Source organism: Scleropages formosus, chromosome 24 (genome assembly GCF_900964775.1).
Source record: "Scleropages formosus chromosome 24, fSclFor1.1, whole genome shotgun sequence".
Taxonomy (NCBI): domain Eukaryota; kingdom Metazoa; phylum Chordata; class Actinopteri; order Osteoglossiformes; family Osteoglossidae; genus Scleropages; species Scleropages formosus.
Genome location: NC_041829.1, coordinates 11,237,745 through 11,351,860, shown reverse-complemented (window position 1 = coordinate 11,351,860; position 114,116 = coordinate 11,237,745). Strand labels below are relative to the sequence as shown.

The following is a 114,116-nucleotide window of genomic DNA, read 5'->3' as shown; positions in this document are numbered from 1 at the left end:
ACCTGTCAAGAACTCTGTATCAAACTAGACAACCCACTTATTTTGCCTACATCACTGGCTAAGAGCCAATGGAGTAATGAGCAACTCAAGTCTGTCCTTCTCTCAACATATCGAAGCCACAATCTGGTCCTGCAGATACATCCATCATAACATCTGCAGGATCTGCCCCATCTCACAAACAACAAAGTCTACGCAACTCCTGGTCCAGGCCATGGTGATATCCCACCTGGACTTCTGCAACTCCCTCCTGTCTGGTCTTCTGGCCTCTGCCATTAAACCTCTCCAGTTAATACAGAACACTGCTGCATAAGTTGTATTTGATTTGCTGAAGCATTCCCATGTATCACCCCTCCTTGTCTCTCTGCATTGGCTTCCTATAGCTGCCCAGATCAAACTCAAGACTCTGGTTACAGCCTATTAAACCATCTATTCTCTGATATCTAGAAGATCTGATCACTTTCTATGCAACAGCCAGACAGCTATGCTCCTCCACCTCTACCTGCTTGGTGGTCTCACACACAAGAGGTCCACAAACATATTTTTGATTCTGGCTCTGATGTGGTGGAATGACCTCCCCATCTCACTCCGAACCATTGAATCTCCATCGACATTTGAGAAGGGTTAGAAAAATCATCTCTTTCAGGTTCACTTCTGTCCTGATCTCGTACATAGTCAAAAATTGTGTGTGTAAGTTTGTTATGTTTAATAATTTTGAATTACAATGTGTTAATCTTGGGAAACCATATATGCAGCTATTCATGTATTGGATACTGGTTTATATCGTGGTGTGTAAAAAATTGATTGTACTCAAGAACCACGGGTCTGTATCTAAATCTCTCCTTCTGTTGATTTAATGAACCTTTTGTGTTGTTCTTTAAAATGTACTGTACATCGCTTTGGAGAAAAGCTTCTGCCAAAAGGAATAAATGTGATGTAAATGTAATAGTTGTATTTAGCTTAACTTTGTAGGTCACTTTGGAGCAAAGTGCCAGCTAAATGACTAAATGTAAATCTGTGAAAATTAAACATTTAAATATACAAGACAAATGTAGTTTAGTATACATTTGTCCCGTCCCGTATGTTAAAATATATCTTCATTTTCAAGAGACATGTGAAAGACAAGCACTTGGCAGAGCTGCAACGAAAGATCGGGAAAAGGTCCTCAAATATTACATATATCCACACGAACAAAAATTAGTACCATTAGAGCTATGGTATTTTCTGTAATGTTATATGGATGCGGGTCCTGGTCTTTGGTGGGTCTGGGGTTCGAGTTCTGATTGGAGTGCCTTGTGATGGACTGGCATCCCGTCCTGGGTGTGTCCCCTCCCCCTCCAGCCTTGCACCCTGTATTGCCGGGTTAGGCTCCAGTTCGCCACGATCCCGCTCGGGACAAGCAGTTTCGGCCAGTGTGCGTGTGTTATATGAATGTGAAAATGGGACACAGAAGAAATAGGACAGGAAGCACACAGACTCCACTGAACTGTGGGACTGCGTGAGACTCTGCTTCCCTCTGGAGGCCAGAGTACAAGCAGGAGAATAAACAGGAAGATACTAGATCAAATCATGTCAAAACTCTCATTTGAAGCACAAATGATAAGACTTAGGTCACCATATTTTCTACACATCATGTGAAGATAACATTCCCTTAAAAAGGCAAACATTTTTGGAGAAGTTGAAGGAAAAAGAAAAAGAGGACAACCAGCAACCAGGCAGATGGACTTAATTATGCTGTGGGGCAGCGCATAGCTCTGCTATCTCACAGCACCTGGGTGGTGCAAGAGGACGTGGGTTTGATACCCGCTTAGTCTGTGTGGAGTTTGCATGTTCGCCCCATGTCTGTGTGGATTTCTTGCTAAATACATGCTGTTCAGGTTCACCCATAGTGTGTGACTGACAGAGAGAGTGTGTTCCACTGAAGTATGCATGAGTGATCCATTGTAAGTAGTGTATATAGCAATATAAGTCTCATTGGTGAATGAGGTGCTTGGGCTGATAACACTACATAGAGTTTGTTGGAAGTTGCTTTGGACAAAGTGGTTAACAAAAGTGCATGAGAGAGTGAAATATATAGGCAACTAAGAGAGGTGAACAAAGCCAAATACTCGATGCCTGACTTGAAAGTTTGTTGGTCACAGCAATTGCAGAATGATTCAATATGTCAAGGGGAACAGTGTTAAAAAATAATCACAGCATATGGCAAACATGGAAAAACTGTTTCAGCAAAAGAATAACAGTGGTCACAAGTGGAAGTTCATCACGGGGGATAGACCAGCACTTCACAGGTTAGTTATGAAAGACCACAAAAGTCCAGCCTCAAAAATTCCTACAGAACTGAATATGCACCTTTGTCTCCCAGGCTCAACAAAAACTGTGCATTATGAGCTACACAAAGCTGGAATTTATAGCAGGATTGCCATCTGGAAAACACTTGTATCCAAGACCAATACACAAACACATGCGATGGAAAAGAGTAATATGGTCTGATGAGTCATCCATTTGGAGAAGGTCAAAAGATGCCTTCAACCCACAACATCTGTCACTGACTGTTAGACATAGTGAGGGATTTGAAATGATGTGGGCAGCTACCTCATGGGAATTCATTAGGCCTGATGATTGTTCTTCATGGTTGTATAATGGCCAAGGAATGAGGCGATTCTACAGGTCCAGGTGCGCTCTATGATGCAAACACTTTTCCTTCCTGATGGTCTCCATTTCCAGGATAATACCCCCATATACACTCGTAAACAAATTCAGTGCTTTCCATGGTCTTCCCAGCCAACAAATCTAAACATCACTGAACCTGTATGGAAAGTTCTATGAGTGTAGCGTGTAAAGTAGATTATTCACTTCCTTCATTGCTCAAAAAACTGGAGGCTTTTCCTCCTGAACGATGGCGCAGGATTCCAATAAACACAGCTCAGAACTTGTGTGGCAGCATTCCGAGAATTGAAGCTGTTCTACAAGCAAAGAGTGCCCCTGCTCTTTATTATATATCCCTGTATGGATGAGTGACCCTTTGTAAGTAGTGTATCTAGCAGTTTAAGTCACCTAGGTGAATAAGGTGTGTGGGCTGGTAAAACTACATAGAGCCCATTGTAAGTTGCTTTGGAGAAAAGCGTCTGCTAAATAAATAAATGTAAATGTATAAATGTAATGTATTAGGTCGTTGATACTGATATGTGTTTCTGTTCTTTTGTCTGCCACCTGTATTATTGAGGTTTAATACATTTCCATATGGCAACGACAGCTTTCAAATTACAAACACACTGAGTCAAAAACACATTTCTGGTCACAGTTGTAAGTTGAGTGTCCAGTGTATTTCTGGGAATGTAAAATGAGCTATGCAGGACTCCTCAGTACTACCATCAGCAGATGGCAGAAAAGAGTCACACTTCTTCCCATGAATCAGTCATGTTGCACAAAGAGTAAATTCTGACACTGGGAAGAGTTGTATGACTTTATGGATCATGAAGCATCACAAGATTTGCTTAATACTGAGGATTTTTTTATTAAAATATACTTTAAGTTTCATACTAAATACTTTATGTCTGTTAGGTTTAACTGTGACTGGCTAAGAAAATTATAAGGGAATACGAGGTTCTGTATCAGTGTGCAGAAAAAAAAAATCAATGTTCCGTAGGTACTCAAATTAAGAACACACCTGGGGCTGAACCCTGCTGAATGGTGACCGCTGACTGATTCTTCCCACAAATATGTTCATTGTCCCTCACCTTGTTATTGATCACAACACAAAGGAACACTTAATGCAAACTGTAAACACCGTAGAAGTGAGTTCAGTGATGGCAATCCAACACTCTTATTCTATTTCTATTCTATCTGAGCACATTTTGCTGCCAGCTAACTGCTGTACCTTGAAATGCAGGCAGCTTTTGCTCTGCAACAGACAGAAGTCTTGGAATATGGAATGGTTAAGAAAACAAAATAAACAAACTAGGAAATGTTTGCATGTTCTTAATTCTTAATTTTAGTTCTTAATTCAAAATGTTTGTAACATGAGGAACCACAGTATGTAGGAAATTGGTTCCTTAACTACAACAGCACCAAGTCTAAGATCATGGTTTCCTCTGGAGAAAGATTGGGATGCTGTCCCAGGTGAGGGGAGAATAACTCCCCCTAGAGAATGAGTTCAAGTAGCTGGGGGTCTTGTTCACGAGTGACAGAAAAGGGGAGTGGAAGATTGAAAGACGGATCGGTGTGGTGCCAACAATTTTGGAGGTATTGTACTGATTTGTGTTGGTGAAGCTGTGAAGTTGTTAAGCTGAGTTTTGAGACAAAACTCTCAATCCACCGCTCAGTCTACCTCCCCATTGTCATCTACGGTCATGAGCTTTGGGTGATGTTCAACGGAACAAGATCATGGATACAAACTGTCGGAATGAGGTTTTCATGCAGGTCATCGTGACAGGATGAGGAGCTTGGTGGCGAGAAGAGATCACAGTAGAGCCACTGTTTCTCCAGATCTAGGAGTCAGCTGGCCCCTGGGGACCCCTCAATAGGACATGTGTACTGTTGATCTGTATACAGGAAAAGTGTCCATGTACAGTAGGTGTACCTGTGTATTTATAGGAACAAGACTGAGTGTTTCCCAGGTGTAAACGACAGAGGAAGCCGCCGGGAGACACGGGCACCCGCAGAGCGAGCTCACACGGCCGCCAGAGGGAGGGAAGCGCTGCCCCGGTGCAACAACCGCACTCCACTTCTTTACCATGTTTGGTAGTTTGCCTTGACAGATGGGACAGTGCCGTGCATGTGCTTCTACTCCAGCGCCGACACACTGGTAACCAGCACTTACACACCCCACACACACACTAACACACACTCGACCGGCCGACGCGAACGGAGCGGGATCGCTGCGGTTAGAAATTACAGGCGCGAGCAGAAATGTGCTCGTCGTTTTAGTTCACTGGGGGTCCAGCGGGCCCGTGACGTACATTACGACAGGGGCACCACCATGTCGGCGTGGGGCACGCGGCGGTATGAGGGTCGGCCGACGCGGCAATTCGCTTGTGATCGCTGAGCACGAGTTGTGACTGTAGCGTGTGCGTGCGTGCGTGTGTACGTGCGTGTGTGTGTGTGGAGCTGCGGTGCGGTGCGGTGCGGGCCCGATCGGGCGCTCCGTGCACACACAGAGACAGCTCTCCGCATCCGGCATCGTGTAACTTCCCTGCGTCGCTCCGTCTCTCTCCCTTCTCCCCTCGAACGGACCACGCGAGTGACATACACACACATCAGTAAGTCGGCATGAGCGCCTTATCGACACATCCTTGTGTGATTCCTTCCGGTTTTTATACGTTTATGTGTATTTAAATGCTGGATTAAGGGTTCGCTGAGCGAATCGTTCGCCTTCTGTCATCATGTATGTGTGTTCCGGGAGCGGAGGGGAGCGGCTGTGCGCTGCTGAGAAATGTGCGCTTTACAGAGGTTGCCGCCGTGCTTACGGTGTTTTGTGTGTGTGTGTGTGTGTGTGTGTGTGTGTGTGTGTGTGTGTACCGTTGCCGTACTGCAGTGGCAGCGCCGCACGATGCCCGGCAGCTCACGTTGTATTTTTCACTGGACACATTTTTCCGCAAAAAAGCAGTGAACCCGCTCCTCCTCCGGCTGTTGCCCGCGTTGTCATTTCTTTCGACTGTGTGTGTGTGTGTGTATTCAGGTAGGAAATGTACTCTTAGTCTTATGCGCCACTTATCTCATTTTTGGGATTGTAATTTGAATACGCGAACAGATCTGACTATGGGGACTCAGGACAGCGGGAGGAAGAGGCTGCCCAACAGAGAGAGGCTCACCGCCGAGGACGATGCGCTTAACGTCATAGCCAGAGAGGTGAGTAAGAAACCTACCCTGTTTTACACTGTCGGGCCATTTTGGTTGCCCGTTGCTGGGGGTTTTGTTGGATTTCCTGCCCTCTCTGTGTAGGGACAGGCCGTAGGAGGCAGGAAGCGGGCAGGTTCGCACGCACGGTGGATAAAAGAATATAGAGGTGCTGAAGCAGATTTGACTGGCTACTGTGTGGCTCACTGCTTTCCCCAGTTTGCTTCATGTTCAGGGTCAGAAGCACCGACAGGGACAGGAAAGCAGAAAACAGGACTTACCTGTAGGGCCCAGAACATAGGACTTATGCTCAGAGTCCAGCAAACAGAACTGAGGCACAGAGCCCAGAAAACAGGACTGACCTGCCGAGCCTAGAAAACAGGACTGACGCACAGAGCCCGGAAAACAGGACTGACGCACAGAGCCCAGCAAACATAACTGACGCACAGACCCCAGCAAACTGGACTGACCCGCCGAGCCCGGAAAACAGGACTGACCCGCCGAGCCCGGAAAACAGGACTGACGCACAGAGCCCGGAAAACAGGACTGACACACAGAGCCTAGAGAACTGGACTGACACAAGGAGCCCAGCAAACAGAACTGACGCACAGACCCCAGAAAACAGGACTGATGCACAGAGCCTAGAGAACTGGACTGACGCACAGACCCCAGAAAACAGGACTGACGCAAGGAGCCCAGAAAACAGGACTGACCTACAGAGTCTGTAGGCCTCCAAGTTCAAATTGACAAGAGCAATAACTGAACGTAAATGTATTTGAGGCAAATATCGGAATTTGTCAAACCCCCAGCTTTTGTGCAGACCGGTGTTTTGTACCTAGGTTTATGTTGGCATGTACAAACCATCAGTTTTAACATGAACACGGTGAAGAGAATCGCTAACTTGGCACTCGCAAGCAGATATTTAGCATGGCCAAAAATAGAGATGAGAAATTAGATACCACAGAGGTGGGGGTCATTAGGGTGGCTGATCTGACATTTTCTGTCTCTTTATTTCCCAGTAATGCATAATATATTACACCACATGCTCTTAATTTGTGAGACATGTCTTTTTTTATGAAAAAACAGAACAGAAACATTTGAAAAATCACTCTGAAGGAGTGATGGTGGATTTTGATGTCGTAACAACAACAGACATAGCAGTGAAGTAATACTTTGGGCCTACTGTAACCCGTATTGCTATGTGCCGGTGAGTGATGGGTTTTATTAAACTTAACGTGAACCTACGTACTATTTCTGTCCCTAAAAAAAATTGTATTAGGCTTTTACTTTACTTACTTAATATTTTAAATTATTAAAAGATTGAAGTAAGTTTGACTTTCAACCCTACTTTGTCAAAACAGCTAGATAACTGTCTGGAGTAACAAGGCCAACTGACATTACAGTTCTGTATGAAATTACAATGTAAATTCAGTATTGCTGTAATTGTACATAATTACACACATTCTTACTTGTGTATATCATTATTCAAGCTCCCTTCATTCAGGGTTGTGTTGTTATTGTCAAACTACTACTACTTTCTTGCAGATGTGTTTTGTCACGGTGTGTAGGCCTCACATCTCCTAGTCATAAGGAACTTGGTATTTCTTTTAAGAAATATAATACATGCAATGAATAGTTTACTGAATACTTATGCAATTTTTGTTCAACTGGTTTTATTACAGCTACCCAGCTACTGAACAAGTGTTCTGAGGTTAGCAAGAGACTTGACAAGAAAAAGCAACATGAGTAGAGGAACTTCTTAATATACGCAGGGTTTTTTTTTTTTCTTGACCCATCTACTTTAAAATTGTGTCATCACAGATATGGTGTGTTATGCGTATAGTCTCGCTTGTTTTTCAGAATGCAAATCTTTCAGTACAAGACAAAAGCTCCAGAGCCATTGATCCATGACAAAAGCTGTTCCCTGATCTAGAAACTTCTAAAGCAGGTTCCTCAGTCCAGTCCTGTTTGTGTGTATTATATTACAGCTTCTTATCAAAAGCTAGTTTAGCATCCTATTTTTGTCCACAATTGTTTATTGTTGTTGCAGGAATTATCATGGCATACATTGTCCAAGGCTAGATTACATCAGCAGTGCCACTCCTGGGATTTGAATTGGCAACTTTGTAGTTACAACCCTCTGTCCTTAAAAACTCTGCTACATACCCTTTTTTGGTCAAGAGTGCTGGTCTTTGTGCTATGTAAACACAACAAACCTGAGAACTACGTTATTCTTCATTTTATTTTTCAGTATCTATATAAAATATTAGTTCTCATTTGAAGCAGCTTTAAAGGTAAACACACTGGCCGAAGAAACAACTTTTAACTGTTAACACAATACAGGCTTTCATTATAATGAAAAATGTTGAAGTTTTATCAAAAGACTCAGTTATACTCTACCAGTGTGTACTAACAGTATTAGAAGATGCCATTTGGGGCACAAGGGCCAATAAAATAAATCACAGTTTGTTTTTATTATCACCAACCATAAAGGAATATGTACTGAATTATGATGCTTAAATAGTCACACATGAGCTTAGTTACTTAATTAACTGGGTCAGTCAATTTTCCTACCATTTCATCCAGTTAAAATCCAAGATCACAAGAGATTAAAAATAACATTTACAATCGTCTAGAAAGAAGTGCTATCAGCAATGATGTCACAAGAACAGAATGTCTCTGATACATACATTTTGCCGATCTTCATTCTTTTTCTATAAACATTTAATAGAATTCATAAAATACATCTTGAACCCATTTTGCAACTGAATATCTGTAAGTGCAGCCATACTGTGGCAAGGGGATAAATCCATGTCTTCATTAAGGATATTGCGAAATGATGACATTCACTTAGAGAAGATATTTCGAAGCTTATTGTTGTCAAAATTATTGTTGCATAATTCTTTTGTTGTAATTATTAAAATCTCAGTGAGATTGGAATAGCTGTGCATTTCTGCCAAAGCAGCAATGCTTATTGCTGGTTTCCATCGAGCAAGTGGGAATTTGGTCACTGTATGTTCACCAAACATGGAAATTTGCTTCACTGGCACGTTCCGCAGAGGCTCAGTGGTGAAACTCATTTCCTTTGCCAGTTTTCATACTAAGCTCTTGGGTTAATTACGAGATAATTAATTGAATATCATCACCGCTTTTTTCTAGTGTGTTTCATCTATATTAGAGCTTTCAGATGGAATGATTGCTAAAAGTGCTGCGAATTCCTTCAGATGTGCTTTACGATGAAGAAAAGGGCTGCTTCCACCAGTGTAGTGGATTGCATGTCAAGAGTATTTCAGTCAAGGTTTGTTTGGCAGTGAGGGATGTTCACCTGAGAAAGAGATGGAGTGTATCCCTCTCTCCCTCCCTAGGTACGTATCCCTGCTCAGATTCATCATTTCTTTCACTGTTGTGTTGCCACAAATGCAAATTAAGAATTACATCCAACTGTTTTGTTGTGGGTCAGTTTGCAGGATTATTGCTGATGGTCTCATCAGCTCCGGTCCAGTCTGGACCGTACTATTTGGTCCAGCTCCTTACGTTTCGGTCTCCCGTCGTAGCTTTTATAACACATGTGGGCAGCCGGTGTGAGTGTTGCTGAGTGTTCCTCTGATGGCCCGCTACCCCAGTAAGCTCCAGATTAAACCTCATGCTTGAAAACGGCTGCAGCCAGATAGGAAGCAGAGCATCAGGGAGATTCCCAGCATTTAAAGCAGATTAGTCTCGGCTGCTGATGGCTCGGTGGGGGCGGGGCAGACGAGAACCATCGTGACCCTTTAATCGCCCTGCCCTTCGGCCTTGACACCACATCCCTTTCTGCTCTGTGCAGAAATTTAGTGCTGTAGCCTCATGTGCTGGCAAGTATGTAGCAACACACAAATGTGAGCATGTACACATTCCCACGTACACATTCGCTCTGACAGCTACACGCATATTCACATAGAGTAGTGGAGTAAAGTTCATCCACACATGACTGTACCACAAGTGACAGAATGTTGGAGTGACTGGGCAGTATACACTTCATGACAATATTGCATCACAACATTTTTTAAAAATATGGTTACTAGAGTTTTAAAAAAGGGAAAAATTAGCAAAGTGGAACACAAATTGTTAAAAAATGACAATTTGAGTTTAGTGAGAGACTTCTGATTTGTGTGATTTTCAAGCACACAAAACTCTCAGTAACACACAGACACACATACACATATTGTATATCTATATATGGAAAATGATGAATTTGAAAGGAATTTGTGTTTTTTTTTCACTAGCCTCCTCTTACTCATTATGATTTGTATGACTGGACACCCTGCCAATAGTGTATACACACACACACACACACACACACACACACACACACACAATCCAAAACTGCTTCTCTCGGGCGGGGTCGCGGCAAACTGGGGCCTAACCCGGCAGCGCAGGGCATAGGACATGCGTGCAAACACACACACACTCACCCAGGACAGGATGCCAGTCCATCACAAGGCACCCCAAGCAGGACTCGAACCTCAGACCCACCAGAGAGCAGGCCTCAGCCAAGCCCACTGTGCCACCACACCCCGCGCCAACCAACAGTAGGGATGCCTAAATGAACTGCATCCAGTACAGTAATGAAGCATGAGCCTGATAGCAGCAGCATTGCGTACAAGAGTGTCTGCTCATGTACTCTTCACAAACTTGTGTTTACTAGCTGCACACATACAGTATGCTGGCATTTGCATGTACATACACACACCCCTGACAAACTGACCGCACCAGCTAAGTGCCAAATCATGTGCTTTGAATGTCCATTGCAACCGTTAAGATGCACAAAAGACAGAAGTCCAGAGAACACATGGCTGTGTGGACAGTAAATGGGAGCGATCTGTCTTTTTCTGTTTGGAGCTCTTTTGGCCTGCGCGGTCCTGTTTACTTGACAGGTTTTTTTTAACTTGGGTGCATCACTCACTTCTCCCAGTGCCAGTCTGTAAAGGGGTAAAGGGGTGTCCCCTTAGTAAATGTACACAACCATACGCTCCCATTCATGCAAATTGCTCTCAAATACTTGTCCGTATTTTCATAGCCACATGGCCACACATTCACATACAGTACTGGCAAATTATGGATGTGGGAGCGTCTCGATCGTTCCATAAAAGGAGCGAGGCCCCTGCCTCCCAGTGACGTCAGCCACGCTTGTTGAAATTGCTGTTGCGATCGTTTTCCTGTTTGCGTAGGTTTCCTGGGCCGCATCCAGGCCTGCAAGTGTGAGGAACAGAGTGTGTGCGCTGGAGTGTGTGCGGCCCGTAGGATGGGGCAAACGGTTAAGGAAATGTGGGTGTGACCAAAGTGCTCCCGATCCACATTTCAGGTGAGACCTAAGTGCAGTTTTACGGATGAATATGGAACTTGGTACATGGTACAGTCTCGGGTTTTGTAAGTCAGGGCCACTGTTCGGGTTTTTTAGGACCCCAAGGCAAGAATCAGTCCAGCATCCTTTAGATTTCTGTCTCTAAATTAATAAAGGTACACACACACGACAAAATATGTGTTTATTTTAGTTATAGATACGTACAGATCATGAATAAGAGAAAATAAAGTTTGAATGTAAATATACATTTTTAAAGTTAATATTTATTATTTGGTGGGGAGGTGTGGTGGCACAGCGGGTTCAGCTAGTGCCCGCTGTGTGGCGGGCCTGTGGTTCGAGCCTTGCTTGGGGTGCCCTGCGATGGACTGGCATCCTGTCCTGGGTGTGTCCCCTCCCCCCTTGGCCTTGTGCCCCGTGTTGCCACGTAAGGCTCACCGTGACCCCGCTGAGGACAAGCGGTTGTTGAAGATGGACAGATTTATAATTTTTTTCATGTATGTAAACATTGTGCACAGAACACATATTTATACTTGTAGGACTGAAAGTAGACTAAAAACTAATCTTACATTTACACTACATTTACATTTATTCATTTAGCACACACTTTTCTTCAAAGCAACATGCATCTTGCAGAAAAATACAATTGAAATCTTATTTTCAAGACTGAAGTCTTTTAAGGGGACGAATAGATATATACGGTTTCGTAGAAAATGTTACGTACGAGTTTGCAAGATTTCGAAGACAGGGTAGAGCTGTGTCATGCCATGTTAACATAATTTATTAGTTTTTTAATGAAACTGTCTTTATCATTAAGCAAGGTTTTTATTAATTTCTTTCCAGTATTTCCAGTAGGGGGGCGCGGTGGCGCAGTGGGTTGGACCACGGTCCTGCTCTCCGGTGGGTCTGGGGTTCGAGTCCCGCTTGGGGTGCCTTGCAACGGACTGGCGTCCCGTCCTGGGTGTGTCCCCTCCCCTTCCGGCCCTACGCCCTGTGTTACCGGGTAGGCTCCGGTTCCCTGCGACCCCATATGGGACAAGCGGTTCTGAAAATGTGTGTGTGTGTGTATTTCCAGTATTACAATTTATTTTTTGATTTTGGGAGCAAAATTTGGCTACCCCAAATTTTGGCACCCCTACAGAACTGCCCCTAACTGGCCCTGATATAAGTTGATGTTGGAAGAGTGTCTGCTAAGTAATCGAAAAAATGCTGAGGTCTTGAGGTTATGCTTCTGTAGGAGCAAGGGGCCCCCGTTGGAGAATTGGTGCCAGTGATGGTCGCCTCTTAACCCTGCACATTCTAGTAAAGCCAGCAGTGAGCTGTTAACAGGGCTGTGTTTAAGAAACCCCAAGTGAAACTTAGAATCACAAACTACAGCTTTCGGGGTTAAAGGCTGGAAGAGAAAACAAGTGGTAAAGATGGAGTAGCCGCTATTTTTGCTCAACATGTGTAAATAATTATTCTCTGAAGTCAGTAGCCTTTTCTTTGCACTGAAAGTAGGCTGGACTTGTAAAACCGTTGAAGTTTCATTATATTGAACAATGCGAGCCTAATGCCGGTACTCCGGTGCTCAGGGGGTCAGCTGATGGCAGTACCTAATGGGATGTGATCCCACTTGCAAAGACAGAGGGCATGAGTTCATCACTGAGTTTGGCTGTGCCCAAGCACCGGTGAAGAGGCCTCCTCATTGTTGCCATAGGGATCCCATCTAATCCTCATTTAGAAGTTACAGAAACTGTTCCTTTATGCTTTTGTCCACACACCCAGCTGCCATCCCTTCCTGCATTGAGACTGGAATGCTGGCATGAGGTCAACGCCTCTGGTCTCACAGCTGCATGTGGTTGCATTTAGGCCCTTATGGGCTCTCGGTCCATCTGACTTCCCGCCACCAGGCCTCTCAGGATTTTCCCATTCTCCGCCCTCCAATGCTTGTCCCATTTTGCCAGTCTGACTCTCATCTGTGCTTCTTTAACACACTCTTATTATGGTCACAGCAGAGTGCAGAGGCTGGAGTTGGCGTTTGATGCTTATCTTGCCTGTCTCGACAGATTTGTTATATGGGCGTTAACTTGTTCACAGGCTAAAAGAGCTGGTAGTCACATGACCTGGATTCATGTTGAATGTTGGTTGAGCACCTAGTTCCACTTCCATCCTGTTTTTGTCCTGCTGGTCAGGCCCTTTGTCTCTTTGGACATAGTAGCCTTTGGATTTCCAGCCTGCCATATGAACTGGGAAGATAACCGCTAGCTGAACCCTGGCCTTAGCATTAGCGTCAGCTTGTGCCTTCTCAGGAATGAGTTGCGATTGTTTCTTGTGAGAGTTTCTGAGGTAGCACGCTGTCATCACCACCACTGCATCTTGAAACCAATTGTAGTATCTCTAAATTACGCATCCCAGTGAGAACACGTTCATCTTTTTGTCCAGGAGTAAGAACACCTCAGTGTCAGGTTACATCTTCGGGAAAGAAGCTGCTTAAACCATGACTGAAAACATGTGTAAGCATTGAGATGTTGTTTGGGTTGAGAAGGGCTGGCCAACAGCACCCCACTGAGGCAGGGATGACTAAAGATGAGCATGTCTCGCTTCGTAGATGGTTTTTCATAAACAACGTCTCTATGGGGGATTGATAAGCTCGGGCAACATAGTGGGAATCCCAACAAACTGAGGCCCGTATGGTCCCCTCTGGGCTAACTAGAAATATCAGCACATCTTTTAAAAAAAAAAAAAAAAAAAAGGCAGATCCCAGAAAGGCAGCTGCTGTTCTTGCTTAGAGCTATTCACTTAACCCAGGAAAGAGTCTGTATAAATTGACAAAGTATAAAATTGTAAAATAATCTATATTAGATTGGACCAAATAATAGCAAAGCAGCACTGCAATGCCATGTAAAGGTACGTTTAAGGTAGCGTAGTAGTATATTCAGTTAATGGTTGCAAAACACAAGCATTTGGGCTCAGACTTCTCTTCTCTCCTACAAAGAGAGGAAGGATGTTTGCATCCGGGCCTTGCGTGCGTTGGGGTTTCGGTGTGAGTCAGCTTTGTGACTTCCTCAAACTCTTGGAGGTGTTCCCAAGTGGGCCTCGTCTCAACGGACAACCAGCTTTTGTAACTTCGAGTCAAGCTGTATGCAGTAGTCAGGAATTAGCTCATCATCGCTGCTTGAGATAAGAGCACAGTGACGCCTAAACTGAAACCTGTCGACGCTGAAGGGAGTGTAATGTAAAAAGACCACAACAGCCCAGGAAATGCTCTCACTCACAAAACAAGTTTATCACTCAAAATAATTTCCTTAATCCTTGATTTGCTTCTGTCTTTTTTTTATTTAAAAGAAGCACATAAACTGTTTCTTTATATCTGTTATATTATGCCGAGGATGACATACCACATGCTAACAATAGTCACTATCCACACATTACATCACTTCCTCTTGCTAGAAGAGTGTGTAGCAATAATATTTAACAAAATGAGAGAACCTCTACATTTAATAGAGTAAGGGAATAAGACAAAAACTATAAGGAAGTATAATGTAAGAAAATAAATTTTAGATACTTTAAAATATTACATTTTAGGGGTTGACATCAGTCTGCCTGTTTGGTGTAAGCCATTTGCCTAAATTTTTGTAGTCAGGTAGAATCATTTTGATACCTGTCAACCGGGCAGGTTCATTATAAAGTAAAACAACAAAATTCTTTGCGAAACAAACTGGCTAGTTTTATTTTTGGATTAAAATTGTATTGCCAGCAAAAATGTAATTGGTGAACTTGTGAACAATAAATGTTTGGGTTGAGTTCCTGCTCATTAAAGGATATTTTAAACATAGACTTTATTTTTCTTTCTGATACGTTCCAAAATTTGACAAGTTCAAAATTTGATGGGACGGAAAAAAATGTAAACTGGACAATTAAATATGAAAAATGTCAAATCCTGCACTGAGCACTACATATGATATTGGTTAGTAACTTCTTGTAACATATATAGCAACATGTTGCTATTTCTGTATGTTTATTCATTTAGCTGACTTTTCTCCTAAATGACTTATAATATTAGACTACCAACAATAATTTACCCATTGGTACAGCTAGGTAATCCCCCCCCCCCCCATCAATATTGGAGCAATGATAGTGTAAGCCTCCTCCTCAAGGGCAGTGCAGAGGTAGATGGGACTTGAACCACCAACCTTCAGAGCCAAAGGTAGCAACTCTAGCCACAATTCTACTTATCTCTCCTAGGCAGGTTAGTTTAGATAGCATTTCCTGACCAGTATGGTGGCATTTCTGCTGATGCAGGAGAAGCCTAAAACATGTCTTTGTACCTGCATATGTCCACAATTACATGAGCTGTCTCTAGATGCCCAAACTTATACCTAGTGACTGGACTGTTGAGTCAGCTGCTTCGCTTTGTCTTTGTCTGCAGAACCTCTTGTTCACACTGCACCTGTGTCTACAGACACAATCACAGCTGAACCCTAGCACTCCTGACCTAGCTTAAGAAAGATTGCAAACTTTTTTTTTTTTCGTGTTTTGCCCCTTAATGCAACTGCGGTGCTTTTCTCCTGAAGTAATGCACCAACATATCTGCAGTGTTTATATTTCTTGGGTTCTACGAATATCGCACCTTCGTGATTGCCTGCCTGAACCTGTTATGTTTTTGACTTGGTGACAATGCACAGCAGTTCATGTTTGGTGTAGTTTTTCCATCTGCTGTGACTGAAATATGCTGTCAAAGGCCCACAACAGGTGGAAGAGCAGCTGCTAGGTCTTGAGCCCTGGGTGTAAATATTGAGCTTTTCTATGCAGGAAAGCAGTCTTTTCTACAGTTTCATATGTTTTCCTTTTATCTTATTTATATCCTGCTGTTTTTCAGAAAGCTGTTGTTTTAATCTATTCCCGAATAGCCTGTTTTTAAACTCATTTTAAAGAAGTGTTTGTACTGACCATTCAGCTTTTCTTGTTTTGAATTCAAGCACATTAGTAGTAAAACTCTCCTTTATGGCATCAGGTGTGGAGCATCATGTTTCATCTGGTTTTTAAACACTCCCTTTTATTCATTTTAAACAGAGTTTTTCAACACAGATGATGCTAATACATTAGCCATCTGAGGTGAGTCTGGTGTTCGTGAACTAAATGAGAGTACCTCTGTTACAAACATTTGAGATGAGCATTTTCCAAGACAAAACATTTCTCAGTTTATTTGTTTTTAACTTTAATATTTTACCATTCTGTTTCCTAAAATCTCTTTTGCAGAGCAAAAATGGCCTGAATTTCTGCTGGCTGCTTTGAACTGGCAGCAAAAAGTTGCTCAGATTGAATAAAAACTCAGTGGTGCTGTTTTTAGGATAAACAACTTCATGGAGCTGTAAAGGACTGATTTCATTCAGAATATTTTTTATTTATCTTAGGTATATCTTAGACCAACAAGAGCTATGTGTTTATTATTAGAATTTTTTTTTTTTTTATTGTATATATATTGATGCAAGTTGAAAGTGCCCAGATTCAGAACATTGCAGATGTTTATATCACGAATTGTCCTTCTCCCTGGTTTAGTTCTGTCCTCAGTCACAAAGTGACTGTGAGACACACAGTTGGAATTCTAGGTCAGACACTTTTCAAGATATATTCCTGAGCCACTTGATGCGCAGGAGGAACATGGCTCTGTTTTTGGATACATAAAGCAGAACACATCTTGATGAATGGGAAGTTGTAGAGATAATGTATTTATTTTCAGTTATTTTGAAGTACACTTAATTTTAGAACAACTTCACGTTAATAAAAGATAATAAAATAAAAGTCTTGTGGCAGCCTGGCACCACATCCACAGTTTTCCCAGCCTCTTACACGATGGAAAAACACTGAGACCCCCCCATTGTATGACCTGTTGATGAAAACAGAATAAATCAATAAACAGCGAATTCTAGTCATCACTCACTGCTTCCACAACCGAATGCACTGAAGAAGACAGCTCTCCTTGTGCAGCATTTAAGAGACTGGACAGACTCTCTATATCACAGTTAAATTTGACCAAGTGGGACAACAAGATCGAAAGCCGCAGACGAATGTTTAAATCAGATTTGGAGTTATACTGCACACATAGATTGAGCAGTTGAGCAGCATTTTTGTGTATATTTATGAGTGTACTTCTCTTACCCTCGAGCTGTGACCCGATTAAATTTAACCATTTTGCAACTTTTATATATCATGAATATCTATTTTTCATCTGATTCCCGCAAGGCTTCATTACATCCTTCACACTAGGTTTCTGAACACACAGAATTAGTGATCTCCAGTTTCATTTTGTACATCTGGGTTGGTCGGGTCATGAAAATACATGGGTCAGACTGTATTAAAGACTGCAAAAAGTGTTAAATGCCAAATTCAGGCATTCACACACACACACAATTTCATGTCTCTAGGCCATAGATTCCAAAAAGAAATGTAGAACTTGTGATAATGACTTGGGGTGAAGTTTTTTAAGTCGTGCAATAAAACATAAGGTGATACTTTGTTTTCTAACTCCTGTGCAAACAACTCAAATGGGCCACTCAATTTTGGACTTTAAAACCAAAAATAGAAAGCTGCCTTGAACACAGCACAAGGGTTAATCAACGTCACTTAGTGTCTCTAATCTGGGTTATATCACTTCTTAACATAAAGGGATAGACACAGATATATCACTGCACCCTGAACTCAGAACTATGTAATCCAGGCCTCTAGAGGCACATTTATCCTGGGGAATGATTAACTCTCATCTTCATGGAAAAAACAAAGGCGGACTCTGAGTCACGAGTGTACTGCTGTACTGTTATCGGCGCTGTGACAAGAATTCACAAGCATAAGTGCACACAGCTCCATGTGAGCCTAGGTGGTAGGGAGGTTGGCGCAGATCTTCATTCACTCGAGGAGGATTTACCACAACCTAAGAGTTCACCTGGACTATTAATTCAGGTATAATATTGATGGCATAAATGCAACTGAATTGTATAATGCTACAAAACATGGAATGCTAAAGCGAATTGAAGATTATGGCATTGTCTACACTGAAGTGGATTGTAACAGAAGCGCTTTTGGAGAAATATGAGGCTATAATATCATGGATCTGAAAGTAATATACCGGCAGTATATTAAAGTAATCCTGGAAAAATAGGAATTGATACTGCACCATTGTGAACTGATCTAAATCAAAGAAGCCCATTGCCTGCTGAGGGGAAGTGGGTCATCGTGAGTTTCCCTGGGAATACGTGATGGAGCAGCAGTACTAACCCATAATTGTTGTTTGGTGTGCCACATAATGGACTTCCTCTCTACAGTCAACCAGATACAGGTGAGAACAAATATGTGGCTTAAGTGTTAAACTTTTTCATGTCTGACCTTCAGAGGGAAGGTCGTCAAGTCAGATGAGCACACAAAGTCGTGCAGCTGGGAAGCTGGGAAATAAGTATGAGTAGTGAACTAGATTCTGGCTTACGGCTGTTAACAGGCTCAGATAAAATACACTGCAGAGAGGATATGGTTAAGGACTTTAGGCCAGAAGGTCATGGAGTAGGCTCTAAAAGTAGGCTTTCATTTCCTCAGTTACAGGACAGCAGGTGGTGTGGTAGTTATAACTACTGCCTTTGGACGCAGAGGTTGCAGGTTTTACTTACTCCCGATTGCTTTTGTAAAAATTACCCTGCTGTGTTTAACGGGTAAATCACCACAGGTAGCCTAATATTGCTCGTTGGGTAACCTAAGGAGAAAATCGTTAGCTAAATTAATAAATGCACAGATAGCATGGAGGGAAACGGTGAGTTGTCGAGTGGGAATTTATGTTAGACACATCAGGAGTCAGCAGTCTTCAAAAGTTGGTTTCATCAATAAGCTTCTCCGTGATATAAGGACTGTTGTCACGTGACACCTACAGCACCCGGAGGGGAGCTTTGAATGTTCTTGTGAGTGTGTGCAGCTGCATGGAAGAATGTGAATTTAACTGTAGATGTGATTTTGTGTGTGTGTGTGTGTGTGCGCGCGCGCGCGCTTGCACAATCTGTTGCAGTGCAGAGACACCAACATGTGACAAGGGTCTTGCCATTTATCTACGAGTGGTTGGCATCTACCTGCTCCTCTCGTATTCAGTGGTAGTCAAAAGTCTTAGAATAATAATTCACTTAGATGGCCTTTGCTTGTCCCAGCACCTCACAGCCGGGTGAGCAACATTTTGCTGTTCCCTTGAGCTCTTTGCTGTTGTTCCAGCTGTATAAATATCACATCCACCGTAAAATAATGCTATTGTATGTAAGTATGTAATTAGTGTAACAGTGTCAGTTATGATAAAATTGCTGGTCTCACATCATATCATGGGTTTCCATAGAAAACTAACTGAGGATGCATGACACCCAAAATTTACAGACCTTGATATGCAAGATACCAAAGCAGCTTTGCTTTTCAAGGACATTTACCACCAAAGGGAATTTACTAGACTTATAATGTGTGTGAAATTGACTTTTTTCTTCCTCGCTCTCTCCATCCTCTCCTTCAGGCCGAGGCCAGACTTGCAGCCAAGCGAGCAGCCAGGGCAGAGGCTCGTGAGATCCGCATGAAGGAACTGGAGAAGCAGCAGAATGAGGTAAAGGAAGGTTAACTAAAGCAAAGATGGGAGGGCACGCACAAGATCACCGAAACAGTTACATTTCTTGTGACACGATGGACGCGTTTCGACTGTATACCTTCACCTATGTCATTAGTTTTCATGTATACACTAAGGTGGGTATGTATTTTTTTTTTCAATATATTCAGCTTGATGCAAAGTGACTGTGAAGGGTCACAAAGGTCACAGAGTTGTAAAATGGTCAAAGAAATGCAAAACTCACAAAATCTGACTTAAAATCTTTTTGTGTGTGTGTGTATTGGCTTGGTTTCCTTTTGAAGAATTATGGGTCATTTTCATTGCTACGGTCAAGGACGATGCTATTACGTTCAAGACCACACAAAGGCTGTGGTGTGGCCTCTCTGATAGTGGATTTTCAGGTTGATGAAGGCTAGAGCAATGTTGGAAGAGAATGCGCGAGCTTACCAAAAGAGTTATATTTTTTTTTTACGTGACGGATGCGTTTCGGCTGCATGCTTTCATCAGCGTCACGCTCCCCTATCTTTGCTTTTGTTTTCATATAAACCAGGGGCTTTTGAGCACCCAAGCCCTTAACTGGATTCTTACACTGAGTACATATTCTGCTCTTTAAATGTATGAGGTAAAGGATGGAAGGTCTGTCGATGGACAGCACGTTGGCTGCACATTTGATGTAATTCCACTGTAAACTAGTTACACTGTCTAAACTGATCAATGCTGGAAAGCCCCCTTTTCCATACACCTTTCAGATGGGAGTCAAGTTAACTGTGCTGTTCTGCTACAGTCGCCCTTATAGCTTAAATGGAGCGAGCACAGCCCAGTTGGTCACCTGGAAGTTATTTGCTGAATAGTGCACACGTAAGTCTGGGACATCTATGGCACCTCATCAAAGTACTATAATCTCGTAAGTAGGCCTAAGGCTTTTCTCTATTGTGAGAGGGGATGGATGAAAACAGGCTGGCTGAGCATTTGACCTCTGTCATGCCTGGAAAGCCAGAGCCGTATGTCAGTCCTGAGGTCTGAAATGGCTCACGCTGTTGATTATCTACACAGCAAAGTCAGAAGTTAAATTCACTCCTTCTCGCAGTTTTGCAGTGAAAATTTTGAGAACAGGTGAGCATTTTTTATTGATTATTGATTCATATTTATTGACAACAGCGGTGACACTGGGTCAAAGCAATATAGAAATAGAAAGAGCATCACAAAGCGATAAAGAATTCATCCACATAGGTAAAAGACAAGGACTAAGGATGAAAAATTGCAATATTCAGAATATTTCAGAAATTGAATCAAGTGGCATTGCCCATGAAATCCACTGTCCAGAGTTTCTAAGTAATCGCACAGGAAAAATTTTCATCCGTGTTCCGTTTTACAGGCTTCAGGTATAGACCACAACAACAAAATACTACTACTCGATAATTAAAGCTAAACAAAGTGAAGCCAACACTGGTCTTTATATGTTTACAGTGTGTTGTTGAGCAGACTGAGTTTCCATTTAGTTCAGGCTTGATATCTACACAGTATGGATATTATACCAGCCCTTTGCTGGTTTCACAATGTAAAGTTTGAGAACATGATGAGCATTTTATTTCAGAATGCTTTTTTTTATTGAACAGAGACATTTAACCATGGTATATTCCTATACAATAACATGTTTACCACATTAAGTCCGTGGAAACCACAGGTCCTCAGCCAAAACTTCTAAATAATCTTATTTGTCCCATGTTGTTTATTTATGGCTTCTGGTGAAAACAGGGTAATATACTTGCTTCCATGCTACCTTTTTGTGAAATGCAGATTTTGCTTGGATACCTCCTTAGCATCCATGCTGAGGACTGTTGGATTTCCCAAAGTCTGGAGCACCCTGCTTTTGCTCCAGGCATTGTTTAAAGGTCACCAGGGGTTCCCCTGGCAGTTCACCACCTTCGTCAAAGGTATCTTTCTTTATTAGAAACTACAGTCATCTCTACCAAAGTCTCTTTTCCGTTTCCTTATCTATATGATGTGGTAGCAGGTAAGCACTTGAAAAGAGGTGTTTTTCTGACTGATCAGTCTTGGTTAAGGAAGGAGTCCTAGCAACAGGGTAAACGAAAAACACAGAAAACACTCGTCTGGGATTACTGTGCACTCACAGGGCTCGGCACAGTCTGATTGGGCGCTGCTATGCGGTTCTTAATCCACAGCCCTAAAGCAGATTAGAGACTTCCTTTCCATGCTGGACCTGTGGTGGGATAGTTGAGGAATGCCCTGTTTGTTTGTTTCTCCAGCTTGGGAGCAGCTGCTAAGGAGAATAGAAGGTGTTTTGGCCTGGTGGACACCAGAGCGATGCGGTTGGGTGGTGGAGCACAGTAAGACGATGGTGTAGACCAGTGAGGCCAGCCTGGGGCTTGTGGGTTTGTTAACACCCAGTGGGATGTGTTGAGTGAATGGTACTTAGACTGTGTTAGTACATGATAGTACATGGTGATAGGTCTCATAGAAACTAGTGAAGCCTCCTGAGAGCTGGTGGAGCTGTGTTTGGTGATGAGGGCCCTCAGAGCCTGGTGGAGACTAACGAAGCATGGTGGAAACTAACAGAGCTTGGTGGTGACTGAGAGGGGTGCAAGAAAACAGGAGGGCATCTGGAAGGCACTTGTCCCATCTGGGCTGTGGTGTGGTCACATGCAACACTTCTCACAATGGCATCGAGGCAGTTGGAATGAGTCAGCAAGATGGCAGGGAGGCGCCTGGCAGGAAGAGGAGTGCATGTGGCCAGCCGCCCTGGAACCCCACTGCTGCGGAAGGTGGGCATAGAGGAGGGTTGGGTGACTGTGAGCCTGTGGCCAAAGCTGTTCTTTCTTTTTTTGTCTCCAGTAACTTACTGTCTTTTTGACTATGCTGTCCATCGTTTCCATTCCAAAGCAGGTGTGTGTGTCTCTCTGTCTCTGTGTGTGTGTGTGTGTGTGTGTGTGTGTGTGTGTGTGTGTGTGTGTGAGAGTGAGAGTGTGAGAGAGATGACAGGAGCATGTGGATAGCTCCTGTTTAGGCTGTCCTTGCCAATTGCAAACGTTAAAGGCTGAGAATTGTCCCATCCATGACACACATGAAATATGACTGAAAATGCAAAGTGCTACTTGGTTGTACTGTTCCCAGTGTTTTATGGAAATGTTTGTATTTATTTTAAGTTTACTGCAATTCTCTATAGAGTTTTTAGTTTCCATATGTAGTACTTCTGTTTAATAAGTTATAACACAAATGGTAGGTACGTAACGGATCAGCTGTAAAGACATTAGCATTTATAATAAAACATAAGTAAATTATTGTTTCAAAAGGTCAGAAAATTTGTCTATAAATCAGTGTTTTTGGCAAGAACAGGTTAAAAACGTATTGTTAAAACCACTTGGATTGGAAAAATGCTCTTGAATGTTTTTCCTGCCTAAGGAAAATAAGGGCGATATTGTGAAGCGATGCTTTAGACCTTTCAGAATGTACATTTCAGTGCTTTTCCTGGTGGATCTTCTGTCTGTAGCTGAAAGAGCTGCGTGCGAAGTGTGGAATGATATAAAGTGTTGTAAACAAAGTAAATGGGAATGCTGCATGGCTCCTGGCTCTAAACTGTTGCGGCAGCAAGTAGCTCACAAAGATGCACGTCTAGTCACATGTTTCTGGCTTGTGTTTCAAGGTGCAGAGTGCTTACGAGGGTAGAAGCTCTAAAATATTCTACAATCTTCTTCATTGCTGTCATTTCAGATGCCCTATGTCCTTTGAAATGTTTGTCATTTGCAAATTGTTAGATGTTGAAGATGTTGATCCTGTTTATGAGTTTGAACTATTGCATTGTAAAACGATTTGGAAATATGTAACAAGAGTCTCACATTACGAAAGGTTAAAGTTATCATAAATTTATAGGTATGTCAAGTTTTGGATATTACTCAGGAATGCACCGCTTGTTTGTATGCAGAAGATAAGTATGTGAAGCAAACATTATGTGTTTACGTTGGCTGCAGGGCTGATCACAACATGTAATTGGATTACCGCTAACCAATTTGGGAATCACTTTGCACTGATGCTTCATAACTACAAACTACGAATAAAGTGCAGTTGTAAATATATACTGTGCAATGTGAGCCTTTCACTTGTCAGTAAACATTTATGCAAGTGTATAATTGAAACGTTTCATTGGATTGGTCCGAGTCCCGCTTTTCTTCATAATTTGTGCTCTCATATCTCGCAAACTGAAATATTTTTCTTAGAGTTTCTTAAGTCTTATTTAACTACAGCTCTCCAATGTAGTGGCTTCACCATGGCTAAAGTGTGGCTCTGTTTCCCTTTGGAGAACTGTGGGTCATTTTCTTCACTAAGGATGATGCTGCTCACTGGAGAAGCACATAAAGGCTGTGGTGAGGCCTCTCTGTTAGTGGATATTCGGAAAATGAAAGCAACGATGACAGAGGTCATGCGAGCTTAGCGAATTAATTCTATTTCTTGTAACATAATGGATGCATTTTGGCTGCATGTCTTCATCAGCATCACGCCCTCCCAAATTTGCTTTAGTTTTCATATAAACCAGGGGTTTCTTACCACCCAAGCCCTTAAATGGGTTTCTATGATAAATTGAGCAAGTTGTCTTTTTTTTCAGTATATGCAGGCTGTTGCTGTGAGGGGATAGTGCTGGAACCCAAAGGTTACAATGGGGTAATAAGGTCAAAGATCCATAAGAGTAAACTAACTAAAAGTCTGACATAAAATCTGTGTGTGTGTGTGTGTGTGTGTGTGTGTTGCTCTGAAAGGAATGACGGAAGTGACCTGCAGTGTGTTGTTTTGTTTTTCTCTCACTCATATTGAATCCAGGTGCTGTGTGTGAGGGTTTATGTGCACTGCCTTTATACATTCCACACAGCAGTGCACTCAGCATGTATTATCAAGCTCAGCGATGTAGGATATGGATATGCCATATTCCCAGACAACAGAGAACGCAAGACATCTGAGGAAAACAAGATGGGAATCTGAAGAAGTTCATTCTCATTAAGATTCAGTGAGGATTTCTTGCTGCCAGTCTCTTCACTGTCTAGAACCCTAAGAGAATGTGGTCCCTGGGGGGTGTAGACCACTGTGGGTATGGGAACTGGCTCCAAGCGGTGACATGGTGACGGGGCTTGCCTCCGGCTGCCAGACAGTGAGCAGAACCCTGGGGAGCAATGACAAGAATTCTTGTTCCTCTGGTAACCTTGTCACATGGAATGCTGTGTGGCCTCAATCTGGTGCAGGATCTTTGAACTTCTCATTGGCTTTGCTTCAGAAAGACCTGGGTCTGCTTCCATTCTAATGCAACTACTCATCTGCTCCTTCTCCTCCTCCTCCTCCTTCTCCTCTTACGCTCTCTCCATCTTTTCCTCCGCTCGTCCCTGCCTTCTGATCCTCCTGCCACGGTGTGTGCCACCTCCATTTCCAGAAGGTAGGCCCTTTTTCCGACGTCTCTTCCATCCTCACCCTGTTTTCCTTTTAATCATTTTAATCCTAAAACGATTACAGTCTGGCTTTGTGCCTGTCTCTGGGCCTCCACAGACTTGGGTTTGAGCATGCTGTTCAACATTCTACAGACACATTTCCTTCAACTGAATGCTGAATGTTTTGCTTTGGCTTTCTTAATGTGGACTGCGTGACTTAGTCTTACCTGAGAGGCAGCCATAAGCCACCCGGCACGACCTGTGATCACAAGAGCCGTCAGAAGCCGTTCAGGTTGAGACTGACATTCTGAGTTGTCTTTTTCTTTCCTAATGTCCTTCCCTGGCGCCACTAGAAATACCACATGCTGGACAGCAAATGGAGTGACATCGAGCAGTGGATGGTATGATGCTTGAGTATGGAAACTGTGTGTGCTTTGTTGTGCAGACTGAAGGCCCTTCTTTTTTCTTCTATGAAATCATTGCATTTTATTAAATGTTATCAGCGTAGGATTCAGTAGAGCCAGTAAGGCTTAGATGTGCAAATTAGACCTCAGATGTATTGGGGTCCTCTGAGGTCATGTCATGGAGACCACAACAGTAGTGGAAGAATAACAACTTGGACAGCCTGCTGACTTCTGTGATGCACTGAAAGCAGCTTTATTGCACATCAATAATAATAATAATAAAGTCTCACATTATTTCCATAATTCAGTATGAATACCATATCCTTAAGGACATATCGAAGTCAATGATTAGCTTCACTGTGAATTGTGTGAAAATAAACAGACCATCAGGGACTGCCTTATCAAGTTGCCTGGGCTTCTGGCACATGGTCAGCACTTTTCAGAAACTAGCACCAAAACAGAGATAAAAAAGTCAGAGATATCAGTGCAGCAAGCTGTCCCAGTTGAGTGTGGAGAGCTGTCCTGCTGCTCGTGTTGACTTTTAAATCACATGTACTCAGTCTCATGTGATTGACCTTTTTATTTTTAATTTTGTGCTTGTGTACCTCAGTGATGGACTGCATGTGAATTTTTTTTGCAGGATTAGATCGCCAAGCATGTGCCTGCTCATGTTTGTATGTAAGCATGCGTTTTGTTTAGGATTACAGATATGGGCGAGGTAATCCACATTCCCCACGGTATTAAACCAAGAGTGGTTTGTTCATGTGACGTTCGTCTCCAGTTTGAGCTCGGTTGCCCCTGTGTGAAGGTCTGCTCTAACAGTCCCTCTGTGCCGTGGGGGTCAACACGGCTGGCCCTACCCACTGCGCTAAGAACATGTGAAATTTGCAGTGCGGACAAGGGCACTGTAAGAAGGGCAGTGGGGCTTAGGAAACCCTAAGCTGTGGGACGCTGAGTAACAGTTGGGGGGTGTCAGTGTTTGCTGTTCTCTTTGTGTGTTAAGCTTGCTGTGACTTTTGGGGGCTGTCAGTACATTGTCCACTGTTGATTACATATGCAACTCTTTAAATAGCATTTTGCATCAGCTTGCTCTCATGCTTGACTTCTGACCTCTTCACCTCTAATTTCTGACCTCTTGATCTCTGTCCTCTGTCTCGCCTGCTCCTCAGGAGGAAAGTGAGAGATACTCCTACCACAGAAGGAGAGGCACTTCGGTCTGTACCATCTCTTTCCTACTTTCCCTGTCTCTGTCACACCAGGGTTCCCGCCACAGGCATGCTCTAGAGGGCTGCTCTCTCTGTGACAGGTCACCATTTTGGGTGGAATGTTATTTAACATGTTGCTTTACTGGGTGAATGAGACGTGCGACTCGTATGACATTGGGAGTGGATTAGTAGAATAGTGGCACAGCGGATAATTCCTGTCCCTCATAGCTCCTAGGCTGGGTTTGAATCTGGCTCAGTGCGTGGAGTTTGCATGTTCACCTCATGTTCATGTGGAGTTCCTTACACACCCCAAAAATGTGTGGAAGAAAGAAATAGCAAACCACTTCTGTACCCTCCTTTACCATGAGAACCAAGTGAGTGGGCAAGACAAGAGTCCACTTCAACTTGATGACAGCTCATTCCCAGACTTTCATGCCAACAGTATAAAAATCAGCTTTACAGAGCCTCATTAAAATCGGATTATATGTTAACACAAAAAGATTAATGTGGACTGTGATATTGTGGAGTTGAGTGACAATAAGTGTCAGATAATGCAACATTTCTTTTTAACATCTGAGATGAGTGTATTGCTAATTTGATTTTGGTGAATGCCCTTTACAAGCACACAGTTATTAGGTGCTAATGAAGACTTGTTGTCTCTCTATAAATCTTAAAGTTCTTTTACAGTACTGTTGGTAGAGGGACCATTGAGCCTGCTAAGCTGTATGGATGGAAGACCTGTTAGTTCCACCCTGCTGGATTCCCAAATGACCCATTTAGAGGGACTGTCTAGGGTGCCCATATGGCCCAGTGGCTGATAGCTTTGTTCCATAGTTTGCTGGAACTGTCCATGTTGTTACAGATCTGCTGGGATTGTGAATCTGAAGAGTAGGTCTATAGGGGACAACTGGTGGCATAGTGGTTAGAGCTGCTGCCATTGAAATCCCACCTCCGGGTGTAAAACCCTTGTGCAAGGTACTTACCCTAAATTGCTCCAGTAAAAATTATGCAGCTGTGCAAATGGGTAAATAATTATAGGTATCGTAAAATTGTTGGTCTCTTTGGAGGAAAGCGTCAGCTGAATGACTAAAGATAGACATTTATCTTTACTACCTTTTGCTTTGTTTTTCAGATCTCCGACGATGAGGAGAGAATGTCAGTTGGGAGCCGTGGATGTCTGAGGGTCAGTATTTCAGCAAACTGCCTCTAACAATGTCCTCTACAATTTGTCATTCTTATTAGGGTCAAGGATTGGGATGTAGTGCAGTGGGTTTGGGTGGGGCCCGCTTATGCTGTGTCCGGGGTTTGAGTCCTGCTTGGGGAACCTTGTGATGGACTGGCGCCCTGTCCAGAGTGTGTCCCGTCCCCCTTGTGCCTTGTGTTTCTGGGATAGGCTATGGCTTGCTATGACCCTGCTTGGGACAAACAGTTGTTAACATTGGTGGGTTGGATTGGGATGCACACTGACTGCAAACCTTTCAACTAGAGAAACCAAACTGCACATCCCTATTACTATTTTAACTACTTGAACCCAACCACAGTATCCTGTTATTATCTTCCACTATTTTATTATCGACCACTATTTTAACGGGTACCACCTAACTACGCTATCCTATTCTCATCCTAACTGGTAGAACCTGACTACACTACCTATTTTAATTTATAGAATCCATCTACACTACCCTGTTATTTTAAGTGACAGAACCTAAATACATTATCCTATCATTTTGTATTGGCTGAAGCCCAACTACGCAACCCTTTCACTGTTTTACTCGGTAGATCCCAACTACATTAGCCTATCTCTGTTTTACTGGGTGAAATCCAACTGCACTACCCTAATGCGATTTTCACTTGTAGAACCCAACTGTACTATTGTATCACTCTTTTACTTGGTAGAACCCAGCTATGCTCTCCTACCATATTACTAGAACTCTACCCTACATTATGACAATTTTTACTAGTGGAACCGAATTGTTGCTATTTTATTAGGTAGATCCTGACTGACTACCCTATTACTATCCCACCATCTACTCCAACCATCTTAAATACCAGACTGATCTACTTACTGATCCCCTTTCTGTATATTGGCACCTGAGTAATTATGCATGAATGTGCTCCGCTCTCAGTTAAGCACTAGCTCATTTTGTTCAAGATCAAAAGATCAAAGTGTAACATACAGTGTTTTGTATATTTAATTGATAAAACAAGTACTTTAGTTAAAAAAGCACATAATGTATTTTCCAGAGATAATAAAAAAACAGACCACACACACACACACACACATTTTCAGAACCGCTTGTCCCATACGGGGTCACGGAGAACCAGAGCCTACCCGGCAACACAGGGCGTAAGGCCAAAGGGGGAGGGGACACACCCAGGACGGGACGCCAGTCCGTCGCAAGGCACCCCAAGCAGGACTCGAACCCCAGACCCACTGGAGAGCAGGACTGTGGCCCAACCCACTGCGCCACCGCGCCCCTCAAAAACAGACCACCTAACATTAATTTCTCATTTCTTTACTGTGTCACAGGTTTGTCACAGACAGACATACCTATCCTGTGGACAGATACACTTTCAAGGATCTGTTGTTTGTTACATGAGTGACTAATAAAAATACAGAATGCAGTTACATATGAAGAAGCTGATGGTACTGCAGTGGCAGTTAATGTCTGTGACTATACGTTCATTGTCCTGTTTTGCACATACGTCATGCTTGTCAGCTCCTTAAGAACATGAGACTCATTTGAATGATATTGTGTGGTGCCACATTTCTGTGGCAATCCTGAGTCTGGTTTTTCTCTGGGCTACTTGTACAGTGGCAGGGGAAGGGAACATTTTATCACTTTGTCCCACTGTGTGCCCTGTTCAGATCCATATCTACTGGGATCTCTCTGTAGCTCACATTTGCACACTGTGTCGTTATTACAGGTGGAGGACCGGTCAGACAGAGACCTCCTTGAGAAGGTTAGTGCTCTTCCCTGTAATATGCAAGGCTTTTCCACACATAAGCAGTCAAAGACAGCACACATTAGAAACAGTGCAATTATTGCATCATGTTCACTAATTCAATTTAAGGACTGCAGTTCTAACTACAGTATCATTAACTCACACATCTTAACTGAACCTGCACAACCTACCAATAATTCTGGCCTCTGCACTGGCCGCATGGCTAACTCAGGAGAATTGCTGACAGGCATATCCAAAATAAATATCAATATTTATTAATAAATAAGTTAATAAGTTGGGATAGGCTTAATCAAGTGTTTTGTTGAGAACAAAACAAACTGTGTGACAAATTTCAATGTCACTCAGGAAAACAGCAGAGCTGGTTATGCAGGTACAGAGTGGATGGGTGGAAACTCTTTGTATGATGTTGTATGTGTCTGGGTGTGTATGGGAGAGGAGAACAGCAAGACCGCACATGGAAGCTGGGCTTCAAATGACTTCCAAAATGTCCCATGGAGTAAAATCAGTAAAATAATCACGTGAGTCTATTGCTCCAACCATGATGTATAAGGTGAATATACAATATGTATTCCTACAGGGTTCTAGGGCCTCCACTCTCGCTTCCCTAAGCAGAGCTTCATCACGGAGGGGGAGTGGTGACGCCTCCACCTGGGCAGATTCAGAGGCTTCTGTGCGGGAGATGAAGGTGAGTGTGTAGACTCAAGAATCCAGTTTCCCTGGGCTCCACACTACGGTAAACTCAGGCTATGGGCCTTACTTACACACTATAAGAATGATGGTGCAAAAGAACTGCAAAAAACCCACCAAAAGTCAGCCACAATGGGGTAGTTGGTAGTATGTTGGTTAGAACTGCTGCCTTGAAATTTAGAGACGCAGGTTTAAATCTTGCCTCTTGCTGTAGCACCTTTGAGCAAGATACTTTTTCTAAATTTGCGGAATAAAGATTATCTAGCTGTATAAATAGATAAATCATTGTAGGTAGCATAATATATAAACTTAACACTCTAATATTCTTTTGAGAAAATCATCAGATAACTGAATAAATAACAGTAGAAGACACATTAAAATTAACAGAGATGTCTGAAATAAGAAATATTTATGCTTATGCTGAATTTTGACTTGATTTTGTCAAAGTAGTGCAGTTTTAATAATGTCCCATGTTCTCCTTGTGCTTTCTCTGCCATGATGGTAGCACATGCATTGAGCGTTTTATGTCTAATTAAATATCAATCCATACATAGTTAGAATCTTTGTGGTTGCAGCTCCATGTGTTTAGTTAATGCTCCAAACTTGCTGGGTCACGTCAGCTCTAACAACAGGCACAGCCACAGTGACGTGTACCTCACTAACTGACCTTCCTCAATCCGCCCACTCAAGGAAATTCATCAACTCCAGGTTCAAATTCATGATGTAGAAGCTGAGTACCAGCAGAGCCTCAAAGATGCCAAGGTACCGGTTACCACCAGAGTGAAGTGTCATGCAGTAACTCTGAGAGTGCCAGAGCTTGAGGACTGTGCTGGACTGAGTTCTCTGTGTTGATGTGTATGAATCAGAGTTGAATATACTTGTACTAGCAGTGATGGTGTTGATGAAAGACATGTGTTTTCATGAGCAGTGCTACTAACTACCGGTATGTGTGCTTACTGGTGACAAAATTTCCTTCGGGTATGTTTTTTTTACAGGGAACATTACTGCCTGCATCTGAGAGTTTTAATAGTGAAGATTTTGACTGTATTGGTATTCTACTAAAAATTTTGACAGCACACCCACCTGTGTTCTATTAGACTGTTTTCATAACTATGATGTGGACCCTATACATGCATGACTACTGGTGACTCAAATTCGCCCCCTCAGGATGCTCTTGCTGAAGCAGAGGAGAAGTACCGTAAGGCCATGGTGTCCAATGCACAGCTGGACAACGAGAAATCAAAGCTGATGTACCAGGTGGATGTGCTGAAAGACTCTCTGATGGAGCTGGAGGAGCAGCTGTCTGAATCTCGGAGGGAATACGAAGAAAAGGTCAAGGTGAGCCTCTGGCCAGCACCAGTAAAGGCTGACACCCGTAATAATACCTGTTTCCTTACATTGGTAATACAATAATAATGATGATGACAACAGCAATGACAATAATCTAATTACAAGGATAGAAAGCCCAAACACTAACCGTAAACCTAACTCTACCTCCATGTGATGTAGGATAGGACCCTGTCACAGTGACACAGCAGAACTCCTCTCTTCATATACCAACTCTGGTTTTGTCCCTTGTAGGAGTTTGAGCGCGAGAAGCATGCCCATGGCATCCTGAAGTTCCAGTTTAGTGAGATGAAGGAAATGCTGCAGCAAAGTGAGGAGCTGCTGACCGTAAGTTCAAGCTCAACCATATGTGCTTACATGCACGTTTGAGGGTTATTGGTCATTGACGGTGGTAACCCATCTTCACATGTAACCCTCTCTAAAAAGGGTCTTCGCTGGTAGGAGCTCACCTTCTCACTGACCTTTGACCTTTCCTGCTCCTCATACTCCTGTGTTGCTGACTTCTCTCTCCTCTGCTTGCTTCCTAACGACCTCCCTTGCATCATGGCTAGGAGATCCGTCAGTTGCGTCTCAAGCAGGATGGCTATGTTAGGGAGATCCAAGACCTGCACGAGACCCTGGAATGGAAGGATAAAAAGATTGGGGTATGCTGTGTCTGTCTTAGCAGTATTTGAGCTCTAGCATGGGCCTCCCTTAGTCTCTGTTTACTGGTAGCTTTAAGGAAGGCCACCCTTTTATTTGCTATTTATCACTACAGCTAGTATTTGCGTCCCAAAAAAAAAAAAAAAAAACTATATGCAGCTACTCATGTAACGTGTACTGGTTTATATGATGGTATAAGAAAAGTTGACTGTACTCAAGAATCACATGCCTGCCTGTATATCTGTTATTATGTTGGTGTAATGCACTGTTGTATTGTTTTCTGAGATGTACTTCACTTTGGAGCAAAGCGTCTGCTAAATGAATAAAAGTAAATTTTTACAGCGCTGTAAACATAGGATTATCTTAGTCGGCCATTAGCATTATAGGACTTTTGGGTCTAGCATTACCATTTACCAGGGTTCTACCTTCACCTTAGTGTTTGGATTTAAGATAGGCATGTAAGAAATTAGTTGTAAGCAAGATATCACAAAATTAACAGCCTGGCAAGAAAATGTAATAGAAATGTCTTAACACTTTTGGTGGTCTTAACAGCTTTGAAAATTAGTGATACGTCATTATTGCTTCTGATCAAGTAATCAAACAAGGGTAGTATTATAGATTGAGAGTTACATTACAGTACTTGCCCAGAGCTGTGTTTCTCGGTCAGTCTGCATCCATGGGTTGATAAAGTTTCAAATAACATAAGATGAACTGGTTATTATTTTGGTCTACTGCAGGAAGATTGTACATGGAGCTGCACAAGTTAAATCGAGCAAACAACAATGTTTAAATACTAATACTTGGGGACAGACTGGTAAATGTGATATTTTTGGGTGGCTTGTGTAAGACCATGAGATGGAGGCAGAAACTGGAAAAGTGATGCAAATCTGGCAGCGCTGCGCTAACTTTTGCATCCTTCCCACGCTTGTTTCCTCCAATCACCTCTTCCCTCTCCAATATGCTCTTGCTTCTCCTTGCCACGGGGGGTGCTGCTCAGGCTTTAGAGAGGCAGAAGGAGTATTCTGATGCGGTCCAGAATGAGCGAGATGACCTCAGAGATGAGGTGCTGCAGCTGAGAGATATTTTGAAGGTACTGAATGTGTACAAAAAACTAGTAGATGTCTTATTACTCCACTTTGTCTTTTGACTGAATGGTACACTTTGAATGACTTCATGATTCTGGGGAGGTGACATTAAATTTGATGAATGTGACATAAATACAAAGGACAATTTGAAGGACCACTGCAGATTTTACACAATTTTCTCTCATCTGTTTACATTCTAAACTCACATGTATCATGGCAAAAATAAAGTAGAAGACTTAAAAGAGAGTTTAAGAGAAACATTTGGAATGTGAAATCGAACTTGCACTTCTGACAGTATAGCAAATATTTTTTTTTAGAAGCATGGCATAGTCCTTGGACCTGACCTGAATGCCAATGGAGAAACTGGAGCGGTAATTGACAGGCTGACCGATGCAGACTCTGCCCAGGATTCCCAAACAGCTCATACTGGGGGTGACAGTGTCCTCGGTAAGTCCCCGTTAATATCGGTGTACATCTGTGTCACGCTCAGCATATGTGTCTGCTCTGTCATCTGCTACTAACCAGTGTGCTTCCCTGCGGCTAGTTTTTTTTAGCCTTTCCTTCCATGTTCCTGGGGTTGTCCCATGCAATCATAAATCCCTTGCAGTACAATCCTTGCATCTTTCCATCCACCAAGTCCCTTGGACCTCTGGACAACAAATGAGTCTTGGTGATTCCTGTGTCTTTTATATTTTAATGTTTATTTGTATTTCACTTTCTCTGTAAAATAATGTGCTGTGAATTAGCAGTGGTTTCATGAGAGGTAGAGCAATCCCATTTTGACATGGTGCGAGTTCTGTACGTTTTAAGGTAAAAACTCTTAAAATAAGAATTGCTTTACACCTGATTAATCATATCACTTTAATCAAACTTAAAACAGCAGATTAATAAAACTAGCAAAATATGCAGAACTCCTCTCTTCATATATAAGCTTCACTGTGGTCATTTGATTTATTTCAAAATAAATTATCTGTAAATTATTTGAGCTTGACTAAATGGATCATAATATGTGATTCCTTTTCTTATGTTGAATAGATTACAAGTGTAACTGAAATTTTAAATCAGCAATAACAAGGGTATCTGTGATTATTTGCCAGCGTTTTCCAGTGTTTTCTTCAGCTTTGCCCTGGTAAGTATCTGCTGTGGTTACAATGGTTTAACATTTATAAATTTTGTGAGAAAATGGGAGCAGCTAACTCCTTACTAGCTAAAAAAGGACCACAGCAGACATTTCCAGGGCCTGGAATACTACTCTGGTGGTGTGCTGCAGCTCTCTGGAGTTTTGCTCTTCTCCGTCTGCTGAGTCAACCTGGGGTCAAGAACTTTGCTTTGAGGCTCCTAGCCGCATACGCTCACTGATTTCCCAGAGCTGCTGCCATTCTCTTTATCTTTCCTTGCTAACTGACACAGCAAAAAGAAAACACCAGATGAAAATTACCACTAGTGGTTGTAGTCCCACATTATGTGCCGCTACAGTTGTTTTGCATGGGTCTTCCAGGAAAAGCCAAGGAGGTGAAGCTGAAAGGTAAAGAGTGTGATGAAGGGGGCGATAGAGTGCTGTCAGAGAAGACTAAGAATCACACTGCCATGCCGGAGAGCTCAAAGACAGAGGTGGAATTACTGGATGGCAGCATTGGTGTAAATGTGCTGCCCAGGGAGATTGCAACGGATCTCTATTTACCTTCACGGGATGCACATTCTGGTATACCTGAGAAACAAAGGCTTGAGGAAATCCACAATGATTCTGCTGTGGTGGCTGAAGAGGCTGAGCAAGAAGACGATGATTATAAACCTCATAACAGTCAGTTCAATTCCGAGTCTAATTTGAAACTCTCTGAAACAGAAGAAGAGGTGGTGAGAAATGGCACAGAGAGACCGATCACAGAAAAAATGGAAACTGGAGAAAATGATACAGATAATGAAGAACACAAAATAGCCAGCTGTGAAGGAGAAGTGGACCTGGAAAATGAATCAGAGGCTGAACCTGTCTGCAACAAGTCCTCTCAAGAAGCGGTGGAAAAATTAGATTCAACTGAACATGAATTCATGCACAAGATTGAGGATGTGGAACCTGGCAGGGAGAGCACCCACAATGTAGAATTCTGTGCTTGTCAGTCAGCCCAAACAGAAGACATTCCTCTTCAAGATGATCAAAACTTAGAAGACACGATCAAGCATGAACATTTAGAAGAAGATGTTGTGACTGATTCTTCTTTATATGCTAAACCACTGCTCAGTCCTACAGATAGTATTGGTATGGACAACGAAGAATGTGCTGAGATGTCCAGTATGATAAGGCAGGATCAGTTAACGACAGAAACTATAGCCATTTGTTTTAACCAAGATTTGGAAAGTGTTGACATGATTTCTGAATTAGAAGGGCAAGGTACAGCTCAGAAGGACAGAATCTTTGTGGATGACATTGGGACCACAATCATTCTTGAACCAGACAGTGACACTCAAAGTAAGGAATGGATTAACAGACCTTCTGCTCCCTCTTCTAATGCATCTTCAAAGCCTGAGAGTGGTGGAGGCTGTGGGAAGAAGAAGAAAAAGAAGAAGAAGGGCAAGCAGAAGCACAAAGGTGAGGCACAAGCTACTCCTACTAAAACCAATGAAGAACTAGGGGTGGCTAAACAAGAAATGAAGGAAATACAAGAGGCTAGCACAAATGATCATGAAGAGACTCATGTCATCCCAGAAATGAAAGCAAGAGATAATCCTACAGCTGAAGAATGTTCTACAGAACAAATAAAGAAATCTGAGACCAAAACCTCATTCCAAACAGTGCAGGAAGAAATTGTGGCAGAAGGGGAGAAAGAAATTGAGCATGATGGCATAAACCAAAGTAGAACAGATGAAGGCAAGATCTTAGAGACTGTCCATGAATTTGTAACTAGCAGTGATAATCCTGAAATACAGGACCAATTTGACCCAAAGCTGAAAATTTGTGCAGAGGATTCTTTGACTTCTGAACCTGCAGTTCCTGTAGAGGCAAGTGCCTTTAAAGAAGACATCCTGACAGAAGCAGACTATAATTTGAAGAAGGATGAGGAAAGTGCTCAAGTATTTCCAGCTGATCGGGATGATTTCTCAACAAAATGTTTTAATGATAGCAAAGTTACACTTCCTGAGGGACCAGAGATTGAGGACATGGACAGTTGTGAAGAAGCAGATACCCTGATGAAAGAAGAGTTCTCAGAAAATTCCACAGGTAATGAGGTGCATGCCAAAAATGCTGAAGTAAAAGAAAGCTCAAGTGCACAAATAAATGTCCCATCACCCTTCGTAGATGATGAGAGTGATTCCTGTGAAGCACCTGAGGGCTTGAAAGAACCAGGTTTTGAAGAACAAATACCCAGTAATGTAGAAACTCAAAATGGCTCAGACCAGCTAGAAAAAGGTACACCTGAAAAAGAGGAAGAGTATGGAAAACAAATTCAATGCACAGAGAAAAAGGACAATGAAGAAGGGGAAGGGTTTCAGTTTGAAGGTGATTTGGAAGCAGCTACAGAAGCATTGCCTGTTAGTCTTCATGAAGACAATGAAATGGAAACAACATCCACAGCTGAGAGACAGTCTGAAGGAGAAAAAGAAACACAGTTGAACCAACAACTGGAGACCAAGGTGGAAAGGCCAGGTGTACATGATCAGTCCCAGGCTCCCAGTGCAGAACTCCCTTGTCAGCAAGTTTGTGACGAATCACAGTCAGCGGTAGAAAGTACTGTAGAACAAGGGGAGGAGGCCATTGCTTTAGTAATGCAAACAGAAAGTCAAGAGAATCAGTCAGAAGAACAAAGTCAACCAGCTGAAGTCCCACCAGAGAGCACTGAAGACCAAGCCAGCAAAGGCTCGGCAAAGGGCAGTAAAAAGGGCAAGGGCAAAGACGACTGCCGCATGGCCTAATCCCCCACTAGAAAGTTCATCCTACAGTGAGAGAATGCAGCACACATGTCATAGAACTCTTGGCACAAGAAAAAGCAATACCTTAAAAGGTTTGATGCATCATTCTGGTTAAGAATCTGAATCAAAAAAACTAATGTATGGAATCCACATGTTATATCCTGCTTGCATTATGTTCAAGGTTTCTTACCTGAGCTAAAAAAAACTATTTATTGTGCAAGAAACAGTAAGGATAGCTCAGAGTAGTGATTAGTCAGACTGAGTGCCTATCTCTGTATGAATGAATCAAAAAAGAATGTATCATACATTACTGATAATGGTTGTTTATTGTGCAGGTTTAGATATCCTGTTGGATAACACTTCTGCTCTTGGCCAGAAGTCAAGTGTGTGTGTTTGTGCGTGTGTTAATTCTGATAGTGACCCAGACAGGAAAAGCTATCTTAAAGTGCCATATGGTTTATTTCAGTACTGGCTGAGATAGATGTCATATGGTGAAGTCATCCTAAAATAATCATAAATAGAAAGCCTATTTATTTTTGTAGTATAAATTACATTTGAGGCCTAAGAAAGACATGACTGGTACTTCCAAAAAAAAAAGCACAATTAGTAATGTATTTTAGAAATATTTCAATGGCTGTTAAAACCGTCCTTGGATTTTTTTTTTTTTTTTTATTGAAAACATACTGTTTTTTATGACCTAATAATTTGTCCAACAATAATCATTTATAGCACTTTTTCTATTCCATTTAATTTCTTTCCTACTGGAAGAAAATTCCGGCTGAAAGGATATGCCTAACTGCTGAAATGTTATTGTATTCTGGCAAATTATATCGGTTTTATATACTATTGCATTGCAGTATATATAATTGTTCAATCTGTATTCCATCCTTTACTGTCTTTTTTCTTTGATATTTTACACATGTATACCAACCAGAACTGCATACTTTTACATTCTTTTAAAATAAAATGAAACATTGCTTCTGAAAATGGTTTATGGGGTCTTGGATGGAGATATAATTTAGTTCATGGTTGTGAAGATGAAACCACTGCACCTGGAAAAAGAAGGGTGAAATCAATCTTAGGAAGCAGTTTGACTTAGATCAACACCACTGGCAAACAACACTGACAGATACAGATGCACCCCAGACAACCTGTGATACACAATACCTGAAAACGAATACACGTATAGTACATGACACCAAACCTCAGTAAATTTTACCCTGATGAGTCAAAGAATTAAGAACACAAAAATAATAGAAAAATTATAGAATACAAAATAATAGCTTTTGAACATATTATTTTAATTGCCTTACATACCTGGTTATCATTTGATGTGTTTCTCCAATTCCAGCCCTAATTTGTAATGCTATTAATGTAAAGATGATATGCAAATACAAATAACATGTTTTCATAGCAGATGGCTGCCAGTGCAACATTAAATTCCAGTAGAGATTATTCAGAAAGAAGATGAGATGCTGTAAAAATACAGCAGTAGAATTCATTTACCCCACCATGTTGAAACACATGCTCTGCACCAGGGAGAACAGTGCTGTTCTCAGAGCAGTTTTCTCTCTCACAGTGTTCATACATTGCATTAGATGTTGTGTTTCAGTTCCTCCAGTTCTTGCATGCTAACCTTAGCGGATCCCAGCTCATTTGCATGCATCAAGTGACCTAAACCTCTCCCATCCTGAGTGAGCTCCTCCCCCTCCATGTCCCTGGCTCCTCCTCTTCTCCCTGGTATGTTGCCTTTCTTAAGACATTGTATTCCAGTGTAAGAGATGCACCAAAAACGTTGTTAATTTTTCATGCATTTTTTTGATATGTAACAAGCATAATGTGTGTAAAAATTCCCTGAGAACAGTTAAAGATCATGCAAGTTTATGTGTAATATGTATAATGAATGTAAAAGCTCCCTGAGAATAGTTGAGGAATTAGGGCCAACCTCTATCTAGTGTGCACATAGCTCTAAGTTTAAAAATATTGATGATTTACCTCAAATCACCATATTGACTGATATAGTTCTAACATGCTATGTGGTTGTCGTAATGTGATCGCTTTCAGTCAACGACCGTGATAACACTATATATGAAGTATAATTTTAGTTTCTATTTTATTATGGGAAAAAAAATCTGCATACCAACAACCTTGCAACTTATTTTATTGATCTTAATAACTATAAATTGGGCCTGACCTCCCATAGTAAAAAAAAAAAACAAGCACAGAAACATTTTGCACTGAAAATAAAGATTTGGAAGCTTCATTGGAATTTGTCTCTTCCAGAGATCCGACTGAGAAAGCTGGTGGATGAGAGGGAAGGTCTCGTAGAACAGGTAAGGAGGGTGACTCTCAGCTCTAACTCCCAAAGGTGCATCACTGAATGTCTCCTCGGTTACCAGCTATGCCACTTTACATAGTCTGACCAAGCCTGAATTTTTGGCCTGTCATTTCCCAGGTGAAACGGCTAAAGGCGCAGCTGGATCAGAAACACAACAGGACAGAGGAGAGTGCAGCCCCCGATGAGGGAGCTCTGGAAAACGGAACCGACCCTCACATCCTCGATATCCAAAGTATGGTGCCATGGTCTATAATAATGACAGTTTCTAAACATTCTGCACTCCAACGTCGAAGTGAAAAATTAAATCTCCGCACTTTTACATGATGGCAAGTAGGAGCGGGGGAATAGCACAGTTAAGAGTGTGGTTAAAACTGCTGCCTCTGGGTCCCAAATTCACAGATTCAAATCTCACCTACAGCTGTAGTACCCTTGAGCAAGGTACTCATGCTAGATTGTTCAGGGTTATAAACAAGTGAATAATTGTTGGTACTTTAATATTACACTGGAGAAAAGGGTAAACGTATTGATTCAAATGTAAATTTGATTCATGCTGCAATAAACAGCACCAAGGCTTTTCAGCTCCTTCCTCCAGCAGACTTTGATCCCAGCGGTAAGGAGAGGACTCACTGAGGGCCTCAGTTGTCAGATGTCTTCTTCTGTTCCGCTCGTCCTCAAAAGGGTCACAGCCATAATTTTATTCCGTGTCATATGACATTGTGCAAGCATTTCCAAACGTTAATAAAATTAGTACTGAAAAGGACAGCTGTTTTGCATGCGGCGATTTTATTTTGTGGTTGTGCTATTTACATTTACAGGAGATGCCAACAGGCACATTAGTGAGCTCAAGTTTAAGCTGGTCAAATCGGAACAGGAAGTTACAGCTTTGGAACAAAACGTAAGTATTAGGGACGTCTCTTTTCCTTTTAATGCACAAGTCACACTGGGTGGAAACCATTCTTTTTAACACATCAGCTAATGCTGGTCTTATGCAGTGGATTTGCATTTTACTCAAGTTTTGGCGATTTTAAAATATTCCAAGTCGTCTCGAGTACTAATTTTTTTTTTTTTTTTTTTTTTAAATTACCTGGCAAGATGCAAAGTAATGCAAATCGCATAGTTTTGCTGTTGGCTGCTAGAAGCTAATGGCGCTAATGTGGCGTTGCCATATTGTGGACGTTGGTACCCTGGTACAATGGGAATCTGTTGTCTTGGCTGCAGTCTGCGGCATAGTATACTTACAATCAAGGTGTCTCCTGGGCAGTTCTGTTATTCCTACTGTTTCAACAGCATTATTTTGCACTGTAAACATTATTCTTTTGTGCTGTTTGTGTGCGAACGTAGTTGGCAAAGGTCCTGCTAACGCTGCAAGTGGCAGTAACGATTTAAAGCGTGGGAGACGGGTCACTTCTGCGAAAATGAAGCTAAGATGTGATAGTCTCAGTGAGAGCACATTGTGTTTGATTCGTGAAGGGAGGATTCCCTTTTGGCCTAGCGTAGGATTCCCAGGGCTTTTACACTTTCCTGTGTTTCGTTGTCCACGGGATGGCAACATATTACATTTTATCCGCTACATTAAATTTTACACCTGTCCAATTTTGGAAAATACTAGAAAACAAGATGAGAACGATTACATGTCTGGAGTTAGATCATCCATGCAAATTGTAATGAAAGGGAGGCAATCAGGGCATCACGTTAAAGGATGCACATTTACAAAAAGGCTCCAGTGTAAATTGCCCAAAATATTTCTACGTTTTCGAGCTACTTTGGTTTATTTTTTTTATTTCTAGTACTTTCTAGCAAGAAAACCTTTCCGAAATGAAAATGCTGGTGGTCAGATGGTTTCTTTACCTTAAAGGTGGTCATTGTTTTGCATGGAATTTCTCAGTATTGTCTGCCTGTCCCCACTATGAACATTTGTGCATATTGCTAGTCCTGGACAGTCAGACAAGTATACCTACTCGAACGATGAACCCCGGTGCAGCAAGTGGTAGGGAACAAACTAGGTTTGCTTGAGACTTTCATGTCTGCAGCTATGTCTCTTCCTCTTAATGCAATGCATAAATTGTACTTTTGCTGAGATGTACGTCGCTTTGGACAAAAGCGTCTGCTAAATGAATAAATGTAAATGTATTAATGTTGAGCTCTGGTTCCCATTACTTTCTTGTTGACTTCTCAGGTGACTCGGCTGGAAGGACAGGTGACACGCTACAAGTCTGCTGCAGAGAATGCGGAGAAGGTGGAGGATGAGTTAAAGGCGGAGAAGCGAAAAATGCAGAGGGAGGTGAGGTGTTTGTTTTCTGCGTTCAACGTAGCCCATCAGATTCCGTTGTGCACGTCCTGGGGTCCATTGCTCACACTTTTCTTTCTGCATCTTTCTGTGTCCCCATCGCCACAGCTGAGAGGAGCACTGGACAGAATTGATGAGCTCGAAGCAAGCAACAGCCACCTGTCGAAGCGGCTGGAGAAGATGAAGGCCAACCGGAGTGCCATGCTGGCCCAACAGTAGGCGACCCCAACACCATACCAGCTGAGCAGTAGGCGACCTGGAGCGCCATGTCAGCTCTAAAGTAGCTCTCCCATTATCTCTGTGCACATCATCCTTAAGCGGCCACCGACAACAACACCTGTGACTGCTGCTTCGCTCCAGCAGATGCTGCTTTGTTCCCACAAACCCACTAGGTTCCGTTTCCTCATCTGCCCAAGGAGATAAGTGAAGACTGTCTCTCCAGATGGGCTCCATGCAGGAGACGGTGAGCCTTGCTCCTCTGGCTTGAGCCCTGGGAGGGAGGATGTGGCACTGGCCTGCAGTCGTGGCTACAGGGAGGGAACAGGAAGTGGACCTCAGGGAGCTTGGCAGTTGATGGAAACCTGCGGCACTTGCCACCGGTCATCTGCACACTGGTTCTCTGGATGTGAAAGAGCCCTGCAGCTGGCCTATGACGGCCTGTAAGAAGTGCTGGCCCAACTCTCAGGTCCGTGCTGTACCTTCTGTGCAGCTCTGCGCCAGCATGGGCCCCATGTCAACCCTGCTCTGCAGCTGGGCCTCCCCTTCAGTCCCATGTGGTCACTGCGCCCCCCTCAGGTGTTCCCCCTGTAGTGCATATCAGCTCTACAAGCACCTGGGCTGGAGGATGACAGCGGCCTTGTGAAGAAGGTGTGTGGCTGGGCGCAGATGACTTTTAGTACATATGAGCTTTCCCCCGAACAGGATGGTGGTTTTTTTTCTAAACCTGTACTAAAGAGCGCTCACTTCTGCCCTACATTCAAAGCCAAACCTAGTATGTGTGTGTGCGCATGTGTTTGCGTGAGCGTGTGCACGTGGCTGTAGCTTCAGTAGCAGATAGCGGAGTACAGCTAGTAGGGCGGACCCACACAGCTCAAGAACTTGATCTCTACATTATTTTTTTCCTGTCACAAAGAAATATAGCCATAAACACAGAAACTATAACAGCTTATGTGAAATCACCAGCTTTAATGTAAGAACGTTTGTTGATACGGAAAAAAACAATCAAATGAATCCATTAGATCAAATGAAGAATGCATTAAAACAATACTGACTTCGCACTGAATGTATCGGTTGTTCTGTTGATATTTCAACCTCAACAGCTCGACTCAGTCCAATTGTGTGGAAATGCACGAGTGGGTCTCTTGTCGATTTAAAATATAACCCCTCAGCAGGGAAAAAAGGAGACGTTTCAACATTGGCCAGTGGGTGAGGCTTCAATTGGAACCCTCCCCTTCCCTTTCTGACTCCACGGACTGCAGACGGGAGACCTTTGGAACGCTGATGCATCACACTGTTTACATTTTTTTTTAACAAGGAAGAATTGTAATCTTTGTGCTTTATTGAAGTGTGTATTAAAGCATAACAGTGAACAGTGCTTGTTTCCTTAGTTTGTACTTCAGGAGACAGCTTACCCTCATGTCACCCTGGTGATTAGTCTAAAGCCTTGCATCTGTGCCATCAAAGCCCAGGTTGTCACTTACACAACAGTGCTGTCCAGCAGATGCCCATGTAGCACTAGCTACTTTAGTGCGCGGTATACGTGGAATTTTAGCGAAATTAATGTTCTGTTTGTCATAGGTCAGTTTCAGAACAAAATGTTTTATCCTTTAATTTTGAAATTCATAGTAAATCAATAGTGTAATTGGTTAAGACAGATTTATCAATAATGGCTGGTAAAGAAGCCACTTTAGATACTCTAATCAATGTACAGTGGGTCCCCAACTTACATACTTTCAAGTAAACTTTTTGCCATTGCAAATCTTTTGGGAAATTATTAATTTATTTTTTCTTGACCAACAGATGGAGGGATACAGGTATGGACATGTGATTCTCCAAGTAGTCACTCAGTCCACAACCATTTTTGCCTGTGGTCATTAAATGAGTAACTGCATATAGAATGAGGAGGAGCCCCAGACCACTTCCTGTTGCATTCAACTAACTTTGAGAATTGAACCAACCCTAAGTCTCAATTAAGTTTGTAAATAAGGACCTACTGTACCATTTTCCATTAGTGGCGTTAAGTGAAATAAGACAGCAGTAAAAGTTACTCATAAAGCTCAACAAACTAATAGAGGTACTTTCACACAGTAGTAGGGACACAACTATATTTCTATATGCAGTCATCATCTATTATTTGAAACCTACATCAGTATGGTCATTCTGTAGTTACGGCCACTGTCTCTTAGGGAGGATACTTCGTCTCCATTTGCATCACACAAATTCCAACATGTGTGCATGAAAGTTTTAGAAGACTGTTAATTAAAAAAAGGAGGAAAATGATGTCACCTGCTGCATTTTAAAATCAAAGGACAATTTTAATAAATCTGTCTTGTAAAATGTGACCATCTGCAGTCTACCAAGTAATTACAATGGCCTTTTAAAGTACATATAATTAAACCAATTTCCTTTAAATCTTTCAAAATGTATTTTCTTTTTAGATGCACTGGTGACTTATAATTTTAACCCTTCAAATATATGGGTAACTTATATGCACAGTTCAAATTCAGGTCCTTGACGAAGAATATTTCAGCTAGACCTGGACTTCCAGGGATCGACAGCCCAAACTGATATAATGTAGTACCTGCCCTCTCCCATTAAAATAAAATATAGTAGGTGACGTATCACAGTACAGGAGTGACCTGTATCTGTACCTCATGCTACAGCAAGAGAACTTCTGACTCACTGGCAAAGCCTGAACTAATTTCTTTAAATGATTTTTTTAAATTATACACACACACATAATATAGCAGAGCTAAACAAAATCTTTGTACTTGTCTGCTGAAGTTCAGCATTAGTCACTAGGGGACCTGTACCCTTCCACAACATATTTCTATACTGCATCAGTTTCCAAATGGTCTGCTCAGCTCAGCAAGAAGCTTAATGGCAGCCCAACTGACTGTGAGGAACAAGTCCATCCATCCAGGTGACAGAGAGGGGTTTTAATGTGGCCATTTCTTCACTTTTTTGTGTTTCACACCATTAGTTGTGTCAACCGTTTAAAAGAGGTAGCTGATTGAATCACAAGCTTTGCGCTGAGTAGTCTCTCTGCACTGCCTCCTCTTGTGGGCAGGAGTAAGCGCGGCTCTGAATGTGAAGCACCATGCGGCGAGCATAAAAGTCCCGATAGTCAGGGGGCAGGTCCTCTAGGGCCCGCAGGGCTCGCTCTGTAGCCTGCATGGCCCGTGCAGCCGCCACAAGGTCCTTGTTCCCATATGGGTCTCTTTTGTCATAGCTCTCCTCTGGCAGGTGGCGCCAGAACACATTGACTCCCACCCCAAACTGTAAGGCCAAGGTGTTGTGGAACCACAGGGCTGAGGGAGAACAGTAACAATAATAAGAGCAATCATTTCAAAACAGTAAAAGAGGATTAACGGACACAAATCAGGAAACAAACTATTCAACAACACATATGAAATTAAAATGAAATCTTGCTTCCCACCAGTAAAATGCTGTTTTTCATTAACCTTGCAATAACACCGCTGCATTTTAAGTGATTTAATTTTCTGGACCAAACTTACCGCATAAGGGCAAGGTTTCTCTCACACAGACACATACACATATACACACTGGCTGACTGGGGTCGCGGCAAACTGGAGTCTAACCTGCTAACATAGGGCACAAGGCTAGGGGGGGGGGTGGACGGACACACACACACACCCAGGACTTGATGCCAGTCCAAACCCCAGACCCGTCAGAGAGCAGGACCCGGCCAAGTCCACCACGCTACTGTGCCCCCTTGGCAAGGTTTCGCTGTATTTCAAATTGTTCAGTTGTGAAACATGTTGGGGACCAGATTAGGTATTCCCAGATACACTGGTTCTGACTGCTGGTGTCCCATTTAACCACTGTATGCCATTAGCAGTGAGCTTAAAGACCCCCTACCAGGGATGAAGATCAGGTCTCCTGGGTCCAGCACACACTCGTACCGCCTGGCCTTCACAAAGTCAGGGAACCGTTCCAGGTCAGGGTTGTCAATGTCCAGGACCTCGGACTTGTCACCTAGAACCAATTTTGCAGAGTAATACGACACTTGTCATTCACCTATGAACATTCTACAATAGCATCTCCCTTCTTCAGTGCTTTTAATACTATCACACCACATCCTCATAAAAAACTTTTTCAAGCTCTGAAGAGTTATTAAATAACGAAGAGGAAACCAATCCTCATAGCTCTGTCTCTGCCTCCTGCAGTGATTTACAACTGATCTGAGAAATCTCAGTCATTTTCATTTATTCATTTAGCAGATGCGTTTGTCCAAAGCGACGTACATCTCAGCAAAAGTACAATTTATGCATTACATTAAGAGGAGACATAGCTGCAGACATGAAAGTCTCAAGCAAACCTAGTTTGTTACCTACCACTTGCTGGACCGAGGTTCATCATTCAAGTAGGTACATAAAACACAGGATAGACAATCCCTGATACCCTCCCACCAATTTTTTTTTTTTTTTTTAAATATTATAAGATACACAGTCCCATCTCCATTTTAATCACCATACATTCTAACCAACAGAATCAGATGAATGAGTCTCACCTGACAGATAGAGGTACTGAGCATCTTGCGGGCTGTAGAGGACCACACGTTTCCTCCCGCTCACTTGCACCAACAGGTTGTCCATCACCTGGTGTATGAAACACAACAACACTCAATGCTGCTCTAATCTCTGCAGGGACCTCTGTGGTGTCTGCTATTTCAGACATCATTTTATCCAGCATAAACTCAATCTTGACCTGGTGTCACCTCTATCGGTCCATATACCACCCCGTCTTTTCCCAAACCCTTAAATTACTGTTCCCTTGGTTTTACTCACATCATAATGTGTCCACAGCTGCAGACCACAGGAACTAATGCGAAATACACAGGAGAAAAACTGTCCTGGCTGAAAGAACTGTGGGATACAAAAGTCCTCCGCCAGGCCTGGAAATTGCTTCTGCAAGTCAGCGGGTTCCTAAGGGAAGATAATCCTGTCATACAGCAGTGCTCTTTCATGCATCTTCACAAGGTACAGTGTGAGATTACCTGCAGGACCTGATCACACCTTACGCCCCAACCAGACCACTTTGCTCCTCCACCACTGGCTGCCTCGTGGTTCCATGCACAAGAGGCCCAAAATCAAAAGCGTGAAGGTTCTCAGTTCTGGTGGAATGAACTCCCTCTCTCACTCAGAACTGCTGAATCCTTCTCATCATTGTCAAAACACACCTCTTTTAGATGCACTTCTTTCCTTTTTATTTGCTCCGTAAATTCTATTTGCAGCTACTCACGTAGTGTATGCCTGGCAAAAACGGTGGTACTGGACTAATTGACCGTGCTTCACGAATCGCAAATCTGCAGCTCTATGTCTCAATTTGTGGATGTAATGCACTTTTTTTTTTTTTTTTTTTTAACTATATGCTGTTTGTCACTTTGGAGAGAAGAATCTACTAAAAACTATAAGTGAGATAGAAGGGACTCACCTTGCGAGGGTCCTCTCCTAATGATCTGAGGTAATAATATTCTTCCTGTTCAAATACATATTGAAAAACATTTTTAACGTGGGAAAAGACTCACAGAGCAACAGGCTCAGCACACATTTAGTTAACTTGCTTCCATAAGACTTCACACTTTTTTCAAAATGCAATTTACAGTTTACCTATTTAAGCAACTGTATTTTTTACTCGTAAATTCAGATTAAAGAACTTGCTGATCTGTGCCTCTACATGCCCGGGAACTTGTCACCTCATACTAGCATGTGTATTTGTATATGATTGTATTCAATGCATAACATCACTTACCTCTGAGATGAAGAAATCTGCATGCTTTTTTTCTGCAGCTCTCCTGACGAACACGTCAAATGGTAGCGTCCTGTCTTGACGCACAAAGACAGATGTCAGTGGGGTTGTAGAAGGTCAGAGTTAAAAGGTACAGTAACTGGAAAAAGTGGAAAGGCACACTGGTGTCTGGCTCTCAGAGACTATTTGCGGTAGATTTCTTTTCAATAACCAAATGTGAATTTCACTCACTTTCTTCTTTTAATTTCCAGGCTACACTTTAAGCACAGCAGGCTGAATAATGTTATAGAGCTTTGGAAAGAACCCTTAACTAAGTGCTCCCTGTCCTCTGCACCTGTACAGGAAGTTCTTGTGCAGGAAATCCATCTGCGGCTCAGCAGACACATGCACTTTCACATCCTTGGACCCGCCCCTCTCCGCAAGGTAGTCCACTGTCCACCTGTCACAGCACGTACCCACAGACACGCCCCTCAGCACAGCTGGACGGCGCTGCAAAGAGATGTAAATGAGACCACTAAGTCCAGTCATCCAGAGCCACTTGAAACTGTTCATATACCCAAAAGTTCTGGAAAGACCTGTGCAAAAATCATCAGTGTAAGAATACTGTGTAATAAGTTTTCTTTGTTTCATGTTGATAAAGGTAAATTTACAGGCAAAACCCTCTTTTATAGTGATGGCAAGCAATATATTGATTCTACCTTGGCATCCAATTTTATTTAAAGTTTCTCAGTAAGTGTTTTTGTTTCCCTCGCATTTGTTATGTTCTGCTCCAGTTGTACATTATTTTTTTCCTCTTTTTATACGTTTTAATAATGTAAAAAAAAAGGAGAGAAAAAAAATCACAAGCCACTGTAGTTTGCGTGAGACGAAATACAGCTTTTAATAGTTTTGAGGCATGTTCCTTATTTGTTTTTCAAAAGCACTTTCTCCACTTAATTATAAACCAGTACATTTCAAGAACTTGTCAACAGACACACTTCAGTCTAATCCTTATTTTCATCTGATTGCCATAAAACCTCATGACACACTCCACTGAGAATCTTAACACATAACACCACTGACTGATCACGAGTTTCACTGAATCAATTGGGCTATTACTCAAATCTTGTACATGATGATGATCTCTGTGTGTGATGGGGAGGACCATAAATAAATCTGTACGGAACACGGCAGCCACACATTCAATCACACAAAAAGAACAGTAAGCAGTGCCGCTGAACCGGGAGCTGCACTTTACCCTCGGGTATACGTCTCGCAGAAATGTCTCTTTATCCACCCCTTCGAACACAGGAACCGCCAGCCGCAGGCCGACCTCCATTGCGACATGCGCAAGGAGCGGGGCATGTGTCCCTATTTTTACAGTCCTCTGGAAACACGGTCTACACACTGGTTCCTAGCGACATTGCCGTTGAAGTTCCTGCCAGAATTAAAATTAGCCACTGCTTTTTTTTTTTTTTTTTTTTTTTTTCCGTAATTGGTTAACGATATTTGTGTCAATTTTTTGTTTTATGATTTTCGGGGCGGGAGCGGGGCGACTTGTCGCACGAGAACCTTATAACCTTATAAAAACTATTTTCGTGTGTACTCTGTGCCTTCTGGACAACTTTTAATTCAGATTCTATTCAGTTTTTCTTCAAGACTTCAGTTCACCTTGTGGGAGGCAACAAAGTACAACGAAATACAAAAGAAAAATAAACAGTATTTTAGAGACTAGTAGTAGAAAATGTGGGTTACTCCATCGCTTATAAATAGAGTCTGAGAGCAAATACAGTCGTGGACAATCAAAATGGTGAAATCTGAATTACTTGAATGGGTAACATTTAATAAAAACCGATATAAATTTTACTGTATCTTGCTATGAAATTTTAAAGTGTAGCTGAATGCATTGCGCAATGAACAGTATTTACGGAGGACCATTATTATGCATAAAGTAGTTATATATTACATTACATTAATACTGGCATTAAATTTCCTACCTCCAATATATAATCATATAATTTTCCTATGCATAACCTTTATTCTTTTGCTGCTGTGGGTCATGTTTCTTATGTGTGTGTGTATCATCCAGTATATTTATATATTTAATATATTTCGCAGTGGATAATTGTGCAGAACAAAATGTACATATTTAGTATTAATACTGTTACATTAGTATTTATCTTTCATATTCAGTTACAGGGTGAACACATGATAAGATATAAACCATTTCGGTCAGCAATTCTTGTGTAAACCAGGCGTACCTGTCTGTCTGGAATGTAAAATGACATTTTTTGTGAGGGTACAGAAGGAGGTTGTGACTAAATTTTTAAATATTTATCACCTAATTGTATTTATTTATAAAACAAATATCATTGCGTGACAATGTTAAATGACACTTTGTCATGACACGGGATTTTATTTTCAAATACATACACAGAGGGGTCTCAAATGACGCGAGAGTTATGATCTTCAAACGTGCGTATTTCCTATTTCACATATTTTAAAAAAATCCTCATTGAAAACAATAGTGTTAAGTGCAATACTAGTGCTTATAGAGTAAAGTAAGACTTGAAACATCCTCAATGCAGCTAGTTCCTGGTATTGGCATTTGAGATTCAAATTATTTTGACTCGCGTCACGTGGTCAATGCAATGCATTGTAATATACTTGAGCGCAATTGGTGTTATTTTATAATCGTGTAGCTCAAACTCAAGTAAAACACAAAGCCAATATTAAAAAGGTGTTCCTATATTTAGCCTTCACTTCGCAAACCAGGGAACGTGAAGCACCGCCCTTGATGACGTTGGTCGCAGAGATTTCATACTCTTCCAGTGGATTGGTGGTAGCTTTTCCTTCCGTCATTGGTCAGTTTTCATGTCGTTTTAGTGACGACAGAAGGTGGGCGGAGGGCGCCGCCGCTGTTCTCTTCTGTGATAGGCTTCGCGTGGCACATACGGCGTGACAGAGGAAAGGCTAAACATGGATACGGAACTGTAATAAATTAAAATATAACTATTAAAAAAGAAATGAAAGTCGCCACAGTGGCCTTTTACGGCTCTGTCCTGGGACTTCTGGGGATGGGTCTACGGGAGCTGCTGGCAGGGTTCGAGGAGAACAGGTGCAGCATGACGTACATGTTCGAATACCCCGAGTACCGGGTGAGTACCAACCGTAACCGTCCAGCTCCAGGACTGCTGCCCGTCATGACGAATACGCAATAATAATAATAACAATGATAATGACGCTAATAATAATCGTTTGGAAAACAACCCAGCTGCAGGGCTGTGTGTCATGTCAGCTCACCTGCTCTTGCGTGTGTGTGGAGCGGCGGGTTCGAGTCGAATGGACCAGTGAGACAAGCCGCGTGCGGTGCGACGGAACCGTCAGAGAGAGTGTCGCGCGGCTTCATAATTTTTCGATATGTACGTTAAATAACCATTCGCGGACCTGCCTGCCTGGTGCTGAGCTCCGAAGATATTTGTTCCTGTTTGCGGAGTCTCGTCAGACCTGTCCTGTGAAACAAGTGTGACCGCGCAGACAACACGCGCGCGCACACACATGCACACCACCAGTGGCGATCGCCCGTTGCTTGCTTTAGTTTAGCGCCGCTGATCCTCAGTAAGGGGATTAGCAGGAGACGCAGAGCGCGAGCCAGGGATCATCCGTCACGTCTCTAGACGATCACACCCCCCCCCCCCCAGGCTCAGTGGGCGTTGCAGGTCAGGAGTCACCTGGAGGTATACTACGAGCACTCGAGTTACGGATTTTCAAAGATATGGAAATTATCCAGTTGATATCTTTTACCACCTCTTTTGTTTTAATCTCCATTTTTTTAAGATTTCTTTCCTACTGTCTGTGTGAAAGTTACCTGTATGTATTTCTGGTCCCCCTGCTGAAGTGGCTTCATCATGGTTACAAACAAAGCTTTTGAGTAGGGGTCCGGTGTGACTTTTGTTTGTAAGTTGAGGACTCGGACTGGGTATAGTATTGCTTTTATGGGGCATATTGTGACATAAATTTTCTGGCTAGATTATTTATGCTGTTGAAATTTTCTAGTGTTCACGTTCCTTCTCCAAACAGTTTGTCGTGTTTCCGTACATGCAAACATATATACATGCATTAGTGCTCCATACATTTGTTTGTATGTTAAAGGACACACAGGCATATAAAACACTCACAACATGCTGTCTGAAACCGCTTGTCCCGAGCGGGGTCACAGTGAGCAGAGCCTAACCCGGCAACACAGGGCGCAAGGCTGGAGGGGAAGGGGACACACCCAGGACAGGATGCCAGTCCATAACAAGGCACCCCAAGCAGGACTTGAACCCCAGACCCACCAGAGAGCAGGACCTGGCCAAACCCGCTGTGCCACCGCGCCCCCTGATACATATAAAACACTTTGTTGAAAAGATCTTGAAGTTTTTTAGTAATTCAGATGAAATTGCTTTTGTGCCAGTAATGTAGCCAAGGACATATAAGTAGAGTATTTTTCAATACCAGTGGTCAAAACTGTTTTTTCACTCTCTCTGTGTGTCCAGCGTGTGCAGCTACCCCGGCGGGTGGCCCAGCAGTACCCTGGATATGGGCTGTACCTGTATGGGGAGGGCATCTATGCTCAGGAGACCCGGGGGCTCAAGCTCCGTGGTGCCCCTGTGCTGTTCTTGCCAGGAAATGCAGGCAGTTATAAGCAAGGTGAGATTTACCATGCCTCAGTTGGTGCATATGCTTTCCAGCTGTCTGGGAATGGACACAAATGGAAATGTGGACTTAAGTTACCCAGCTAGTGACCTGTAAGACTGTTCTGGGACATTTTCCTAAAGGTGTAGTGTTATCCAGCATATACTGTATGTGTCTGGGACTTTTGGTCATTACTCATGCAAAGGTGAATACCACCTTCCTGAAGAAATATCATTTTCAGAAAGTATATTTGAATATTGAATGAGCATGCAGCAGATAGTCTCATGGTTAGAACTTCTGCCTTTGGATTTGGAGATCACACATTCGAATCCTAACTCCTGCTATAGGGCCCTTGATCAAGGTACTTAAAGCTGATACAGTAAAAATTATTCTGCTGTACACACACATCATCTAAAACCGCTTGTCCCATGCGGGGTCGTGGGGAGCCGGAGCCTAACCCGGCAGCACAGGGTGAGGCTGAAGGGTGAGGGGACACATCCAGGATGGGACGCTGGTCCGTTGCAAGGCACCCCAAGCGGGACTCGAACCTCAGACCCACCACAGAGCAGGACCCGGTCAAACCCACTGTGTCACCACATCCCCCATTATTCTGCTGTATGAATGGGTAAATCAGTATAAGTAGCTTAACATTGTAAGCTGCTTTGGAAAAAAAGTGTTAGCTAAATGTGTATGTTGTACATAAAGCTACTTTAGTGATGTTAAAAGAGTTCTGACTGATGCCTTTCTGCTGGTGGTGTTAGCACGCTCCCTGGGCTCTGTGGCACTCCGCAAGGCTGAGGACATGGGCAACCGCATCCACCTGAATGTGTTCACGGTGGACTTCAACGAGGAGCTTGTTGCACTCTATGGTGGCAGCCTCCGTAGGCAGACCCTCTTTCTGTACGAGAGCATCAAGGCAATCCTCAAGCTGTATAAGGTCAGGGCTGGTCACGTGACCATTGGGGCTGGGGTCAAAATACACCATTACCCTTATGACAAGGACACAAGCCATCTCAGACTGAGACAGAGTGCTCTGAATCATATTCGCTGTACCCTGTGCTCCCGCCCCAGGATCAGTCAAACCCTCCTTGCAGCGTGGTACTGGTGGGGCACTCCATGGGCGGCGTGGTGGCACGGGCGCTCTTTACCTTGCCCCGTTTTAACCCCCGGCTGGTGAGCCTCATTGTGACGCAGGCATCACCACACCAGGCCCCCGTGCTGCCGATGGACTCCTACCTACTGGGTAAGATGAGGCCGCCACGGTCCACAACTGAGAATGACTTATTTCAAAACAAATTCAGTCTTAAAATTTAGTCAGCTGCAAAAGCCTTACGTGTAAAACTTAACAGCAAGCTGCACCTACTAATATGGATAATTATTTATACAAAACTGGTGTGTGTGCAGTAACCTGTGGTGAAATTGTTTGTGTTTCTACACTGTACTCAGTGTCAAATGTTATACGTTTCAGAGTTCTACTCTGCAGTGAGGGGGCGCTGGCAAGCAGGAGCAGAGGACCTGCACAATGTTACAGTACTGTCGGTGGGTGGGGGCCACAGGGACTACCAGGTGCGCTCTGGCCTGACAGCCTTGCCCTGCTCCCAGGAGGACCCCAGCAAACTCTCCCTAGTGGTAAGAAGGGATACACTCCCCATCCCAGCATGCAATCACACACTTGTCAGAACATCACCTGTACTGCAGAGACAAACACTTAAAAGGAACTTGCTAAAGATTTATGATGGGGCACCATGGGATGTAGCTATATAAATCAGTGTAAGTCAGGGTAAGTAGCTTAGTGTCCCTCATGGTGTAAGTTACAGTGGCGAATAGTGTCAGCTCAGTCAGTTGTTGTTGTTATTAATAATAACAATAATTCTCATGCTGGACTAATGGACAACACTAGCATGGACTATGGTTATGCCTGTATTAAATTTGATGTTGCCATGGTAACCAGTATCTCCTCACCACGTTGAAATGCACAATAACTGCCAGAATCTTGAGGGCTGTGTTGAGTTTGCTCAGAAATTTTCTTGATTCTTTCACTCTCTCTGTGGTGCAGAGCACTGCTGTCCCCAGGACCTGGTTGTCTACTGACCACTTGTCTATCGTGTGGTGAGTACTTGTGTGTGTGTGTGTGTGTGTGTGTGTGTGTGTGTGTGTGTGTGTGTGTGGTGAGTACTGTTGGGTTGGCACCACATTGTTGCTCATTGTCACTGTGGCAGGGGGTCACACTTGGCAGTGAATGCTGCTCTAGGTAATGTGTGTGCGTGCATTGTAGGTGCAAGGAGCTGGTTCTCACCACGGTACGGGCCTTCTTTGACCTCATTGAGCCAGACAGCAGGCAGGTAAGTACTGCATTGTTCTTACATTGTCTCCCACTGTTACTGTGTCCAGCGGCAGGCAGACCACTGCGTTACCTGCATCTGTTGTGCCTAACCAGTTCACCCAGGATCGAGACAAGAGGATGGCTGTGCTGAAGCATCATTTTGTCAGGCACCCAGTGCGTCTTCTGGGGGACCAGGAAAAGGCAGTGGTCACCTTCTCAGGTGAGCAACACAGGTATGATGAGTCTTAGCAAGTGAAAAGAGGAACATACTGAAGGTCTATATAGGTGTGCTGAGGATTCTCTCGTCTCATTGTGTGTTAGGTCCTGCCGAGGGGTGGACAGAGGTCAACACCCTACGGCTGGTCTACAACTCCCACAAGGTCAGCCTCTGCCGTGGAGGTTTTTTCCTCTTCTTTTCAGTTAGAACAGTGCTTCCTGAATCCATGGTCTTAGTCCCAAACCCAAGTGAGGGTCACAGAAAAGAACTATTAGGGTTATTAGAGCATTACTTCAATATCACAAAATGAAATAATATTGTTTTTTGTTGTTTATATCTCACATCTGCCTCTGCTCTTGGGCATATCATCAGTGATGTTACCTGTGGTCATGGGGTTGGTCTTTCAGCATCCACAACACTAAAATAGTAATTAAAGTAGGTTAGTTGTGAATTATAATTCATCCACATATGCTTAATGTAATAATGCTTGAATCAGTTGTCGTCCAATACTCATCCGTCAAACAGACCAGCGAGAAGTCTGTTAAGTGGAACTCTTATCCGAATATGATATTATTGGTGGTGTTGTAATTTTAGCAAATTTAGAGTAGATCACCCACAAAATGATATAGTTCTATGGTTGTCACTTAGAAAATCTTTGTCTAATGAAGTCTTGCTTTCATATAAACTTGTTTTTCTATTTCATTAAAAATCTATACATATCAGGCATTAATTCAGTAAAACTATACTCATCTCATTTATTTAGTCTCCCGATATCCGCTTCTTCCACATGCTCGATGTGAGATCATTAATACCACTTATGTTAATCGGTCCAGATTGTCATTTATACAGAGCATGACATTGAGTCCAGCCCAGGAAATTTGGTCCAGCTTCATAATCTGAGACCCCATTTGATAATTTTGCTAAGTGGTTGTGTGAGCTAGGCTGAGATGTACTGCACTGTGGAACTGTTTACTCAAACTCTCAGCTTTCTTCTTACTCCAACTAGTCTATGCACACTGTCCCAGTAAGCTTACTTTATGAAATCATTCTTTTAATGACTGTGAATTGTTTTAAATATAATACCTTTGTAAATGACATTTTTTCAAATAGCCATAACTCTACAGATCATGAATGTGTGGCTACCGCTGTGGGGGGTGGAGGGGGTTCCATTACTATTGTAACTACAGACTTAAAAAAAAAATCTGTAATGTACAAGGGTGACAAGGCTTTTAGATATGGGCCCATGTTTACTACTACAACCATTAACAAGTAGATTCCCAAAAAAGTAAAACTGCAGAAAATTTGAATGTGTTACAGTACTTTTCCTTTATTAATCAGCATCCTTTGGGGTGATTTTGGGGTAAATGTGGGAAGGACTCAAAAAGAATTGGAATGTATCCCCATAAGAAATAATGGAATTAGTAATTTCATCGTCTCCAGGTCATTATCCTCAGGAATGAATTTGGACCAGATTACGGGGTATATATGAATAAGCAAAAGATGATGAAATTTGAATTGTCACTATCACTGTATGCACCAGCGTTTATGTCTTCTAGGCCAGGACAAAGTAGTATCTGGGGTGGCTGACAAAGCCGTTTGGGGACCGCAGAGTTGAACATTGAACTTTATGCAGTTTTGCACTGGTCTAGAACACCATGTGAAGGCCCTAATAGGATTGCGTCTCTGTATGTTACACAGGAGCCTGGGATGAAGTATTTCCTATTTGCCCTCTCTGGGCGCAGAAAGGCCTACAGTCACTTCCATTGCCGGAGCAGCAGCTTGGTAAGCGGAGTGTTGTGATGTTGGCTGCTGAGATGTGAGGTGAGAGCTGTGGATGTGATGCGAGGCCACTTGCTCTGTGTTGCAGGACATGGTGAGCTGGCTGTATGGATGTACCCAGATGAATGGTTCGGTGTGGTAAGTACCACACCATCTAACTCTGCTTTGGCATCATCCCCATCTTCACTATACTGCCCACATGGCCAGCAATATTAGGGACCAGCAAACATATTTGTTTTGTAATTATCCCTTTTGTAGCTGTGTGTGTGTTTTTTTCGTTTCAACTTATCCTTTTCTTCAGAGAAGGATGATCAGTTATGTGAATAAAAGTAATGTGCTGGCTGCTTTAATTGTTCATTGTCTACAGTGTGTAAAACATTAATTTTTCCCCTTTTTTGACATAAATTGTCTTTTTAATAAATGGAAAACTTGGTTTAACATTCCCAGACTACTTTTTACCATATAAACCAGTATCAATATTTAAAATTAATGTTCTGCTGGTGTGATTTACTGAAGTGGTTGTATACGTATGGCCTTTCACAAACATTACTGCCAGGTTGGGCCTGAGAGCAGGTGCTGTGTAGAGGGGACATGAAGATGGGTTGTGGGAAGGGTGTGATGCTGATAGGAGAGAAGCAAACAGATGAGGCACAGCAGCCATAGAAGATGTCTTGCTCATCCTTTTGATAGCCTCCAAGGCGTGGACCTCTCCTGGGGAACAGAGCTGCTGCCGGCATACAAAGTAAGCCTTGTCCTCGCTCAGACACTCGAATCAGCTCCCCAGCATCCTGTGTTTTCTGTGGTGTGATTGTTTCTGCTGTGGGTCACTCTCTTCAGGTAGTGACAGTGAAATTGAGTGAGCTGTCCTCTGTGTCCCACCTGGTCATCGGTGCCTCCAACCTCAGCGGCAGACAGGTAGCTGGTCCTGCCCTGCTGCTTTCAGTTGAACAGGGAACACACAACTTTAATATTATATCTGCACAGTATACTCTTCACTTGCCAAATAGATTTAATTCATTCAGTGAAGTCATCCTGTTAGGCAAATTTCCATTGTTAGGGGGTTACTGTTGGTTGAATTGTTAGTGTGACAGGAAGTAGGAAGCAAGAAGTATGGAAGAGGCATAGTATCAGTATGCTTTGCAAAGTGAAACAGATAGTAGGCAGTGAATGAAATATCTGTTGTGGGTTTGAAAGTACAGCATTAGCTGACATAAATGCCAATGGTACTGAATAATAAGTCCATTGTATGAAAAAATTGTTTATATTTTCGTAAGCTATTGAAGCTGTTGTATTGTTCCACTGTACAGGATCCTCTTATACAAGGGAGGGGTATATTACATGTCTTTTGACCAATCCTGATGCATGTATGGATGGGCTGTCACTTGTGTGTGACCTTTCCTTCCCGTGTTCCCCACAGTTCAGTGTGGAGTGTGAGTGGCTAAACCTGGAGGCCCGGGAGGTATCCATACCCGTCCCACACATCCTGTCCCTCGGTAAGTGTCCTGCACAGACAGACTCCAGGCACATCACTGTGAGACAGGTTGACTAAGCCAGACTGTCATTATCACCATCGCCACCATCATCATCTTCATTATTATGCTTTCTGTAACCATGCCTGTGAAGTCTAGTCCATCATTAGGTGAAAATTAAAGGCAACATTAAAATGTAATGAAAATCTTTGGCACTGTGTAAATTTGTATGTCATCTTGATACAGTCTTAGCCATAAATTTATTAGCATATATTATTAATAGGGCATATACTATATGTGGAACAATCTCTTGAGTCCTTCTTATAACTCATGAAGAACTTGTGTACTCATGAAATATTTATTTTTGCGACATCATTTTCTGACAGCTTGTTTATGTAAAGTCCTCAGTCATGCAGAAATTGTGTTTCCAAGTTTTAGTAATTTTGTAGAAACAGAGCTGTGGCAATGAAATCGCTGTACTTTTATAGCCAGGGAATTTAGAACATAATGTAAACATCACACAATAACAGATGCGCTGGAGACTGTTGCATTATTGTGTAATTGTTATAGAGATTATAGTAGTACAGGCTGATTCTGAGTGAAGTTTTCTGCGTTTCAGGTTTTACTGTCAGTGACGTGACCCTGAACTCCACCGGCCTTCTTCACACTGTACAGCTGCAACACTTCCACCAGGTGAAGACCCTTCTGTCATCTCTCTCACCCGCAGTTGGCACAGAGCAGGGATCAGAGCACAGTGGTGATTGTCCTGCAGTGTGTCTGTGTAACAGTGCTCCTGTTTGCATGCAGGTGTATCAGGCTTTCAGGATCACCATTGTGGGTCAGTGCAAAGCTGCCAAAGGTGAGCTAACTCCCTTTTGCTCCTGTCATGCAGTGTGGGGAAAGGGCACACGGGTTGTCACCATGGACTCGTTCAGAGTGACTGCAGACAGATGTGTGCACTTTATTCTACCTGGAAGCACATAATAAACATCAGCTTTGTGGTCAAATATGAGTCAGTTGAATGTGTGTGACTGTGTGTATGATGTGTCTCTTCTGTCCTGCCGTGCTTCCCTCTGCAGACCGGCTGCCCAGTGTGTACAGGCTGGTGGTGCCGTGGTTCCGTGAGGACTTCTTCACCACTGCCAAGTGTGTAAACTCCCATTCCTAGTGTTTCCTCATCCTTACGTCTTATCCAGATCAAACCCACAGACGTAATGGGCTCCCTGCCTTCTTCTCTGTCTTTCAGCGTGCCGTCAGTCACTGAGATAGCCGGCATGTTACACACCAGCAGACCTGACAACAGTTCCAGTGTGCTTTTGCAGCTCCACACTGCCCCCAACTGCCAGTACAAGGTTGTACAGTGCGTCAAATCCTTCAGGAACACACTTCACACAGCAGTGATTTTCGTATGCATACAGGTTACTCACTTGGTTCTAAGATGATGTTGTTTTTCTTGACCCAGGTATCAATACGGACATCCTTCATCAAAGTCCTTGGCCAGGTAATCCATTGCTGCAAGCCCAGAAAAATACAGAGTCATTAAAGCACACAAGACACACTGTGAGAACCTGTCCACCCACCTGTAAAGCTGTAATCACAGTCTGCTGGATGTACATTCAAGTGTGAATGTCTCAGTTCATTGTGCAGTCTGTGTCAGACTGTAAGGGCAGTAACTGTGTGTGTCCCCAAAAACTTAGTTATCGTTATTGTTTTCTTGAACATTGCTTTTCAGAAAATGTATCTGTATAAATGCCTGATTCACAGTTTGTATTTGTACGTGTTAATGTTAGTATCTGATATCAAACAAATAATGGCAGCACAGTGAGTAGCATCACTGCCTCACAGGACCTCAGTAATCAATTTGTGTTGAGTTTGCATGTTCTCCCTGTGTCTGTGACTCACAGCCCAAGGACACGGAGTTCAGGTGCATTGGTGATACTAAATTGCTCGTAATGTGTAAATGGTGAGCGTGTGCTCATGTGGCTACCCTGCAATGGTTTGACATCCTGTCCAGGGTTTACCCTCTCTCAGCCTCCAGGATAGGTTCTGGTTCACCACAACCCTGCTCAGGACAATCAGTTATTGGAATTAGATGAATGATTAATTAGACTAAGCAGCAATTTGCTAGAACTGAGCAAAGCGTAAAGGGTCAATCATGTTGTAATTCCGTGTGTGTGTGTGTTTGTAACAGAGAGAGTGTCCCTCACCTTTAGGGGGCATTTTTTTAATCTTTTTGAAGAAATTGTCAACGCAGGGATTGTAAATCCCAAAAAATGTATTGTAGAAACACAGCCACAAACAGTTGATTTTGTTTTAAAGTTTACACAGCTTAAGTAATACTAAAGTGCAAAAACAATTAAAAAAAAAAAAAAATGTTTTGAGGTTTGCTGAATGGGAGTGAGGAGTTCTTGATTTAATAAAAACGAGAATGAATTGGAAATACAGAAAAAACAAATGTGTCTGTGTTCAGGTGTTGCGGTTCTGTGGCCAAGCACTTCCGGTCTACACTGCGATAGGTTTGCTGCTTGCCTGTGAGGGCCAGCTGAACTCCTTAATCAAGACAGGTGAGCTGGTGCAGTATGTAGCATCACCCCAAGTGTGTGGGAGTCTGCGCAGCATCACTCTGACAGCTATACAGCACCGTAAGGGATTATTGTAACCTCACTGCGTGTGTCTGACTGCTTTCAACCTGCAGGTCGCCCTTTAGAGATGAGTCAGGCTGCCGCTGGGGCTGTGCAGCTACACAAAGTGCACTTACCGGTTTACCTGCTGCACTTACTACTACGGTGAGCACCCTCTGCAGACCTGCATCTCTCAGCCCTTCACCACTGCCGTTGTCATCTTACTCCCACCCTCTCTGTGTATTATAGGGTCAGCTGGTTCCAGAGCTGCTGGTCTGTACTGTCCCTGCCCGCAGTGGACGTGCTGCCCCTGTCAGGGCTGAATGTGGGCAATTCTGAGGAACCGGGGCTGTTGCGGCCCACTGAGGACTGGACCCACCTGCTGGGCGGGCTGCTGCATGTCCTGGGTGCCGCCGTGGCATTCTGGGGCGGCGCGCTCTTCCGGCTGTCTCTCCGCATGCTCTCCCTGCTGCTGGCCCCATTACACAGGCAAGGAGACAAGCCAGACTCATGAATGAAAACTTTATTAATCCCCAGAGAAAAGCTTCATAAAATGATCTGACATCATGTTTGATGACAAACACTGCTTTTTTTCTGCCTTGTCACATCACCACAGAATGACCAGTAGTGCATGTAGCCTTGTGTGCAGTGATTCTGTCAAGGCATTTCTCTACCTGGTGTTCAACTTCCTGTGGGCCATCTTCATGTTACCAACACACCCTGTGTCTGTGGGTCCCAACAGGCCCTCTTTGTCTCGGAACACCGGCACGCTGCAGCCCTGGACTCAGCTGCTCCTCAGCTTTGTGCTGGGGCTCCTGGCCTGGGCCTCGTGTGGAGCTCTGGCTTTCAGCCTTGCGTATTTGTGCTACTTGTACCGGGTGAGTCAGGGTACCCTCAGCAAGGCCCACTTCCACCATCCTAGCAGACATGCAATGGTTACTGATGAAAACTTCAGTGAGGTGTCAGCTGAAGCTCCACATGAGCAGTTACTACAGTAGGGTAGAAAACGGCACGGTATGTCAGCTGGTATCCTTCCGTTTGCAAGTCTTGTTTCTTACACACCACTGTAGCGATACTCCTTGTTTGTCCTTGTGCAGGTGCTGAGGCTACTGATGGCACAAAGAACTCTGAGACATGTCCTGAATTTGGTGAGTGATTGAGAATAGTTATTTCCAAATGTGACTGAGAGAAAAGAAATATGAGGGAAAGCCCTGTCAGAACCAGGGCCTTAAACTTAAAAATATGAAATGACTCCGTTATATCTTGTCTTTACTGATGTTTTTCACCACTTGTTTGCTTTTGCCCCTTTTATTTTGGCTATACCTTTTACTTTAGGATATACAGTAATGTCTCAAATATGTGTTGCATGTGACAGTTTGTCATTTGCTCCATCTGTAGACTTGTGAATGCTCCTGGGGACTGTCTTGTTTTGCATTTACAAGAGTGATTTTAAGAACAAGATCAAAGTAGAAATTGCATAGGAATAAAGAGAGAGTTTTTTTTAATTGGTATGTGAGTCTGCAATAAAAAAGTTATTCATTTATTCAGTTAATGCCTTTATCCAAGATGATTCACACTGTTTGATTTGGGAAAAGGTGCATAAGGATCTTTTCGAGCCAGCAGGAAACTCAATGGCTATACATACTTTTCCAATGCACTGCATGTGCATCTGTAAATCAAAGACCTGAAACAGAAAAATTCAATTATGCAAATGACTGCCAAATCACCTTTGAGTTTCGGCCCTCTTGCGCTACTTCATGTGCAGTTTTTAGACCTTGTCACAATAATGTCCAACTTTAGTCGTCTCTTGCTTTCGGTCGATACTCTGCCCTTGTACATCACCCCTTGTAGGCACCCCAGAAGGAGGCAAATGAAGAGGATAGTAGTCAGGAGAGAGTGAACGCACCCGCCTGCTCAAAAGAAAGCAATGGTGGCACTCCTCTGCTTTCCAGCTTGGCACTGCAGGAGGTGACCAGTGATCTGGAACTGCACCTGACCATCTCCATGCTGCTCACATTGCCTCTGATGCTGAGTGCACCTTCTTTGATCCACTGGGCCCGGAGCCTGAGGTATGGTATGCAGATACTCACGCATGCGCACACGCACATCGTTGCTGGTGCATGAGTCGATTTGATCTAATACTTTATATGAAACCTCTTTAACCTTGTTAGGTATACAATATTTGTGTGTGTCATCCAAAACACTCCACTCTATTTGTGTCCCAAAAGAGGAATACTAAGGCTCTGAAATGTTGCCCCCTTGAACTCGGTGCAGGCACACCCTCCAGCTGCGGCCTGACCCCTGCTGGCCACTCGTGCTCCCTCTGCTCACCAGTACTGTCCTGCTGATCAACTGCAGCTCAGCCGCACTGTGCCATAGGTAGGTAGCGTGTGACCTGTTTGCCCCTGGCCTCAGGCGCCTGTCACTGTTTGTGCTCTTTGTGTTCCTCGCAGCATTATTGCACTATTGCTCTGAAAGTCATGAGAGGGGAGTGTCAGTATACATATGTCATACGAATACAATTACATATGTAATATGAAAAGAATTAATTTCCGTTAATTTCTAGAAATCTAACACAATGAATTATCCGTAAAATCTGAGTTTATCTAAGTTTTAAAGTGTCTTGGCAGTGGGTCTATATAAAAGCAGTGTGGGTGGGACAGTGTTTAGGAGGTCAGATTATTATTGCTGTTACTGACCCTTCATTGCTAGTGTATCCAGTATGTCCATATCTTTAACTCTGTTTTTTTTTTTTTTTTTTACTTTTATCATAGCTAGTATAGCTGTACAGTGGGATAACGATACCATTATTTCACTGCTTATGAATTAATGTAATGAATGTAATTACAGTATTAGTATAATACTAATTGTTAGATAAGTAGTTCTTATGTGTAATTTGGTGTGTGACCAGGGTACCCATGACCCTATTGTTGTGTGTTTCTGTTCCAGCAAGCTCTTGACTCCAACTTCTAGACTGGTGCTGCCCCTCTGCGTCGCCATGGTGTTGTTCACGGTGCTGCACCTATACCGTCTGACCCCATTGGTGTGCGTGCCTCTGGGCCTGGTGGCGCTTTCCAGCTTTGTTTGAGCACGCCTGTCAATAAGGCTGTCCCACAGTGATCTGTTCTCTCACTGTGTGACTGATGACTGACTGCAGCTTCCAAACAGGGTCTTTGCCTGGCAGTGGTGTTGTCAGTGTTGCCAACATACTGTGGTGTCTTTTTTTTTTTTTTCCTTTTTTTTTTTTTTGTCCATGTGCTTTTGGGTCTTACTTGACTGACAGCAATGTACAGTCTACTGTCTCTCCCTACCCCTTCCTGGCACATTTCTCACCCATAACACCCCACTGTCAGTCAGGGTCCAGCTTTCTGTTCTTCACTCTTAGCCTTAAAGAATCAGTAAGGCCTCCAGGTAGGAGGGTCTCAGTGTTGACTAGGACCAGTGGTGTTCAGGTTCTGCAGTGAGTAGAGTGTAGAAAGCCCAGTGTGGTGTGTGTCTTGAACTAGGCTCTGCGGTCACCACGATATGTGTGTAAACTCTGTAAGATACTGATTGTGTGATTTGTGTGTGGAGCTTTGGCATATGTCCCTACCACTTTTTCAGCTTCTGCCTTGAGCTGATTGGAGGGGCAACCACAGCAGTGGTAAACAAAAGGATTTTTATATTTAGGGATCAGATTGTCCTTTTTTTAATTTAAATATTTCTTTTTATAGTGTTTTGTACAGATCTAAGCGTTCCAGTGGTCTGCGTCCACTCCCTGTGAGCCAGGCCTTGCTTCCCCTTCTTCCCTGTCACAAAGAAGGAATGGGACCACCTAAAAGGGTTACCTGCCATTGTCTCACATTGAGTTCCAGCCCTGTAACCACACCCACTCCTAACCCCTTAAGTTTTATCATGCCTCCTTTATATATGCGTGCGTGCGTGCGTGCGTGCGTGCGTGTGAGAGAGAGAGAGGGAGAGAGGGAGAAACCGGTTGAGGAATTCAGTGTGAGAAGCTTGGAGATGGAGGATACAATGGGTTTGTCACTTTCTTGAACCCTGTTTGCCCTATCTGAGTGTCAAAAGCCGACTGGGAGAAACGCAGCCCTATGAGAAAAGGCTGCCTAGTGCCCCAGCAGTGTTTCAGAGTTGATCTGCCATGTTGGTTTCAGTTGTGTATTTCTGTACAGCCCACCCTCCTGTAGACTTGCAAAGACGCTCTCCAGAAGGATATAAACTTCTGCCGGAGGGGCTTCTCTTAGCAGCTGTGACCCACTCTAAAAACTCTGAGGTTTCTGAAGTCCACAGAGCAGCAAGGATCTGTGCAGTGCAGCTGCAGCACCCACTTTCTGCCCTGCCCAAAGCCCCATTGACCTTCACTGTGATAAACCTCATGGGCCTCTGGTGCCTTCTAGCAGTAATGCCCCGTACACGTGTTGGTTGGACCACTGTCATTCCCCCTGGTTTCAGTTGTGGCAAGGAGGGGAGGGAGGGCAGGTGTCCACTCACACAGATGGTCCAGAAGAAGCAGAAATGGTTTCTGTTGTACAACATCAACCACAGTTGTTTCTCTTATTGTTGTCAGTTTTGTGTCCCTGCAGAGCAGGTAGTATGTTCAGGATACAGTTGGGTTGGGAGCTTCAGCCCATAGCCATGTTCTTCTCCATGTTGGTTCCCACCAGAACTGTTTTGTGGGTGTCCTCTCCATCTGTCACTACTTGGTGACACACATGTGCAGCCTGTACTGTGAATGTACCTGTGTTGATGTCAATGTGTGACAACAGCAGTGAGAGGTGTGTCTATGAGAGAGAGGGAGGGAAGGAGAGAGAGATCAAGAGAATGCAATGTCTGCTGTGACCAAACATTACCAACAACAAAAAACTACAGGCATAAACCTGTGGGTTAAAAAAGAACAATCCTAAGATATTTACGTGGAATATGATAGTGTTTTATATTACTATGATTGTGATTTGTACTCTTATGCCATGTGCTCTTGCTGTGCTTTTTCAAGTTTTTGACACCAGCTGTATATAGAACAATCAGGGGCCTTGTGGTCCAGTGCCAGTGGGTCTGTTGCTAGGCAACAGCACACAGTTCATGGTCTACCAGCCTGTGTGGGCTTGCTGTTGTCGGCATAGAGCCAGCTCCGCAGTTTTGCCACGCAGGCACGTGGGAGAGCGGTGGTGTCTATGGTGGCTCCACGGCATACTCAAATTACCACACTTAGTGCATTGTAGTCGGCTGTGAAATGTTCATGTACTCTATGGACATCAATGAAGCATTGACGTTGTGAAATGTCACGCTCCTTGTGTATATAACTTCGTTGTGAGCCGCGCTGTGTGTGTGTGTGTGTGTTTCTGCTGCAGTGATATGTAGACGCATTGGAGAAATGCATATCAGTGGTTTTTGTCTAACACAAGCCCAGCACACTGAATTCTCTTCCCTCACCGGCACAACATGCCGTCTCTGGTCAAGCACGTATGATCGCTCACATAACCTAGGCTTTCTTATCGAGGCTCATCCTTAACTTGGCCTTTCTTATCAAGCCTAACCCTTAACTCTAACCCAGAACAGACTAAGGGAGAACAGTCCAGTCTAGCCCTAAGAGCCACTGGTCAAATGCCATGTCTAGTTCTTTGCTCATCTTTCGATCTCACGTGACCAGTTTGTCACTTCTGAAATGTTAGTGTCCATAAAAACCCAACAGCCATTTACCTGTGGGATCCTCCCTGGGAACGTTGTCCCCTGGCTCTGCATTACCCCGTGTGAGCGCGGTTTCTTTGCGGTGGTGCCACAGACCCATGTGCCCAGTTCTCAGGTAAAAGCAATGTTTCAACTGAGATGTTGTTGTAATGGTTAGTAATATTTTTACTAATTTTGATTTTCTTTAAATAGTGCTATTTGTACACACTACTGTTGTTGGAATTAAAGTGATAACGATGTTGACTGTGTCTTGCTAAATGACTGTTTAGGAGCCCCGACGTGAGCTTGAAGCAGTGAAGGACACACTCATGGCACCAAGTGTTCAAGTGAAGTGCTCCTTACAAGATGTAAATATCTAGATACATTTGAGAGAGCCAGAAGTTTCTTTATACATTTACATTTATTCATTTAGCAGACACTTTTCTTCCAAAGTGACATACATCTCAGAGAAAAAATTAAATGAATGCATTACATTAACAGAAGGAGCAATTTGGATGCAGATGTGTGATTCTAGATTGCAGTTAATGTCAAAATCCGCCATATGAACCGGTACATTTCATTTATTAATTTAGCTGATGCTTTCTTCTAAAGTGATTTACAATGTTAAGGTATCTACAATTATTTTACCCATTTATGCAGCTGGGTAATTTTACTGTAGAAATATAGGGTAAGTACCTTACTTAAGGATGCTGCAGCAAGAGGTGGGACTCAAACCTGCAACCTTTGAGTCTAAAGGCAGTAGCGCTAACCACTACGCTACCAGCTGCCTATTGTGTATAACTAGTATTCATGATACAAGTAGCTGCATAAAGGTTTATCCATTATTCAACAAATTGTTACTCAAGATCTGGGGAGAAGTGATTTCAGTTTTGAGACCCTTCTTCAATGTAGAGAGAGATTCAGCAGTTCTGCATGAAAGGGGGTGGTCATTCCACCACATCGGACCAGAACCAAAAACCTTTGTGGTTTTCATTTTGGACCTTTCCTGCATGGGACCACCCAGTGGGCAGAGGTGTAGGAACATAGCAGTCTGGTTGGTGTGTACTGAGTGATCAGGTCTTGTAGATACCGAGGAGAAGATCCATTGATGGTTTTGTAGGCATTAACCGAAGTCTTGAATTTTATCTGGGCAGCTATAGGAAGCCAATGCAAAGAGACGAGGAGGGGTGATACATGGGAACGCTTTGACAGGTCAAACACAATTAGTACAGCAGCGTTCTGTATCAGCTGGAGAGGTCTGATGGCAGAGGCCGAAAAGCCAGATAGGAGAGAGTTGCAGTAGCCCAGGTGGGATATTGCCATGGCCTGGACAAGTAATTGTGTAGTCTGTTGTGAGATGGGGCAGATCCTGTGGATGTTAGGGTTGTGGCTTCCATATGTAGAGAAAGACATGCTTGAATCAATCTTTACTCTCAAGTTCTTAGTTGATGAGGTCAGCAAAATGAATGAGTTGTCCAGTTTGATAGAGTTCTTGAGAGGAAGACAGACCAGCTGGGAGGTGAAGGATCTCTGTTTTGGAGAGGTTGAGTTATAGTATGTAGTGATCAGACATCCGGGCAGAGATGTCTCGGCGGGAGACTGCAGCGTGCGAGGAAATGTCTGTAGCTTCAAGTAGAATGGAAAGGAAGATCTGGGTGTCGTTGGCATGGTGGTAGGAAAATTCATGGGAAGCGATTACAGGCCTGAAGAAATAGGTGTAGATTGGGAAGAGTAGGGGGGCCGGTACCGGGCCTTGTGGTATGCCAGTTGAGAGAGGCCATGCCAAACTGTTTAATAGGATCTGTCTGATAGTGAGCTCCATTTCCTTGCAGTTCCTTTGATGCCAAGCTGTCCAAGGAGAGTAAAATCCACTGGCTGACAAGTGTCGAATGTCAAGGAGAATGAAGACTGAAGAGAAGGAGGCTGTTCTTGCCGGCTGGGTAACACCATTATTTTAAGTCTGCGTGATATGGTTTTTATTGAGGGGAAAAAAAAAAACTCATTACAAGTAAGTGCATGTTATTTATAAATATAAAAAATGTTATTGTTATTAGTGCAAACCGGTTGTTGGTACCTGACAAGCTCTTTATTAGTTCTACAGCTTCCACCGTGAAACACACAGACACGTGGGAAGAAAATGTGAAACAAGAATGATAGAACATGTTTTTTAAAAAAAAAAAAAAGTTTAATTCATGCAAAGCAGCACAAACAAGGAGGAACAAACAGAGGGAAAAAGATAAATCCAGAACACAAATAATGAGAATCGGATGCTTTTTTAAACACACATAAGATCGTTACTGAGTAATTTAAAGAGTAGATATTTAAGTGAATCAGCTAAGGCTGAGCAGCATTACAAGGGCCATACAGTAATTGTGTCCTCATGCAGTTTGATTGCCACTGTGTCACACCAAGGTAAAGTTTACCATTAACCATCACGGAAGTGTTTTTTTTTTTTTTTTTTTTTTTTTTAAGCGCATGGCCAAGGACAATAGGGGGAAAAAACTATAAAACATTTTGTTCAGATATCTGCCCTGTACCAAAGCCCATGCCATTTGTTATAAGGAAAGTTTGATGTCCATTTTTGCAGGTTTTCTTAAATTCCTGTGAGAGAGAGACATGGTTAATGTCCATCACTCAAAAAGTCCTAAAAAAAAAAAAAAATCGTAAAAAGTCAACCCTTGAAGAATAAAAACATAAATATAGCAATGCTGCTAATTTGCCAAAAACAAGCAATGTTAAGATCTTTTCGTTAAGTATGCACACAAAATCTCATTAAAATATTCCAGTATCCTTTCTGTGCCTTTTAAAGTAGTTTTATAGTGTAGAAATTAGAGGTGCGCCCAACCACTTATCCACTAACGCATCACATTTGTATTGAGTCACTCCCCATTACTGCTTGCCCTGGTCAATGTTCTGAGCCTATCCCAGAATCAGCAGGTGTAATGTTGGGGAGTACACCCTGGACGAGACACCAGCCCATCACTAGGTAGCCACAGAGACACACACACACAGAATGACAGAAGTTTAGCATCAACAATTAACCTGAACTGCATGTCCTTTGGCAGAAATGTAGTCTTATTACTGTTATACAAGTTCCCTACAGAGAGACAGACACTTTACTGATCTTGAAGGAGGCTCTATGTGGCTACACCACTGTACATACAATAAAGTGACCAAAGATACTGAAATAAGTTACCACACTAAGAAAAGTGTAAGGGTGTGCAAATGAACAAGAAGCTGCACTGACAGCTCGGTAGATCCCTGACAGCAAAACGACACTTTACACAGCCGGGGGTGTAACATTCTTTGCCCTCATCTAAAAACTGTTGCAACATGCAGAATATGAAATATCTACATTGAAAAATTATTTAGGTGACATGTAACTACACCTGTTTTATGCATTTCTAAAGAACTTATGTTTATGGTTGGCATAGTATACATTATTATACAAACATTCTGCACCCATTATAGAATCTAATGGCACAAGCTGAATGTACTAATAAGAGCTTTCATGTGCATTTCATGGTATTTTTCTATTGAAACTATGTTGTAAAAACTAAACATTGTTTTAGTGCAATGCTTAACATTTATTCTTTTTTATGAAGTGCTTTCAAGTGCCACACATCAGTTAAAATTGGAATTCATGATCACATTCTTTCAGCTTTAATGCTTTAAGTACATTCTTGTACCAATTATTTCCTGTACCACAATACTGCAAGTTTGTAATTTTAATGCTTGTAGCCTAAAACTATCCAAATATGAGAAAAGCTGCTTCCATCTAATGACAGGGCCAGTCTAACACTATAGGATGCTTCTTAGAAATTTCACGTTTGGGCCCTTAAATTTCTTTGACAATTAAACACTTTTCAACCTTTGCTTGGAGGCTTGAAAAACAATGCAGACAATTTTAGACAAATTATATTTATTCATATTCAGTCTGATTCCATCCAATACCTTCTTCCAGAACCATTACAACAAATGTCACCTATACAAAATAAGAAGTTACATACAAAACTCTGAACAAAAATAAATCTGGGACTAAATTAACGTAGAAAATCCGGAGCTGAAATAAAATATTGCATAAAATATATCAAACCAAAATGTGTCGGATCGAGCCAAGCTATGCTTAATCTTATTTGCATCACTAGAGCAACAGCCAGACACAAATTCAGTTAAGCGGAATGGAGACGAAAGGAACATACATTCATTGCGTTTCTTTGCACATATAACAGTCCCTGATATTTTTTTTTTAAACATGTAACTAACAATGGTCAACACACTCACTATGAAACAGAGGTAACATCCATCTTCTGTACATGTAAGGCTATAATACTATGGGCTCCTAGTGGTTACTGCTTGCAGTCCTGTGCAATTTTGCAATTACATGAAGGCTTAATGAATACAGGCAAATATGCACAGTGTATATCAAAAGGCTACACACCCTTATTGAAATGTCAATCTACTGGAAAAAGACTGAAATCAAAACAGTTTGTGCCAGACCCTTTTTCAGCTTTAATAAGACATGACACAATATCTAAGTGAAAAAGCATGACTTTCAGTGAAAATAATTAGAAATATAAATCCTCAGTGCTTAAGTTGCACAAGTATGCATACCTTCTAAGTCATCATTTGTAGAAGCATATTTTGGTATGTTGTAGACTTTTGATATCCACTGTCCTTCTTTGGAAATGAGCAAGTAGATATCTGTAGAACATGATGCTCTGCCCATCCTTTTATCACTCTGATCAGGCTGCGAGGAGGCTGTGGGGACACTGTCCAAAGGCAGTGATCAGGAGACTGGGGCAAAAAGACAGCTTATCTTCCCTTGTGGTGTATCTCTTGCATGTCAACACTTGTAGCCAATATTTAATTGCTCAACAAATACTTTTATGCAAGATAACCTTCATAGTTTACAACTCTCTACCTATTTTGCATATCTGATCATCCAACTCTAACTACAACTCCCCTGGCTTCCCCATCTGGCCTGTGTCCGAGTGGCCATCCATGTGCCTCTCCCACGCCCAATCGTCCCTGTGACAGTTGCTTCCAACAGTCGCATCACAAAGACATTAATGCAATACACCAATTACATTCAAATGTCATTCAGAAGGTGTCCAGCGGGAAAAAAGACAGAATGCACAAACTGGCATGGCAGGAAGTCAAGCTTTTGCTAGGGCACTCAAGATGCAGTTTCTCCTGAGTACCAATAAACAGCCATGTCTGTCACAAGGATGAGTTGCTAAATAAATGGTTGTCGTCTTCAAAAGAAGATGCTAATTTTGAGAAAAGGCAAATGGTGACTAAATGTTGCAATACTTTGCATGCAGACGGTATCAAGTCTAGGTCTTTCCGCTCAGAGAAAGCCCATCCATCACTGAGCACGGTGTGATGTTCAAACTTTGCGTCCTCCTTGAGCACTTTCCATCAGTTCGTTTGCACCTCATCTAAGTTATAAACCTGTCGCTGATCACTAAAAAACAAACAGAATGGCGGCAAACAAACCGGTTCACTTCACTCAACTCTCCCCAGCCGGAGCAGAACGTGTCCCTTCAAAGCCAAGACGATAGCTCCACACCGTGGACAAGATTCAGCTTCTTCCAAATACGTCCTCATTTTCCTTATTCCTTCCTGATGATTTCTATTCCTCGCTCAGAACTCCAGAATGACCCGGAAGTGGTTGTCAATGGAGGCGGGTTCATCCTCAAAGTGCAGCGTGTTGCTAAGGTGAGCTCCGAGCCCTTCCAGCATACGAACAAAGCGTTGGTGCTCGTGGCCCACCCAAGATCGCATCGGGTCTCTCACTTCGTAGGGGGTGACGTGGGCATGTAGCGCTATCCCACTGGCCGCCAGAACCTCCAGAACCCGCTGCTCGGTCACCCAGGTCCCACTGCCCCCTGGATGGCCTCCGTCAAGCCAGTAGATATCTGTGATGGAGCTGAGGAAGGGTGCCAGGTCAGAGTCTGCTTGCACCCCCTCCAGCTCGTGCACTATCTGGTTGAGCACCACACAACCCTTGCTGAAGCCCACCAGGACCAAAGAGAAGCCTGGGGGTGGAAACACACTAGCCGAGGACCTGAGGCCGGCACGCTCCAGGCCGTTGCTCAGTAGCGCCTTCAGGTGGCGCACTGCCCCGTGGTCAGCCGAGTGCTCCGGAGCCCCGAACAGATTGCTCTGGACGAAGTTGCAGTAGCTGCTGAACTTGTGCAGATACATGCGTGATGCCCTAACCACCCACACGTGGTGCCTGGGAAAGCGGCGGCCCAGGATCAGTGCCACACACTCAAAGCTCCAGTTTTGCCACTGGGCACCTTCTGCGTGCTGCACCATCTCCTCCTGGAAGTTCTGTTTCAAGGAAATCGAGAATTTATCGGGGATCAGTTTAGCTGAAATCCTGCTAGGAAAAAAGCTAAACACCGATTTTACTGATATTTGGTATTTTCCCCCAAGCAACTTACAGTTTTAAGCTACCTACAATTATTTACCCATTTACACAGCAGGATCATCTTTTACTGCATTACTTACAATAAAATACCTTTAAGGAAGGTACTATGTTCCAGGTGTTTTAGCCTTTAATGGTCATGCAATGGACTCTATTGGTATTTTGCAGGTTTTACTACTTCATAACATCTTATGTTTCCCTTATATATCTCATCTCTATGTTTGTAGCACCTCGCATCTGAACTTGGGTAAATGTGAGGTTTAAAATTTAAAAAAAAAAAAAATTCCCAAACCAGATTTGTTTAATGGTAAACGTGGTATCATGAAGCATCACACTGGACTGCAAAGCGTGACACCGGGTAGCTAAAAGCAGGACTGATGGTCTTTTAAGAACTAGTCAAACTGCAGCTCCCTCTCTCCCTCTCTCTCTCACTCACACACACAGACGAAAATTCTAGGCTTCCCAGTGTGTGCGGACAGTAGCTGAAAGAACACGGGCTCGGAGATGTCCAAAACTAAGTATATAAACCGAATTGCGGATTGTGGTGCAGGGAAAACAATCAAAGGTCGCTTTTGGTAAACAAAAAATAATTAAAAATAAAAAAAGCTGTAGGCCAATGGAAAGTAAACTGTGAGGTTGAAAGATTAATGTAAACCTCACTGATCAGCCGGCGTTCCACTTATATTTACTATATATATCGTGACGGGACGGAGCGGTAAGCTGCCTCCTTCCTTCCATTTGAACGAAGGACTCGGGTTCGAACCGCATCTCCACACTGACTGTCCTACAATACTATACCGATACAGCAAAAATTAATTTACCCTGCTGCAAAAGGGGTAAATAAAATAATTGTAAACACACAGTGAGTGACCACTCACGCTGAGTCGGCAAAACAAATGAATAATTGAAATAACTGAAATGTAATTTAAAACTTTTAAGATTTTCTTCCGAATCGAAAAAAAAGTGACCTCCGACAGGCCAGGCCAGGGCAGGGCGTGCGCGAGCGCTACCTGTATGTCTCCCGGGAAAAACACGACGTGCTGATGATGATGCTGCTCCCGCTGCCGCTCCTCGGGGTTCCCGGTCCCGCACACACTCCCACCCCGTGCCGGCGCCCCGGGCCACGCAGGCCGCAGGAGCAGCAGCATGTCGTTCACCTTGTGCGGTTCCGTCCCCGGGACTGCGGCCAGTCTCAGTAGTTTGGGCGCGCTGCTCGGACCCACAGCCGAGCCCGGAGCCTCAACCGATCCCGCCGCGACGCTCATCGTCCTGGCCGCGATCACTCGGATCCAGGACATGGGCTGGAGCGGACCACCACTACATTAACTGCGCAGCGACCCCCTAGCGACACAGTTGACGTGCGGCGTATTTGTTATCTGCGCTAAAGCGAATCCCGCTGTAATTACTCTCTCCCGTAACAACGCGCCGCTCTCGCGGTTTCGCAGTAGGGCGAGAATTAAGCTCGACCTTTCGTTTGTAACCGAGCACCATGACGCGGCGACGACGAGCGCGCTCTGCGCATGCGTGCAGCTCTGGGTGCGGGCGAAGCGTTTTGTTCCATAGTTTATAAACTAGGTTTCAGGGACAGTATTAGTTTTGCAAAAAAAAAAAAAAAAAAAAAGAAAATAATAAAATAAAGTTGTGCGCGTGGCTCATCAACAGTAAACGGGCCTTTTTACGTCCATGTACTTTTAAAAAAGCCCCAAAGGAACTGGCGACGAGAAGTTGTTCATCTTGGACTCGGTCTGTTTGTTTCGTAACTAAACTGACTGACTTGTTGAATTGAGTGACTGGAAAGTATGTTTACTTTTTTGGTTATGCATAATCAGTTATGCTGTGTAGACTAGGCTGTTAAAATTTAACCTCCATATTTCTGTAGCGTTTTTTTTTTCCCCCTCTCTGGCAGTAACAATTTCTTATCCGTTGCCCCAGTTTAATAAAAATTAATCGTTTAAATGTCAGCGTCACGTCAGTCAATGAAATTCTCACAGTGTGAAACACTTGAAGATGCTGATCTGGTCATGGGCAGGACAATACTGTAGACCATCTAGTACTACAGGTCATCAGGTACAGCTCACACCATCTAGTCCGGGTCATGTGGTACAATTCACACCGTCAGCACAGAAAAGGAGGTAAAAAGGCAAATAAATGGCGTTTTCCTTCCTTGTTACGTCTTTTCCAGATGGGTCCGTTGGCTGCAGGTCGGCGGCTGGTCGCCTGCTTGCTGAACATCTCGGAGGCACGGAACAGAGACGCTGTGGAGAAAGTGGCCAGGGCAGCCGCACGTAAACGGCACGGTCAGGCGCCCGCTGTCCACGGCGACAGCGCTGCATATAGAGTTGTGCGATTCCCTATTGACATCATTTGAACATTCAGCCGCTTCTCCGAGTCCATGCGCAGTGATTTTCCGTTTCGTCCCTTTGTTGTCAGGAGGTTGGCGTGAAGGGACGTCCGTGCTCAACATTTTCAGTGACCGTGACTACAACCGCTCAGTCATTACCATCTCAGCCAGTGTGGAGAGCGTCGGTGTGTATGGTCGTTCATATGCTTCTGAATGTTCTGACATGGCCACCATCCGGTCTCCTTGTTGTTGAAGAGACTCTGCCGGCTGTCGCAGGGGAGGCCGTGCTGTCGGCCTGCGAAGAAGCCTGTCGGCTCGTTGACGTGCGTAACCACATAGGAGTCCACCCTTGCTTGGGTGCCGTTGACCTGATACCTCTGTATCCCTTGGGGGAGGATGTGGGACTGGAGGAGTGTGGTATTGAGGCGAGAGGTGAGGAACTCATGCCTAATGGCCTCTTTGTTGACATATATGTACAGCTCAGTTCTAACATATTTCTGTGTTTGTAGGTATTTACTGTATGTCTATAGTCACACACGGAGGCATACATACATACATACACTGCCCATAAAAGTACTCAGTCACCTTGGACTTAGAACACATTTTATCATTACAGCATGGAACCCATGATGAATGTAATAGAATTTTTACTACCTAAAGCTGAAAAAGGAGAAGAAATGTTAACATTTTGCAAATTATAAACTTCACTCGTCTGCATACACTGTGCAAAAGTTGGAGAGTGCAAACCTCCATAGCACTTTCTCTTCCTATTAATATTTACTTACGTCAAATAGATATCTTGTTCTCTATTGTGCATCTGACATCTTGCTACAGCTGTCCAGTGTCTTAAGTTTTTTTTTTTTTTTTTTTTTTTTTTTTTTTTTAAAAAAAAAAGACTAGATTTGTAAAAATTAACATTTGTTCAATTTACGGCGTAAATATTTCACACAGCACCTAACAGAATTACAAGATGCTGTGGCCAAAATGGAGGAACAACATTAATACTTTTGTTTTAATTAACAGATGTTTTTGTACATTTATACATCAAATGGCAACAGAAAAGGGTAGGACTCGTTCTGTTGTACACACACACACACACACACACATTTTCAGAACCGCTTGTCCCATACGGGGTCACGGGGAACCGGAGCCTACCCGGTAATACAGGGCGTAAGGCCGGAGGGGGAGGGGAATACACCCAGGACGGGACGCCAGTCCGTCGCAAGGCACCCCAAGCGGGACTCGAACCCCAGACCTACTGAAGAGCAGGACCCGGTCCAACCCACCACATCATCGCGCCCCCTACGCTAGTATAATAGTTAAATCGTAATTTGTACGTTTCCCCAAAGTCTCACACCCCTAGTGAAGCCTCAATCACAGTTTTTTAAGAACTCAGCATGTATAATTATATGGTTATAATTAATTATAGTTAACATACCTGTCTTTATGAGTCTTAGAATGATAAATGAAATTTGATGTTGTGGTTGTTGTCACTGATTTTTGACTCACAGGTTTTGCAAACAGCTTTTCTTTTCTGGTTAGCAGTGTCAACCATAATTCTGAATATCCAATACTAATAGTCTTTGACATTAATCCCTCAGACATAGTTGTTTTCTGTTCTATGCAGATAGTTTTCCCCCTGTCTGCATGTGCTGATTGATAATTTTCTCACTATTGCTCAATATACCTTTTTTTAATATAACTTGTGGATATGGAATTACAAGAATATAATAATAATGATTCCATTGATAGAATGCCAAGTCTTCACCAGTCATTACTATCAAGTCCAAGTCATAGCTCACCAAGTTTAAGTCGTGAAGTCGTTTTTTTATGCACAGTCAAGAAAGTCTCAAGTCTGAAAAATTTGCAATTTAAGTCAGACTCGAGTCATCTGCATCGAATCACCTACCTCTGGCAGATTTCCGCCCACAGTCCAAAAATATGTTTCAGGTGTATTGATGACTCTAAATTACCCAGACGTGTGCTTTTGTGTGTGTTTTAAATTGTGATACTGTGTCTGAAGCCAAAAACCTTGTCGTCACATAACCCTTATGGGATATGTTACAATAAAATTGTAAAATAAAAATAAAATTAATAAAACATATAATCCTTTTAGGGGGCTCAGTGGCACAGCGGCCTTGGCTGGGTCCCAGTCTCTGGCAGGTCTGGGGTTCGAGTCCCACTTGGGGTACCCTGTGATGGACTGGCGTCCCGTCCCGGGTGCTCCCCTCACCCTCCAGCCTTGCGCCCTGTGTTGCTGGCTTAGTCTCCAGTTCAGATACATGTATCAGAGTCTGCAGGTATTTTTAAGCACAGCTGGTAGTGTGCTGGTTAGCGTGACTGCCTTTGGACCTGAAGGTCACAGGTTCAAGCCTTATCTCCTGCTCTAGTACCCTTGAGCAAGGTACTTATCCTGAATTGCTCTAGTAAAATTACCTGGTTGTGTAAATAATTGTAACCTTAACAGTGTAAGTTGCTTTGGGGAGAAGTGTCAGCTAAATGTTTATATCTAGCTGTGTATGCACATCTTGCTGCCAGTGTGAAAATCCTAAATACCATCCCCCTCTGGCTTTGTGTCCAGTACTGGCTGCCAGACTGACTGAACTTGTGCCTGGTACCGCTGCCTTTTACTTTGGTTCCGCTGATATGCCCCTGCACCGCGGCCTGGCACAGCGGCGCAAGGAGATAGGCTGGTTCCGAAAAACAACAGATCTCTCCTGCACTCAGCCGGATGTTGGAGGGAGACCGCAGAGCAGATATGGCCTGACAGGTCAGTGTGTGTCCAGAAGACTGCTGGGTCCTCAGAGCTTTTGCACAGCATTGAAGCAATTCTATATTTTATGAAGAGTCATGGGATTATGTTACCTATTTTATAAATGATTTTTATATAATGAAAGGGAAAAGACTAAATCTGGTACTTATTTTTAAATGGGGCTTCAGGAGGTTCTGAGGATCATTTTAAACTTAAGTCCTTTTCAGAGTGCTTGCAACTTTGGTCTCCTGTCCTTGGTGGGGCCTTTTCTCCATTAGGGGTAGGAGCCAGCCCTTATGTGATGAACTGCAACGTGACCATTACTACTGAGGACCTGAGCATCGGCCGCAAAGTAGCTTCTGGCCTACGTGAATCCACCCCGGGGGGACTGCCGGGTGTGCAGGTGCTTGCCCTGCCACACAAGGGTGCCGTGGAAATCGCCTGCAATGTCGAGAGCGTACAGGGAGCCCCACCAGCAGAGCACTGGCCATCATTTAGTGTAGGGGGAAGCACGTACTACCACATTCCTGCATCGCTGATCTCCACCCGTGTTGCAGAGCTTGCGGGTCAACATGGTGTGGATATGGAGGGTGCCTTGCTGGTGGGGTTTACTCCCCAAGAGTGCAGGTTACTGGCAGAGCATGCCATTTCTCAGGGTATTGGAGAATACTGGAGAGAGCAGCATGGTGCCCGTATGTAACTAATCAGCCCACCTATTTCAGGATATTCAACTGAGCAGCTACTTTGTCACCCAAAATGTACTAATTTAGTAATTTTTCCAGGAAGTGCCAGTTGTTGCATGATCCTCTCACACCTTGCAGTTGTAGCACTTAAGGGGCTCAGGGCTCATCACAACTTAACACTTGCAGCAACTCCCTTTACGGCATGAATGGTGTTTGCCATCATAGTCACGCAAGGGCTTATGCTAGGGCCATTGATTCAGTTTTTTGTGTACATTTAATTGCAATAGACTGTTTAAAATTCAGTGTTGGCTGGAGAAGTCTTCTGACTTTGGTCAGGTGCAAAGCTGTTCCTCTATCAAAAGTCAGTCAAAAAAAATTACAATTGTCTCTGTGCTGTTCATAGGGCAGTAAGATTGATACGGAGAGCTGTGTGCCTGTTTGCATAGTATTACCTACTTTCCCCCAGCCACTATAAGATTTAAATGAGCAGATAAGGTACTAATTAAAAATGAATATAGCTGCAATTGAAACATGTCCTGTATTTAGTATTAGGATGTACAACTAAAGCTGTTTTTCAGTACCTTCCTGAAATTTACAGTAGCTCTGTGGCCACTGAGTTGCTCAACAGAACTCATGAAAAAGACAGGGTTTTACTTTTTATTTTAATTTCAAACAAATTAAATTAGCCTACGTGTAAATATCAAACTACCACCTTTACTTTCACACGGTCACTTACGGTATGTTTTGGTCAATAAGGAAACCAATCATAAGCAGCAGGATTGGAACTTGAAACCCAGAAAAAAATGCACAGACTGTGGCATTCAAATAATGCAGGAGTGACATCCTGCAGTTACAGTAATGACTTGCAATCTTTATAAAGAAAGTGCATTAAGTGTTCAAGTAGGGTGTATAGTTTTAGCACACATGATGGGCTAGGTTAGGGGGATGGTAATTCAACACTGGCACTAGGTTGGGATGGAACTGTGCGTTCAGGGGGACAAAGTCCAGGGAGTAGTTTTGGCATGTCATCTCTTAGATGCGCGTCTTGGATCCCGACCGTTGCTGATTGTGACAGAGGGTTTTGACCCCATCGAGGGTGTCCCTACGGGCACTTGGGGGGCACCATTTCCTGGGACACGGCCATTGGCCCGTCCTCCTAAGCCTGAGTCCCGAGGACCGGAGGGGGTGCTGGAGTAACTCTGCAAGGAACCATTACCTAAAGGAAAGAAAATTAATGCCCAGGAGCAGTTAAGGGAGAAATTCTGTAACATGACTATTAAACAAAATCATACTGCTACTTCTACCATTAAGTATCATTAATAGCACTGGCATGCATTCGTGAATTTAATCATGAGACTACATCTAAAATTACAGATAGAAAGACCATCAGATACAGAACATTGAGGTTTTGCAGTAGTTAAATGTAGAACCCACATACACTTACCCGTCTGTGCCATAGTACCTGAATTCTGATTTGTTGGCAAGTCACCCCGTTGCTCTCCTTTACCCTGTGGAGCAATGCTGGAGTTAAATGACAATATACAAACATACATCTGGGGCAACAATTATGTTGGTCCAAGTCTTCATCCAAGAAAAAGATCCTAGGTTCAAATCCCTGCTCCTACTTTAATACTTTATTCATTATAAGTTGCTTTGGAGAAAAGCATCTACTAAATAAATGTAAGTGTAATACCACTGAGTAACACATTCAACCTGGACTGTTGGAATGTAAAAGCTATCCAGATGTATGGCTGGTAATTTATTACACAAACCCAACATTCTAAGTCACCTTGGACAAAGGCAATTATGTCATCTCCCCTCCCTGGAGGAAAGTTTACAACTAGGCAATGTGTTGCAAGAGTATCAACACTTGCAAAAATTTGAATTGGAAGGCAAGATCTTCCAACAGCAGCATTATCTGATGTACCAAGATGTTCACCATTAGAACAGAAGGGACAGTTCCAAGGAGGCCCTGAAGTGAAGAACTTCAATACTCACAGTCTTATTTTGCAAGTTCGCTTGTGCTAACAGTTCAGGGTTGGGCTCACTAAAGTTTGGCACCTCGGAGTAAACCATGCAGAATCTGCACAACAAGGAGGTATAAATACAGTAAGTGGGCCTTAAAGATGCAAGGAATGAAAAATCCATCAACTCCACTGTACACTACTTTAAAGTGGTAAATATATTAGAGTAATACAGGCTTTATTCACAAATACTACATTCTTGCATATACTTATCTGTGGCACAAGGTGGAGCTTAATGGAAACCACACAATATCATATTTGGAAAATACACTTACTCCCCAATCTTCTGTAGGTCCCCTCCTCTTCCTGTGTAGAGTGTCAGACAACCCTTCCACATAGAGGCATACCTGGAAACATGGAGTCTCCAGATGAACTTCAGAACAATCTATGCTAATAATGATGTGCTTTGTACATTTTCTATATGAAGTGAAAATAACTGACATACCCTCGAGTGAGTCGAATGATATCACCAGGCTGTATAAGGCTACCCAGCTCATCCCAGACAGAGATTGTGATGCTGCCACTCTTGTCTGCCACTTTACAAGACCGCACCTCGTGCCCATCCTTCGTCTTGGTAACCCGGCCTAATACAGAAAAGCATAAAGAATAAGGCTAGCCATTACAGCTGCTCACCTTAAACCCTAAAAAAAAAAAAAAAAAAAAAAAAAACACAAATACACAGATAGTGGTCCAACACTGTAATACTTCCTGATGAACTGTCAATTACAGCAGCATTACTACTGTTAAAGAGAATGATGACTGCATATCTAGTTTGAACAACTAAGTACACTGCTGAAAACTACTAGACAAATATTAGTTAATAACAGTCCATGATTCAACAAAGACTACACAACTTGATGAAAAGAATCAGACTACAATACCCATTTACACAAGGCAGGTAAAATGCATATGCATGAAGATTCGTGTGAACAGGGCGCGAGCTCTGCGTCATCACTAAAGCCGAGCTACCTAAAGTGCGCCGGCGCCTTTAAGAAAAGAACGTGTGCAATTGTGTGAGGGGTACGAAGCTGAGGCGAGCCACTTACCTATCTCCAAAACAATAAAGATGATATTTAAATTTTTCAGTCCAGGTTTTACATCTTTTATCAAGAATACTGCGTCGTTTGGGATGTTCGACATGTTTGATGGGGAATGTATTGTACTGAGCTATACTAGTAGCACAAAACCAATGAGCAGCATTCGGCTGCGAGACCTCGCTAGCTAGAACTGTGGGGCTGGAAAAATGGTCAGCTAACTAGCCGGGCTCTAACGAGCTCTGTCCACTTTGACAAGTTACTAATGTGTACAGAAAAAAAAAAGACACAGAGGGATTGGGGAAGAGTCCTCCCTCGACGTTGGCTAAATCTGTAGATGAACTTTCGTTTTAAATAGAATCAAGCTTGCTATCACGTTTCTATCTCACTTCCTCCACACGAGAATTTTCTGCAAAAATCTCTCAGATCTTGAAATATTTAACTACAACTCCCTTAAAAATGAAGCTCCTGCCATGGTCATTGTCTGCAGTTTTGAGACTGACCACATAAAACTAGTTATCTTAACATAATAGATGCTTCCGTTCTCTCTTCCTCTCTGGAACGCCTCGCTGTGGGCTATACCCCGTGGTTAGCTGTTTAAACCTACCCTGACCAACGACCAAAAAAAAAAAAAAAACCAATTTATCCAGTGGTCAGATTTTTGGATTATCGCTGTATATCTATTTTAGAGGCGCAAGAACGTAACTAGTTTGTATCTAGCCTTGAAACGACGGAAAACCTCCCTCCCAAGTGCGTCTTTGTGACCGGGTTAACTTTTGTTTGCTAGCTTGTACCACAGTAAGTCTAACGTTAACATATAGTTAATGTATTTTTAAAGCAGTAGCTATTTCTCAAGTTTATATAAGGTCATATAAAAACAGCCTGCCGCTCAGCTGTCCACTTCATTATCTATTTTTTCGCTTTCTACACAATTTAGTACGATGTCACAACTGTAAGTTTCTCCCCTGCCTCCGAACAATACCCCCAGACTGCGCCAACGTGTGTGCCTCCGCGATTATAAATAGTCCAGACCGTTCCACTCGGCCGACTTGGTGGAGGGGTGCCCGAAGCATCGCTTTCCTCATATTTTTTAAAATCTATTTCCACATATCATGCGGAATAGTATACCGAGTAATTTTTGCAATCATTCTAACCGTGTCCGAATTTGTAACTCTATAACGAATATGAAATGTGAATCAAAACAGCCATTAAAACTGCCAATACAAAGCCACGGTTGGTACGCGCTGTGCGCGCTCTCGCAACAATGGCCCTGAGAACACAGAGTCCCGTTGGGTAACAAAGAAAAAACTTAATATTTAACGCCGTCGTGTAACTTGGAATTATACTATTTTACGTGTTAATATTTTCTGAATGTTACAAGCGTAACTAAAATGACGTACAGTACATGGCCGAACACACATTTAGGGTGCAGTTTTACTTTTGTGCTTACCCACTTGAAGGCACTTCCTGTCGAAAACGGGGCCGAATGAGAAGTACTCCGTTTTCAGCACAACTTTTAGTGACATATCTCTGTTGTGAATATCTGTTGTTAATATAGGATGTTCTTTAAATTACATTTCGGCAATACTTTATTATATAATACTGTAATCTATATTCGTACATTATTATATTTCATCACGCTGTGCTTTAACAACACAAAGTAAGTAGACGCAGGCGCCCAGTTAATTCCAAAGCAAATTTAAATGCAAATGTTAAATAAATATTCGCATGATGCCGCATGTATTGAAAACTGACCAAATAAATAGTTTTCTGGTTCTGCCTTCTTCAGTCACATTTAATACACTCAACATGGCAGTATATGTAGTTTTAGGCAATGAGGTAAAATATTTATGGTTTCTACTTACGTTTTAAATATTTCAGTACCCTACTGAAAAGGATAAAATGCGATGTTGAAATTAAAAATGTTAAACGTCACGAACAGGATTCGAACCTGTGCGGGGAAACCCCATTGGATTTCGAGTCCAACGCCTTAACCTCTCGGCCACCGTGACTTCATACGGATGAAGTTTCCAGTAAATGCCCTTAATAGGTTGTCAAGGCCTCATCTAAATTATGTGTCGTATATATTTAGTTTTAAATCTATTTCGCGTATACGCTGGAATAAATTCATAACACCTTTCTCAGCACAATAGTGAGGTGTGCACCTAAATAGGGACCTAACGGGTGGTGTCACTGACTGGTGCATCTAAAATGGCGCAGCTACGCGAAATCGGCTGAGCCACAATGGCGACCCACGGCTACAAAGCGGACGATGTTCCTCTATTATCTGTTTTAGAAACAGTCACTAGCTATAGTAATACAAATAAAAACACTGCTTTACAACAGCCATAACAAGCCAGTTTACATTCTGTGTTTAGTTTAGTCAGCACTGCACTGCAGCTCTTCCAGTTTGAATAGGACCACAGTGGAGCGAAGGACACCATCATCTGCCTACTGGACAAAGCTTACATCAAACTAGACAGGGCAGGCAGCACTGTGAAGATCATCTTTGATTTCTCTTGTCCATTAAACACCACAGCGCCTTGGGTTTTTTTTTAGCGGGGGGTAGTACATGCCAGTGGAGCTGTCCATACAGTCCTGGGTTCAAGACCACCTGACTGGCAAAGCATAATTCATCACTCAGACATGTCCATGTGCAGCACATATTTATTGCCTTTAGAAGTGTCAGTGTTGTGGTTTTTTTGTCTGATTACCGTGCTGCTGGAGTAGTAGTACGAGATACACCCTCACCAACCCCTGCCTATAGTAAATCATGGTTTTTCTCATACATGGAACAGCTAGTGAGTTGCATGGACTGCTGTGTGGCCCTGTGGTGGTTCCAAGTTATAGGCATATGCAGCACAGCAAGTCTGCTTGGTGGCCAATTTTAATGCGCGTAACCTCAAACACACAGAACTCGGGTATAGAACTTACTGACCGTACCACTCGTATCATAATTTTATATAATTTATGCACAATGTAATTGTTTTCTTAATAAAGATATAACGTGGAGACCAGAAGATTGCCTCACGTGTTTATGTAATTCCATGGTGATAAATTAGATTCATACATTTATTTTTTTTTTTCTGAACATTAACAATAGCAATTATGAGCAGGCAAGATTTCAAAACATATTGGTCAGAGCTCTATTTGTATGATGTTATTTTCAGTCATCAACATCTGTAAAACCTACATATATATAAAAATCAATGCAATGCTAGATGCTAGTGTAAAAGAAAAAAACTGACTAGAAAAAGTTGAGGGTCAAGGTTTGAAAGTTTTCAACAGTTCTTAGTGTAATGTGTACTTTCTTAGTCATAGAGTGGATTGAATTGTCCAAAGAACTGATGCTATGATGTACTTCTATGCTTGCAGATAAGCAAAAACATATTTATTAATGAGGGACATGAAACGTCACCACTAAGCAGATTGTGACAGTGGGAGGGATTCGGCAAATGTTCCAGGTTGTTGAGTGAATGCAGCTCTCCACTGAACTGCACATTGTTGTACCATGATAAAATCCTGCAGCTGGTGCTCCATGAACTGGTTGTTGGCACTTCAGCTTCTTACTGACCTTGGTCATCCCATTTTGCAATGATATTCCTTCTCAGTAGACAATACACTCTTGATATTTGTTAACTGCAGGTGTGGTGATGGTGATAATGTGCTGTATGAAACAAAGCCACACTTTTTCTAGCTATAGCAATGACCCTACTAATTTATACAGCTGGGTTGGTTTTAATTGATAACTTGGGGTAAGTACCTCAGTGAAGGATTCTACAGGTGGAGGTGAGATTAGACCTTCAACCTCTGAGTCCAAAGGCATGTGCTCTAAGTGCTACACTACCTGCTACAATTGCATCTTAAACCATTAACCTACTTGCAGTCATTTGCCTTTTTAGACAGGTGCATAACTTTTTCTGAATTGGAGGAATTTACAGTACCAACGTTTCACAAGAGTACTACAACAGGAAGTGGGATTCAAACCTGCAGTATTCCGATCTATGCTACCAGCTGACCAGAAGGTACTAGTACTGCTTTTTATCACAGTTGTTGATGTGTACATATCAGTGTGATATATCCATAATTTCCCATCTTTAATATAATTAGTTTTCAAAGAAGCTTAACTGGTATTAAATGCAATTATTGAAAGGTTAGAGGTAAGTACTAGTCTCCAGCGTATTGCTTGCAAAACCATTCTTTGGCTGAAAGAATGGAGAATGGTTTTTTTTACTGATCTAAGTTCTCCTTGTGTGGTGCAGGTAAGGTGAAGTGTTGTTCCACAGTTCCTGAGCTTGACACCGCTTACCCCAAAATGGTAATTACAGCTTCTGTAGACTTGACCTTGGGAAATTATGAAAAATACCATGGAAGGTGGCATGTTCTTTGAAACAAGTATCCAGAAGAGGGAGACACAGGCCATGATAGTGTTCTGGCACAGTCTCTCTGGGGATGCAGTTCCTCTTCTGCAGTGTGTAATGGAAATTGCCATCCATATTTGCTACTATCATGCAATTAAAATCGCAAAATTTACCCCAAATGGAGACCCGGCAGTGAAGTTGTTCTTCTAAGGGCCTGATGTTTCTGTATATGAAACTTTTTTTTTTTTTAAATAAAGTTTGATGATAGGTCTGCAGTGGTTTCAGTGGGGCTATGACACCAAACTTGGAATTCAGATATTGTTGTTGGTCTTCTGTCCCAATTTTTATTCACACGCCAATGTATCCAAAATTCAGCAGCTACAATCCTAGCTGCAGTACCAGGGGTTCTCCTTCTCTGAGCCCCTTTAAATACAAGTTTAAGACCTACATGTTTAGAATTGATTTGAAATAACACATTGAAGTGCTCCCTTTCACCCATTTTCTCACATAGTTTTTTTTTTTTTTTAACTGTTTCATCTTATGTTATTTAGTTTTATTTTATTGGTGGTTTCTTGCTCTATTTTTTATTTTTCTTGTAAATTTCTGTAAAAATTAAAAAGCTCCTAGTTAAGAAATTTCTAGTGAAAAAGTCTGGTGTCACTGGAATGGTTAGACAAAATTCTGGGAAGCCTGTCAAAGACTAATCTGAAAAAAGTGCACTATATGCTGATGAAATTATACAAATGTTCTAATATTTTACTGTTGAAAGTAAAAGACGATTGTTTCTTCTGAGGAACCAAATTTTGGAAAAAGTAATCAACATGTAGGTCACAGGACATTGACAAAGGCTACTTCAACCAGAGGAAAAAATATATTTCAATAAAATATAATCACGCAGACATAAACAAATTACTTTGGTATCAACATTGTTAGCTCCTGGAAAAATGGAAACATTTGAAAAATTTAATTACAAATGTTTATTGTAAGGTACCACATTTTGTGGCAAAATATTAAACATGGACAATTCAGAGGAGACCACACTTGTGTGTGAAACTGTGTGGAAATGCTGAACTGGGCATGATAAAGTGGAAATACAGAATTCAATGTGATTAAGTGGGAAGAAAAACATTGGAGGCAGAATAATACTATATTTACAGATTTATTTTCTGTAGCAAATAAGGTTAAATAGGTTTAGGTTTTTTCAGTGGTAAATAGGTTTTCTCAAGGGTATGACAGAAGGACTTATTCTGTTGTTTCGGTTGTTGCCTTTATTTTACAAATCTATTTCCTTACCTTAACTATTATGCTGAAAATAGGGAGTTGAAGACTCAACCCTGAAGTACTCTTTGTAACTTTCTCTCTTTATCCAAGTTTTTGTGGCTTTAATTATATCAGCAAGAAATTCAAAGGAATGACATTAGCAGAGTCAAAAATCCCAAAGCCTATGTTGCAGGGATCAAAGGTCACTTACAGACAAATTATGTCTTTAATATGCAGATACAACAGGGCTATTATGAGGACTGAATACTGCATTATATTTACAGAAACAGAACTGTAAAAAAAATAATCTTTTTCACCCTTGAACAGTATTGTTGCCAAAAGTGAAAAATAACATTTCACATCATGTAGTTCAGGAGTTGTGAGAAAATAATGACACTGGAAACTGTCTAATTAATTATTTATGTTACTTTGTAAGGTCAAGAAGGTACACAAGTTTCATATCTCACAGAAAATAGTTTTATATGCTGTCTGCTATGAAGGAAGAGTCGTGGCATCAGGCATTTCTTTGGATAAAATATAATCATACTGGCATAAACAAATTACTTTGATATCAGCATTGTTAGTGGCTGGCAACATGGTAACATTACAGACCTCAACATTCATAGGAAAAAATCAAAGCCTAAAATCTTTTAACAAAATCTCAAACCATTTTCACAAGTTAATTAAACCTCTACCAAAGGTGAGCACAGTAATATGCATTTTAAAGAATCCCACTCCATGAAAGTCAGTAGTTTAAAAAGAGAACAACTTAATGAAAACTGGACGAAATATTTTGTCACTTCTCAATCCTGCAAATTTATTCAGCAAGCAATCTTCTAAAAGTAAGACATTAAATGCTGCATGTCTTTCCTGTTTTACATCCTTACCCTCACACTTAGAATTACAGTGGTTGGATTGTGCTGCATTGCTCTTGTAGATCAACTTCACCCTCTCCACTACAGCTTGCCAGGTGCCACAGGACGTGGTTTAAGGCATATGGTACTAGCAAATAATACAGCAGAGTCTGTTTTTGTCATCCCATGCACCACCTTGGAAGTCAGTCAGCGGTAGAGAGAAAAAACTCTATGCCGACTCTACAGCAAGGACATCCTGCTGTGGAACTTCTTGGCTGTGTAAATTTTTTTGTGCTGATTTCTATCTCTTCAAGCTTTGGGAAATTGCCCTCCCAGTAGGAAAAGAAAAGCAACACACCCATTTACTCCCTTTCACTTAATCCCACCTATCAATCTCACCCTGACCCAGAATGATATTTCAGCTTTGACTCAGAGGCTGCTTCAGTGGAGCCCACCTGTCCACCCTCCTCTTACTCTTAAAAGTATAGCACCTCAAAGACCGTCAAATTTAAAACCAGTGCCTCACCCATGCTGAACAGCCACTCTGCCAAATTCATAGCAAAACTGGCTTGACAAATTGCCTCTTGATGAGTCATTAGTCAGAGATTTCCTTTCTGCTCCATTCCCTCTGTACTTATTTAGAGTGCAGAATGCACTGGCCCAACAGGATCATTGACCTACACGGTCTTGCTGCCATGCTTGCTGATCTGTCAGTCTCCCATTAATCACCCCTATTTGGGGAATTAGCCATTCTCTATTACCTGCAGTGGTTTCAGGGACACAGCTGTTGTTCTGTCCTCCTGACACTGCAACATATAGAACTCCCGAGATGCATCTTTCCTCATACTCCGCCATGTGTATGTATGTGTATTCATGAGGTATAATACCTGCAGTGATGTAATTGCCATAAGTTAAGAACAGATGATTCAGTTTGAACTCCAAGGTGTATATATTCTTGTGCTTTTCTGAATTTTTAATGCATCCATGGTATTTTTTAGGCACACCATCAACAGGCATGTCTGGCTCTTCACCGATCCATCAATAGGCAGCATGTGCAATGCTTTTAAGATCCAGCAGGTTTTGCACATGTGCTCAGTACTGTGCAGGAAGGATCAACAGGTCAAAAAAGCCTGCCAGTGAACTCTTCCAAAAGCAAGATGTCTATCAAAGTTAAATGTTTACTGTATTTTGAGTCTATCAAAGTTACATGTTTGCTGTATTTTGAGATAACAGGAATTTGTTTTTCTTCTGAACTGTCAAGATGCACAATGGTCATGCAAATAACAGAAGCCTTACAAAACTGAAGAAAAAAACTAAGTCAGTTTTGAGTATGGGAATTAATAAAACATTTGGAGATGGCCCAGGTCTTGCTACATCATTTACCTTTTGCAGTGTGAGGCAGAGGCTGTCTAACATGTTTCCCATCTAAGACTTGAAGATACAGACTATGTGGATCATGCAGTGAATGCCACTACATTGCAGCAGAAGGCTTTCTTAAACAATGTATGAGGCTACGTTAACCAACTCAAGATGGACCTTATCATGAGACCTTGAGGTGTGTGGTGGTGCATTCCACATCTGGTCGCACTACGTTACCTTTCCCATTCAACTTGAGATAACAGTTTTCTGACGGAAAGGTGTAAAATTGGGCAAATGCCCTTTTAAAATACACTTCATGGAGTCTTGCTGTATGGTGGTCATAGTAGTACACTAGGGTAAGATGAAGTACATTATGTTGGAAAAGGACAAGGCAGAACATGCAGTTCTCTCCTCCATTCAGCTGGCAGCAGTAGGAGAAGCACAGGGATTCCAAGTGTGTATCTTTCTGGCATTGTCAAAACCCTACATTTTTTGACAGTTGGCTGAGAAATCACATGCTTTTTGTTGCCAGAAAACTCAGAAGTATCTGGTACAGCTTCAAAGGTTTGGGAGTGGAGGACCATGGACATAGATGTATTTGCTTGTTTTGATGAACAGTGGGTATTAGTCAGATTTGACTTTGACAGGAACAGAAGCACCAGGCACACTAAGTATATGGTGCCTTGAGAGGTGAGGTTGTGTAGAGAATAGCAAGCTGTTCTAGATCTGTGATGAAGGCTGCTGGGTGCTGCTTGGGGGGGGGGGGGGGGGGTAGTATAAAGGTGCTAGAGGAAAAAGGGGGCAGGAGGGACATTGGGAAAATTACTCCACAGAAAGCCCCTCAGACTGGACCACTCCTTCCACGTGACTCTCCTTTTGCTTGGGGGCCTCCACATCCTCTTTGACTTCTGGCTCTTCTTCCTTGTCCTGATCTGGTTGCTGCAGAGTGGTGGACAAGCCCTCTTCAGTGTTGCCATTTTCTGTGATGGATAACTCACCCTCCAAGCTACATGCAGAGTAACTTGTGGGGTGATCCTCATCATGATGCAACAGGATGGTTGCCTTCACTTCTTCCGGTGATGACGGCGGGTGGGATTCTGCTTTGATGATAGGGTGGCCCTCATCTGTGCTTCCATTAGGTCCTGCAGATGCAGTCGTAGGTGAAGCTTCCCCACTCCGCTCCTTCTTTACGTTGAAGGTGAGTGCAGACACTTTGAATGAGGAGCTCCTGGAGCTGGGGCTCTTCGGGTGGTTGGGTGTGAAGCTCTTCTTAATCTTTTCCCGCTGCTCAGGGGAGACAATTTTGGTACTGATTTTGTTCATCTTCTTCTCAATACTCTGACGTGAGAAGGCCTTCTTTAGGGTATCAACCTTCTTCAAGCTGGAGCGCTTCAGGCGCTCTGCACGAGACCACTCAGCACGTTCACTGCTCAACTCCCGGGTGGCCAGAGCTTCCTCAGGATCCTCTTCCCCATTGGGTCCAGCCTCCTCATCAGAAGAAAGGCTGATGGTATGCATCCCTTCTTCCTGGCAATAGTTTGCATCCACTCCTGGAGCCTCTTGGTCCACAACTTGAGAGTTGCGCACGGAGTCCTTGACAAACACACTAGAGGGAATCTCATTCTCATCCTGAAACAAAGGAAACATTCCATCAGCATAAGGCAGCATAGCAGTGTCAACAGTGATGACCGGCACACGGATCAGTTTTAAAGTATATCCATATACAAATAATAATGATAAAAGTCAGCTAGGACAAAAGGAACATAAATTAATCAAGACAATGTAAATGGGGACGAGACATCAGTCCAAAGGTCATTAATGTATGTTTTAAGGTCTTGTTGGTAGTTACTTGACTGAACTTCTTACAGTTACTTGATCGATACTAAACTTTACAGTAGGTCCAACAAACACAGATACTTGTAAATTTCAGTATAACCATTAACCCAGAGTAATATTTTTTTAGATTCATGCATGTGAAATGGTTGTAGTATTTTAAGAAAATTGGTAGCATTTCCTAAAAAAAACCTGAAGCTTCCATTTTTGGTGTCGCACGCCGGGGTGGGCTAAGGGTCAGCCGGAGGGGGGGCGGAGTCACAGCACCGGATTCTAATCAGGTCCTCTATTTCTTCCCTCAGGTGGACCAGTGAGGGAGAGAGCGTGGAGCCTGGACCCCGGAGACGAAGCCAGAGTCCCAGGAAGCACGAGCGAGAGCACACTGCCCTCGATCCCACACCTGGAGCACCACCCCCCCGACACCAGTTCCCTGTGCCCCCTTTTCCCCCTTGTCCCTCTGTCCCCTGACCCATCTACCCATTAATAAAACCCCGTAACAAGCACTGCTCGTGACCGTCTCGGCCTCCCTTCTGTTACAATATCATGTCACAGTAACCTGAGATTTAGGTATATTTAATACATATTAAAGGGTCCGCACCTTGTTCAAGGGTGCTACAAAGAGAGTGGGAATTCTTTCCCATTCTCCTGCTGCTCCTGTAAATGTAGAATTATCTCTAAATTTAAATAACAGTAATAAATAATAATAAGATAAATAATAATAAAATTAGAATATTTTAAAATATAGAATAATTTCTGTTTTTTTTTTTTTTTTGCCAAATTTAAAGTAAAGAGCTCTGCTTTTGGACCCAAAGATTGCAGGTTTGAATCCTACCTCCAGCTGTATTCCAACTGAGCAAGGGACTTACTTTGAATTGCTCCAGTAAAAAAACTACCCAGCTGTATCGAAGGGTAAATAATTGTAGGTAGTTCAATGCTGCAAGTTGTTTTGGAGAAAATCATCAGCGAAATGAATAAATGATATTAGGTTTGTGTCCTAAGTAGCTTACAATTGTTTACCCTTTTACACAGCCAGGTAATTTGTACTGGATCAGTTCAGCCTATGTACCTTGATGAAGAGCACTACAGCAGGAGTTGGATTTCCTTTAAGAAGAAGGAACGCCTCTAACCACTATACTACTGTATCTATTTGCTGTTTTATATGTAGCTGTAAGGGAATGTAGAGAAAGCGGCCCAATGGCAAGTACGTAGAGCTGCAGGGAAGGAAGGAACTCAGGAAAACACATGACGGTCAATGTTCAGCCCCACTCTTGCTGCCTTCAGACAGTGTAGGTGAAGGATGCTGGGGAGGTGGAGAAAAATAGCGATGCTATCCAGTAAATCTGCTTCTCCAACACCCTCTACTTATTCATTCAAGGCTGCTGGAGGCCTGAGCATGAAGATTCAGCAGCTCATGCTCCCACAATGTTCATGGCCACTGTCGGATTTCCTGTCCAAGCCAACAGAACAGTGCAGGTCTGTCGGCTCCCTTAGTTTCATGGATAACTGGAAACCCGCTGTTAGTGTATTGCTCTATGAAGTAGTGCTAACAGCGAGGACAAGGAATACCCTACCTTCATGGGGAGAAAATTTGGGCGTGCCTGGGAACATCCATCTCTTTGAAGAATGCACATCTGCCCTGCGCCCCCTAACTCTGATGATTTACAGGGCTGTGCTCCTCCACGCTCCACACCCCTGAGCTCCAGCATAATAGGGGAGCCTTCAGCAATTCAGTGTGTGAGGGAATGTTGTTTTGGATTTGCTGCTGCAGAGGGTAATGCACTGAGAATACTGGCTCTGAAACCCACTGATCTAAGAGGTGTATGGCACGCTGCTTGGGGTCAGAGAACGCACATACTAGAGTACTGTCATAAATCATTCAAAAGACTGGGTTTGAACTAGAAGGTTCACAAACTAAAAAAATCATTGACACAGTAAGCAAGATAGCTGTTGGACATTGCAGCATGCAGACCATCCCGAGATGTATAAGTCCCATAGTGGCTGTATGAGAGAGGGTAGAACTGAATCAGAATCAAAAGTAGAGTGTTGACAGAGACAGGAAGAGTAATCATTCAAGCACTGTACTAAGAACAACATGCCCTCACAAGACACACACACACATTTTCAGAACCGCTTGTCCCATACAGGGTCACGGGGAACCAGAGTCTAACCCGGCAACTCAGGAGGGGGAAGGGACACACCCAGGACGGGACGCCAGTCCACCGCAAGGCACCCCAAGCGGGACTCGAACCACAGACCCACCGGAGAGCAGGACTGCGGTCCAACCCACTGCGCCACCGCACCCCCTACACCCTCACAAGACATTGACTGGCAAACATGTTGGAGCCAAATGCAACAACACCAATGTAGTTTTACAGCATTTAACTAACAAGCTCCTTCCATTGAGAAAAGCCTAGCCAGCTTCCAAGTTAGCATTCCAGACCATTGTCCTAACAAGACACCTTTCCTTGGAAGGACCTCTATGCTTAAACCGGGGATTTTCAAAAGGCTGTCATAGGAGTTTGTTTTGCAGGGATAGTGCTCTTCAGAAATGAACGGATAACCGGTTTTTCAGCTCCCCGCTTCAGGTGAAATGGCACATTTCCATTTTCTCTGCTCACAGACAGACGATGGGTACAGCAGTTGTTGCATTCTGGGATGAACAAGATCTGCAAAAGTGCTAAGAAATTTCCCATGTTGAGCTGTTTCTTCTTGATTGCTATTAACTTTAACCCTAAACCCATTGCATCTAATGAATGAAAGCATGAAATCTGCAGCACCCTTCACCATACAAAGACATAAAAATGGGTTGAGCTTTCATACTTTGTCGGGTTGAGCTCTTGCTCTTATACCGTTCACTAAATGAATAACTGGGTGCAGGTGGCATATTCTTGCGCCCCATGCACAGAATATGTGGTTTTAAGAGAACACAAGACTGCTACTGATGTTTATGGAGAAATAACCCAGCTAATTATTGCATTCTTCATAGACAGGGAGATTTTTCAGCTGTGCAGTCAGCTCAGGACAAGTAGAACATTAATGGCCTACTTAGCATATGCTTTCCACTTCTGGTTCAATGTAAGTTGGAGTAATTTAAATCAATTATGAAGAATCCAGAGAGATCCTTTTCAGGGGAATATGGACTTGCTGAAGCTTGCCAGGCCTGGCGAGTGATAGTTGTATTAGACTTGTAATAAATCTACCTCTGATGACAGCTGGGATGGTACACCCCAGGAATGGAAAATCTTGCCTCTGCAGAGACTTGGAATTGCTCCCATGGGAGTGGCTTCCACTCTCCCACCTCTTGAAGAGAGCAGAATCAGTTACACTCTTCTCATTTCTCATTCTCATATCACAGTCTGCACACTTCATTTCTCCTCATTTTATTTTTAACTTAAGGTGCAGATGTGTAACACCAAGCAGATATGGTTTGAGATGCCAAAACCTAGGAAAACATTTATGAGTTTAAAAGAATAATTTTGCCCAGAAGACAACTAGCACCTGACATTTATTGTTTTGCTGCCAAATTGATGCTTTTCCGGAAAGCAGCTTTCAGGTGTACAAATTCACAAAACTTGCATGATGCTAGGGCAATTCAGATTACACACCTCAAGGACGTTTTTGGGATTCAGTCTCACAACATTAGTATTTTAACCCTTTGTTCTTAACCGCTAAATAACTTGGTGTCCTAGCTGACAGTAAATTTACAGTTGGCTCAGAGTATTTTTCCGTTTCAATCCATAATACAGGTGATGCTTTTCAAGGGTGAAGTTCACACACAATTGATGGATAGAATGGAGCTTCATATGGGACCCTCATCAACCCCTCCCCAGAGTACAGCCTTTGCTCGACCTAGAATGAAAGAATAGGAGTGTCCCAAAACAGGCCTCTGTGGCTCACTGGATTACTGAGGCGGAAACTTCATTTGAGGGTGAAGGGAAAGGCATGAGGGAAAGGGGGACATGGCCAGGAGGAATGAGGGGAAAGAGGAAAGAAGAAAATCTGAAAGAGACTGAGATAATAATAAGTTGATGAGAGGATGGTGCAAGAAAATGAGAAGCAAAGAGCACCAAAAAAGGATCGTCAACACCCCACCTCCTCTTCAGCTCAGCTCAATTCTACTTTGTACTCAAGATATTAGCCCAATATATGAACTCCAAACAAGCTGTCTTCTGTGCACTCCTAATATTTCCTTTCTGGAATATAATGACGCCATGATACACAGCTAAACAACGGTCAGTGAAATCTGCAGGGTTTCAACTGTGATGCTTGAGCAGGAAATTGGAGCCTGCAGAGTTCACTCAAGCATGGGGAATGTCTGTAATTATGAGGATGTGCAAAATTTTCTTCTCCTAAACATTTTTTGTCTTAACAGATGCTTTTCTCCAAAGTGACTGCAAAGATTAACCTTAAACTATTAATTTGAAACCACCATCAAAATATTATAAAACTGAACTCCCTTTCTCCCAAACCTCTATAAAAAGTTCATTAGACATGTTTAAAAACTTTATGAATTGGAATCACCTATTAAGGATATTTGTGAATTCACAGGAAGTCCGTGTTTGGAGTTTATATGATAAATTACAGAATATTAAACATAGAAAATCCATTGTCCTTTACATTCAAATGCAAAAATTTGCAGAAGGTAACTCTATCTTCTATCTTGACATTGATAGCTTCCTACTATTGCAGTTTTGTAGAGTAAGAATATATTTTTTTCAAGCATCTGCAACTCTCTGACATGCAGCTGCCCACTGAATAAAGGTTTTAATAAAAACTAACTGTTGTACAGGTGTACCATAACATCTGGATTTTTGCAGTAGATACAAAGAGAAATGATATTGTAAAAGAGTCCAAAGCTTAAGAAAATTAAATGATATTTAACCATGATGAAAAAGTATTAAAACCATGAAAAAACTGCACTGATTTACATTTAAGATGAAGCTCAGAAGTAAAGGCTGCTGCTTTACATACAGCAAGATCTCACATGAACAGTTGTAAATATACTGAATAATGTTTCAAGTTTCAAGTTTTTCTTTGTCACATACACAGCCATGCTTAGTACGACGTGCAGTGAAATGCTTTTCCGACTGTCCACGGTACAGGTAAATAAGGCAATGCAAACAAGCAGAAACTAGGAACACACTCCAGGAATATGAGGAATATATGTATATGATGATGAAAACAGGAAAGAATAAATAATAAAATAAAGTGGGATATAATGTGTGTAGTCCAATATTACATATTAAAGGTTACATAAAAGTGCAATGTGTACAATGTTGTGTGTGTGTGTGGGGGGATCTATATACTGTACATCATTTTTGTCATCTAAAAAAAAACAGTAGTCAAAATGTTCCTCCAGAGTAAAGGCAAAAATAAAATTTCTGTCAAGTAAAAATAGAATGTAATGTTTTCCAAGGAGTGTAAGTAAACTGGGATGTTTACTGGTGTAAATTTGAAAGTATAATGTCATCCTAGTGGAATGTTCACTAGGGCTGAAAATAAAGTGACATTTTATCCCAAGAGTGAAATCATGTCTTATAATCTCCAGAAGATCACGCAAATGGCCCAGGAAGTCAGATCCACACAATCTGTGTAGGAACGTCTGTAGGAGTCTTGTAAGTGAAGAGGAGACCACAAGGCACACATATAGTCAATGTGGTAACTCATGTGCGACAGGACTTTCGATTCAGTCCTCTAGGCCATAAGTCTCTAAGAAATAGTTGCAATCACTGGGTGCTAATATGACTTGTACTGGAAAATCTGGCAACATTTTCAGGTTTGCTTCAGGGAATCAAAAAGGCTTTACTTCAATGACAAAAACAGTTGAGTCAACAACTGGAGCAGTAGTGATGCAACAGGTAGCTCTGGTCTCTCATAGTGCCTAAGCTGTTAGACCGAATGTGGGTTTGATCCCGGCTTGGTCTGCATGTGCTTCCTCCCACAGTCCAAAGATGTGTTTGAGATGAAATACATGCACGCAGTCTGAAACCACTTATCCCATGCGGGGTCGCGGCAAGCCAGAGCCTAACCCAGCAGCACAGGCAAGGCTGGAGGGGGACACACCCAGGACAGGACACCAGTCCATCTCAAGGCACCCTAAGCAGGACTCGAACCCCAGACCCCTCTTCCAGCAGGCACAGGCCCAACCCCCTGCGCCACTATCAGATAAAATAGCGACTCTAAATTGCCCACACTGTGTATGTTTTCTACATTCCCATGATGAATAAATGGGTGAATGACTTATAAGGAGTTTAGTGCGGTGTCTCTAACATTGTTCTTCACCTTGAATAAAGGTCTCTGCTAAATACCACATAATAACTACTGTATGTCACTTTGGAGAAAAGCATCTGTTAAATGAAAAAATGTACTGGGGGCACATTGTGAGTGATTCATAAGTCACACAGCCTTTATCTTAGTAATAGGAGCCTTTGTAAATATTGGAGGGTGTGTCCACCACTGCCCCTCCCAGCTCTCTATGGCAATGATACAAACACTAAGGAATCAGTGAAAAGAGCGCTACCTGAGACAGGTACGTCTGTTGGTCAGTGATCAGCGTCAAGACGTGTATAGATGTGCATTTGTAAGAGAGTTTATAAGAGCAGGTGCCTTATAGTACATATCCATTGGTTTCAACCACTTTGGGCTTTGGCAGACATCTCTTTGCGAGGGTCATTTCACTTGCATGCATACTGCTGTGTTTCTGCCATATGCTACTGAGCTTTGATTAGGTGTGACTGTCCCTGTGCTACTGGACCAGTGAGAGCGGCACATCCGCCCAGACTCTTCTGCACCATGGCCCACTCTCCTCGTGCACTTTGACTTGTAAAATGTCCATTTGCATTTGCTTTGTTTGCTTGTATGTGGGAGGAGAATGTGATACTCTGTTTTGTGCCTGGGTGTGTTGTGATTGTGCTGGTAAATAACGTAAAGGCACCAGTGAACCGAGCAGGCCACGTAGCACATTTTGTAGAATGACTTCTGTTCTGTGAGGATTCAACGATCATGGTGCTTACAGTTTCTAGGGAACGCTTCATTAATATATATTACTGTCCATGTAATGCATATGTATATACATTAAATTACATGTACATTCAAGTATTTGTACTTGGGATAAATTTTTCATTGACATGACAGAACAGTTCAGAGGACATTATGTGCTAAAATAGTGGATAGTTGCTGCACCTCTTTTTAGGCCTGTGCCAAGGCACTGGAAGGACAGAAGGTGACTCTGAGAAGAAACACCTGCAGCTCTTGGCAAATGAAAAGCAGATTATATGTGATCACAGTCCTTGACCCATTCTCTTTTAGTGCACATTATGCAGAGCAAGCCAGCAGCTCCTTTGTGTGACCACAGCCAAATTACTGTGTACCTAAAAAGGACTGGCCCTAAATGCAGCTCCCATAAACAACCAGTATGCTGTACAACATCATGACATACACACTGGAAATGGTGCATGAGTATATAAGGAAGAAAGAATGACCAAAACATACAATACTTTCTAGTTTCAATATACCCTCATAATAACAGTAGGTGTAGCAATAATGAGAAAAGAAAATTTGAAAGTAGTTTTATATATTACATTTTAAAGTACATGGACCTGAAATATAATTTACATTCTAATCTGAGACACTAAAATATTACAGGAATGCTATGGGGGAAAAAAAACAGATGAATAAGAAAAGTTGTGGATGACATCAGTAGGTGGTTTCACTAGTTTAAACAAAGTTTTAGCTTTTAATTAATTTAATTTAAACTTCATTTAAACTGGCCATCTAAAATGTGTTGAAAATCTGGTGAATTAAAAAAAAAAAAAACGTAAAATATAAAAATGTGGGACACATTGATCACACAGAACAAGCTCACAGAACAATTGTTCTGACATGTCAAGTGAGATGGAAAATTATCAGGAAAGGAACAATGTGTTCAGTTCAGGAAATTTAATAATTACATTAAATGATCTCGTAATGGAAAAAACGGCATGCATGTGAGATCAAAAAGAAATCTTGAACTCACTAATGTTAAGGTTGAAATGCAGTTATTACAATCCCTTGACAAAACACAACGATGTTAAGGTCATATGATGTGTTTTATCTGGAGAATATTGCAGTAAATCTATTTATAGTCTGGTTTTAAATGTGAGCTGACCATCTTTTTGACCTCCACAAGAACAGACCAGGAGCTCCACCACTAAACTACAGAGACACAGTCCAGCTTGTGGGCCGAATGGTGTTTCCAATGAGACGATGCTGCCAAAAACTCACAAAATCCTCTTAAATCTATTCTGTTGCGTCCTCCCTGTCAAGAAAAACGTGGCTCCAACCAAAACTGGGGATTTTTTTGAAAGAATAATGTACATCGTCATTAAATCACAATATGTAAGAATATATACCCAATATGTCTTGATTACCTGCAAAAAATTAAATGTCTTCCAAAATTCATAATTCATATTTATATCCAATTTGCCCTGAGTAAAAGCTTGAAAAAAATAATTTAATTGACAATACAGTTTTATGTATAGGGGGTGATGGGGGCGCGGTGGTGCAGTGGGTTGGACCACAGTCCTGCTCTCCAGTGGGTCTGGGGTTCGAGTCCCGCTTGGGGTGCCTTGTGGCAGACTGGCGTCCCGTCCTGGGTGTGTCCCCTCCCCTTCAGCCTTATGTCCCGTGTTGCCGGGTTAGGCTCCGGCTCGCCGCAGCCCTGCTTGGGACTGGTGGTTTCAGACTCTGTGTTTTATACATTTTGGGGACGTGCAGCATTTTATTTGACAACATGCATGGTTCTTCAGGACAATTTACACTAGTGTGAGGGTAAACCGTCCAATGCTATGAAATTATGCAGGCAGGACTGAAATTCCCAGATGGAAACCAAAAAATGGAATTGCTCAGTCAAGTGCTTCGACTCAGCGAGGCCTTCAGCTTGAGCTCTTCTTTGTTTAACATCACAAACCTTTACAGTTATGGGAACGGACAGGACTTTCGCTCCCTCTGTGGTTACTGCAGCACATCCTGCCTTTTGAGGACAAGTACAGCTGGATCTGGGCCTTGGCTGTAAATATTAGTAGAACAGCACTCTGCACTGGTTCCTGACCTTAGAGAACAAAGAATCCATATGTAACAAACACTAGAGCACTCCCCAGTTGAGGTGTCATAGACATCTGTGACTAAATATGAGCTGAAGCGCTGTCATCTTAGCGGTAAAGCAAGAGAAACACTCAAATTGTGACGAAGCACCGACAATACATGCAATGAAAAACGCGCCATCAGCAAGTATTAACATACAAGTCTGGAATAGACTGAGAAAAATAACAGCAAGTGCCATTCATCTCTGCAAGGCCTTGAAATGTTGAGAACCACACATAGAAAAAAGAGCCCTGCTAATTTGACCCTGAGTTTACTAACTTGTAGTAGCCCATGGCCCTGGGGATGCATCTACACACATACAGGCACTCAACTACTAAATTAGAGCTAAATAAGGAAGAGGGTAAACAAAACTGGATCACCTACTGGAGCACACAAGCACAGAGTAAATTACAGACTATAAACCACAGCCTCTACCTGACTGCAGTCAAAGAGGAGGAAAGACAGGAAAACAGTGAGAAAATACTAATTTAAAACACTAGCTGAAGACAGAAGCTGGTTGGGAAAGAAAAATTCTGTTCCTGTTGACAGTGCTCATAAATTGTGTCTAAATGAATAAACATAGTTGTACAATTGAAACTGGAATTATATTGCCATGTAATGAATTTGGTTTATATAATTTTTCTTACATTTACATTTATTCATTTAGCTGATGCTTTTCTCCAAAGCGACTTACAGTGCAGAAGTTCTTATTTTTGTTTCCTCATTTAGCACAAATGTAAATGTTAACTTATTATACAAAAAGAACAGTCAATTGATCTGAAATGAATGGGACTACAGTTTTATTTCTGATTAAGAGGAGCTTTTCTTGGTTAATTTCTTTTATTTCACCATTTTAAGGTTTATTTTGATTATGCATTGCTGGTTAATTTTTCTATAATATTCTTGTATGCGTGGGGATGTGGTGGCGCGGTGGCGTGGTGGGTTGGACTGCAGTCCTGCTCTCTGGTGGGTCTGGGGTTCGAGTCCTGCTTGGGGTGCCTTGCGATGGACTGGCGTCCCGTCCTGGGTGTGTCCCCTCCCCCTCTGGCCTTGCGCCGTGTGTTACCGGGTTGGCTCTGGTTCCCTGCGACCCTGTATGGGACAAGTGGTTCTGATAATGTGTGTGTGTGTGTGTGTGTGTATTCTTGTATGCAAAACCTATTTATTCCCATTATCTAGCCACAAAACATCTGCATTCTCAGTTGCGTGAGACAAAACGGTTTGACAAATGAGTGTAAACGCAAGTCTAAATGAATGTACTGTAGACAAATCCCGAATATTATATATACATTGTTGCCAAATATTGCAAATGGTATAGTTGTTATGTAGGGGGTGTGGTGGTGCAGCAGGTTTGGCTGGCTCATATGTGTTCTGACAAGTTTCTATCTGTAGCAGAGAGTGAGCTGTGCTTCCTATCCCAGCCTGTAGATGTCAGTAAAATGCAACCAAACAAAAAAAGGAATATGGGGCTGATTCACTAAGCTTGGATCCATAGTGTTTATAGCTCACATCAGGTGTTCAGTAATTGATGATTCCAAAAGTTCCAGGAGGAAGAGGCATCTTGGTGTTTTTATATCAGACATTTTTACAGAATCTGACTAATGAAAAAAATCGAGGATCTCAGTAAGCTGAACAACTGCAATACGTATACATAGCATGATTATGCGGTTAAAATGTTGATTCCTCAACTTATGACCACAAGTGAGACCTGAAGCCTATTTGTAACTTGATTTACTTGTAAATCTAAAGTTACTTTAACACTATTTAACAGTCAATAAGCTTCGTAACACCAACATCCCTAGGTTAGGTGTTGTAAAAACCTCAGATAAACCTAAAATAGATTTGAAAAAAAAAATTCATTATTATTATTAACTTTACAAAATTACAGCAATAAACTTAAACTTAATCTAAACTGACTTAAAATTAAAAGAAATGTTTTATTTCCACAACCTCCTAATGAACCAGTTTCATCCTACAAGCATATGCAATGTTCATCAGCTTTCGAACACTTTCAGATTTTTTATTACCTACACAATGAAAAGGATATCATATACAGATTCCTCAGTATGTCTATGGGTTAGGGTCTACAAACATTAGAAATAAAATTAAACTATATAAAAACATGTTATTCACTTCAAACTACATTAAACAGAAAATCAAAATGACTGAAAATAATTTCTGTTTTTTCACAAACTCCATATTAATGTCAACAGTTCCTTCCATAACACATTTAGCTTTCATCATCCTGTTTTTCATCACCGACACTCAGAAAGACCAGACATGATCTGTAAACACAGTAGAAAGGAGTTGAATAAAAGTGGTCCCACATTCCTATATCTTTTTCGGATGTTTTACTGCCAACTCATTGATAGCTGAGGAAACACAGGTTACTTTCCCTCCACAGCACTCTGCATTTTATTGTCAAATTCTGCCATATATTGATACTTCCAGCTGCATCTGCCTTGCTGTCTCTGGTTTCCCTAGGTATCTGTTTTTTGTGTCTCCACATTTCGATTGTTCCTTTCTTTCGTTTGTGTACTTCAAGACACCTGTAACAAAGATTTTTCACACCTAACTAGTTTTGCAGTTAATACCGTTCCAGGCTGACAGGTGGGTTGTCGTCACTCCTGTTCTCACTTGCTGGGTCTTGCTTCTTGCGTGACATCGTTTCCCGGGCTCCTGTGGTATTTACCTTGCTCCGGAGGAATGGGACAGGCCGCATTCTCGGAAAGGAGCATAGGCACACAGGCCACTCACTTCGTCACCTCAGCTAAGCATGTGGAATTCCCTGGTCATGTTATTTGTTCTGAAGGTGATGGAATCTGACAGCATTCCTGGCAGCAGCTAATGGTGCAGTGTCACTAGCAACAGGGGACTAAGAGTCCGGGATGTGTCGGGTGAAGTCTGGCACGGCCCACCTTCTACACGGCGCTGATGTGCTCTGCAGAGTGTGTGTGTGCGCGTGAGTGTGTGAGAGTAGATCAGTAGCGGCTGAACCCATTGGATCTGAATGCCCTGAGCGGTGACGCCACGGCCCTGGGGCACCGACGCGGAATGGGCCGCACCTCTCCGCAAATCAGTTTGCCACCCCCCCCACCCCACCCCCTTCCTCCCACACAGCTCTGGCATTGTGTGAGCTGGGGGGTTGATTGTTGGAAGGCTGATCCCAGAGAAAAAGAAACAGATAATGTTTTAAAAAAAAACAACACGCGAACTCGCAGACCGCTGCGGTTCTGGCCATGGAGTGCTGGCGTGCAAGTCACTGTGTGCAGGACATCTGGGGGTCTCTGATAGCCGTATTAGGTAACGAGAGAGAATTTTTACATAAAAATAACTTGTCCCTGTCCTTCCTGTTATAAAAATTTGTTCCAGAGGAAACAGAAAGCATGTGGCCAGAAGGCCAGAAAGAAACTGTCCCAGCACTGTGGAGGGAAAATAGGTTGGGTTAGAGGTGTGAGCAAGTCAGCGGGTCGCTTGCACACACACACATACACAGGCACTCACACGCATCACAAGGTAGGGGGCAGGGGTATGAGGGTGCATTCGGCTCTGTAGAGTTACACGCCCGCTCTCATTCAAGCCTCAACGTGCAAACTCCTGGGGCCAAGAGACACTTGCAGAGCATGTTAAACACCTTTACGTCCCCTGTGAATTCATTCCACCCTCCCTTCTATTTATATCCATACAACCATGGGGCTGAACTGCAGCGATGTGCAAATTCAGGCTTTTCTGTATAAGAACAATAGTCGTCTTCTCCGGTTACAAACATAACTCCCACGTCAACTGTCCTGTCTGCATTCACTGCTAGAAACTCCTGCTTCTTTAGCGGGAAGCAAATGCAAAATAAAGAACAAGTCTCCATAATTCAGTCCAAACCTCCATTAAGGTATGTAATGAATCGAATCGAATAGATGCTGTAGAGTGCCATACATTAATTTCTGTACTTTAAAAAAGCGAGATGAAAGGGTCAGCTGATACTGTGGTGGTTAGAGCGTTTGCCTTTCGACCTGAAGATTGCAGGTCCGAGTCTCACTCACTGCTCTCGGACCCTTGAGCTAGGTATTTATCCACGCTGCTCCAGAAGATATATTCATCTTAGCCTAACTAAGTCAAGGTCTTAAGTGCTGAACCCCCCCCCACCTCCAAATTTATGTAAACTAAAGAAACTTTCCTTTAGTTTCCAATAAAAATTACCCAGCTGTACAAATGGGTAAATAACCGTAGGTAGCTTAACACTGTCAGTTGCTTGGAGAATAAATGTAAATGTATAAATATAATTGATACAGCATAAGTGCAGCAATGGGCTGTGTTAGACTGGCGGGGGTTAGCACTAATCACAGGAAAACGATATGAATTCACAGCAAAGCCTTTTTAAAACAATGGGTTTGATAAGTAAATATGAGACGGTTATGATTTCATAAGAGTTTGGCCCTTCATTCTGTAAGAGGTTGACAATCCTGTATAGTTGTGCAAAGCAGGGTCACGCCCTGTTGTCTACCTGGAGGAGGAAAGTATAGCGTGCCAAAAGAAGTCATGGAACCCCCTAAACAAACACAACTCTTCCTTAAGGGTAGACGGCTCCAATGTATGAGTATTGATAAAGGAGAGTACCATGGTTCTGCATGCAGAATCCATGGGTCTCTGCAGGATAATGTCTTGCTCTCCCCACTTTTGCCTGAGAGCAGAGGTACTGGTGGTTTCTTACCTCTTCCATCTTTAGTAGCAACCTGGGAGAGTTTAATCCCATCATTGAACAGAGAACAAGAGCCATTCCACAGGCATACAGAATCTGAGTGTGAACTGACCTTCTTGAGACCACACACACCCCACACATGGTTGCTAAGCATGGAAGAATTATTGCTAAATCACATTAATGTTGCATTACACCGTGAAATGGATGTTGCAAAAAGTCTTCAGTACTCTGAAGGCTCTGGATTGTTGGATGGGATTAGGGATAGAGGATTAAGGGTAGGGTTTAGAGCTAAGGTTGTAGTTAGGTTCAGGGTCAGGACTAGGGTTAGAGCTAAAGTTATGTTCTCTAGTCCAGCAAACTCCAAGTACATACATGCACAATACAGTGTGTAAACTCAGGAAAACTGAGTCACTTTGCCTAAGGAGAATGGATCAGTGAATGGGTGATGGGACTGGATTTGTCCTTGTTGTTTATTTTTTTGGCTCGGTTGTTCATGATTGCCTTGAGCGATTGCTTGCCTCGGTTAGAGATTTTGTAAATGACAGTTCCACTTCCTGATTGTCACGCCTCACCAGCAGCCGACTCCACACTATTGCAGAGGCTCCTCTAAGTCTGGCCCTTGCCCACCAATCAATACGGGCACATCTGCAAAAGCCTAATGCAGATTGTTACAACATGACTTTAAATGTTTGTAAGTGAGAAGTACAATCTCCTCACCACTGTAGGCTTTTAGAAAACCCAACTTCTGCCTTGTCAGACTTGTTGATTTTCCTCCAGCTGCCTGCCTTAGCCTGGTAAACCAGTCCTGTTAACTTATGCGCAGCCACACCCTCAGCACGTCTGACATCTTCTGCAGTTCTTGAGACCTCAGACTAGGTGTACCAGCAATGTATTATGTGTGATTTGATTTCATGTCCACAATGTTGACTGTGAGAAGTCCAGCTCATTTTCTCTATGCCCCTTACCCCTTTCTCTATGGACCACACCAGTCCATCTCCAAGCCAAAAGTCACAGAAGAAGCTCTTACCTGGAAAATGAGCACTTTGAAGTTGTCTCTCCTGAGCAGATGAGCATGGTTGGCCTCCAGCTTCTTCACCTGCACAGCCTGCTTGTCCATCTTCATGTTGACCTCCTTCATGTGCAAGCTAACCTTGCGCGACTTCTCCAGCAGCTTGTTCACAGTGTTGGAGGTGGACGAGTGGCACTTGGAGAGCTTGGTCAGGTCGCTCTGTATGTCGTGCACTGCACCCTCGATCTCCACCTGCCGCTGCTCCATCTTGCGCTGGTTGTCCTGCACCGTGTCCAGCATGTGGACCAGCTTGTCCAGTAGCGTGAGCACCGTGATGGCATTCACCTGGCCACCCTCACCACCAGGTGACAAGGGCACCGGAGGCAGCGGGGACAGGCTGTGGGCAGGGCTCGGGCTCGGCACCTGCAGCTCCTGGCTGTCGCTGGGGCCGGCCAGGCTGCTCTGTTCTGCCTGCACTGCGTCGTCGCCCATGCTGGAGGTTCCGTGCTCGCGCTCACACTCGACTTCTCAGGGGATCTCAGCGTGCGTCCCGTGCCTTCCCGACCCCTGTGGCTTTTTTTGCTCTTAGTGCTTACAAGCGTGTTTGTTAGCGTGTGTGATCTGGAGAGCTCAAGTCGGGCAGGGTCAAGAAGGCTTCCTCCCACCACACTCGTCTTTCCCAGCGCTGTCCTGTGGATCCGTGCTGCTCACTTGCTGCCGCCCTGTCAGCACAGGCAGCTACATTCCTGCCGTCCACATTAAAAAGGTCCACACCCACAGGGGGAGGGGTCTAGGCACTGAGGCGGCCCAGTGCTGGGCCAGTGTACTCTGTGTGTGTGTGTGTGTGTGTGTGTTTGTGTGTGTGTGTGTGTGTGTGTGTGGATGCCTGTGCCCTTTGCCCGCTTAAATGGATGGGTGTGTGTGTTTCTGTGTGTAAACTGTGTGATAAAGGCACAAGTTTGTGTTTGTGTATATGTTTGTAAATATGTGTGTGTGTGTGTGTGTCTTAGGGTTAGCAACAGAGATGTTATAGATTACGTTTCAACAATGAATTCACCTGAGGCCAGTGTGGAACCTGCTTGTTTGGCAGGTGGCCCGGGCCTGTGTGTGTGTGTGTGTGTGTGCGTGCGTGTGCGTGTGTGTGTGCGTGTGTGTGTTTGCATTCGCTCACAAGTGCATTGGCCATAAAGGCTTTTTCCTGTTTGTGCTCTTTGTGTCTCTTTCTGTTTGTATTATTAATGCAAGTACATCCATATGTGGACATGTATGTGTGTGTAGTTGGTGTATGTTATGATTTTTTGTGTACACTGACATAAACTTACTTTGTGTGCATTTGTGCGGTGATGTAAATATACAGAGGCTTGGGTGAAAACATATTTTTTGCCATACTTTAGCTATGGGGGATATATTAATATATAAAACAAGCATTGAAAACGGAATACAACACACACACACACACACATTTTCAGAACCGCTTGTCCCATACGGGGTCGCGGGGAACCAGAGCCTAACCCAGCAGCACAGGGCGTAAGGCCGGAGGGGGAGGGGACACACCCAGGACGGGACGCCAGTCCGCCGCAAGGCACCCCAAGCGGGACTCGAACCCCAGACCCACCAAAGAGCAGGACTGCAGTCCAACCCACTGCGCCACCGCATCCCCTGGAATACAACACATGATAACATTTAATTTGAAAATGAACTTTGGAGATCAAAGTTTTGAAGTCACATAAATGCAGTTTACTGTAAATGGAATTCTACACATTTTAAGAAGCCATGTGTGTACACTTGTTGCACTTTCCAGTGCCACGCTGTTCTCCAGGGTGTTAAACAAACACTGAAAACTCTGAGTCAGAGGCCTGGTGACTCATGTTCCAAAGTGAGGAGCAGAGATATGGAAACAGGGGGCCTCGTGGAGCACGTGGGGAAAAGAATAGGAGTGAGACACGGATATGAAGGAAATGTAAACAGTGGCTAGGAGAGCGAAACGGACTGAGAGAAAGAGAGAGACAGATAAAGAAATGTACACTTCTTTTAACAGCTGCAGAAAAACATATTTCCCTACATTTATAAATCCTGAGCCAAATTTCCAGAATCTCATAGTCAGATACCTGGGACTTTATTTATTAGGAGAAAGAAGAGAAAGTGCCAGAACTGTAAATACACACCTGTCGTAAAAGGAGGGAAGAGAAATGATTGCATTCAGTCACACACACACACACACACACACTTGCGTCACTGTTTCTAGCTAAGGTATCAGTTTATTAGACTGCTTATTCAAATCTTTATTTAGTTTTCAATTGTATGTGAGGCATTATATTATATTATATTATATTATATTATATTATATTATATTATATTATATTAATTTTTATTTATGCCTTCCTCCCCATCCTGGGGCATAGGCTGCCAACAAGGGCTCTCCAGGCATCTTTGTCCTATGAAATAATATACTGTATATATTGCATGGGAGGGGGGCGCGGTGGAGCAGTGGGTTGGACCAAGTCCTGCTCTCTGGTGGGTCTGGGGTTCGAGTCTCGCTTGGGGTGCCTTGCGGCGGACTGGCGTCCCGTCCTGGGTGTGTCCCCTCCCCCTCCGGCCTTACGCCCTGTGCTGCTGGGTTAGGCTCCGGTTCCCCGCGACCCCGTATGGGACAAGCGGTTCAGAAAATGTGTGTGTATGTGTATATTGCATGCACACATTGAAATAAATAAATAAAAGAAAGGGAGAACATAGAGACAGGAGACACAGTGAGAGAAGACTAAGGAGACACAGAGATAGGAGATGCAGAGACCCCACACCTAGATGTTAAGACTCTGGGAGATTTATGAGCAACAAAATACTTTACATCCCTTCTGGTTATATTACTGGAAATACAAGTGCAATCACAAAGTAAAAATTCACCCTAAAATGGGCAAAAATGAATCAAACTGAACACAAACTAAACTAAAAACTGTTTTTTAAATAATTGCAAAACATAAAAATATTGGAGCTTTTTGTTAATTGTTATATGTGGTAACTTCTGTTACAGTGATTTCTTGATGCAACACTGGTCTGTAGAAGTAAACCGGGCTTTTAAATAACTTCACAGACCAATAAAACAAAAAAAAAAGTCATGCTTACCATTTACACTGAAATTATAGAGTTACCGAAAAAACACACCTTCCATTTCAGAATAAGATAGATAGATAGATAGAAATAAAAGCAGCAGTAACAAGGTATACTGGGTGTAGACCTAGTTGAACCATGTTATTACATGCCTGTGTACAGATCACACCGTCAGAAGCACAATCCAGGTGAAATCACCAACAGACCTCGCTCATGAAGCCTGCTTCATAACACCTAAGAAAACAGGAAAGGCGAGAAATGTGCCTTAGCCTAGGATAAATGCTTATGGATAGAGTGGGAAAGTAAGTGAGTAAGTGTAACAGATAAAAGAACAAGGCCCAGAAATGTAACTAAAAACTTCAATAACACACAACAGCCTATATGAAAATAATACTGTTAACAAGCAGAGTACTGGAAGGGATGATTTGTCAAGGCTTTTGCTAAGGAACGCAGCAGTGACCTCTTGTGGCAAAGCTTTTTAATGCCAGAAAAGGGTGAGAAAACTCATCTGAAGTGTTTTGCCACTCTCTTATGCCCTTAAAAGTTAATAAAAAGTTATATTTAATATCATGCATTGGTGTAGCGTTAATTTCCTTTAAATAGCAGGTACCAAGACAGATTCCTTCAATTTTATTTAGAATTTAATTCCATTTATTTTTTATGCAACATCTGTTTTAAACTTTTAAAATCATTTACGGTTACAGTTTTGCTCATGCAGTAGTTGACTTGCTATTTGTCAGTTGCATTTAAAGTCTGAATGAATTAAAGAGGGAGAGGAGTAAAAATAAACCAGTCCGAGTGGGTTTCCAGGACAGGCTCTAGACAACCGTGATCATGACCCTGACTTGAAAAACCAGTTAAGAAAAGCGAGTGAGTGAATGAGAGCAAACAGAAGCTACAGATACCATTGTACTCTGCAGAAAGAAGAATAGACTGAAACACACACACAAAATGCAGTTAAAACTTTCATCCCCTGAACAGCAATGCCCTGTACAAATAAATACATGACAAATTTCATCTGCTTTGTCTAATCTAATGGGTCGTTAAAAAAATAAAGAAAAATCAATCTATATTTACATTTACAGTCATACATACATACATACAATTGCTGTATCACAATTCAGAATGAGATGGATGTGAACTATGCAGTTTCTCCTGGCTACACCTTTTTTAACCAGCCTTCACATGTATGGCAGGGACTCTATAGGGTTCCCAAGTATGGGGGAGGGAGGATCAGAGCTTGTACCAGGGTGCTGGAACAAGGAGACTGCATTCAACAGCTGAACCTCAGATTCAGGAGGAAAAATGCTCCTTGGTGCAGTTGTATGAGAAATATTCTAATCCAGTTTACATGCGTTTTGTGGGCTTGCTGAAGGCATTTAACTGTGTGACTCAATATGTGTTATGGAAGTCACTGTAGCAATACTGGAATTGGGGTGTTTGACCCTGATTGCTATCCAGTCCCTGTATGTGTGCAGTGTGTGTTTTCTGCAATGTCAGCATAAAGTTGAATCTAATCAGTGTGGGAGTTGGACTCTGCCAAGGTGGTTAGCCTCTATTCCTGTGATTTTCATGGACAGGAGATTAAGGTGGAGCCACGGCTCAGAGGGTGTTCAGTTTGGAGCGACTAGGAGTGGCACCTCTGTTGTCTGCAGAGAGTTGTACTCCTGATTTGAGACCTTCGATGTGCACTTGTCTGGATAAATCTCCACCTCCAAGTCTGATCATGGTCTTCTCACAGAGCACATTTGAATGCTCTCTCCAGGTCAGGGGGCAATAACTATCCTTAGTGTAGGAATTTAAACATCTTGTGGTCTTGTTTCACGAGTGACGGAATAAGGCAGCAGGAGATTGAAAGGAGATCTGGTGCCACGTCATCAGTTTTGTGGGTACTCTACCGATCTGTGGTGACAGATTTTGGAAAAAGTTTTCGATTTATTGTTTGGTCTACATCCTCATCTTCACCTGTAGTCATGAGCTTTGGGTAATGACTGAAAGAACAGCATCATGGATACAAGCAGTTGAAATTAAGTTTCTCCACAAGATTGCATGGTTCACTCTTTGAGATAGGGTGAGGAGTTCAGTGATCCAGGAGAACCTTGGAGTCATTACTCCTGCAGATTGAGGGGTGTCAATTGAGGTAGTTCAGGCATGTCGTCAGAATGCCTCGTGGTTGGCTCCTGCTGGAGTTATACTGGGCATGTCCCACTGGGAGGAAACCCCAGGGCAGACCCAGGACACAATGGACAGATTACATCACACAGCTTGTTTGGGAACTCCTGGAGTTCCTCCAGCTTCCTCTTATACTGTATAGTCTTCTGGTTGGAAGCCCATCATTTGCTACTCCAGCACCTTTGTATACTAGAAACCTCTTATATTTTCTTACTCAAATGGACAAAAAGTGCTATAAAACATTGCAGCAGCACCAAAAGGAGAGGTAGCTATTTCACAATGCAGCACTGCTACTGTGGATGTAAATAGTTTTTGGGTAACCATTGTGAGGAGTTATAGAGGATTAATGACTGTTGTGTTGTTCTGTGGTTTGAGGGCTTGTGACCAGTTATACGTGTGCTCTCTAATGATGGAGAGGCACAATAAAGCATGTGTTCCAAAACTTCTGTCTCCCGAGCTATCTTTCCGTAACACTGCCAACAGCATGGCCCAGGTAGGTTCTTACAATGTTTCTGGGGAACTTAAATATCGTATAGTGTTCTGTTGTACTTTATTACAATTATTGTATCATTATTTGTTGTGTTATATATCATTTTTAGAGATATTTGTAAAAGTTAGTTGGGCTTTTTGGGATGGGCTGTGAACCAACTATAATTTTCCCCACAAGGAATCATGGGAAATGGGTTGTTGCTATTCACTTTTTGTTTCCCACCCCATGTTCACGAGCACATTAAGGGTGGATAGCAGGGTATGCCTGTACAAACAAGTAGTACAAATCGGAACAAATGACAGCAGTTCAAAAATAGAGTAGAAAAAGTTTGAAGAACTGAACTGTTGTTTATGGTTTTGTGAATCACTGTCTCTGCAGTCACCTCCATCGTCTGTACTTGACCCTCTCTGTCTTTCTCAAGGGAGGACTTTTTTCAACCTCTGGCACATTCTGTCTGCACTTCCGTAATTTCATTCTTCTGTATTCTTCTTGTGCGCAAATAAAGAAATGAAATAAAATAAATACACTATTTATTTGTCTTACGGGGCGCGGTGGTGCAGCAGGCTTTGCCAGGTCCTGCACTCTGCTGGGTCTGGGGTTCGAGTCCTGCTTGGGGTGCCTTGTGACGGACCGGCATCCTGCCCTGGGTGTGTCCCCTCCCTCTTTGTGCCCTGTGTTGTCGGGTTAGGCTCCGGTTCACCGCAACCCCACTTAGGACAAGCAACTTCAGCCAGTGTGTGTGTGTGTGTGTGTGTGTGTGTGTTTATTTGTCTTTAAAGCTTTAAAGTTACTGAGGGTAAAATACTACTGATATATTGCTTAACAACTAAACAACTGGTTTCTTAACAGTAAATTTGCTTTTAATCAATATAAAAATTCACAGGTGAAAGAAGGAGATCGACCAAATAGTATTCTTTGTCGCCATACTGCTATCACAGAATCCGTAACGATCCACGTCATACCTATTGACTGAGATGGGGCCTATGTTGCACCATAGAAACTGACCATTTAATGGGTGTCTCTTGGAGAGAAACACTGACACCAAGTGGCCGTATGCAGTCAGTGCGGGAAACGCGTAACAATGAAAATGTCAGCCAGCGGAAACGATTACCTCCACTCCTCCCCTGTGTCTCCTGACAGCCACAGAAGGAGAATGAAACCAAACATCACGATTACGATATAGTCCACCCAGAGACATGGCAAAGATCCTGAATTAATCATGTAGCAAAAACAAACTTCAGTGGTTGAAGAGAGATAAATAATTCAACCAGGTCCTGTTTTACTTCCGCTCGACTGAATTCTTGCCTCTCTCACTAGGGAGGGTGGCTCACAGGAATCTACTGACTTGAACAGTGATACCGTGGTGCTCAGCCAAGTGTCACTGTGCTGACACCTTTGTTAAGCTAAGCAGCTCTCGTCTATAGTCCAAGAGTGAGGTCCACATTACACACCGTATAGTGTTTCTCCATTCTGTGTTTGTTATTGTGCATTTCAACATGTTCTCCATATGTCATGCGTGCCTACCAGAGAGTAGAGGAACTCCAGTCTGATTTTTTTTTTTGTTGTGTCATTTTGCCTTTATAGCAGATGCTCATGACCTGCCCGGACTGAGTTTCTCTGCACTTAAAAAGCAGGAGTAGCTGGTAGCATAGTGGTTAGAGCCGCTGCCTTTGGACCCAGAGATTACAGGCTGTTTCCACCTCCAGCTGTACTACCCTTGAGCAAGGGACTTAAGATTGTAACAGTAAAAATTACCCAGCTGTATAAATGGGTAGAGTGATAAGTCACTTTGGAGAAAAGCATAAGCTAAATA

General features: G+C 42.7%; 7 protein-coding genes and 1 non-coding gene across 24 annotated transcripts; 3 read left to right on the top strand and 5 right to left on the bottom strand.

The window, feature by feature from the left end:
- The first annotated feature begins 4,610 nt into the window (after window positions 1-4,610).
- LOC108936498 (leucine-rich repeat flightless-interacting protein 2-like) lies at window positions 4,611-43,650 on the top strand. 11 transcript variants are annotated; one of them, XM_029248898.1, is made up of 20 exons: window positions 5,268-5,430; window positions 5,747-5,844; window positions 19,680-19,766; window positions 22,061-22,063; window positions 25,546-25,593; window positions 26,766-26,810; window positions 27,934-27,984; window positions 29,730-29,765; window positions 30,346-30,453; window positions 31,146-31,217; window positions 31,623-31,793; window positions 32,037-32,129; window positions 32,354-32,446; window positions 33,442-33,534; window positions 33,847-33,976; window positions 39,716-39,765; window positions 39,888-40,002; window positions 40,586-40,665; window positions 41,947-42,051; window positions 42,166-43,650. In XM_029248898.1, the coding sequence occupies exons 1-20, from the start codon at window positions 5,379-5,381 to the stop codon at window positions 42,274-42,276; spliced, it is 1,641 nt and encodes a 546-aa protein (XP_029104731.1). In that variant the 5' UTR covers window positions 5,268-5,378; the 3' UTR covers window positions 42,277-43,650. The 11 variants fall into 11 exon arrangements, 3 of the variants coding, with proteins under 3 accessions (XP_029104731.1, XP_029104730.1, XP_029104732.1); XM_029248899.1 differs by lacking the exon at window positions 31,146-31,217 and having other exon boundaries at window positions 5,269-5,430; XR_001966279.2 differs by lacking the exons at window positions 5,268-5,430; window positions 40,586-40,665; window positions 41,947-42,051; window positions 42,166-43,650 and adding an exon at window positions 4,611-4,801 and having other exon boundaries at window positions 35,028-39,765; window positions 39,888-39,926.
- Window positions 43,651-43,724: 74 nt separating this feature from the next.
- tyw5 (tRNA-yW synthesizing protein 5) lies at window positions 43,725-49,389 on the bottom strand. 2 transcript variants are annotated; one of them, XM_018755874.2, is made up of 8 exons: window positions 49,286-49,389; window positions 48,383-48,537; window positions 48,052-48,121; window positions 47,734-47,778; window positions 47,088-47,225; window positions 46,811-46,898; window positions 46,159-46,275; window positions 43,725-45,587 (listed from the first exon to the last, which is right to left on the bottom strand). In XM_018755874.2, the coding sequence occupies exons 1-8, from the start codon at window positions 49,364-49,366 to the stop codon at window positions 45,295-45,297; spliced, it is 987 nt and encodes a 328-aa protein (XP_018611390.1). In that variant the 5' UTR covers window positions 49,367-49,389; the 3' UTR covers window positions 43,725-45,294. The 2 variants fall into 2 exon arrangements, with proteins under 2 accessions (XP_018611390.1, XP_018611391.1); XM_018755875.2 differs by lacking the exon at window positions 49,286-49,389 and having other exon boundaries at window positions 48,052-48,125; window positions 48,383-48,507.
- Window positions 49,390-50,920: 1,531 nt separating this feature from the next.
- pgap1 (post-GPI attachment to proteins inositol deacylase 1) lies at window positions 50,921-71,170 on the top strand. 4 transcript variants are annotated; one of them, XR_001966286.2, is made up of 29 exons: window positions 50,921-51,185; window positions 52,566-52,719; window positions 53,466-53,641; window positions 53,776-53,947; window positions 54,173-54,333; window positions 54,761-54,813; window positions 54,980-55,046; window positions 55,142-55,247; window positions 55,349-55,407; window positions 56,943-57,026; window positions 57,112-57,161; window positions 57,714-57,765; window positions 57,861-57,938; window positions 58,441-58,516; window positions 59,112-59,185; window positions 59,300-59,351; window positions 59,572-59,638; window positions 59,739-59,844; window positions 59,955-59,993; window positions 60,963-61,056; window positions 61,188-61,278; window positions 61,363-61,602; window positions 61,856-61,991; window positions 62,211-62,261; window positions 62,965-63,182; window positions 63,388-63,492; window positions 64,063-66,910; window positions 67,065-67,142; window positions 68,607-71,170. XR_001966286.2 is itself a non-coding variant. In XM_018755887.2 (28 exons), the coding sequence occupies exons 1-28, from the start codon at window positions 51,054-51,056 to the stop codon at window positions 68,613-68,615; spliced, it is 2,766 nt and encodes a 921-aa protein (XP_018611403.1). In that variant the 5' UTR covers window positions 50,921-51,053; the 3' UTR covers window positions 68,616-71,170. The 4 variants fall into 4 exon arrangements, 2 of the variants coding, with proteins under 2 accessions (XP_018611403.1, XP_018611404.1); XR_001966285.2 differs by having other exon boundaries at window positions 64,063-67,142; XM_018755887.2 differs by lacking the exon at window positions 67,065-67,142 and having other exon boundaries at window positions 64,063-64,126.
- A 223-nt stretch (window positions 71,171-71,393) lies between these two features.
- c24h2orf69 (chromosome 24 C2orf69 homolog) lies at window positions 71,394-74,580 on the bottom strand. The gene is made up of 2 exons (XM_018755892.2): window positions 74,224-74,580; window positions 71,394-73,116 (listed from the first exon to the last, which is right to left on the bottom strand). The coding sequence occupies exons 1-2, from the start codon at window positions 74,509-74,511 to the stop codon at window positions 72,424-72,426; spliced, it is 981 nt and encodes a 326-aa protein (XP_018611408.1). The 5' UTR covers window positions 74,512-74,580; the 3' UTR covers window positions 71,394-72,423.
- Window positions 74,581-74,884: 304 nt separating this feature from the next.
- Window positions 74,885-79,388, top strand: ftcdnl1 (formiminotransferase cyclodeaminase N-terminal like 1). Of its 3 annotated transcripts, XM_018755889.1 has the most exons (7): window positions 74,932-75,010; window positions 75,205-75,280; window positions 75,396-75,510; window positions 75,644-75,739; window positions 75,810-75,986; window positions 78,136-78,324; window positions 78,585-79,388. In XM_018755889.1, the coding sequence occupies exons 2-7, from the start codon at window positions 75,221-75,223 to the stop codon at window positions 79,004-79,006; spliced, it is 1,059 nt and encodes a 352-aa protein (XP_018611405.1). In that variant the 5' UTR covers window positions 74,932-75,010; window positions 75,205-75,220; the 3' UTR covers window positions 79,007-79,388. The 3 variants fall into 3 exon arrangements, with proteins under 3 accessions (XP_018611407.1, XP_018611405.1, XP_018611406.1); XM_018755891.1 differs by lacking the exon at window positions 75,205-75,280 and having other exon boundaries at window positions 74,885-74,956; XM_018755890.1 differs by lacking the exon at window positions 74,932-75,010 and having other exon boundaries at window positions 75,206-75,280; window positions 75,831-75,986.
- A 115-nt stretch (window positions 79,389-79,503) lies between these two features.
- Window positions 79,504-83,123, bottom strand: nabp1a (nucleic acid binding protein 1a). Its single transcript, XM_018755893.1, has 6 exons — window positions 82,060-83,123; window positions 81,459-81,597; window positions 81,289-81,360; window positions 80,988-81,072; window positions 80,434-80,497; window positions 79,504-80,205 (listed from the first exon to the last, which is right to left on the bottom strand). The coding sequence occupies exons 1-6, from the start codon at window positions 82,151-82,153 to the stop codon at window positions 80,015-80,017; spliced, it is 645 nt and encodes a 214-aa protein (XP_018611409.1). The 5' UTR covers window positions 82,154-83,123; the 3' UTR covers window positions 79,504-80,014.
- An 854-nt stretch (window positions 83,124-83,977) lies between these two features.
- trnas-cga (transfer RNA serine (anticodon CGA)) lies at window positions 83,978-84,059 on the bottom strand. The gene has a single exon. It is a non-coding gene; the product is annotated as a tRNA-Ser (tRNA).
- Window positions 84,060-88,074: 4,015 nt separating this feature from the next.
- On the bottom strand, window positions 88,075-107,271 carry cavin2a (caveolae associated protein 2a). Its single transcript, XM_018755638.2, has 2 exons — window positions 106,555-107,271; window positions 88,075-91,510 (listed from the first exon to the last, which is right to left on the bottom strand). Exons 1-2 carry the CDS (start codon window positions 107,026-107,028, stop codon window positions 90,704-90,706), a joined length of 1,281 nt encoding a protein of 426 aa, XP_018611154.1. The 5' UTR covers window positions 107,029-107,271; the 3' UTR covers window positions 88,075-90,703.
- Window positions 107,272-114,116: the final 6,845 nt, after the last annotated feature.

What these genes read in the sequence shown, in the direction of transcription:
- tyw5 (XM_018755874.2), bottom strand. Translation starts at nt 49,366, where the DNA reads ATGGAGGTCGGCCTGCGGCTGGCGGTTCCTGTGTTCGAAGGGGTGGAT. An exon ending in CAGATTTCTTCATCTCAGAG is followed by an intron (nt 47,779 to 48,051) that starts GTAAGTGATGTT and finishes GTATTTGAACAG; the next exon opens with GAAGAATATTATTACCTCAG. An exon ending in AGCTGTGGACACATTATGAT is followed by an intron (nt 46,899 to 47,087) that starts GTGAGTAAAACC and finishes TTCATACACCAG; the next exon opens with GTGATGGACAACCTGTTGGT.
- ftcdnl1 (XM_018755889.1), top strand. Translation starts at nt 75,221, where the DNA reads ATGCTGATCTGGTCATGGGCAGGACAATACTGTAGACCATCTAGTACT. An exon ending in AGCCGCACGTAAACGGCACG is followed by an intron (nt 75,511 to 75,643) that starts GTCAGGCGCCCG and finishes CTTTGTTGTCAG; the next exon opens with GAGGTTGGCGTGAAGGGACG. An exon ending in AGCCAGTGTGGAGAGCGTCG is followed by an intron (nt 75,740 to 75,809) that starts GTGTGTATGGTC and finishes TTGTTGTTGAAG; the next exon opens with AGACTCTGCCGGCTGTCGCA.
- pgap1 (XM_018755887.2), top strand. Translation starts at nt 51,054, where the DNA reads ATGAAAGTCGCCACAGTGGCCTTTTACGGCTCTGTCCTGGGACTTCTG. An exon ending in TTGAGCCAGACAGCAGGCAG is followed by an intron (nt 55,047 to 55,141) that starts GTAAGTACTGCA and finishes GTGCCTAACCAG; the next exon opens with TTCACCCAGGATCGAGACAA. An exon ending in ATTTGTGCTACTTGTACCGG is followed by an intron (nt 61,992 to 62,210) that starts GTGAGTCAGGGT and finishes GTCCTTGTGCAG; the next exon opens with GTGCTGAGGCTACTGATGGC.
- nabp1a (XM_018755893.1), bottom strand. Translation starts at nt 82,153, where the DNA reads ATGTCGAACATCCCAAACGACGCAGTATTCTTGATAAAAGATGTAAAA. An exon ending in CTTTATTGTTTTGGAGATAG is followed by an intron (nt 81,598 to 82,059) that starts GTAAGTGGCTCG and finishes TTTCTGTATTAG; the next exon opens with GCCGGGTTACCAAGACGAAG. An exon ending in GACCTACAGAAGATTGGGGA is followed by an intron (nt 81,073 to 81,288) that starts GTAAGTGTATTT and finishes CTTGTTGTGCAG; the next exon opens with ATTCTGCATGGTTTACTCCG.
- c24h2orf69 (XM_018755892.2), bottom strand. Translation starts at nt 74,511, where the DNA reads ATGTCCTGGATCCGAGTGATCGCGGCCAGGACGATGAGCGTCGCGGCG. An exon ending in TTTTCCCGGGAGACATACAG is followed by an intron (nt 73,117 to 74,223) that starts GTAGCGCTCGCG and finishes TCCTTGAAACAG; the next exon opens with AACTTCCAGGAGGAGATGGT.
- cavin2a (XM_018755638.2), bottom strand. Translation starts at nt 107,028, where the DNA reads ATGGGCGACGACGCAGTGCAGGCAGAACAGAGCAGCCTGGCCGGCCCC. An exon ending in TCAAAGTGCTCATTTTCCAG is followed by an intron (nt 91,511 to 106,554) that starts GTAAGAGCTTCT and finishes CCTTTGTTTCAG; the next exon opens with GATGAGAATGAGATTCCCTC.
- LOC108936498 (XM_029248897.1), top strand. Translation starts at nt 5,379, where the DNA reads ATGTATGTGTGTTCCGGGAGCGGAGGGGAGCGGCTGTGCGCTGCTGAG. An exon ending in TGGAGAAGCAGCAGAATGAG is followed by an intron (nt 19,767 to 27,933) that starts GTAAAGGAAGGT and finishes TTTGTTTTTCAG; the next exon opens with ATCTCCGACGATGAGGAGAG. An exon ending in TGGGGGTGACAGTGTCCTCG is followed by an intron (nt 33,977 to 35,027) that starts GTAAGTCCCCGT and finishes TGGGTCTTCCAG; the next exon opens with GAAAAGCCAAGGAGGTGAAG.